The sequence below is a fragment of the Castor canadensis genome, chromosome 3 (genome assembly GCF_047511655.1).
Source record: "Castor canadensis chromosome 3, mCasCan1.hap1v2, whole genome shotgun sequence".
NCBI classification, from domain to species: domain Eukaryota; kingdom Metazoa; phylum Chordata; class Mammalia; order Rodentia; family Castoridae; genus Castor; species Castor canadensis.
Genome location: NC_133388.1, coordinates 70656627 through 70800805, shown reverse-complemented (window position 1 = coordinate 70800805; position 144179 = coordinate 70656627). Strand labels below are relative to the sequence as shown.

Sequence of the window (144179 nt, the reverse complement as noted above, 5' to 3'; positions counted from 1 at the left end):
GGTATTGCCTTTTCCTCAGTGCACAGTGGCTCTACTAAGTGGTCACAGATCCCACCGGGAAAAGCTTGGGAGAGATTTTTAGTAGAGTCAGTCCTTCCCTGACCAAGAGTTTCACATGTGCAGATTCAACAAACTGAAGATCAGGGGATATACCCAAAAGACTGTGACACAGGTTACTCCAGAGGCACCTGCACACCCATGTTTATTGCGGCACTATTCACAATAGCCAAGTTATGGAAACAGCCAAGATGCCCCACCACTGACCAATGGATTAAGAAAATGTGGTATCTATACGCAATGGAATTTTATGCAGCCATGAAGAAGAATGAAATGTTATCATTCGCTGGTAAATGGATGGAATTGGAGAACATCATTCTGAGTGAGGTTAGCCTGGCCCAAAAGACCAAAAATCGTATGTTCTCTCTCATATGTGGACATTAGATCAAGGGCAAACACAACAATGGGATTAGACTATGAGCACATGATAAAAGCAAGAGCACACAAGGGAGGGGTGAGGATAGCTAAAACACCTAAAAAATTAGCTAGCATTTGTTGCCCTTAATGCAGAGAAACTAAAGCAGATACTTTAAAAGCAACTGAGGCCAATAGGAAAAGGGGACCAAGAACTAGAGAAAAGGTGAGATCAAAAAGAATTAACCTAGAAGGTAACACCCACGCACAGGAAATCAATGTGAGTCAATGCCCTGTATAGATATCCTTATCTCAACCAGGAACACTTGTTCCTTCCTATTACTGCCTATACTCTCTCTTCAACAAAATTAGAGATAAGGGCAAAATAGTTTATGCTGGGTATTGAGGGGGTGGGGGACAGAGGGAGGGGCGGAGTGGGTGGTAAGGGAGGGGTGGGGGCAGGGGGGAGAAATGACCCAAGCCTTGTATGCACATATGAATAATAAAACAATTTAAAAAAAACTGAAGGTCAAAAATATTCAGGAAGTCAGATGATAGTGGCTCACACCTGTAATCCTCACTATTTGGCAGGCTAAGATCAGGAGGATGGCGGTTCAAGGCCAACTTAGGCAAAAAGTCCACAAGACTCCATCTCAACCAATCTGTCACCTCAGCAACAGGAAGCTTAAAATAGGAGGATCATATCTAGGTCAGCCTGGGTAAAAGGCAAGACCCTACCTGAAAAAATAACCGAGCAAAAAGAGCTGGATGTGTGGCTCAAATGGTAGAACACCTACCTTTCAAGCAGGAAGCCCTGAGTTCAAACCCCAGGACTGCTGACATATTCAGAGGAAAAAAACTGCATTTGCTCTGAATATGTACAGATTTTTTTCTTATCATTATTTACCCAATAACCCAGTATAACAACTATTTAGAGAGCATTTACAGAGGATTAGGTATTATAAGTAATGTAGGGATGAGATAAAGTACATGGAAAGATGTACCTAGGTTATATGCACATGCTACAAAAGAAGTATATGTTAGGAATGTGAGCATCTGTGGATTTTGTTACCCATGTAGGTCCTGAAGTCAATCCCCCATGGATGCTGAGGGTCAACAGAACACACGTGGCAACATTGGAAAGTCCTTTCAAAGGAAACCAGCTGGTCTTCAAGCAAGGGACTGAGTCTGTGAACTAGCACTGGCCTGGAAACTGGGTGAGTGGCCATGCCTCTTCCATTGTAGAAACTTAAGTTGTTGCCCACCAGACCTTGAATTTGGGGGATGTTTTTCTTGTTGTTGTTATTTTTGTGCTAGATAGATGAAGCAATCTTCTAGTGGAATATCCATGTCCTTTTCATTCCTAGTGACATCATAATCAATGGAAACCACACTACTCTGATTACCAGCATATTCTCCTACCCTGACCAGGGAAATTTGCTGAGGTACTTGTGAGCTGGAGCTGGCCCCTGGGAAGGAGGCTGCTGGAGCCCCCACAGAAGCTTGTAGGAGTGACCACCAATGGGCCCTGGCCCATCAGCAAAAAACCATGTCATCAGAGGAAGAAGAAAAAGGAAAATCACACCAACACCAGGAAGAGAAGCTCCTTTCTTCTCTGCACATTGCAGTATTCCTCCAGTCTCTCTATTGATAAAGCCTATTGTAGCACCAGATGGCAAAGGAGAAATGATTCTATAGTCTAGCTCCAAAATCAAAAGCAGAGAACAAAAAGGAGAGTTGGAGATATTTAGAGTTGAAAGACAATAAGGCAATAACTGGCACATTTGCTCAGTTCTCTGAGACATCTGACCTCTCATTTGACACTATGCCAATGAAGTTCTGGCCTTCCCACTCCTTCAATGTGGGTCATCATTTTTTCCAATATTCCAGGAGCCATCTGGAACCATATTGAAATTGTCTCCAGGAGCTCTTGCCAGAGGATTAAATCCTGAATCTCAGGAGAGTATGTTCATATTAACAAATTCTCTCCCTATTGAATCCGATAGTCTGCACTCCCAGTCCACCACTCTCAAGGTCTATTGTCAAGCTAATATGCCTGTTTATATGAACTGGATCCTAAAGTTCAGCTCCTTTCTCCCTCAGCAGACTCAGCACTTCCCCTGTTGGGTCAGGATAATATTTAACCCAAATTCTTAGTCTAATGGCCAAAAAAGAAATGAAAGCAGACCATGAAGACAGCACGGAAAGCATCCACTTTAGTTATGGCCTCTGCAGAGTCTTTGGACAGAGATGGTCTCATTCCTCCAGAAAGAGGAATTGGTCTGTTTCCGTAGGCTCAGAGGGTCCAGGAGAGTCTGGTACCCAACTGTCTTCATCTCAAGCCTCAGTTGGATACTGGAAATTCAGTCCCCTAAACTCAACGCTAATTCACAAATAATGAGAGCAGGGATTTTGGAGAAAAGGAAGTAAATGTTTATTAATTTTGCCAGGCAAAATTAGTTCTATATGACCTGGCGTCCCAAAAACTACATTCTTACTCTGGAAGTGAGGAAGAGGACAAATATTTAAACGAGAGACAAGGAGTATGTGCTGAAGCATGACTTTGGGCAGATGGTGGCCTGGGTTTGCTTATTCCCCTATGTGCTGACTTTAGGGTGCTGGTGTAAGGAAGTTGTATCCCTTACAGTTTTGGCTGTCCCACTGTCCTGGATGTTCCTTCATTCCTGTGGTCAGCAGGAATGTTGACCTTGCCTAGAGATGTAACTGAAAGCTGATTGGTAATGAGTTAGTTATTGGGCTTAAGCTACAGATGGCAGCAAATTCAGGCGTCTATTCCCATTACAGGGGTATTACACCTTCCCTACCAGGACCCTTGACCTTGGCTGCTAATGTAGTCTTCCCTGAAGCTCTGCTACTTTTACACTCAGACCCTGAGCTTTGTCCTAAGCATGTTCTGCCTTCCTTGCTGCACTGGTGGCCTTCAGATTCCCACATTATGCTTTATTTTAGTAGTTAGCTCGTCATTTTTTCTTTCTCAATGTATGCTCAGCACCAAAAATTAACCAACTAATTCCACTGTCCTTTGAATTACTACTTCCCTCAAACATCTCAATGCTAGAGATAGTACACGAAGCAGAACATCCCGTCCATCTCTAGCCCCATCCCAAATCACCATACATAAAAAGCTCCGCATTTGCAAGACTACACTGTGCTTACAACACTCACTCACTACAGTGATAGTCCTGTTGCCATCTGGCTGGTGAGTTACCCAACTTTAGAATTCCATCCTTACAATCTTCTGGATAGGACCAGCTGTCTTAGGGAAGGTTTATGTGTGCATGATATATTAAGGAAAACTCCCTCCCCGCACGAAAAGCTAGGAAGAGAGTAGGGGAAGCGAGGTAGTAAGAGGAAAACCACTGTGTTAGCCTACATTAAAAATTATACCAAAACTTGGTCAGTAACAACAGCACTCATTATCTCACTGTTTCTGTGGGTCGAGTCCAGGTACGACTTAGCTAAGTTCTCTGGTTCATGGTCTATCATAAGGATGCAACCAAGATGTTGATCCAGGCCCTGCAGTCTCACCTGAGAACTCAACTCGGGAAGCATCTACCTTAACACTCACTCAATGGTTACTGGCAGCATTTAGTTCCATCCGAGATGTTGTTCAAAGGCTGCCCCCAGTTCCTGGCCTGGCGGTCTGCCTCACCAACATATCCTAGCTGAGAAAGTAGTAGAGTCTGCTAACAATTCAGAGGTCACAATCTTTTGCAACCCAAGGGAAGTGGCATCCTGTCACCCTTGCCATATTCTGTTGGTCAGAGACAAATCATTTTGTGTCCTTGAGTGTGGACACTCAAGGAGAGGGGATTACACAGGGTGTGAAAACCAAGAGGTGGGGATGGTTTGGGGGCCATCTTAGAAGCTGCCTACTTCAAGATCCATCTCAGGCGAAGTCCCAGAGAGGATGGCATCAGTATGCTGCAGGGGAACTCTAGAGAAACTCCAGAGGCCTCACACACCATCCAGATGAGGAGCATAGAGCTTCATATTTACATATCCGTCAGTCATTGGTTAAGGGTCACAACGGAAGGGCACAAATTTCTAGGCACTTCCAACTGTTTATGTGCAAGATAGTTTTCAGTAGGCTTACACAAGTCCTCCCCAAAAGAGCTATTGGTCCTAGCTGCTGGAAATGAAAGCACATTGAATCTGGTTTAAAAAGATCCAAGGGACTCTGGGCAAAGCATCAGCCCTATCCAATACAGTGAGTGACAAAATGAGAAGGGCAATTTCCATTAGATTGTCATGAGCAGGTAATTATTAAACACCTATTACTTTTGTGTGGCTATTCTAGTCAAAGTTTCTTGATTTCAAGTAATGAGACCTCCCTTATTTATTCTTTTAAAGGAATGATGGAAAACTGTTCACAGGATCTGAGATGGGTGCTGTGGCTCAGGAGACCTAACCCTGAGATCTGGGAACAGGAGAAAGACAGGAAATGTAGGAAGCCACTCTTGCTGTCCCTGTTGCTCTGGTCAAAAGCCTTTCTTTTGAAATGCTTGCTTTGCTTTTCTTTCAGAACAGATTTTTGGGAATGGGGACATGACCCAAATGGTAGAACACCTGTCTAGCAAGCACAATTCCCTGAGTTCAAACCCCTGTGCTGCAAAACAGAACAAAACAAAAAAAGAAAACCAGATTTTCACTACTCACCTGATTACATGCACGTGACATTAACCCTGCTCTTGAATTCATGGTGTGGACCTTTGATGAGCTTTCCGATCAGCTCACTATATTTTGCTCAATTTCTCCAGATTCTTATAGCTACAAAGGAGGAAATATCTTAAAATATTAACTATAGTTGTCTATAAATTCTAGAATGATAAATAGCTTTGTTTTCTTTATACCATTCTAGAGGGTTATTTTTTTTCCAAATTTCTATAATCACGCATTACACTTCTAATCAGCGGGGGGGGGGGGGGGGGGATGGGCGGGGGGGGATGGGCGGGGGGGGAGGGGGGCAAATGGGATTTTCTCTACCAGTCCTCCATCATCAAAATCCTCTCTGTCTCTTCACCTCACTCCTGCCTGGAAGATGGTCTTCGGAGAGGTGCAGTATTGTTGGCATTACAGAGCTAAGTTAAGCAATGGGGGCAGTCATCATGAGTAATGGAATCTTTTGTTGCCTTATATTATTTGTTCTGGGGAATCCGAACAACCTGAAAAAGTCGTAGGCCCTTCCTCCACATGTCCCAGAATGAAGCCGGAACCCAGGACTGATGGTTCTATAGGACGGGGCTTGGTAGGGAGGGCAGAGGGGTGCAGGAGGAGAACCAATCTAAGGTGGACTCATAGAGCAGACTGTTGGGTGATTCTGGGAAGAAAGTAAAGTTTGGCCCCTTTCCGTGGACTCAATGTGTAATCATGAATATGTAATGGTATGAGCTAGTCTTCTCACCATAATTATCTACCACAAGACTAAAAAATAAATCACAAACAAAGAAAGCCAAACCATAGTCTGAGGGATAGATGATAAGTAACAAATGAGGTCAAAAAGTAAGTGTCAAGGAACAGATTTCTGATTCTATCTTCACCTTTAATCATTTTCCTTCCTCTAGCCTAGCTCTTATATATTTCAGAAGGCAGAAAAAATACTAGTGACTCCTAGAGAGCTCTAATATTATGAGATAGATTGATTGATTGATTGATTGATTGATTGATTCAAAGCACTGCTAATCCTGTTAAATCAGTCCAAGCCTAACCTGTGACACTGAGCTCAAGATCATTGTCCCAGCCTATGCTGTGCCAAGCTTCAAATAAGCATCATAACAAGAGTATCCTCTTCTGTCTTCTAGCAGGATGGCAAATAATCTAACCTGGACATGCTGAGACCTTGTGTAATTTATTTTTAACATTAATTTAAAGTCTTTTTGATAAATTTCCCTCATTTATTACACTCCCTTGGTTCCAGAAATTCTTCCCTATGACTGGTGAGCATTTCCCATCTTATCATATAAACCCGTCTTCCTATTCCATCCTTCTCTGGAGAGGATAATAATGGCTGCTTACCTCTTCCCTAAACACCCTTTGCTGCCTATTCTTTAAACATCTAGTAATTCTCATTTGTTTAACCTTCCCTTTGAATCTACTCCATCTTTTTCTTGCTCTCCTAAACCCTAGAAATCAAATATATGAACTTTCTAGGTGATTTCTAAGCATTACACTCTCCCTATTATATGAAAGAAACACAAATATGTAAAGGTGTTTCATTGATATGTTGGAATAGATGGCTACCCTGATGCACGCAGTAAGAATTGTCTCTACCGCAGGACAGAGGTTTACATTTGTAGAAGTCATTGATAGCTAGGAAAATGGCACCACCTAGTGCCCTAGACTGTAACAACATCTGCAAGTGATGGGTAGGGCAAAAACTGTAAATCAATACCAGTGCAAAATGACAGCTCCAGAAACTTGCAGGGCCAAGGCAATTTAATAACAATAGGTCGGTTCACTGGGGGACCATAACCCTTAGTCTATTGACTGGACCGTGGAGCAGTTTAACAAATAAAGGAGCCATTTTCCAGAGAGAAATTGACACTGTTGTGAAAGTGCTAGATCCTACTGCAGGACTGGGCAAGGTAAGCACCTACTTCATGCCAGGCCCTGCTCTAAGCATTTTGTAACCACTTTTTCATCTACTAATCAGATCTGGATTATGGGGCAGATATTATTATCTCTGTTATTTCAGATGAGAAGTTGAGGCACAAACAGGCTGAAAACCTACCCTTAGATTACACAGAGCCTAGGCATGACTCTAAACCCACAGTCTTTCCCTTGCACTACCCCTGGAAAGGATGCACAGGGAACCTTATCACCCCTCTCTTGACTGTCACTCTCCACAGGCAGGACCAGAGGGACACTCCTCACACCACAACCCAGGGACTTCACCATCAGAGAGCCCACGCTGTGATGTACAACTCTGCTGAAAGATGTCAAAATGAAAATTTAGAAGTCCTGGGACACAACGGGACTGGGTAGCAAAAGAATTTCCTAAAGCTTATTTGAGTATTATTTTTTTGTCTCTTTTGATTTTTGTCTGCCTTTAAATCAGAAGTTCCTTGGTTCCAGTAGCTCTTCTCCTGATAGGTCATAGCACTGTTAAGTAAATATTGACCAACTGATGGAATTAAAAGCACACTGAAAATCCCTTACTCACACCAACATCTCTTTCACTGTGATAAAGCTCCTGGCATTGACAGATAATCCAGAGGGAAGCCTGCCTTCTCAGCAAAGGACAGAGGGACTGGATAAGAAGAACATGGCAAAACTGTCAGGGATTAAGACTGTCGTACACAAGCTGACTACTGTCACTTGGCTAACGAGCCACTCCCCGGGTTAACTAACTAGCATGTGCCTTAAGAAATGCATGGAAAAGAGAGAAGAGGTAAAACAGTGATTTTTCTAAAAGTAAAACCTTGTATGAGAAGTAGAGAATTTGGTGAGGCATTGCCTTTTCATACATGTAATTATTTTTAATTCAGTCAAATAGGTAAATGAATCAATGTAATCAGAAACAAAAATAAATAAAACAACGATATTATTAAAAAGGAAATGATGAGTTCCTACTGTAAAGAGGACTTAAAAGACATGAAAATGGAATTTTAAAGAATGACAAAATACAGTGAGTTTATTAAATCCTGTTGGTAATTTCTGCTACTGATTTGTCATCCAGGAAAAATTTGACAATTCTGTACTAACCTAGAAGGTATTAAAAAGAGCCATGGATTACACTGCAGATACAGCCAAGTCCAAGAACATACTGCACACAACCAGTCCTGAAAAAGGCCCAGAAATGGCATCAAGAAACCCCAGTCACAAAGATATGAATCTCTTACGGGGTAGGCCCTAAGTTCCTGAGGAACATGCATTTCACTGAGAATCACAAGAAGGCCCTGAAGAAGATGCAGGTGATCAATGCTAAAGCCATGAGTGCCCGTGCTGAGGCTGTCAAGGCCCTTGTAAAGCCCAAGGAGGTCAAGATCCCAAAGGGTGCCAACCGCAAGCTCCAATGACTTGCCTTCATTGCCCACCCCAAGCCTGGGAAGCTATTGGTACCTACATGGCCAGAGGTCATAGGCTTTGCCAGCCAAGGGCCAAGGCCCAGACTGCAGCTCCAGCTTCCACGCTAGCTCAAGCTCCTGCTGAAGCACAGGCTCCCAGAGGTGCCGAAGCCCCTGTGAGGGCCCCATAGTAAAGGCCTCTGTCTGCCATCATGAGGACAGATGGACTGAGGGGACCACCTGGCTGCCATCTGCAGGGGGCTGGTATCCTGTGCTTTTCCTATAAATAACCCTGAAGCAGGAAAAATAAATAAAGAGAATTTTGTATTTCTTCTAACATACTCACACACTCTCAATTTTTAGGCAATTATAGAATATTCTCAAAGAAAGAAAAGTCTTATCCTGCTACATATGCCAGTGTCAGCTAAAGAAATGAACGAGTCTTCTGTAAGGGGTTTAATTAAATTGAGTATTTTGTAGCTTCTCAATAAGTCACTAACATCTCTTAATAGAATCCAGACCACTTAGCTTCCATGTTTGTCCTAGAACCTGTAAATGTGGGGCAAAAACTCATTACAAGTCTGCAGACCTTATTCTGTATTATGGTATGGTAGTGATAGACAGGTTCTGGAATGGAGAGTCACACTTTTTTGTTGGTGGTGGTGGTACTGGGGCTTGAACTCAGGGCTTCACACTTGCTAGGCAGGCACCCTACCACTTGAGCCACTCCACCAGTAAAAGTGTTGGGCTTTTCTTATAGGAAGATGAACACAAGGACTCCCCCCAGCAAAACAGAAGGTCTGAGAGTCCAGGGAATCCACATTTGTATTTAGTCATCTACTGTCTCTTGAGGATGTCAGAGAAACCACAAATATCTAGTATCATCGCTATAAAATTCTCATTGATTACTTGTAGTATTTCTTCTTTTATATTATTCTTGTGGGCTTCATTGGGTTCTTTGGCATAGTTTATCTTCATTTTTTTGGAGTCTGGATCTGAGTATCTGTTTTCTTCATTCCCTCTGGTTCCTGTACTAATTTTTTGCTGTGGGGAAACTGGTTTCCCTGTTTTTTCTGTCTTCCCGTCATTGCCCTTGGTGTTCTTATTGTCCCTGTACTGTGTGCAATTAAGTATTTTCTACCTTGTAATAATAGCACTGGTGATATTTAGAATGGAAGGGTGAGAGGAGAGGGAAAGCAAAGAAGTTAAAGAAAGAGGAAAAAACAAGTGAACAAACAAAAAAACCAAAACAAACAAACAAACAAAAAGTTTCAAAGATATAAACAGGGAGAGATAGTGTACTAATCAACAGTAAGCTGAACAGGCATTAGAGAGACAGAGAGAGGATTGAGGAAGAAAAATAAAAATAAATAAAAATAAAAATAAAATAAAATAAAAATCTCCAAGTTCAAATGCAATAAAGTTTCAGTCTTAATAATTTTGGTGTTAGTCCCTCAGCCTGCAATCCTGGAGATGGTGTCTCAGAAGTAGTTCTGTCATTGTCTCATCGAAGGGGAAAAAAACCAAAACAAAAAAAACACCACAAAGTGTCCCAAGTTCAAATGCAATACAGTTACAGTAAGTTTTTCAGCATGCAGGTGTAATTCAGTTGTTGTCTCATCAACGGTAGGGAATAAAAAAAAAAAAAGAGTCTGGAGACAGTTCTGTGGATGTCTATCTGAGGCTGTGGCTTGCCTGCCCACAGCTGTCAGCCTGCTGTTGCTGGAGGCTTTATTTATGCAGAAATCAGGAGTGAGCTTAACACTCACCTAGCCCCTCAGGCTTTGTTTATTCAGAGTTCTCCTGGGCACGACCGCCACTGCTACAAGCTTTCCCCTTTCCAAGCACACTGGGGGAGGTGACACTGCACCCACTTTCTCAGGCCTGTGTGTTTATTTACAGTTCACGTGTGAAGTGGGTCTCCCCACCTCCTGTGGAGTTTTCCTCCCACTGCCACTTTTACAAGCTTTCCCACTCCTGATTGCTGGGCGTGTGCTGCCGCTCCTGCCGCTCCTGCCTTCTCCAGCCGGCTTGTTGTGAGTGATTTCCCCTCTCCCCCTCTTCGGTGCTCAGGGTGCCCCACCCTCTTTGCCACGTGTCTTTTTTGTTGTTATTGCTTATTATTCAGTTTTTCTTTTTTCCCTGGCTGGGGTCAGTCTGTCCAGGGGGCTGTGCTGATCTGGCCCAGGGTTGTCTGTGGGAGTACCACATGCCGCTTAGCTCACCTTGTGGTCCACATCTTCCCAAGCAGTCTGGGCGCTGGCGTCTGGCAGCGCGGGAACCCTCCTGATTTCTCCATTTAACATGAAGTGGAGATGCTATGTGCAGGTTGGGAGTGTGGAGGAGTCAAAGTTTTGCCTCTTTTCGGTGGTTTTTCCTGTAAGCTGTATCTCCAGCATCTCTTCAAGATTTTACTTTAGGAGGCACGCTTTCTGCTTCCTCTAGCCACCATCTTGGAATCTCTCACTCATTAAAGGATCTTCATTTGAAATCCTGGAGAAGTAGGCAGTATTCTTTTCCAAAACTAACTCAGTTCTCTCATGGAAACATTGTGCTGGACTTTCCTGCTTCTAACATTGATGATTTTCTTTCAAGAGACACAGTGCTTCTTCCATTCACATGAATGGTCCTGTTTCGCACATAGGTGATCTTCCTCATCAAGCACAGGCCAGGTGAAGTCTTGCTTATTCTTGATAGAATCAGGCTGGACCATGATCCTCCTGGGGTCCACACAACTGGAATGACAGGGGGGTGCCGTCACACCCCGTCATTGGTTGAGATGGGATCTCAAGTACTTTTTGCCTATGCTGGCCTCTAACCTCCATCCTTCTGACCTCTGACTTCCAAATACCTAGGATTCAGGCATGAACCACTGCAACTTCCCCCACACAAATGTTTTTGAGTTTGGCAGATTTACAAGACCCTGTGTTTTGTGACAGCTCACTTCTCTCACCAACTGCCTCTACTTAAAGTCCTGTCAAATCACGATTACCACCAAATACCATATCATTTGGTGTCACTTGGCTTAAATGCATCACTATACTATTTTTACCACTTCTCATAAATCAAACAGCAATCCAAAATTAATTTTTAAAAAACTAAATAACAAAGAGGACCAGACAGGATATCTTTTCAGATTTTATACTTTAGAATGTCCCAAACATGACAGGTATCAAAGGAATACTCAAGGAAAGACACATTCAGAAAAGGAAAGAGAACTTCACTTTCAAAAAGAGCAAGGGAGTCCAATACTGGAAGGCCTGGCTGGCCAAAAAGAGAAATTACTCTATAGTAGGACCATGCAAGGGACATGTTCCAAGGCTCCCTGGGGGTGCCTGTGAACTTGCATAGATCTAAACAGGTACTTAGAAACTACTTTTGCTGAGCTGGATATAGTAGTATAATCCCAGCACTCGGGAGGCTAAGGCAGAAGGAACATGAGTTCAAGGCCAGCCTGAGGCTACATAGTGAGAACCTGCCTCAAAAAAAAAGAAAGGAAGGAAGGGAAGGGAAGGGGAAAGGGAAAAAGGAAGAGAAGGGAAGGGAAGAGAAGGGAAGGGAAGAGGAGGGAAGGGAAGAGGAGGGAAGGGAAGAGGAGGGAAGGGAAGAGGAGGGAAGGGAAGGAGAAAGGAAAAGAAGGAGAAAAGGAATGGAAGGAGAAAGGAAGAGAAGGAGAAAAAAAAGGAAACTACTTTTGTTGCAAAGTGCTAATTCCTTACTTGGGCCCATGAATTAACTGAAAGCAGGAGAAAAGCTTGACATCACTGTGTCCATCCTTGAGACTTTTGCTCTGAGCGATTTTCTCCCACAGTTGCTTTGCAGCTACCTTGGAATCCAGGAAGGACAGGACTGATGGATAACCATCTTGTGAAAGGAGACAAAGCTATTCAATGCAAGCAGCAACGATTTTTTTTTTTCAATACTGGGGCCCCAGCTTGCTAGGCTGAAGCTCTACAACTTGAGCCACTCCAACAGCCATATTTTGTATTAGTTACTTGTGAGACAGGGTCTCGCTTTATGCCCAGGTTAGCCTGGACTGTGATCCATGATCCTCTTTTTTGTACTTCCCTATGTAGCTGTGATGACAGGTACATGCCACCACGTCCAGTCATTGGTTGAGATGGGACCATACAAATTTATTGCCTGTGCTGTCCTCGAACCACAATCCTCCCACTCTCCGCCTTCCAAGTAGCTAGGATGACAGGCACAAGCCACCAGCATCCAGCTACAATGACTTTCTTATTGTAGCAAGGCCCTGTCTGACCAATCCAGAGATAAAAAGCAACTGAGCACTGGGACCACCTCAGATAAAGAGGACTACTGTAACAAGGACATAAAGGAAAAACATGCACTTTTACTTAAGTTACAAAGTTAGCAATTTATTTACAGGATTGTTACATTCACAAAGTTCCTGCCCATAACGCCAGACACTAACATGGCAAAAATTAGGGATAAAATTGGTTTGGGAGCTGAATGTGATGGCTCCTTCCTGTAAGCCCAGTTACTCCAGAGGTGGAAATCAGGAGAACCATGGTTGGCGGGCAGTCTAGCAAAAAGTTAGCAAGACCTCATCTCTTCCAATAAAGCTGATGGTAGCTCACACCAGTCATCCCAGCTACAGAGGAGATGTAAATAGGAAGATCACAAACCAACTGACCTAGTAAAGGGCTGAGATCCTGTCTGAAAAATACCTAAAGCAAAAAAGTGGCCTGGCTTAAATGTTAGACTGCCTGCCTAGCAATATAGGGCTCTGAGTTTAAACCTCGGTACTGCAATTTTAAAAAAAAGGGTTGCAAGGAGCCCGAGTTCACAGTAAGTATTCATGTTTTACTATTCCAGGAGCCAAATCAACCACTGGCCCTGATACTTCTAATTTATCTAGGCTCTCAAAGTCTTTTATTTATGTTTTTGTTCTTTGTTGTGGTGGGAGAAGTGTTTTGACATATTGGAAACAGAGAAGGTTTTTCTTTTATGCAGGACACCTGTGATCTCTCCAAAGTGCCTTCACTTCAGCCTGTCGCATGACAGGGTCTGAGGCTGCTCTCCCCCCATTCAGCCACTGTGACCCCACAGTGTGGAGGCCATGTCTGCTGATTCCCATAGAATGTGAAATTATGGAGAAGCTAGTCAGCAAACTATAGAATTTGGGACCATTCCAGCAAAGAGTCTAGAACAAATTGCTTAATGAATGAATGGTGAGAAATTAGAAAACAGAGCAGCTAACATTCATTGGGTTACACCCTCAGCAATACATAAAGTGCTTTCCACAGGTCACCGGATGTCGTCCTCACGTCACAAGGCAGGCATTACCCTCATTCTCAGTGGCAGACCCAATACTGGAACCAGGCAGTGCTGCCTCAGACTCCACCTTCTTACCCGGTACACTCTGTCTCCTTTCAGAGAGTTTGGCTGCATTTAGGATTCACTAATGAAATGCCAGGCCCAAACATAACACCTCTTTAAATGGAATGTCTACACTAACATATCTGACAAATAGGAGAGGCCTGATTCCATCTAGAATTGATGAGATTTTTAATTAGCAGAACAACTAATTTGAAAGGAAATCTTGAAGCCATACCACAAAGAACAGGGACAATCCCATGTAGGGATAAAACAGCAAGAATTAAACCATAAAATTAAGAAGCTAGAGTGCATGGATTTTTCCATAGGGTTTCTATGTATCTGGCACTTTTCTCCATATGTGAATCTTTTTTTTTATTATTGTTGTACTGGGGGTACATTGTGACATTTACTCAATCATATGTGAATCTAACCAAAGAAATTCTCCTTCACACCCAGTCCCCACTTTGTCACACCAGTGTGAGAATATTCCCCTAGGGGGCAGCACAGAGCAGTAGGTCAGAATAAGAAGTTGGCCCTTGGGACCAGTTCAGCCCTCAGATTTCAAGGGTTTATGCCATAGGCAGTATATAAAGTAGACACCCTTTTGGGATGCAAAAAAAAAATCTCAGTGTGTAAACATAGGGTTTCATAATCCTCTTCTTAGCCTCACCTGCCGCAACTGGCAGCAGCTACAAATCACACTGCCTAGACAAATGGCAGGAGGGAGAGGGAGACAGGTAAGAAGTTTTGTACACAGATTAGAAAGCGGGCAGGGTAGAACTCTTCCACTCAAAGACAACTTGTTTTTCAGATTGCAACCTTTTTCAGGCTGCACCCTTTGCAGCTCTGCTTCAAGTCCATGGCCAAAAGGATATCAAATGTGTTTTCACACAGAAAAGTGTGTCATGAGACTGTTAGATCAGCAGAAAAGCACTGGCCTGAGGCTACCTCAGTACCTTGAGTTTCTAGAATTTTAGGTTTCTGCAACCAAACTTAGTTAAACAACTGAAAACCTAAATGTAGGAGTATAGCAAACAGCCAAGTCTCAGCTAGTCACAGGCTGCCAACTGATCAAACACTGAGCTGTAACCAACCACGCTATTTCTTCCTTTATGTCCATGTTTCTGTCTATAAATACTCATGCTTTGCACAGAAGCTCCACGGATGTTTTCCGATTCTGATTCTGATTCTGACTCTGAGTGCTGCCTGATTCATGAATCATTCTTTACTCAGATAAACTCTACTAAATGTAAACTGTCTAAAGTTTTTCTTTTCACAAGAGGTTTGCTAAAAAGGGCTCCTCTTGTCTTATAGGCATGAACCCCCCAAACAAGAGCAAACTTCATCCTAAAGGTAAAGTTTCCTTTCCTTTCTATCTTCTCACAATTTTGCTTTAAGCACCATGGTAGGGGGTTGTTGTAAATCTGATTTGTAGGCCCCACCACACACCTGAGGCATCACACTTTGAGAAGCTTGTGAGTCATTAATTGTCACCCAGTAGTGGAAAGGGAATGAGTTGACTTCCAGGTATAAAGAAACCCAGGGGAAAGATCTGAAGGCAAGCTCCCTCCCTTGCTGGGCCCCCGTTTCACAGATGTGCTAGTGTGGTATGCTGTAACCTTGAGGTAGTGTGATAAGTTGTAACCTTGTGCTAGTATGATATGTTGTAACCTCCCAGTGAGAGGCTAACTGCCACATCTGCTTTTGTCCTTTCTGCTTGCTTGCTTCCACATTCTGAGGCATAAAAACCCTGCAGCCTGAGCTGCGGGGCCGGTGCCATTTTTGGAGAGATCCAGGTGCTGGACCACTTGGGTAATAAATCTTCCTTTCCTCCAACCACCTGGGTTTGATTCTTGTTCTCGATGGTCTGACATTCTTCTCACAACATTTCTGGAGGCCCCAGTGAGATCAGACTGCTGAGCCCCATTGGATAACTGGTCCCCGCTCCCTGGTTCTGCAGCCTGTGAGAGTCCCTGGAACTGGGAAGTGCGCTCCCCCCACCCCCCACCCCTGTGATGCCATTCCTGGGTCTCCTTCCAGATGACTGAAGGAGGCTGCGGAGCTGCTGACCAGGCCCTCTGACTGGTGGAGTGAAAGTGAGATCCGTGCCAGACGTCCGGACCAGGTAGGAAGCCCTGGGGTAGTCAGTATAAGGAGCCAGCACGGACTGATCCTCTACAGGGGAGCAGCTGAACCCTGAAGAGTATCCAGGGTGATGCATCCCCTTCCTCTGTGACTGATATGATTCCGGTCAACTGGGACTAGAGCAGGCCAGGATTTTAGGGGAAAATAAATAGGAGCTGATTGTATTAAACTCTGAGGGGATGGTGTGTGAGTGAGTAGCTTGACTCACTTGCATTTCAAGCTCGAATTTGCGGCTCCATGGCTGGGCACCTTTAAGGTCCCCTAAAGGCTTCAGAGTCCAAGTGGGCTCAATCTGCAACTTCACAGTGATTGGCATACAGTCTATGGTAGGATCTGACTGGCGTCTGATTGTAAGTCACCCTGTCAGGCTGAACCCACTAGAGCCAAGCCACACCTGACCCCATCGCCTGGGGTTGTGGCCAGATGAGCACCTGTGTGGCCTCTCACTGAGAGGCAACCTCTTCCCTTTGTCTGTCCTGTGACACTGATGATCACCAGGCATGTATAAAATGGGTCCTTCTGGGTCAAAACACCCAACAGTGCTCCAGACCGTGCTTGCTAACTTTAGGGACAGCTTCTCGGGTGACTATGGAGTCCGGATGAAGCCAGCAAAGCTCCGAACCTTTTGTGACATAGAATGGCTCACCTTCAATGTAGGATGGCTCACAGGGGGCACACTGGACCTAGCCACTATTGCCCATGTGAGAGACATAATCACTGGGGATCCAGATCATCCAGACCAGTTTCCTTACATTGACTCCTGGTACATCCTGGCCACCCACCCACCTAACTGGCTATGTTTTCATGCACCCTGGAGACACACAGCCATTCTGGTTAACAGAAAAGTAAAAGAAAAGAAATTTGAGGTCCACCACACCTCGGAACCTGAGCTGCCAGACCCACCACCATATGTTCCTGTGCCCCGCCACCCTGGCCTCCCTGAGACCTGAGTCTGACTCAGAGGACCCCAACGGAAAGGAGAAGGCATCAGAGCTGAACCCCTGCCCATGTCATCCAATGGCTCCCTCATTATACCTTCCTTTGCCTTCGATGGACCCGGAGACAGATACGAGCCATTGGGAAAGGTCACCGAACTCTGGGAGGCTAACAAGCAAGGAGACAGGAAACCCAGCTGTGGCACTATGCCCCCTGCGCCAGGCTCTGGGGCCACCATTACCCCAGTCAGACTGGTCATACACGGCCAGACCTATGCAGTGCGTGTACCAGCCCTTCACTACCACCAACCTCCTGAACTGGCGGCAGCACACCCCAGCACACTTGGAGGAAACACAGGCTGTAATAGAACTCTTGATCAACATCATGCACAACCACCAACCCAACTGGGATGATTGCCATCAGCTCATGTCTACTTCTTCACTTCTCATGAGTGCTGGTGAGTATACCAAGCAGCCAGAGCATAGCTAGTTACCCAAGCTACACTGCAGACTGCAAATCCAGAGTGATGGGCAGATGAGAGGATCCCAAACACCAGACTGGACTGGGGGATCCAAACACTCCTGCCAGGCTCCAATCCATCCAGCATATGAAACAAGCCATCCTGGAGGGAGCCCACCAGGGGGCATGAGGAGCAACCAAGCTCACCAGGGTCAGTGAAGTCACACAGAAGCCTGATGAGCTGCCTAGACAATTCTATGACCAGTTATGCAATGCTTATCATCAGTGTACTCCATTTGACCCTGAAGCCCCTGAAAACCGGTCTATGATCAACGCCGCCTTCATCCAACAGTCTGCCTCTGATGTTCACCGAAAGCTACAAAGGATGGAGGGCTTTGCAGGTGCCAATATTGACCAACTCATTAGTATAGTAGCCAAGGTAGTAGCAAACAGAGGAGATGGCCAAAAGAGAGAAAGAAAAATATCTGGGAAAAAAAGCAAAGATCCTGGCTATGGCCCTCAGGGAGGGAGATGGGAAGACCAGAGGCCAGAAGGGAGGCCCCAACAGGAGAGAACAGAGAAACTCTCTGGGAAAAAAACAGTGCACCTACTCTAAGGAGGAGGGACATTGGAAAAATTGATGCCCTAACAAGAAAAAAAAGGAAAAAGAAAGAGTGACAGTGGTTGCTGCCAAATCCAAGGAAGCCTGCAACTTAGAGACAAACACAGCCTGGGGAGATGAGTCTGACTGAAGACAACCGGGCTCCCTTTTGTTCGGCACTCAGGAGCCCATGGTCAAGACTAACATTGAGGGCCACCAAATAGACTTCATTCTGGACACTGGGGCAGCCATTTCTACCACGACCACACCAACAGTCAGATCACCAAGGACTCAATCACCATTATAGAGGCCACCAGAAACACCAAGAAGTACTGGTTCTGTGAACCCTGAGAATGCATGGTCGGCAGACACCAGGTCAGGCACTGGTTTCTGTATGTGCCAGAAACTCCAGGCCCCCTTCTAGAAAGAGACTTGCTTTCTAAACTAGGCACCACAGTATCTATGGATCTGGGACCACCTGACATGAGCGCCTTGCCGGTGCTAACCCTGGAGGTCAGTCCTGAAGAAGAGTGGCGCATACATACCCCCAAAGACAATAAACCATTCATAGATCACCTCATGAAGCGGTTCCCAGGCATCTGGGACCAGGACAGATGAATTGGGCTGGCAACAGGACATCCCCCAATATTGGTCACCATCAAACCAGGAGCCAACTCCGTGCATCAAAGACAATATCCAATACCTCCAGAGGCCCAGAAGGGAATTGCACCACACATTCAATGCCTATGGGACCAGGGTATCCTGAGGGAAGTACAGTCAGCTTGGAACACCCTTTTAATCCTGTCAAAAAGCCAGGATCCAATGATTATCGACCATTTCAAGACCTGCGCTGGGTGAACAAGGCAACAGAGCCTATTCATCCTGTCATCTCCAACCCATACACCCTGCTGAGTTTGATTCCTCCCACTGCTAGGGCGTTCACATGTCTCGACCTTAAAGATGCCTTCTTCTGCCTTTGACTGGTGGAAGTTAGCCAGCCCCTGTTTGCATTCAAATGGGAGGACCCTGACACTGGAACAAAAGGACAATTAGCCTGGGCTAGGCTTCAACAGGGCTTCAAAAATTCTCCCACTATCTTTGGGGAGGCCTTGGCCAGAGACCTTGTGGACTGCCAACTGAAAGATTGCACTATCCCCCGGTATGTAGATGACATACTCTTAGCGGCCCCCACCCTGGAAGCCTGCAGAAATGAAACAGAGAACTACTCCAATTCCTACAGGAAGCAGGATACAAAGTCTCACAAAAGAAAGCACAGATCTGTCTAGAGGAGGTCATATACTTGGGATATCACCTGAGCCAAGGGAAAAGAAAGCTGGGAACTGGGAGAAAAGAGTGATCCTCTGGTATCCGCGCCCAGAGTCCTGGAGACAGCTCAGAGAGTTTCTGGGCACTGCAGGCTTCTGCCAGCTATGAATCCCTGGATTCTTGGTCACTGCTGGGCCACTCTATGTGGCACTATAGGGGAACCCCATAGGACCATTGCACTGGGGCCCTGACCAAGGGGATGCATTCCAAAAACTTAAATGACACCTGGGTGAGGCACCGGTCCTGGCTCTCCCGGACATCACTCACCCTTTCCACCTCTACGTCCATGAGAAGGGAGGCGTAGGATTAGGTGTCCTGACCCAGCCACTGGGGCCATGGAACCGGCCAGTAGCCTACCTGTCCAAGAAATTAGACCCCGTGGCCTCAGGTTGGCCCCCGTGCCTCCGGGCATTGGCAGCAGCGGTCCTCTTAATACAAGAAGCAGATAAACTGACTCTGGGACAACACATCACCCTCCAGGTCCCCTACCAAGTGACTTCTGTGCTCAATGGCACTGCCAGTCAGTGGATGACCGGGGAATGAGTGAGCAGATATCAGGCTTTATTGGGCAAGAACCCCTGGGTATGAATCAAAGCAGTGAGGACTCTGAATCCCGCCACATATTTGTCAGAATAGGAGGGAGAACCTCTCCACCCCTGCGAGGAGATTCTAGATGAAGCTTTTCTTCCCATCCTGACCTCACAGACACCGCCATTCCCAACGCCAACGTGGAGCTCTTCACTGATGGAAGCTGGAGCCTACAAGAGTAAGGATACCAGACCAGGTATGCAGTGACCACCGTCACACAAGTAGTGGAACATGGACAGCTGCCAGACCATTGGTCAGCCCAACCAGCAGAGTTATACACCCTCACCAGGTCCCTCACCCTAGCAGATGGAAAGACAGCCAACATTTATACTGACAGGCGTTATACCTTTGCAACCTTGCATATCCATGGGGCCATTTACAAAGAGAGAAGCCTGTTGATATCCGGAGGTAAAGAGATCAAAAACAGTCAACAAACCTTACAATTGTTAGAGGCAGTCTGGAAGTCACAAGCCATTGCTGTTATCCACTGTCCGGCCCATACCAACCGACCAGACAAGATCAGCCAAGGAAACGGACTAATGGACAGGATAGCAAAAAAAGCAGCTCTCTCAAAAGAAGAACAAAAGGAAGACACTACTCCAGCCAAAGTGTGCTTCACCCTCCCTGTCCTCCCGGACTGACCAGAGTACAGCCCACAAGAGAGAGAACACGCCCATGAAACAGGGGCTAAAGAGAACTCAGAAGGCTGGTTCGTAACCCCTGAGGAAAGGCTCCTAATACCAGAAAAGACAGCCCTAGACCTGGTAAGGCTGGCACACAACATCACCCATTTGGGCAAAACCTCCCTACAAAACTATTACACAAATATCTGGTCATTCCCCGATTGGCAACTTTAACTCAGCCAGCAAGTCCTGCCTGTGCCACGCCCAACATAACCCAGGACAGGGACCTAAGCCCCCGATGCTTTCTCAGAAGAAGGGGGTCTACCCCTTCCAACACTTAGAGATGGACTTCACTGAGATCCAACCAAGTAAAACTTATCAGTACCTCCTGGTGGTGGTCTACACTTTCACAGGCTGGGTAGAGGCGTATCCCACCCATCTGGGAGGTCACATTGGGGACAGGCCTTTTTTACCAAGCAAGTAAGACCCAAAGGCACCTCTTTGGATTCTATCTTGCAAAGATATTTACGACTGCCAAGTATTTACAACTTAGAGGGGATTTATTGCTCTGGAGATGGCTCAGGACCTTGCTGGGGTAGTAGAATATCTTTTTGTTTAAGAGAAGGAGGATCCTATCCTGTGCTATTTTCTCTGTTTGCTAGCCTGGCTTAAACAGAGGCATTAGTTCCTGTGACTAGGGAACAGGGGTTCCTCCAAACTCTACCATAGGAACAAGACTTTAGTCTCCTGAGATCACCGTTTGGCCTTGAAATAGATACCTAGAAAAGCTTCTTGCCCTGGGTTTTGAAAATGGCCAAAGAATGTCCTGCATATAACCTTGATAACAGTGGTTTCCCTCTTGTTTGTAGATAAAAATCACACAAAATGCATTCAGGACCTTCCAGACACTCTCCAGAGGCCCTCCATAGAGACCAAATCAGCAGTCCTCCTTGTGGAAGTGTACTAGCCATCCCTAACAGTCCTTCCCCATCCATAAAAAAAAAAAATTCTCTTACTCTAGCCCAAAATGATACCCTTCAGCTAAAAAGCAATCCTCTGGAGAAAACCGATGGGCCCACACCTACTGCCTGTGGCAAATGAAAAGCTCTAGAAACTAAAATTAATCTCTCAAGCAATTATCCCAATCCAGAAAACCCATGGGAATTTGGATGTTTTTAATTCATCTGAGGAATTCTGTCCTTGTACAGAAAAAAGGACATGAACTAAAACCCATCATCTTTGACACTCCCAATTTTCTGATATCCATCAATTCAATTGATATCATCAATCCAAATCCTGACTAGAAGGAAAATAGGTATGAAGGTCAAACTAAGAGTCCCCCCGCCTCCCCCAATCTTTCTACAGGTTCAATTTTAAACAATGCTGCAAAGTTCCTGAACCCTCTGGTCCAATTTCCTAGAGAAGACTGGACTAATACATAACCCTCCCTGTGCCAACTTAACCAAGAGTCAAATTTTTCCCAACAGTCTTTCCTCAAGATGACAAGAGAAAGTTGTCCCAGATTATTCCAAACTAGTTATTGAAAACAAAGTTCATTGTCCTCTGGGTTCCCAACAATGGACACAGTTCAAAGACACCCAACTTTTTTTTTTTATTCATATGTGCATACAAGGCTTGGGTCATTTCTCCCCCCTGCCCCCACCCCCTCCCTTACCACCCACTCCACCCCCTCCCTCTCCCCCTCACCCCCTCAATACCCAGCAGAAACTATTTTGCCCTTATCTCTAATTTTGTTGTAGAGAGAGTATAAGCAATAATAGGAAGGAACAAGGGTTTTTGCCAGTTGAGATAAGGATAGCTATAAGGAGGTTGACTCGCATTGATTTCCTGTGCATGTGTGTTACCTTCTAGGTTAATTCTTTTTGATCTAACCTTTTCTCTAGTTCCTGGTCCCCTTCTCCTACTGGCCTCAGTTGCTTTTAAGGTATCTGCTTTAGTTTCTCTGCGTTGAGGGCAACAAATGCTAACTAATTTTTTAGGAAAGACACCCAACTTTTAAGGTGTGAGGAACCCAGGATGTTTTATGGGATTTATAACTCCTCCCAACTCAAAGCACTAGAAAAAAGCATTTGGAAGGGCCATTTGAGGGTCAGACTGTGATAACCTTTTGTGGCCTCAGGGCTCAGAGCTCAGGTATTTTCTGGTCATGCTCCATTCCTTCAGGCAGAGACTGAGCTGCACAATCTTCTAATAACCAGAACATGACAGAGACAGAGGCCCTCCTCAGAGTCCACCTGGCCATTCCTCAATGGCCTAGAGCAGGAAGTCTGTAAATACTTCCTGCTAAGGGTCTAGCCTGCCCCACCTCACTTCAGCTCTGATTTATTAGGTCAGCCTAATTGCTGTCATTCATAAATCAGAAAAGCATAGACCTGCAAAGCCTTTCATCACAAAAAGGAATTGGTTGCATTTTTTTCTAGCCCCTGAGGATGTTTTGAAATCTTTCTCCCATGTTTTAGAAATCCTGGGATGTAAATGTAACTGTCCAGATGGCCATGCCAGACTCCCTTATCACCTGTGTTATCACAGGTCTGGTGTTTGGGAAAACGATCTCTCCAGGTCTAAGATTTCTGGCCCTTTCTGGCAGAGTAACTGTGATAAAGAAAAACATGCTGTATTATTGTTCTGATTTGAATATGAAATGTCTCCCCCCACAGGCTTATGTGTTAAATGCTAGGTCACCAGCTGGTGGCTCTATTTTGGGAGGTTCTCGAAACTTTAGGAGGTGGGGCCTAATTAGAGGAAGTAGGTCTCTGGACTTTGAAAGTTACACCTGGTCTACGGTCCCTTTCTCACTCTCTCTGCTTCTCGTCTGTTCCTACCCACTCCCACTGTGGCGTTCTGCCTCAAAATGGGCCCAGAAACACAGAGCTAGGTGACCGTGGACTGAACCCTTTGAAACCATAAGCCAAAATAAATCTTCCCTCCTTTAAGTTGTTCTCTCAGGCATTTTGGTCACAGGTATGCAAATGTTACTATTGGGGCTGGAGACTTAAGGCAGATAAGTGAGTATCCCATCCCCCATGGAGAGCACCTGCATCCTGCACCCTGAGAGGGAGTTGTAACTCTGCATTTCTGCATCCTGAAAAGGACATGGAGGGTCTGATAGATCTGCCACAGGGCTGATGAGCAAAATGCTCCCAAGATTGTTTCCCCTCCCCCATAAAGGGCAAACAGACCAGTTCTTCTAAGACAGCGGCGAATCCATGACCAGTGAAAAGAGTCCACCTAACCCTTACTCAAACCCAGAGTTAAAGTGTCCATAAAAACCCCAGCCTTCACCTGAGCAGCAAGCTACAGGTTTCCAGGCTCTACTGCAGGCTCTGCTGTAGCCTTTCCTTTCTCTCTAATAAATCCTACTTTGTATACTGGCTTTGGCTCAGCATTCAGCTGCCTCCAAGCCAGTTCCCTGGCCTGTGAAGGCAAGGACCCTCGACACTGGCCCGCAACACTTCAGACCTGCATATAACATTACCATGATATAATAAAAGTGGGATTTCTTCTAAGAAACTACAGGTATTTTGTTCTTTCATTCATTGGTTCAACAAATATTTATACTCTAGGCCTTCGTCCAGGCTCTGATGAGAAGGGAGAGTGAGCCCTCAATTTCACATCTAGTGGAAGAAACGGGACACATAAATGAGCAATAATAAATAGCAAGAAAACCCTGTGCTGAGGGAAGCCCAGAAAGCATTGGAAGGAGTTGTTACTCGGACCAGAGGGTCAGGGATTCAAAGGGTCAAGGGTGAAGAGGAGCCAAGTGAGGAAAGAAATATTCCAAAAATGGGGGACAGCATGTGAAAGTGAACCAGAGAGAGGGCATGGTTTAATGGGAACTGGATGTGGATCCCAGGAGCTAGAACAAAATTGAACAAGAGGCCACAGAAAAAGATAGGGATCAGATGGTGCTGTGACAAGGATATAGGACTTAATCCTAAATGAAACTCAAGCTATCAAAAGGCTTTAAGCATGCACTCATTCATTTGCAATCAATTGGAGAGAGTAATAAATGTTATGAAGAAAACAAAGCACCTCCAGTCCACCCAAAGTGCTAAAAATCAACAAACAGGACTGTGAGCCAAGCCCTGCAAGTGCCTGGAGAGGCTGGGACTTTGGAAAAAGCAAATGAGGAGTGCCACCTTAGAATCCCTAACTGCTGCCCAACACCCAAGGCCCTGGGCTGCCACCCAGCCCCCAGACCTCCAACACCAGAAAGAGGTGCCTACAATCCATTCAGGTGAGCTTGCGGTTTTCCGTCCTGGTAGATACAGAATAGTCCAGCTTAGCTTATAGGCATCTGATTGTACCTCTCCAAGAGAATAATAAATGGAGTAAAATTTCCCACCTTGCCTGTTGGAGAGGGGCAATTCAACCCATGCTTCTCTACACAAAGAAAGACAGCAGGGCCACATGCTAGTCCTGTGGGAAATAGTAACTCTTTTGATTACCTTGGAGAAGCCTAGTAACAAGCTAAAACTGACTACCCTCCTAGAGAAAAGCTTTTGGCCAAATAGCCTGAGCTACATCTCGAAGGCCCAGTGAGCAGGAGAAGCTGGCCACTGCTCTCAGATCAGCATCTCCTGGGACCACCTCAGTGAACCCAACTACCCAAGAAAACTGAACCTGACCGCCTCCACTAAGAACAGCTTACAACTAAACAGCCTGAGGAAAGCCCCCCAAAAAACTGCTCAGTAGGAAGGGTCACCACCAATGGTCACCCAACCCAGCATATCTATCCTAAAGAGGGGCAGGGACCTAGAGAAAACCCCTGTCTAAAGGGACACAGGCCTGCACTTTAGGGGAGGGACAATACCCAGAGTGAGAGTTGCAATCTAAAACCTAAAGACCAGAAATCAGAGGGGAGGGTCCAATGTACTCATTGAACACAGAGGAAACCCCTCCTCTCCACAAAAAGGAAGAAATTTGGACTTTTAAAAAAATGGTTTTTCAATTTATCTTTTTTTTTCTTTTCCACTTCATTGAAATTTTAATTTGTCTACCCTTGTTTGTTCCATTTTTTCTTTCTCCTTTTTTATTTTTGCTTTCTTCCTTTTCCTTATCTGCCTCTCTTTCTCATCTTCTCTTTTCCCCACTTTCCCTATTTCTTCCTTACAAATCACTCAATGAGTGGTTTATTTTACCACCTTTGTACATTACTCCCATCCTTTCTATCCCTCTGCAATTCCTGGCAAATAGCACCCTCCTCCACATGACTGAACTACACTTCTATACACATTATGGTCTTATTACCCTGTAGACCTCCACACCTCATACCTCTTCTCACCCTCTCACCATTCCTCTTCTTCATCTCCTCTTTTACTCCCATTATTTTTACCACCTAAATTTTAATCTCTGTGCAAATAATTTTTATTTCTCCAACAGCCCTCTATTTATAGATCATACTGCCAAGGGTTTCCTTGTTTTTGTTTTTTGTTTCTTGTTTTTTTACTATAACAAAAGTTTATTCAGCAAAAAGCTTAATATGAAAATGTACATGACCCAATTTTTACTTCATAGTTAAACAGTTTCTATGGTGAGGGCACATGAATTTCTTTGCTGAACAACCATTATTTAAACTCATTCCAAGGCTTCTAACATGATGATACTATTACCTTGTATTACATGACAACTTTTGTCCACAAATTGTTTAGCTAGGGAGGGTGTCTACTTGGTGGACTTGGAGCTGCTTTCCTGCCAAGGGTTTTATACCTCATGTAATTAACAGGTTTGGCATTGAATCTGTGAATTTTCTATTGCTAAATTATACCTCCAGGTCATGAACAGAAATGATACAACAACGTAGCTTACAAGCAATCAAGCCAGGACATAGAAATTAAGTCAAGGAAAAGATTACAGGTGACTAAAATGCCCAATCATCTAATTAACAACACAGGAGCAAATCTCAAAATAGAACCATGGGAAATAAAAGAAAGCAGAGGAATATGACTCCTCAAAAAGTCAACAATCACACCAAAGATGATTTGGTGGGCACTCAAAAGAATGATGCTAAAATGTTTAAGGATCTTAAGAAGGACATACAAAAACAAATCAGTGAATTACAAGAGAATATGGATAAAAAGATACAGAAGATACAGAAACAACTAAATGAACTCAAAGAGATAAATGAAATAAAGGCAATACAAGTTGTGAAAGAGTAATTTAACAAAGCTATAGAAAGTTTAAAAAAAAAAAAACCCAAATAGAAACCCTGGAAAATAAGTGTACATAATGACAAGTCAATTGCATAAAAGTCCAAAGTACTTATGCTGTGTTTATTGCTAAATTCACATTAAGTTGTATATTTCTGATGAATTTATAGCAGAGCCAAACTGAAACTTATTTGCTACAAGTCTAAGAATCCACCTGCAAAAAAAAAGGGAGGAAACAGGCACTGTGAACTAATATACTAAAGAAGGTTAGGTCATTGGAGGCTGGGGTGATATGAGAACAAAATCATGTCAGACATTAGGATTTCATGCATAAGACAGTGGACTGTGAGATCACACTGCTGGTGCTCTCTGGGTAACACTGAGCAAATTAGCTAACCTCTGAAGTCTCAGTTTCCTCCTCTAAAGTATGGAAATAATAATAGAATCTACTCTGTAAAGATTTAGAAGAATTCTGCTAAAGGGCCTACAGAATAAGCCTTAAAGAATAATTATAAAAGGAATTATTATGGCTAAGCCCACAGCAGTTGCTCAATAATTGTTTGGTAACTATAATAATAATGATGATGCTCCCCAGACCACAATGGACCCAAATCTGAGCCCTACCAAGAACAAGTGCCATAAAAGGAAAAAGCTCTGGTAGAAAGCTTTCCAGTAAGTACAACACCAAACTCCAGGATGAGAGTATACCCTTCCCACCTAATGCATGCCACACAGCTCTTGGCCTTGAAAACATTTGGGAACCAGAGACATTATCAACATGTGGAACTCAGACACATGGCATTAGGACCCAGAAGGAAATATCAGGATCCAACTAGTACCCTGCAGAGGTAGCAAAGCAAAAGCAATTCCAGTCTGGAGAGTGTTGCTAGATGCCTCCCCCAGATATATTTTACAAGGTGTAAACCTGCTGCGGTGGGTGAGATAAGAGCCATTCAGGTCATTATGATTAATATGATTCCATTCCTACTAACAGTAAGGTTATCTTAGATCACATAGGAGATGTTGCCAGTTATCATACTGTTGTAATCAACATTGTCTTTGCAATAAAAGGGCCTATATTTAATATGACAACCAAACATGACTCCTTGTTTGAATATAGGCGTCATCATCTTCCTTTACCTAAGGAATGCTTAATAGCACTTAGGCAATACATCTGTACAAATACAAAAACAAAAATGAGTTCATATTGTAATATGTCAAGTGCTCACAAGCAAAAGCAAATGAGTGAAACATATAAAAATGTATAACTGTGATGGTGCAGATCACCAGGAATTAAGATCTTCACTTCCAGAGAGAGAGAGAAACCAAGATGGTAGATTGCTGATACACCCCCAGAACAGTGAGCTCCCACAAGCCTGAAAGATAACCTTAGGTTCATGGCAGCAAATGTGGGTGTGTTGGCAGTGGGGTATAGTCTGTGATCAGAAGACTTCCAAATTCTTTGTGTCCCATGATGAAGAATCCATGGCAGGGTGGTTGTAAATGGAGTTTATTTAAAGTCAGGGAAGTGAGGCCCAGGTGGAATCTGGAGGCAGAAGAAGCATGCTTCTCTTCTCTGGGTGCTTTGAAAACTTACATGGCAGGGAGGAACCAGGTGATTCCCATCCAATAATCAATGAGTGGGGAAGGGCATGGGCAGTTCCCAGGCCAGGTAAGGGTGGTCCCTGAGCTAGAGCATGGTTTACTACCTTAAACTTGGAGGCAGGAAGGGATTACATGTCATTACGTGGCTCCATTGACTTTTGAGCCAGTGGAAGGAGCCCCCATACACCTATGTTAATTCTCAGGTGCCCCACCCACGAGGGAGAAAGTTCCCATTCTTTCTAATTTATCGTAATTAAAATGGAGCTTTTAAGGCAAGTCAAGGAGTGGTCTCGGTCCCAAACTTTTCCTATTTCTAATCTACTGCAAGTGGTCTCGTTAGTTTGCTAAATAAGATGTTGCCAGTATATAGGAGTTCCGTATCCACAGTGACAACCTTTAAATAAGCTCTTTAAAGTGTCAAACAGCCCTAGTTGTGTTGGCACATCTATGCCGCTCTCCACTGGCAAGAGCAATTCGTTTTTCCCATTTTCCTTTTTCTCTTTCTTTCTTTTCTTTTTGGACTAAAGTAACCTTCAGTCTATGAAAGACCATCCAAAGCACTAAAAATCAACACATAGGACTGTGAGCTAAACCCTGCATGGGTCTAGGAAGTCCTGAAAGAGCCACTATGGAACTGCTGACTGCTGTTCTAGGGCCCAGCCTGCCACCCACCAAATCCCAGTCCCAAAAGAAGTGCCTACAATCCATTCAGGTGAGCTTGCCACTTTCAGTCCTGGAACATACTACATCTCATCGCAGGCATCTGAATGTAGCCCTCCAGGAGAAACTTTTGGCCTAATAAACTGAGTGAAATTTCTCACCCTGCCTAAAGAGCAAGGAGCAGCTCAGCCTGCACTTTCTATACAAAGAAAGACAACATGGGTGCAGGCTAGCCAAATGTGAGCAAACCCATGGGAAATAACACACTCAACCCTGTCTGAGAAGTCTAGTAGTGAGCTAAAACTGACTGCTGTCCCTAAGAGGAGCCTGTGGCTATTCAGCCTGAGTGAAGCAACCCAAACAAGCCTGGTAGTGAGGAACATCACCAAATACCACCCAGTCCAGCATATCAATCCCAGGGAGGGGCAGGGACTCAGAGAAAGATCCTGGCCAAAGGGATGAAGGTTTGCTCAGTAGGTGAAGGAAGCATCTGGAGGAACACATGAAAGCTGAAATCTAAACCCTGAGGACCAGATATTAGAGGGCAGCACCCAGTGTATTCATTGAACACAGAGAAAACCCATTCCTTTCCACAACAAGGCTAAAATGCAGACTGTAAAAAATTTTTTTAATTTACCTTTTTTTTCTTTTCCATTTTGGTGAATTTTCAATTTGTCTATCCCTTGTTTTATTCCATTTTTGTTTTCTCCTTTTTTCCTTTTCATTCTTCCTTTTCCTTATCTTTCTCTTTTCCTCTACTCTCCCTATCTCTTCCTTACAAATCATTCAACAAGTGGTTAATTTTATCACCCTTATACATTGCTCTCATCCTTTCTATCCTTCTGTAATCTCTGGCAATAGCACCCTCCACCACTACAACTAAAGTACACCTCTATCCACATTAGGATCTTATAACCTTTAAGGCCCCACACCTCACATCTCTTCTCCCCTCTCACCATCCCACTTTTCCTCATCTCCTCTCCCACTCCCATTATTTTTACTATCTAAGTTTTTACCTTTATGGAAATAATTCTTATTCCCCCAACACCCCTCTGTTATACAAAGAGGTTATTTATCATATAAATAATAGGTTTAGCATTGAGTTTATGAATTTATTACTACTAAGTTATACCCCCAGGTCAGTGAACAGAATCCGTACAGCTACCTAGCCAACAACAAATCTAGCCAGAACATAGAAATTAAGACAAGGGAAAGATTACAGGTGACTTAGACTCCCAACAAACTAATCTACAGCACATGAGAAAATCTCAAAATAGAACCATGGGAAATAGAAGAAGGCAGGGGACTATGACACCTCAAAAAGTCACCAATCACACAATAGAGAATTTGGTGGACAGTAAGGAAATTAAGCCTCAGTTTATAAGTTCAAAAGAACAATTATAAAAATGTTTAAGGAACTTAAAGAGGACATACAAAAACAAGTCAACAAATTCCAAGAGAATATGAATAAAAAGCTCCAGAAGACATAGAAACAACTAAATGAACCGAAAGAGAACACAAACAAACATCATAATAAAACCAAGGAAGATAAACAAAAAAAATAAAGATGACAATATAAATTGTGAAAGAGGAGTTCAACAAAAAGATATAGAAAGTCTCAGAAAAAAAAAAAACCCAATTGGAAACCCTAGAAATAGGGTCAAATAATAAATATAGTTGAAAGCCCTTCCAGCAGACTAGAATAGACAAAATAGATCACTTATCAGCCTTTTGACTAAGATCAAGGGTGTAAAGACAAAATAAATATAAAGGAAAAAACAGATGAATACATAGAGGAAAGATTGACAAATTATGAAAGGAATATGCAAGAACTCTGTGACTCCATCATAAGACCAAACCTACTAATCATGGGCATTGAAGAAGAGGAGGTGCAAGACAAAGGTGTAGGAAACATATCCAACAAAATAATAGCAGAAAATCCCCAAATCTCGAGAAAGAGATGGTCATCCAGGTACCAAACAGACATGAGCAAAATAGAACTCTTCACATCATACTACAGTTAAGACAATAAGCACATAGAACAAGGAGAGAATATTGGAGGCTATAAAGGAAAAACACTAAACCCATCAAAACAACAGCAGATTTCCCAATAGAAACCTTAAAAAGCAATAAGGGCACGGAATGAGGAATTTCAAGCACTGAAAGAAAACAATTTCAAACCTAGAATACTCTACCTAGCAAGCCTATCATTCATAATTGAAGGAGAAATTAAAAAACCTTTCATGATAAACTGAAACTCAAACAGTACACAACCACTAAACCAGCACTCCAGAAGGTAATCAAGGGACTCTTACACACACAAGATGAAAATAAACATAGCTATGAAAGGATGGGAATAATTAAATCTCAGGAGAAACACAGACAAGCAATTGTGCAATAGCAAAGACTCAACTGCACACACACACACACACACACACACACACACACTCACACACATGCACACACACACACACACACATCCACACACACCCGTGTGCACACCTCACCAAAAACAACAAAATGGCAAGAAGTACCACATACCTCTTAATATTAACATTGAATGCTTATGGTCTCAAATCCCCTATGAAAAGACATAGATTGGCAAAATGGATTAAAAAGGAAGAACCAATGATTTGGTGTTTACAATTAACACATCTCACAGACAGAAACTAACACTGGCTTAGGGGTGAAAAGATAGAAAAAGACCTTCCAAACAAATGGCCCCCCAAAACAATCAGGAGTAACTATACTTATATCAGATAAAGTAGATTTCAAACCTAAATTAGTCAAAAAAGACAAAGAAGGTCACTTCATACTAACAAAAGGAACAATCCATCAAGAGGAAATAACAATTGTTAACTTATTTGTACCCAATGTTGACCCACCCAACTTCATTAAACATATACCACTGGAATTAAAAGCACAGATAGACCCCAACACAATGATAGTGGGAGACTTCAGTACTCCACTGTCACCAATAGATAGGTCATCCAGACAAAAAAAAATCAACAAAGAAACTTCAGAATTAAATGACACCATAGACCAAATGGACCTGACAGATAGTTTATAGAGTATTTCATCCAGCAGTAACACAATACACATTTTTCTCAGCAGTCCATGGAACTTTCTCCAAAATAGATCATATTTTAGGGCACAAAGTAGGTCTTAACAGATATAAGAAAACTGAAATAACTCCTTGCACACTATCTGACCAAATTGGAACAAAACTATAACTCAAGAACAAAAGAAACAGCAGAAAATACCCAAACACCTGAAGACTGAACAACACATTGCTCCATGACCAGTGAGTCATCCAAGAAATACTGGAGGAAATAAAGAAGTTCCTGGAATCTAATGAAAATGAAAATACTACTTACTGGAACATATTGGATACAGGAAAGACAGTGCTAAGGGGAAAGTTTATAGCTAGAACTGCTTATATTAAAAACAAAGAGATTACCGGGCGCTGGTGGCTCACACATGTAATCCTAGCTACTCTGGAGGCTGAGATCATAGGATAATGGTTCAAAGACAGTCTGGGCAAATTGTTCATATGACCCTATCTTGAAAATATCTAACACAAAAATGGGCTGGTGGAGTGGCTGGAGTGGTAGAGCACCTCCCTAGCAAGTATGAGGCCTTGAGTTCAAACCCCAGTGCCACTAAAAAAAAAAAAGAGAGAGAGATCGCAAATAAATGATTTAATGCTGTGTCTCAAATTCCTAGTAAAACAAGAACAAGCTAATCCCAAAACCAGCAGAGAGAGATAATAAAAATGAGAGGCCCCCTCCAAAAAAATGAGAGCCCAAATCAATGAAATAGAGACCAAAAAAAAAAAAAAACAAAGAATCAATGAAACAAAAAGTTTGTTCTTTGGAAGGATGAATAACATAGATAAACCCTTAGCAAACCTGACTGAAATGAGGAGGGAAGAGACCCAAATTAATAAAATTGAAAACAAAAAGGAATATCATAACAAACACCAACGAAATCCAGAAAATCATTAGGGAAACTTCAAAAACCTATATTCAAATAACTTGGAAAATCTAGAAGAATTGGACAAATTTCCAGACACACATATGACCAGCCAAAATTGAACCAGGATGCTATAAATCACTTCAATAGATCTGTAACAAGTAATGAAATTGAAGCAGCAATAGTCTCCCAAAAAAGAAAAGCCCAGAACCTGATGGATTCACTGCTGAAACCTTTAAAGAAGAACTATTAGTGCTTTAAAGAAAAACTAATACTTCATCCCTCAAACTTTTCCACAAAATAGAAAAGGAAGAAACACTACCACACTCATTCTATGAGGCCACTTATCCTAAAACCAGACAAAGACAAAAAAGAGAGAGAGAGAATTACAGGACAATCGCTTTAATGAACTTACATGCAAAATTTCTCAATAAAATAATGGCAAACCACATACAACAACATATCAAAAAGATCATACACCATGATCAAGGGATGCAGGGTTGTTTTAATATATGTAAATCAATAAATGTAATACAGCATATTAACAGAAGCAAGGACAAACCCACATGATCACCTCAATAGATGCAGAAAAAGTCTTTGACAAAGTTCAACATCCTTTCTTGATAAAAGCTCTGATGAAACTAGGAATAGAAGGAATGTATTCAATGTAATGAAGGCTATGTATGACAAGACTATAGCCAGCATCATACTAAATGGGGAAAACTGAAACCATTTCTTCTAAAGTCAAGAATGAGACAAGGGTGTCCACTCTTTCCACTCTTATTCAATATAGTTTTGTGATTCCTAGCCATTGCAAAAGACAGGACAAAGTAATAAAAGGAGAAATAGGAAAGGACATCATAAAATACTTTCAGCAAAGTAACAGGATACAAACTTGATATGCAAAAATCAGTAGCTTTTCTACATACCAGCAATGAACAGACTGAGAAAGAACTTAGGAAAATAATTCCATTAACAATAGCCTCTGTCTGATGTATAGTTGGCAAATATTTTCTCCCACTCTGTGGGTGTTCTCTTCAGTTTAGAGACCATTACTTTTGATGAACAGAAGCTTTTTAGCTTTATGAGGTCCCATTTATCTATGCTATCTCTTAGTTGCTGTGCTGCTGGGGTTCCATTGAGAAAGTTCTTACCTATACCTACTAACTCCAGAATAATCAAGACCACAGCAACAGGTTTGAGATGAATCCTTTTATGACTCAGATTTTCCTCAAGTCTCATCTCCTTTTAGAACAAAAGAGCTCATAAAATGTTATTGATTCTAACAATAATAATAAAAGTAATAACAAAGATGTTTGAGCAGAAACATTTCATAGCCAAATCACAACAAAGAGTAATGCCTCCTGTGACCTAATTACCTCTCATGAGCCCTGCCTCTCAAAGGTTCCACTATCTCCCAGCACCATCATACTGGGGACCAAGCTTCCAGCACATGAACTTTTGGAGGACAGGCTCCAATCATATCCTAAATCATAACAGGAGCCAATACAGAGAAGTGGAGCCAAAAGGTGCATCCTTCCACTATTGTTAGAGCTTTGAATCCAATCTTGCCTGAAACCGGTTTACCTGTGGTTTTCTCAGTAACAAGAGTCAGTGAATTCCTTCTGTCTTCTTTCTTCCATTAAGCTAGCTTTAAGATTTTTGGCTTCTCACAATAAAAAAGATTCCTAATTAATGTATTTACTGCCAATAAAAATGTGAACAAGAACATAATCTGAGTTTTACATGTTTAATAAGATATTGATAGGCACCATTTCAAAAAACAGTGTGTAGCAGGAATGGCAGGGGCTCAAGTGGTATAGCCCCTGCCTAGCAAGCACAAGACCCTAAATTCAAACCCCAGTACACCAAAACAGCAACAACAATACTGTGTAGCTAGGCACAGTGGCTCACCCATGTAATCCCAGATACTTAGGAGCCTGAGGCAGGAGAATCAGGAGTTCAAGGCCAGCCTCAGCAACATAGCAAGATCCTATTTCAAAAAAATAAACTAAGCCAGGTGCTGATGGCTCACGCCTGTAATCCTAGCTACTCTGGAGACAGAGATCAGGAGGACTGCAGTTCAAAGGCAGCCTGGGCAAATAGTTCGTGAGACCCTATCTCAAAAAACCCTTTACCAAAAAAAAAATAGGGCTGGTGGAATGCCTCAAGGAGAAGGCCTTGAGTTCAAGCCCCAGTAAATAAATAAATAAAATGATAAAACGCTGAGTGCTATGTGACCTACTTCACATTTAGATTCTTTAAGTTTTATCTCCATGCTATGCCATCCCCTCCCCACTTCTACATTATCAGAACACAGACTTGCTTGCTTCTTTTCTGGCCCTCCTTCCTCCTACAATATGGCATCATCAATAGCTATAGCAAAGTAGCAGGATATAAAATCAACATAGAAAAATCATTAGCATTTCTATACACTAACAATGAGCAAATGGAAAAAGAATGTATGAAAACAATTCCATTTACAATAGCCTCAAACAAAATCAAATACCTAGGTGTAAACCTAACAAAAGATGTGAAAGACCTCTACAAGGAAAACTATACACTTCTGAAGAAAGAAATTGAGGAATACTATAGAAAGTGGAGAGATCTCCCATGCTCATGGATTGGTAGAATCAACATAGTAAAAATGTCGATACTCCCCAAAGTAATCTACAGGTTTAATGCAATTCCCATCAAAATTCCAATGACATTCATTAAAGAGATTGAAAAATCTACTGTGAAATTTATATGGAAACACAAGAGGCCACGAATAGCCAAGGCAATACTCAGTCAAAAGAACAATGCAGGAGGTATCACAATACCTGACTTCAAACTATATTACAAAGCAATAACAATAAAAACAGCATGGTACTGGCACAAAAACAGACATGAAGACCAGTGGAACAGAATAGAGGATCCAGATATGAAGCCACACAACTATGAGCAACTTATCTTTGATAAAGGAGCTAAAAATATACGATGGAGAAATAGCAGCCTCTTCAACAAAAACTGCTGGGAAAACTGGTTAGCAGTCTGCAAAAAACTGAAACTAGATCCATGTATATCACCCTGTACCAAGATTAACTCAAAATGGATCAAGGATCTTAATATCAGACCCCAAACTCTTAAGTTGATACAAGAAAGAGTAGGAAATACTCTGGAGTTAGTAGGTATAGGTAAGAACTTTCTCAATGAAACCCCAGCAGCACAGCAACTAAGAGACAGCATAGATAAATGGGACCTCATAAAACTAAAAAGCTTCTGTTCATCAAAAGAAATGGTCTCTAAACTGAAGAGAACACCCACAGAGTGGGAGAAAATATTTGCCAATTATACATCAGACAAAGGACTGATAACCAGAATATACAGGGAACTTAAAAAACTAAATTCTCCCAAAACTAATGAACCAATAAAGAAATGGGCATGTGAACTAAACAGAACTTTCTCAAAAGAAGAAATTCAAATGGCCAAAAAACACATGAAAAAATGCTCACCATCTCTAGCAATAAAGGAAATGCAAATTAAAACCACGCTAAGATTCCACCTCACCCCTGTTAGAATAGCCATCATCAGCAACACCACCAACAACAGGTGTTGGCGAGGATGCGGGGAAAAAGGAACCCTCTTACACTGTTGGTGGGAATGTAGACTAGTACAACCACTCTGGAAAAAAATTTGGAGGCTACTTAAAAAGCTGGACATCGATCTACCATTTGATCCAGCAATACCACTCTTGGGGATATACCCAAAAGACTGTTACTCCAGAGGCACCTGCACATCCATGTTTATTGCGGCACTATTCACAATAGCCAAGGTATGGAAACAGCCAAGATGCCCCACCACTGACGAATGGATTAAGAAAATGTGGTATCTATACACAATGGAATTTTATGCAGCCATGAAGAAGAACGAAATGTTATCATTCGCTGGTAAATGGATGGAATTGGAGAACATCATTCTGAGTGAGGTTAGCCTGGCTCAAAAGACCAAAAATCATATGTTCTCCCTCATATGTGGACATTAGATCAAGGGCAAACACAACAAGGGAATTGGACTATGAGCACATGATAAAAGCGAGAGCACACAAGGGAGGGGTGAGGATAGGTAAGACACCTAAAAAACTAGCTAGCATTTGTTGCCCTTAATGCAGAGAAACTAAAGCAGATACCTTAAAGCAACTGAGGCCAATAGGAAAAGGGGACCAGGAACTAGAGAAAAGGTTAGATCAAAAAGAATTAACCTAGAAGGTAACACCCACGCACAGGAAATCAATGTGAGTCAATGCCCTGTATAGCTATCCTTATCTCAACCAGCAAAACCCCTTGTTCCTTCCTATTATTGCTTATACTCTCTCTACAACAAAATTAGAGATAAGGGCAAAATAGTTTCTGCTGGGTATTGAGGGGGGGAGCGGGAGGGGGTGGAGTGGGTGGTAAGGGAGGGGGTGGGGGCAGGGGGGAGAAATGAACCAAGCCTTGTATGCACATATGAATAATAAAAGAAAAATGAAAAAAATAAAAATAAAAAAATTAAATAAAAATATCTGGAAATAATGGATAAAATATGACCAGAAAAACTGGGGGCTGTGTGTGTTTGGGCCTGTGATCCTACCCATGCAGTCACCAGAAGGCCAAGAGGCTATGTTACAGGATAGGTGGCCTAAGGAGACTCTGATCAGAAGACTCCTAGGCACTTGCATCTCCTTAGAGAAGAATTCAGGTGAGATATAAAAATGTAGTAAAAGCGATAATAAACTTTATTGAAGGTGAAGGAAAGTCACTGCAAGAAAAAGCACTGATGGCCCCTAGCCAGATGGGATAGAAGTGCTTACCACACTGCTGTTTGTTCAAAGGGCCTAAAATGAAAGGGCAAAGGAAGGAAAAATTTGGGCAGTCTTTGCAGAATGGGCTAGGGTGATTGACAGGCTCAGTTGACCAGGTCTTGTCATACAACATGGGGCACTATGCACATGCACTTAAGCTAACTCTTAAGTAGTGAGGAGCTTTTACCTGACAGGGAAATGAAGGTGGAATTTCCCAAAGGCTTCTGTCTTATAACTGCAAAGGACTTACATTTGAAAAGGATTCTGCAACTGCTAAGATTTTACAATTGAAGAAGAAATGTAGCACTGTGAAAGATAGCATTGGGTTGAGATAAGGAGTTGAGCATGAAATGTGTGGGGAAAAGCCTCAAGGTACCTGAAAGTCCCTCGACTTCTTTCCCTATTTACTAGCCTGCCTCAGCTGTAGATGGAAAGATTGTTCTGAGGCCAGAACAAAAACAGGAGACCCTACCTGAAAAATAACTAAAAAGCAAAAAAGGGCTTGAGGCATGGCTCAAGTGGAAGAGTACCTGCCTAGCAAGTAAGAATCCCTGAGTTCAAACACCACTACCAAAACCAAAAAGAAAATGTTTTGTAGGGCCAAGAGTGGTGATGCATACCTGTAAATCCCAGCTACTGCCAAGGTGAAAGTAGGAGAATCGTAGTCCAAGGTCAGCCCAAGGCAAAAGCACTAGCTCCTCTCTGAAAGAAAAAAATAAAGTAAAAGGACTGGAGCCATGGTTCAAGTAGCAAAGCACTTGCCTAGACCAGATCTTGAATTGAATTCCAAATACCACACACACACACAAAAAAAAAAAGCTAAATATTCAACCTGAGCTCACAGAAACAGAAGTGTGAGGGCCGTTATGTGATTTAGGGGGCAGGAGGAGGACAAGGAGAGACAGACAAGGGACAGGACTAAGCCCAGACTGAGACAAATTCTTGGGCTCTTGCTGGCCAGGAAATTGATTTAAAGAAGTAGATTTGAAATGTAAATACCTCAATGTAATATGCATGTGTGACACAGGCATCGCCAAGCCAAGAAACAAATATGAATATTGTTCCTGAGATGATGACTCTCTCAGACTCCCTGAAGGTAATGAACACAAATCCATAAGTTCACCTTTGAAGGAATTGCTCTCAATTTGGACTGCTTGGAGTTCATACACAAAACCCCACTGAAGACGAACTCACAGTAAATCATAATAATAATAAGTATACATAGAACCAATGTCCCATGATGTCAGCAGAGAAAATAGACAACTATAACAGAATCTTAAACAATGTAACAGGTATATTCTTAAGTATTTTAGGTGTTATTTTATTTTTCTTTATTTGACAATAAAATTGCATATATTTATCATATATAATACGTTGTTTTGAAATATGTATACACTGTGGAAATTCTACACTGACCTAATTTTCATTTGCATTATCTCACATGTATACTTTTTTATGTGGTTCTCATTTAAAAATTTAGCATCTTTCAAGAATTCAATGCACTTACAGCCATGGTGGCACAGACCTATGCACCTAGGAAGAGGCATGGAAAGTCCCAAGATAGCTTTGGCTGCATAGTGAGACTCTGTATCAAGAAACAAACAAAAGAACTCAATACGTTGTTATTAATTATAGTCACCATATTATACAAAGTATATATATATATATATATATATATATATTTTTTTTTTTTTTTACTGGAACAGGGGTTTGAACTCAGGGCTTTGAGCTTGCAAAGCAGGCACTCTACCACTGGAGCTTCTCCTCCAGCCCATTTTGCTCTGGTTATTTTGGAGATGGGTCTCACAAACAATTTGCCCAGGCCATCTTCAAACTGCGATCCTCCTAATCTCAGACTCCCAAGTAGATAGGATTACAGGAGTGAGCAACTGGCACCTAGCTTTTAAATAGGAAAGAAATTTTAAAAATCAAAGATAAAGAATAAGACCGTTAAAGACAACAAGAATAGAAATATCTGGAAATAAAATGAAAGGAATTACAAGGAGAATAATCAATAAAATTAGAAACTCTTCCATCGCGTTCAACAACCTGTATGAATCTTAAAGACATTACACTGAGCATAACCCATTCACAAAATTCATTTATGCTAAGTTTACTCCCTTCCCATGATTCCACTCACATAAGCTATCTAGAGAAGTCAAACTCAGAGACAGACATGGAGGGTGGGTAGCAGGGACTGGACGAAGGGGAGGTGGTTTAATGGGTACCAATCCAGTTCTGAATGATATACAGAGACTGACTCTTTCACTATATAAAGGGACTTGCTACTATTGAACTATACACTCAAAATGGTTAGTATGTTAAATTTTGTGTGGCGTATGTTTTGCCACAAATTTTAAACTCATTTGAATGTGTGCTTAGCCACTTGCCATTGGCAAGTGAGGTTAATTAACCTCACAGTTTTCTGATGTGTAAGAGGAGCCAAGAGCAGCACACTGAAGTGAAGATAATGCAAATAAAGATAAAACGTCCCTGGCTCCCAATGTCTGACTACTGGTAACACATTCTACTCTGCTATGTGCTTTATCTCCCTTTCCTAGTCCCAGCCCTCAGTTCTCTTTTTCTCATTCCTCCCAACAGGAATGAACTGCATTCCTATCCCAGGTATAAAGTTCTGGGAGGAAATGATAGAAGAACGCATCTTTGTGTATACTGGAATGTGCATAGCATTGCTAATAATTTGGGCACTAAAATTTCAGAAATTTGAAACAAGGCTATCTTCTGACAATAAAAAAATAAATGAGGACCAGGCATGGTGGGGTCTGCCTGTAATTCTGTCTACTCAGGAGGTAGAGATCAGGAGGATTACAGTTCAAGACCATTCCAGGCAAAAAGTGAGACTCCATCTCAACAAACAAGCTAAGAATAGTAGTGCACCTCTGTGCACTTCCCAGATACATGGGAGGTGTAAGTGGAGGAGATCTAGATTAGTCCCAGCAAGCCCAACTCTGGGCAAAACTTAAGATCCTATATAAAAAATAACTAAAGCAAAAAAGGACCAGGTACATGGTTCAAGTGATAGCAAATACAAGATTGAGTTCAGACCCTGGTACCACCACTACCAAAAAAAAAAAAATCAGTACATAACAGATCAGAATAGAAAAAGGCAGTCCCATAAAAGAGTCAGAATGTCCCAGGCCTTAAAACAAGGCTGCAATTTGGTTGAATACATTAACTTGTATGGGGAAAGAACAGGCTGATTAGAAGCACGCTGCATAGCCTGCAGAGCACAGAAAGGAAGGGCCCTCCCCAGACAGGCCGCAGGATAAAGTACCAGGGCCCAGTGGCCAGACTGGCCCAGGCAAGTGGCAGTTTTATCATTACTGTGAAGATATATATCTTTGACGCCATTAAAGATTGACTCACCTAACTAGCTACTCTTGTTCTATCTTCTTGATCACAAAGCAACCTCCTGGCGATAATTTGCCTTTTTGTATGGCATCCCCAGGCAGAAAGAGATGCTGAGCTCATGATTCAAGCATCCAGTCCCTTTGGCAGTCAGTTCTTGGTTCCTCATTTGAGATTAATAAACTTCCCTTCTTGTTTCACACATCACTGCCATGACCCTGGCTCACAGGACATCACCTCCACAACCCCCTCTCACTGTGAGAGACAGAGCCAAGCAGAGCAGGTGGGACACTCCAAATGCCTCTAGAACCAGAGAGGCAATGAAGCACCCAGAAGCTCTCTGTACAGTGGGAGCAGCACACGCAGAACACTTCTCTGATGTCCTCGGTCTACAGGATGGGCAAGGATGCCAGCCCTGAAGAGGCTGGCTACTCAGCACTTGATGTAGTCATCTCCCCCAGTAGGCAGAAGCTAGATCAATGATAAATAAATCCCAGAGGCTTGCAGGATTAAGCATTTTGCTGTAGTCATGGATGTAAATCCTATGCAAGCTTTCCATTGCTATACCTTTCCTACCTTCCTAATTCCTGTTTTACTTATCTGGGCTTTGCTCCTTGCTCACCACTTTACCTGATTCTCGCTCAGCCTTTCCATCATAATGAGAGAGGTGACAGCCATTCACCCATTCCCAAACATCATTATTTGGGACAGGAGTTCCTGTCTTCTTGCCATAGTCCTGGGCCACTTAACTGGCCTACCCAGTTCCAGTTCTTGTGAACCTCTGAAACTTTCATTATGCTCTCAAGCTTCATGAGCTTTCACCTAACCCATGATTACTGTCACCTCCTTCTTTCACAACACCTCATCTGACTAATCACCGTGATTACCACATTGCTTTATTATTGGCACCTAATAACATGAACCATATCAGCCCAATAATTTTGCAAGAATAAAATCGCATACATGATTACAACATATTTGTCTCACCAGCCTGGCCGCTGGACTGTGGTTGTAGAGCACCTGTGTTGTGAGTTTGTGGCAACAAGATTACAAGTATGAATTGCGATCACCTGAGCAACTCAAAGCCTATGGTGGCCTGGACGCCGTCCAACAGACGCCAACTTAACTTATCCAATTTAGTTTCTAATTTGGAATGGTCTGGGATGCAGTATGGGATTTTCTGAGTGATTCTAGTGGGCAGCCAAGGTTGAAAACCACAGCTCTAGTGCCAACATGGAAGGGCGGGCTGAGAACTCATCAGAAACCATTTTTTGAGACATCGTACTTTTCCTGTGCTACTTCATTTGTCACTCACAAGCACCTACAAACTGTGGTGGTTACTAGCTTCATTTTATAGATGAAAAAACTGAAGTTCAGAGAACTTCTGTCACTGATCCAATTTTGTCCAGCTCCAAAATGCAGAGCCGGGATTTGGAACCTACCATCAACTTCATGAGCGCATGATTTGAGAATTTCTGTGCCATTTGACCAAACCCAAACGAAACCGTACACAAACCAGACTTCAGCCTCTGTAGGTCCACAGTAATTTTCCTCTAGTCTGGTGATCTCTGTCACCCCTTGATTATATCTGCGGGAGGGCACATAAGCATTGAGGGCAATCTTGCTAATAGATGTTTACGGATAAGCACAGGTTCTAGAAGATAATGCAAACTTTTTCCCATATGGTCACCAAGGTACCTTGGGCCTCCTCCTTCTCTGATGTCTCTTCTCTTCCTCCACTAGTACCTTGGTCTTTGCCCACCCCTCTGTCCATCCCCCAGGGTTCCAGCTCCTTCCTGAAAGGGAAGTAGCAGAAGCTTCGTGAGCATCATTGCTCATTTGGATCCCAGAATAGAGGATCCTTAGAATAAACTTTTCCATTGGCTGTACTGACTGGCTTATAGCACAGGTTCCAAAACAGTTCTGCTCATCGACGTTCTGTGCTTCCCTCTATTGTTCCGAAGTCAAAAGAGGAATTAAGGAGGAAAAGCTGGAGAAAATCCTACACTGTCTCATCATAGCTGCCTCATAACTCAGGAGTAAAGGTGGCTTGGCCCTTACTCATGAAACAGTGAACACGGTTAGCTTCTGGCCCGCCTTCTCCCACAGCTCAGGGGAGCTCTTCCCAAACATGGGCGTACACAGACCACCCCCCTGAGAGCCATCGCAGGAACAGTAAGTCAAGGGCCCAGGGAGCCTTTTCCTCTCATCAAAGCAGGACGTTAGGCTGCTCCTGCTCCAGGAGGACACCCTGGTTCCAACTCCAACAAAAGTTACACCTGCTGTGTGCACTATGGTAGTCCTCACACATGATGTCTGGCTCCCTCAGCTGGGCCTTTCCTCACCTGCTCTGCTCCTCTCCTTCCTTCTTCCTGAAAGATTAGTCTTTTTGGAACCCTGATGCCACCACTAGGCCGTATAGCAGATAGTCTGCCCTTTTGTCTGAGGTTTGAAATACTGAGTCAGGAATCTCCACAGAAACAGAACTGGGAGGGGGGACAGGGAGAGAGACAGACAGGAATTGGTTCACACAATTCTGGGGACTGGCAACTCCAAAATCCTTGTGACAAGAAGTTGCTGTCTTGATTGTAAAGACTGTTCCTTCCTCTTTAAGGGAAAGAAGGCCTCTCATCTTAAGGCCTTCAATTGATTGGGTCGGCCTCCCCGCACGCCCCCCACCCCCACCCTGTGCCATGATGGAGAGTAATCTGCTTTACTCAGAATCCACTGATCTCAATGTTAATCATGCGTTAAAAAGATGCCTAAATACCAACATCTAGACTGGAGCTTGACCAAACAACAGGCGCCACGGCCAAGTTTACACACAAAACTGACCATCACAACCAGGGTAACAAACAGGTGCTGGATGTAGATTCTCTGGGTGAGAGAAGTGTTGCCCCAGCTGTGCACCCCTTTTTTATGGAAACCCTGAAACTCCTCAGAAGGGGGTTTAGAGGAAGGAGAGACAAAGGACAAACAATGGAAGGGTGTGAGTCAAATACCCTACTCCAAGCAGGTAGGGTCCTTTGATTCATGCAGACCAGAGTTCAAACAGGAGCCAGTAGAGAGATTTATATGGTTTATTATCCATTGCAGCCATCAGCCAGCCACTCAGCCCCCATCAGCAGCAGCTCCAGGCTGCTCTGTGCAGTGAGTTTTATGCCACTATAGACAAAAGAGGCATCCAGCCAAGTTATTACATCTACACATGCGAATCCAGCCATCAATTATACAATTAGTTGTCCTTGATCAGCTTAACAAACCCTTTCCTTACAAAGGGCCATGGCAGCAATTGTCTAGAAGGCACCCATCCTACAGTCTGTATTCTGAGCATATCATACTTCTTTTTATGTTTTTGGCGGTGGTGGCAGTACTGTGGTTTGAACTCAGGGTTTTGCTCTTGCTAGACAGGCACTCTACCACCTGAGCCATGCCTCCAGCCCCATAACATACTTCCTAAACCACAGATTAAATTCCTCATCTTCCTCATTAGATGCAAGCCATTCAACTTAATATCAAGTTGGTCGCAAGAGACAAAAAGATATCTGAACATTCAGCTGGATGTGGTGGTACACACCTATAGTCCCAGCTACTCAGAGGGCTGAGGAAGAGGTTCTCTGGAGCCCAGGAGTTCACAGTCAGCATGGACAACATAGCAAAACCTTGTCTCAAAAGGAGGGTGGGGGGGCTGGAGGTGTGGCTCAAGTAATATGGTACCTGCCTAGCAAGTACAAGGCTCTGAGTTCAAACCCCAGCATCACCAAATAAATAAGTAAATAAATTAAATAAGGCTGGTGGCTATTCCAGTGTGGGGAGAAGTGATAAGAGATGTGGCCAGGGCTTGAGAGCTTGGATGCTACCCGAAATGTTTTCCTTCCTTATTTGGGAACTTGATATACAGGTATTAATTTTGTAGAACAAATTTTTAACTATAAACTTGATTTTTTGTGCTTTTGTCTATGTAATATTTCAATGTAAAATTTTTACTTTAATGCAGATTGAAAGTGCCAAGTTTTGTACAATTTGAGAATCAAAAAAGATAATGAGGGCTGGTGGAGTGGCTGGAGTGGCAGAGCACCTGCCTAGCAAGTGTGAGGCCCTGAATTCAAACCCCAGTATTGCAAATAAATACATAAATATTTTTAAAATAATGATTGTAGCTAGTTATCAAATAAAATGCATGATGGGAGAATAAACAGGACAGTTGTCCTCTACAAGAGAAATCACTCATAATGCAGAAGGAACGACAAAATTCAAGGGTAGCCATTTTATAACCCCTGGTATAAAAATTGGTTCATGTAACAATCACCAGTGGAAGCTAAAACCTTCAGATGAAAACTTGCTGGCATACAGGACATCCCTGGAATGCCACTGTATCATCCCAGAGGCCACTTACTTTTACACAGGAGAACCACTGTACATTTGCAATGGAGAGGTCTGGCGTACACTGCCTTAATCCAGTGATTGAATTTAGCATCACAAGTAATGGAACAATGTGCCAGTCTGTGTCTTTTGATAGGATTCAAGTTAAACAAGCAATATGGCCTAAGAGAATGGGTCTCATTGACTGTGTTAGAACCACCTGAGCTTTTCAAAATCCCTTGGCCAACGATATCGGAATCCATGAGGTGGGACCCACACACCAGTATTTTTTTTTAAGCTTTCCAGATGACAGTTAAGATAATATAGACAATAAATTGGGCATGGTGATTATGGGAGTGCCTATAATCCCAGCCCTCAAGAGGCTGAGGCAGAAGGATCTTGAGTTTAAAGGCAGTCTGGGCCACATAATGAGGTCCAGGACAGCCTGGACTACACAGTGAGACCCTGTCTCAAACAAATAAAGATATTATAGGCAAAAATGCATACCTAAATCTAACTTCCAGTTTCAAGAGTCCATAGAAAATAAAGCAATGGTTCCAAACACTGACTTCATATTAGAACCACCTGGAGAAATTTGAAACTAGAGACACCTGAGCTCCATCCCCAGTGATTCTGATTTAGTTGAATTTGAGTGGAGCTAGGGATTTTGTGTTTTCTTTTCTAGGTTTTACTTTAACCTCCAGTGGGAACAGAGTGGACCAATTAATAACTCTTTTTATCATGTCAGTTCAACAAACAGGTGATTCTGATGTGCAGCCAGGGTTAAGGATTCCTGAGATGGAGACGCAAATTAAGATCATGAGGAGACACAGATCAAGGATGTAAGACACTCCATATGCTCACTATCCCGGAGTTGTCAAAAAGTTGATGTCTAATATGACATGACTGTAAAAGGGGGACTATTGGTGGGGGGAACAAGTGGGAGGGGAGGGGAAAGGAGAGAGTTTTGGGGGGTGAATATGACTGAAATGCATCACATTTATGAAAGGAGCATAATGAAACCCAGTAAAAACCGTTGAAAATGCAGAGTTATATAGAGACAAGGTGAATTTGATCAGAGCATATTGTTTACATATCTGTAACTATCACAAAGAATCCCCTTTATATGATTAATTTATGCTAACAAAAAAATTTAAGTCAATGTTATAGAAGGGAAAAAGAGGAAGGAACTATTCTATAAATAACAAAAAATGTTATTAGATACATTGGTTTATAGAAAACAACTATGAAGACATTTTGCAGAAGAATTGAGGAACTTTAAATACCAAATTGATTTTAGATGGCTAATTTTCTTCGTTAAAATAATTACATTGTGGTTCTGTAGACAAATATTTGAGTTCTGAATAGTGATAAATGATGTCATAACATGTACATAACTTACTTACAAATAGCTCAACAACAACAAAGTGAAAAAGGCATAATGGGAAATCAAGCAAAATATCAACAATTGTTAAGGCTAGGTGAAGAGCATATGGGAGTTCATTGTATTAATCTTCCAACTTGTCTGTATGTTCAGAATATTACATAATAAAACACTGAGGAAATGACAGTGCCACATGCTATAATACTAGCACTTGGGAGGCAGAGGCAGAAGGATTACAAGTTTGAGGCCCTGTCTCAAAAAAAAAAAAAAAAAAAAAGGTTGAGGAAATTTTGAGATAGAGATAAAAGCCCACTCACAAATCCACAGTTTTCATGTGTTTAACTTCCTGTTGAGGATTTTCCAGTAGAATCTACTCACAATTGAACTTAACCAACCCTAACAACACATCCAAATATCACAGGCTAATTTCTCAACTGTGCTCACTGGATTCTAGCAGGAGTTACCTATTCAAATGAGTATAGAAAACACTGAATTACTGCGTTTTCTTGCCACCAGACTTTTCAGAGATTCTAACAAACTTCACATGCATTGTACACACTGGGTGGGGTTGGCAGGGGGGATTACCAGCACAGAAGAGCAGCATTTCTTAACCCTATTATTTCCAACCCTTTTCACTACAGACTCCTTTTGTTTCAGAGAATTGTGTGGATTAAATATTTGGCAGACATTCAGAAAATGTTAGTGTTGGAGACCATGCAGTGTAATGAATATCAGAAGTTCATGAACTTGCGGCCAGATTGCTTGGAAGACTGAGTTTCTGGTTATGGGATGTGATACTGAAGACGGAATCCTCCCAATATTGCTCTAAGAACCATGAATTCCTTGCATGCATGATTGTTCCTACATTCAGTACAGCTACATGCTGTTTTGCAGAGCACAGAAGTTTAAAAATATGTCTTGTTTTGCCCAGAAGTTAACTATTAAACCACATACGCTTCCTGATCAATAGCTGTACACAGCAACTCAATAAATACTGAGGGGGGGAGGGCATCTGGGTCCAAGTCCTTGCTCACATCCCTAGCCTTCCCCTTGCTTCCCAAATTTCAACTTGACTCTGAGTCTTTCTTTTTAATGCTCACACCATCCCTCTTCTCTCTAGGGCCATGGCATGCTAGCACAAAATGCCCTGTCCTTGAGGTTTTGTGACTCCTCTTTCTTTCATTAACCAGAATTCCTGGATTTCCACCTGGCCCTCAAGACTATAATTACCTATTCGCAGCCAAAGGATCTATTTCATACTCAGTGCAATTTTCTGTTTACCAGCATGCCGATGCCCAAATGTTCAGAAAGAAATGGAGGAGGACTCTGTTTTTGCTCCCCAGCTGCACACTAATTTTCTTTCTGCAACCTTAGCTTCCACTCTCCACTGCCACTGAATTTTTTTTTTTTTTTCAGAGCTGGGGATGAAACCCAGGGCCTTGAGCACGTCAGGCAAGCACTCTACTGTTAGGTCCCTGGCATTCTTGGGCAGGTGGAAGGTCCTGAGGCTAGCACTGAAATCAGACCCCTGATTATGACCACTTGCTTCTCCCCTCTTGTTTCCCCTTCTGTGTTCTGAGGCAGGCCTGAATCCAAACTTGGGTTCTTACCAGTCTGATGAGTGGGGCTCATCTCTCCCCCTGCTCCCAGTTCTTTGTCTACTTAAACCTATAGCTCACATTCTGTACCCTGAAGATGGCTGAAGATGGGCTGAGTGCTTACTCTGCCATTTCCCATGGCATGTCCCAGGCTGTGTAACAAATCTCCTTTCTCTGCCCTTTGCCTTGTCTCTTTATTTGGCATATAGGGGTGAGTGGCTGGACCTCAAATGTAGAATTTCAGGAGTTTGGGCCTTGGGTCCAAACCTCAGGTTCCACTTGGAGTCCTCCTGTTCCCCCAGACTTCTTTCTTCTTCACTGGAGGTTCTGCCTCATCACCCCAACTTCTTACACTGTAGAGTTTATGCCTCACTTCCTAGATTTTTTCTGTTTTTTAATCTGTCCCTAGGTGATTTCATTCAGACTCATGGTTCCCTGACAGATTTAAACAATACCTATAAAGTTCCTGGAAGTCAAGACTTGGTCTTCCAATGTCTGATGAGTACCTTAAATTCAACATGTCCAGAAGTGACCTGGTCTTTGCCTCCAAACCTGTTCCTTCTTCCTGACAGAGCTGGGTTTTACAACTTGGTTCTTTCAGTTATATAGGCCCCAATCCTTGGAGATACTGCTGATTCCCCTCTTTTTCTCATGATGTAGCAGGAAGGCAGGTAGGGTGAAGTGAGATAATGAGAGATAATGCGCACAATGGTGAAACAAAGAATAAATGGTTTTGAGGAATTTCACATAGCACCTGGGGTGAGACCAGAGGTTAAAATAGCCATTGAAATAATATGTGACCATGTATGGGACAGGCTGTGCCCCCCATTTCTGTAACCTGCTCTAAATGGTTTATAAGGAAAGCCCCCTTTTTTCTCAGGGCTCAGCCTTTGAACGCAAATCCACTGAGTTACTGTCAGCCTGCTTAATAAACTTGCTTCCCGAAAGCTTTGGTGCCCCATCTCTCTGTCTGAGCCATCCTGAAACATTCTGGTGGCTCATCCAGGATTCAGAGGGTGGTGTTTTCACCTCCTTGTTGCCGGCTCAGCATCCCCAGCCACTGGAAGGGCCACCCCTGTCAGGCACCACTGGACCATGTTGGTCTGAGGGAAGGGAACCTCTCTCCCAGTGAATCAAGGAGGTGAGTTCCAGTTGCACAAAGGAACCCAGAAAGGCTCGGGAACCAACTTGGGAGCCCCACTCATCAGACTGGTAAGAACCCAAGTTTGAATTCAGGCCTGCCTCAGAACACAGAAGGGGAGTCTTATCAATTCCCAGCAAAGACCCTCGGGTGAGTAACCCTATTTGGGGTAAAACCATGTCTCTCAGATTCAGGGAGTGGGGTGGAAGTACTGTACTGTGTGAGAGTATGTGGAAGTTCAAGCCTGAGATGCAGCACAGCTACGGTGTGAGTGCAGAGTCCCGATCCACAGGTCCATGGTGAACTCAATGGTCTAGGGCCCCTAACAGGGCCTCGAGTCCAGGGTTTATATGGACTTGCTATGGCTAAGAGATGCCTAAATCCCCGTGAGGGGAGTGACAACAGATGGACAAAGCAAGTGGTGTTTTTTGTTTTCCCCTGTGTGCCAAAGAGAAGGACCCCTTACCTCATCTCCACAACTGTCATCCCTTCCATCTCTGACTCTCTCTTGATGTCTGGTAACGGGAGGAATAGGAGGAGGTCAGAGTAAGAATACCCCCCTATATTGCATACTTAAGAACTTTAAGAGGGGATTCAAGGGAGATTATGGAGTCGAGCTGACTCCTAGCAATCTTAGGACTGTCTGTGAAATAGACTGGCCTGCTTTTGGCGTAGGATGGCCCTCAGAGGGGTCATCAGATAAGGTCATAGTCCATAGCATTTTTGAAGTGGTTGTAGGGGATCCTGGACACCCAGATCAGTTTCCTTATATTGATTGCTGGCAGGAGACAGTCCTCAGTTGGCCCATGTGGCTAAAGCCCCACCTAGAGGAAGCATGTAGGGTCATGGTAGCCAGGATGACAGCAGCTTCCAAGTGCAGAGAAAAATGTAAAAAGCCAGAGAAACTCATATTAGCCAGGGACCCCAAGGAGACCCCACCCCCTTATTGCCACTGTACCCAACTTTGTCACTGCCTTCCACTATAGCAAGCTTTCTTGCAAGCTTTTGATCTACTGCACCTATCTGAGGGTGACTAGAGATGCAGAAAGGACAAACAATAGAAGATGGACATACAGAAAGTTGGGGCCAGGTGTGCTGGGCACTCAGATGGAGACACACAATGGCCTCATTGTTTCTTTTCTCTTATTCTTTAAAACCTTACTGCTAAAGTCTTTCTTCTTCTCTGTTCTTTAAAGTCTCTTGCCTTGGACTCGCTCTGTCCTATGTTTTCTTTAATCTCTCTTAAAGTCTTGGCCCTCAGACTTGCACTGTCCCATGTTCTCTTTAGCTTTTCTTTAGCTTAGCTTTTCTAAAGCCTGTGTATAAAGTTCAGTGCAGAAAGCTGCTCTGGTGGAGACACAAAACAGCCAGCAGCAGAAATGTCAGTGGCAGCCTCACAAGCAGCCTGCAGCCAGCCAATCAAAATCCCCCATGCTCCTTCAGCGAGTCTTTTATATACAGTGGTAAACAAGGAGGTGGAGCAATAGTTCTTGGGGAGGAGTGTGACATTGTAATAAGACAATTCTGCATTCCTACTTCTTTCTCTGAATGTAAACAACTTAGGAAAAGCAGCTGTGCTGCATTTTGCCTCTCACTGTCTTCTGCGGCTGGGGCTGTGCCAAACTGAGCCTGCAGATCATTGAGCACAGCTGTGCTTATGTCAAGTTGTCATAGGCTTCTCAAAATCTGCTCTCCACACTCCACCCTTTCGGCTTCACCCTCGAAAGGGAAGCAGCATCAGATGGGGAAGCCCCAGCAGCAAATACACCTATAAAGCTGGGACCAGGAGTCCTTGAGACTACAACAACTTCCTTCCTTCCTCAGGCCCCATGAACCTCATGCTCACTCTGAGCCCACAAGTCCTCACTCTGCAGCTCCCTGCGAGACTGGCCCCTAGGTTCAAACAGGAACATGTGAACAGTCCCACTACAGGCCTAGCCTCTCCCCCAGGACTCACTGGCCTGCAGATGACCCTGAGAGAGGTCCAGGGCCCAATATATTATGACCAGCATGTCAGATACAAGAAGGGAGGCAGACATTCATCTACCAGCCCTTTACCACCACAGACCTCCTAAATTGGAAGCACCATATACACAGAAAAGCCTCAGGCTCTGATTGATCTAAAGCAGTCCATCATCCAAACTCACAAACCCACCTGGATGGACTGCCGACAGCTTCTTCTGACTCTATTAACACTGAGGAGCAATGCTGTATAAACTTGGTGGCTCTAAAGTGGCTGGAATATCATGCCCCTGCAAGCACTCTAAATGCCCAAGCCTACGCTCAAGACCAGTTACCCAAGGAGGACCCCCACTGGCACCCTAATGATGACCAAGATTACAAGTGGCTTGAACGGTATCAGGAGGCATTATTAGGAGGCATGGAAGAAGAAAGGAAAAAGGCTATGAACATGAGTAAGACAACAAAAGTCTTCCAAGGGCCAGATGAGAGCCCCAGCCAGTTTTATGAGCAGCTGTGTGAGGCCTTCCACCAGAGGCAGCCAAAAACCAGAGGATGATTAATGCAGCCTTTGTCAGCCAGGCCCACAGGAATGTGAGGCAAAAATCACAGAAGCTTGAGGGGTTTGCTGGTATGAATGCCATCCAGATTCTGAAGGTGGCCACAAAAGTCTTTGTCAATTGAGATCAGGAGGCCAAACAGGAGACTGATAGAAAGATGAAAAGTAAGGTGGACCTCCTTGCTGTGGCTCTAGTCAGGCAGGCCCCAGCATGCAGGCCATGGCAGAGGAAAAGGCAATCCTCGTGGACTGCAGTCAGTGATCCCAGAATGGTCTCACCCTCAAGAAGAACTAAGGTGGGACCAGTATGCCTACAGTCATCAGGAAGGACACTGGAAAAATGAGTGCACCCAAATGCCCAGAGACCCCCAGAAGGCCCCCCAGACCAGAAGCAGAGGCTGAGTTATTGAAGGAAAGTACTAGCCTACTCAGGGTAGAAGTGGCCCCAGGGAGGAAGACATCATCGGACTGGCCACTTTTGAGGATTATAAGGCAGACTAGAGCAGACCGGGCTCCATTCTACTAGGACCCCAGGAGCCTATGGTCTGAATGAAGATAGAGAGCTGTCTCATTGACCTAACGTTGGACAATGGCATGACCCATTCAGTTGTAACCAAACCTGTAGGCCCTCTCTCACAGAGACATGTGACCATTTTTGAGGCCACAGGAGATCAGACTCACTGCCCCTTCCTCATATGTAGAAGATGTAATCTTGGAAAGCATGAAGTAAGGCAGGAATTCCTTTACCTTCCTGATTGCACTGAGGCCTTGATGGGCAGAGAATTTTTGTGCAAGTTAAGGGCACAGATAACCTTTGACTCTAATGGCACAGCAGCTTTAGAGCTGAGAAGAATGAAAGCTTGAAGCCAAGATTCTAACTCTCACTGTTGTGCAGGAAGAGGAATGGTGACTCTGTGCCTCTAAGAAAGAAATTCCTGACATGCCAGAGTTTCCCTTTGAGATTCCAGGAGTTTGGGCTGAGAACAACCCCTTTGGACTGGCTCAGAACATACCTCTTGTGGTGGTAGAATTAAAGCCAGGTGTCATTCCTGTTAGCCAGAGGCAATAATACATTCCTTGCAAGGCCCAAATTGGAATCCAAAAGCATCTTGACAGACTCCTGAAGTATGGGATCCTTCAGCCTTTTCAGTCTCCCTGGAACACTCCCCTGCTGCCTGTACAAAAACCAGGGACTGAAGACTTCAGGCCAGCTCAGGACCTCTGTGCAGTCAACTCAGCAACTGTTACTTTACACACTGTAGTCCCAAAACCATACATGCTTTTGGGTCTTATCCCAGCTGAGGCAAAGTCCTTTACCTGCCTGGACCTTAAGGACACATTTTTCTACATCTTCCTGGCCCCACAAAGCCAACCTATCATTGTGTTCCAATGGGAAAGTTCTAGTACTGGAGAAAAGGAACAATTGACTTGGACTTGTGGTAACAAGCCTTCAAAAACTCTCCCACAATCTTTGGGACTGCCTTAGTGTCTGACCTAAAGGCTTTCTCAGCTGAACAGCATGACTGCATACTCCTTCAGTACATAGATGACCTTCTGTTGGCTAGACCAACTCAGGAAGGAGGATTGTATGGAAGGAACTCACCTCCTTCTCTCCCTTTTGTAGAAGGCAGGATATAAGGTTTCCTGAAAGAAAGCTCAGATTTGGCAGAATACTGTCAAATACCTTGGGTTTCACCTGTCACAAGGACAATGTAGACTGGGCCCTAAGAGGAAACAGAACACCTGTTCCATTCTAACCCCCAAGACCTGTTGACAGATTAGAGAATTTGTAGGGGTTTCTGCCAGATCTGGATCCCCAGTTACTCTCTCCTGGCAAAATCCCTTTATGAAGCCACAAAGAGGGAGAATGGGAACCCATGGTATGAGGAAAGGAGCCAAAAAAGGACCATAAAGAAATTAAGAGGGCACTCACAAACACCCCTGCTCTGGGCTTGCCAGATGTGATGAAGCCCTTCTTCCTATATGTACATGAGAGACTGGGGACAGCTGTGGGAGTCCTGACCCAGCTGCTAGGTTCCTGGCACCACCCAGTGGCCTATTTATCAAAGCAACTTGATGCAGTTTCCAAGGTTGGCCACCCTGCCTATGCACCCTGGCAGCTACTGCTGTCTTGGTGGCTGAAGCAGACAAACCTGCTTTGGGACAAGAACTCACAGTCTGAGTTCCCCACTCTGTTTTGACTCTTACAGAATATAAAGGACAAACTTCCAAATGGTCAGGTATCAAAGCATGAAAATCCATGTATCCAACTAGAGGTGTTAGGACTCTAAACCCAGTCACCCTATTGCCAGTTAATTCAGGCTCCCCAGAGCATGACTGTTTAGAGGTTATGGATGAGGTGTTCTCCAGACAGCTGGACTTGACTGATCAGCCTATCAGTCATCTGGATGTTGAGTATTTTACACATGGTGGCAGCCTTGTCTGGGATGGCACATGTTTTGCCGGATATGCTGTAGTGACTCTGGATGCTGTCATTGAAGCTGGTCGGGACCTCTGCACAAAAAGTGAGCTCATTGCTCTCATGTGGGTGCCCCAGCTCACTGCAGGAGTATGGGCAAACACCTACACAGACTATAAATATGCCTTTACTATCATTCATGTCCATGGGACCCTATATAAAGAAAGGAGGCTCATTAACTTGGGAGGAAAAAGTGTCAAGTATGGACAAGATACTCTGGAATTGCTAGAAGCTGTATGGACCCCTAAGCAAGTAGCAGTCATGCACTGCTGAGGGCACCAGAAGGGAGCGACCAGAGGGGACCAGAAGGGGAAACCAAAAGGCTGATAGGGAATCCATGCAAGCAACCCTCCAGGGGGCCAAACCTCAGCCTCACTGACAGCTGCCTTGTTCCTGTACCCTTTATCTGAATGGGACCCACAGTATACTTCACAAGAACAGCCTTGGTTTGAGACTGAAGGAGGAAGCTTCCTGCCAGGTGGGTGGTGGAAATTTGCTGATGGCTGTATTGCAATTCCAGAGTTGCTGGCTCCCACATTTGTCAAGCAATTCCATGAAGGAACTCATTCAGGGTGGACAGCTTTCCAGACCACCTTGGCCCAGCATTTTTATGTCCCCAAACTCTCCAGCATAAGTAAGACAGTATATGAGAGATACAGTCTGTGTGCCAAAAACAATCCCTGACAAGGGCCAAAAGTACCACCCCAGGTGCAGAGTGTTGGAGGAACTCCTTTTGAGAGCGCAATTGTGTATTTTACTGATATGCCATGGGCCAGAGGACATAAATATTTGCTGGTGTTTGTCTGCACCCTCTCAGGATGGGTGGATGCCTTTCCTACTCAGACTGAGAAAGCCTGGGAAGTGGCCAAGTTCCTGATAAAGGAAATCATCCCTCAGTTCAGAATACCTGTCTTTACTGGATCGGACAATGGGCTGGCCTTTGTGGCTGAGGTGGTACAGTCGGTGGCTAAGGGCTTAAGAATAACCTGGAAACTGCACACAGCCTACCACCCCCATAGATCAGGGGAAAGTAGAACATATGAACAGGACTCTAAAATTACAATTGGGAAAACTATGCCAGAGACCCATCTTCAATAGGATCAGTTACTGCCCATAGCCTTGCTCAGGATTAGATCTAGCCCCACCAAAAAGACAAGTCTCTCCCCTTTTGAAATTCTTTTTGGGCACCCACCCCCTTTAGTTGAGGGCCTGCAAAGGGGACCTTAAGGAAATAGGTGACTTCACCCCGAGACAGCAGATACAGGCACTCAGGTTAATCTCTTGAAAATCAATGACTTGGTAAGAGAGAGACTCCCTGTTAGCCTGACAACTCCCATGCACCCTTACAAACCAGGGGATGCTGTTTGGGTGAAGAAATGGAACATTCAACCACTAAAGCCCCACTGGAAGGGCCCTTTTGTTGTTGTTTTATCCACCCCCACTGCAGTTAAGGGAGCAGAGATCATTCCCTGGATCCACCACAGCTGAGTGAAGCCAGCTTCCCTCAAGTGGGAGTGTATCCCAACCCAGCCTCACCATGCAAGATCACCCTCTGGAATGCCTGAGCCCTTCCCCGACAGGACCCTGTTTCTCAGGAGACAACAGGGGACCACAAATTACGAGACGTCAGCCCTGCTCTAGTCACTCTGGAAGCCGACTGGTCTATGCATGGTGGAAGCTTGAAGAGTCGCCCATCTCGCCTTTGAGGATGAGTCCCTTCTGTGTTTTCTTCTTGCTAATCTTAGTCAGCCCTCTACCTGAGTCACTGCCAGCCTGCTTTATAAACTTGCTTCCCAAAAGCTTTGGTGGCCCATCTCTCTGTCTGAACCATTCTACTACAACAATATTCCATATCTAATCTGTCTTAAATCCTATTGGCTCTACCTTCAAAATATATCCAGACTCATCTCTTGTATCTTCTAACTTGTTTCCCTGCTGCTGTTCTTGCTCTCCTTGGCCATTTCTCTGCACAGTAGCCAGAATGAGTCTGGTAAAATTTGAGTTAGACCATGTAACTCCTGTGCTCAAAACTCTCCAATCACTTCTCCACCCATTAAAAGCAAAGCTAACTCCCTTATCGGGTCCACAAGGCCCTATGTATTTGAGGAGGTTTTTTGGTAGAGAAAAAACAAAAGTCTCAACTCATTACCCAGTACCCAGTTTCCATGGTTCTTGAATGTGCTGGTGAATTTCAAGACAATTCACGAAGTAGAAAGTGAGCAAAGATTTGTTTAGACAAATTTGTAAAAAGCAGTAAAAGAGGGAAACATATAGGAAGCAGAGTGAGGTGGGGAGTAGAGACACAATTTGTGACTCTTCCATTGGGGCTATTTATACTACCTACAGTAGGTTAGGGAGGTGCGCTTGAACTAAGTGATTTCTTTGTCTTAGGCACCTGGTAACTTTTATCATTTTGCCATTGCAATGCTTAGACCTTATCATCCAACCTTGGAAACACTGGGTCCAGGGTGATCTTACTAATCAAAAGGTATTGTGACATGGGTGTCTGTTTCTTACAACTTTTATGGGCACTCTTCTGGTCAAAAGTATAACTGCATATAACTGCATATCCTTGGTCCCATTACTCATCTGGATAAGGTCAGAGGAAATACAGAGGAATTGTTTCTCTATTATATACTCTAACTAATAGAAAGGGGTATACAGTGAAAATTAATTAATGTGTGTGTGCTTTCTTAAGAGATTATTAAATATAATGTTTAATCATGCAGTCCTAGCAATTTTGCAGTCTTAGTCCAGACTCTGGCTCGCCTTTTATTCCCATGACTCCAGTCCCTATATTAGCCTGTCTCACAACCACCTGCCCTGTAATGTGAGATTGTACTATATTCTGATGTTTTAGGGACATTTTTATTCAAATATCTTGGTAGGCTTCTGGAAGAAAAATTCACAAAAGAAAATGTATGAATGGCTAATGGATATATGAAAAAAAAAATGCCAAGCAACAGTGGTCATCAAGGAAATGTAAGTGCAATCAAGCATTGGCTCTTAAACTGTAGTACACATAAGATTCAACTGCAGGGCTCAATAAAATCCAGTTTTATTTTGATAAGCAAGCGCCAGGATGTAGCTCAGGGGTACAGTGCTTGCCTAGCATATGCCAGGCCCTGAGTTCAAGCCCCAGAACTAAGAAAACATTATATCCATGCTCTATCTAGTTCTTGTTGTTGGAAGGAAATGACTATCCTCTACTGGCCAGGTTCTCCTGGTTAACTATTTAGCAAAGAAAAGGAAGCTTTGGAACATCACAAATGACAAAAGATTCTCAGTCTTTTTTCCAGAACCATTAGGGGCTCTTCACCTGCCAACAGCACAGATCAAATCAGAGGCTGCTAATCTGCAAGGAACTCACCATCTCCTGGGGTGAGCAGACCCTGCAGGCTTCAAACTAACTAGATTGTAGCAGCTACCATAATAGGAGTGTTTTCAAAGTGCCCTGAGTCTACAGAAGAGGGAAGTGTTGGTTATACATATTGGTGCTGGGGAGAGCCACAGGAAGCATTTTCTGGGCTGTTGACAGATAGAAATCTTGAGGAAGGAAAGGGAAGAATTTCCTGGCTACACAGACCATGTCAGCAAATGCACAAGCATGTGTAAGTGCCCAAGGTGTTTGGAAAATGGCACCTGAATCAAGAAGGGGAAAGGCAAGATAGGGCTGTAGTGGCCCCACTTCTTTGTTGTGATTTGCCTATTTCCTGGCTGCTGCTGCTTCTGTCTTTTTCATTAGGTATTCAAAACAAATTTAACAGAGCTTCCCTGGGCTTCCTCAGTTACGGTAATGGCTGCTTGATAAGCCAACTACTTGATTCCAGGTCACCAGAGCCGGGGCTAAAGAAAGCAATCCTTGAAACAAGGCCTCTGAGTTGTAAAAGTAGAACACTGCAGTCACTATGTCCTAAGAACTGATGAGTTTATTCAATTAATTTTACTTCAAATTAATGCCACCAGCTCTATTTATAATAATGGTTAAAGTTAATTGTGTCAAGCATTTTTGGACCCATCTCTTTAAACACTACCAAAGTCTCCATAAGATAGGCAGTATTATTGTTGTTATTATTATTATTATTATTGCCATTTTACAGATCAGAAAGCTGAGGCTCAGAGTTCACTAGTTTCCTCAAAGTCCTACAACCAGTAAGTAGAGGAACTAATATGTGAATTTCTCAGTCCAGTTCCAAAGCCTGTGCTTAATCATTCACATTAAATATGTAAGGCATGTTTAAATAACAGCTCTGTTATGTTTTCTCACTAGGAATTTTTTAAAAGTTTTCATTCAGGTTTCTCTGTACTTCAGAGTTGTCAAATCTTGCAAATCTTTGTGAAATCCCCTAAGCACACCACACCATCTGGGACACCATTGCTCATCAGTCATGTCTATTCCAGAGAAACATGTAAGGAAGTTCACTAGACATACACTAGTGAAAAAAACTGAGAAAGAAAGAAAAAGAGACTTACACTGGATTGACTGTTATGTCTGTCAATCTGTGTGTCTGTCTGTCCCTCTCTTATGTCTCAACTTTCTCTTTTCTCTCTCACTGCCCCACTCCCTCTTCTTCTCCCTCTCTCTCCCCCTCCCTCTCCCTCTCTCTCTTTCTCTCCTTCTACTCTGTCTCATGGCTGTGCATGTCTCAATATGTCTGTCTTTTTCTATCTTATTTCTCTTTTTGCCTCTAAGTCTATGTCATTGTCTTGGTCCCTCTCACACACACACACACACACACATACACACACACACACACATATGCACATGTATACACACAATTAAATTTCAGAGTTACACATTTTTGTCTAGACTTAAAATATATTAATAACCTGGAATGGATTTGATATAATAAAGCATTCCTACAAAAGCCTGAAATCTCCAGGAACTTGAGTTATCAACTTAAGAGCAATAGGGTTGGCAATAAAGAAAGTGGACTGATAAGCAGAAAATCCTAAATCCTTGCAAGCTACATGACCTAAGACAAGTTATAAGCCTACCCAACACAGTTTTCTTGTCTGTAAAATGGGGGATGCAGCCATGACAAAGAGCTGTTGTGAGGACAAACTGCAATAATGTGCCAAAAACTCTTAACATGGAATCTAGCAATGCTAAGCAGCTAGCAGTAATGCTAGTGATGCCCAGCAGCTGGCTGGCGGCTCACGCTGGTAAGCCCAGCTACCCAGGAGGCAGAGATCAGTAGGATCACAGTTCAAAGCCAGCCTGAGCAAATAATTCAAGAGACCCTACCTTCAAAATACCCAAAACAAAACAGGGCTGATGGAGTGACTCAAGTGATAGAGTGCTTGCCAAGCAAGCATAAGGCCCTGAGTTCAAGCCCCAGTACCTCCACAAAAATGAATAATGCTAGTGACTGAATGAATAATACTGAATGAATAATACTAGCGTGATCAAAAAGAAGCCATGGTAGGATCGGATGCCCCACCCTTGCAGGCAGCTTACTGACACCCCACCAACCCACTGGAAGGACCACAGCTAACCTCCAAGAAATGACAAGCAGCCATCTTGCCAGGGGGTCCAGAGCCGAGCAACTTATCTACCTAGTTACTGTTTATCTCCTCTAGCTTCCCCTATAATGGTTGACTCCTCTTGGAAAGAATTTCCCAACCCCGCAGGGGCTCCCCTCTATCTACTCCAAGTCTGTAAGCAGCTGGGGCTCCAACTCTCTTTCTGGGGTCTGTCTCCTCAGGGCTCCTTCCAGAACAATAAACCCCATGTGGCATTTGAGTTGTCTCTCTGCTTCTTCCATGCCTCTTTCATTTCTAACAGTTACTGTTATTTTTTACTGTCTTATTTACCTTTAGACTCTCCCCATCCAGCATAGTATATGACACATAGTGACAGCTCACAATGTGCTCAGAGAAACAAAATGGAGACAGCTCAAGACTTACAGAGAAGAAGACACACACAGCAAGGGAGAGATGATGAGGAAACAGCCAGACACAGAGAGAAAAACCAAAAGAGATGCAAGAGACACACTTGACCCTTTTAGTCAAGTGTAGGATGTGCAGACCCCACGACCTTGAGTGCATTTGAGACATCTTCATAACTGTTGAGAAGGAAACCCATTTCCTTCCTTGGCAGAGCCACTGGACAACCCCAGGGAACTTTCTTCCACAACTATATAAGACCAAATTTTATCCCCATACCAGAGGGAAAAACAAACCAGTCCTCTAAAGGAAGAGTCTTGGATCTTCTCGGCCCAATATTTCCAATTGTTGCAGCTGCACAGTGTGAGCTTTTTAACACCTGTCACCAATATACTTTGCCATAATTGGGTCAGTATGGAAGAAGTTAGATTTGTAACAAGCGGGTCTTTTTGGAACGGGTATTGAGCAAATCATGTACAGAAGATACTTTTATATGACACAAAGCAAAGACTAAATCTTGGGGAAAAGAGGTGAACACCAGCATTCCAATGCTTTAATTTTCTAACTACTAACCACCCCGCTCCACCTCACTACATGGGAGCAACATGATCTTAAGCTGATTTCAACTACTAGAGTATAAGTCCTTTCCTTCCATTAACAGGCTGGAACAGTGTCTTCCTCCTACCCTGAGGACAGAGCCCATGCCACCCAATCCTCTCACAGTCACCTTTCTGCTCCCTCCACTGCTTCTGGGTGGCTGAAGCTGGCCACGTTGGATGATGACATGTTACTTTTTAGCTCCAGACATTATGAAAACCTGGGAACTCTCCTCTGTCCTACAAATCAGGTCCACTTTACCTGTCAGCAAACAATAGCTGTGAGCACCTTCAAGCTGAGCTGTAATAGGAATCCTAAATTATCATGGACCCCAACGAGGTCAGGATTTAGTGGGGGCCTTTTGTCTTAAAAAAAATTAAATTCTTTCAAGCCACTTCTCAAAAATAACAGCTTCCTAGGACAAGTCACTTTGAGAGCAGTTCCTAGCAGAAGGAGTCATTGAAACCCACAAAGACCTTTACTTTCATTTCTAAAGAAGTGCAGCTAATTTGGGGAGAGGGAAAGGGAGGGTTGCACAAAAAATGTGAATGGTTCAAGTGATGTTTATGTAATGTATATTTTAAACGTAATTTTTTTAATTAAAAAAGCATAAATTGGATGCCATGTTTAAAAATAAAAAGTACAAATGAGTCCCTGGTAGCTTAATAATCATTGATTATTGAAGGGACTCTCAGTAGTACAGGAAGGACAGCACCTTTACTAGCTTATGAAAGTCAAAAGCAAAGAATATATGTCTCCATATGTCTTTAAATCAAAAGTCAGTACACTGTCTCTGGTATGTGAGTATTGTGCACGAGTAGGATTTTCTAAAGAATGTCACTAAGCTTTTCTCTCAGAAACCGGTTCTTCCACAATTCAGGCCCAAGCAACATTCATGTCACAGGAGTGACTTATTAAGGTTCCTGTTGTTTCCTTTAACAATCGTACATTAAATAGTTTGCTCTCATGGAACCTCTTGGAAATGTCAACAGATACTGTCCCCAGTAATATAAGTGGGAGATATTATTTACTCTTCCAATGGTAAAGTCAAGACACTAAAAGACTAAGCTGAGATCATTCTGTGACAAGTGAAGTCAGATTCCTTGGCCCAGAGGCCATGCTTTTCCTGCCTTCCAGTTCAAGATAATTTAAGAAACAAAGGTCACTCCCTATAAATTAATGAACTCTAGTAAATAACCACCCACATAAGCATGATTTCTGACTCACTCTTCCAAGGGGACTAACACAGGAAGCCCTAACGCAGGGGAAAGCCCTGAATTCCACTTACCTGTAGGGAAAGGGAAAGGTATATTTAATTTTATACTGTCTGTTTAACTAACAAGGAGTAATGAGTGGCCTGTCGAAGTCTTAGGGGTCAGGACAGGGAGACAGCTCAGCATGGCTCTGTTCTAACTCACTGTGAGTGTCAGGCACAAATGACCAGGCACACTAGTCAGGATCAATCATGGAGGCCAAAAATCCAATGGCAAGCCAAAAAAGGGAACAGATTATGACCAGCTTCGTCTTTCTGTCTGTAGAAAGAGTACTTCTCAGAAAGACCTGTAATCCTAGCTTCTTAGGAGGCTGGGATCAGGAAGATTGTGGTTCTAGGCAAGCATGGGCAAAAAAACAAGGGAGATACCATCTCAACAGACAAATAAAAAAAAAAAAACTGGATGTATGCCTATCATCCCAGTGATAGTAAAACAGGAGGATCATGGTCCTGGTTGACCTGTCCAAAAAGCAAGACCCTATCCTCAAAATAAGCAGAACAAAAAGAATTGGATGCATGGCAGTAGAGCACCTACCTAGCGAATGCTAAGCCCTGAGTTCAAACCCTATTAACGCCAAAATGAAAAAAAACAGTAATACTCCTCTCCTGATGCTAAACCAAGATGGACCAATAATAAAGAGACAACAATGGAGTCTATCGAGCATGAGTCTCAGTGGTCTACCACCCTATGCACAAACATGTCTGCAGCTGCCCTGAATTTCACATCCTTCCTCCTAGACTCAGAAGAAAATAAACCATTCCCTTCCTAACAAGTGAAATGCTTCTCCCTGAGAGCTGGCTCCAATTATCCAATTATCTATCATCTCTTTTATCTTTCATCTCTCTGGTTTTTTTTTTTTTTTTTTTTGGTAGTATTGGGGTTTGAACTCAGGGCTTCATGCTTGCTAAGCAGCTCTCTGCCAGCCCTTTTTTGTGTTATTTTTGAGCTATGGTCTGACTTTATGCCAGGCTAGCCTGGAACTCAGTCCTCTTATTTGTGCTTCCCCATGTAGTTGAGATGACAGGTACACACCACTGCACCTAGCCATTGTTGAGATGTGGTCTTACAAACTTTTTGCCCTGGCTAACCTTGGACTGCAATCCTCCCAATCTCCACCTCCAGAGTATCTTGTATTACAGGCTTGAGCCTTTGCCTCTCCCTCTCCATTGTCATCTTTCCCTTCCCACAGTGGTTCTTAAGAATTGTGGATTACAAATCTCTGAGAAGCAGGTGAAGTTTGCATGCCATTTCTAAGAGATTGATGGGTGAACAGAGTGCATGGTCAGGAATCCTTGCTTTAGCAAAAGTCTTTCCCACCTTAAATCTTAGAAGACATCACTTTCTCCATTCAAAGCAGGCTTTTAGAATTCAGATTCTTTGTGCCCTTTTCTTCTTAATCCCTTCTCAGTCCACTGCCTTCACTCCACTAAAACTAATCCTGTTAAAGTTACCACTGATATCCTAAATTCCACACCCAGTGAGTACTTTTTCCCTCTCATTTAACCTCCTGCTGTGTATCTCACAGTGATACCATCCCATTTCCTGAAACTTTTCGTCAGTATCTTAACACAGACATTGGACAGTAGGATCTTATGGCATGGAAACAGTAGAAATATATTACAAACAGGACAGGCAAGTCTTCTTTATTGGGACTTCAGCCTGCAAGCAGAAGGGAGACCATGCTGAAGGAAGAGGTGGTCAGGCTGCCTGCTCCTCAAAGGAAGGGACTTGATTTTATTGATTTCTTGAGGTGGGCTAATCTGATAGCTACTCGTTAGTCATGGCATGATTTCAAAATAGATTTTCCTTTTTTGTGCACAAGCATTCTTGGCCTGGAGGTTTGCAGGCTAACAGGTGTCACCTTAACCCAGGAACTGCTAAGTTACTCTTACAGTCGGTGTCATTGTTCTGACCTTGTGGTTTGGTCTGAGCCTTATGATAAGGTTGAGGGAATTTCGCAGCTTGAGCCTCTGAGACAGCACAAGGGCAGAATAGAAGAAAGACATACAAGTTTGGCAACAGGCCAAGTTAACCCTGTATTATTATAGTCTTGGATGAAACTTTTTTTTTTTTTTTTTTGCAGCACTGGGGTTTGAACCTAGGGCTTCATGCTTTTTAGGCAGGTGCTCTACTGCTTGAGCCACACTTCCAGCTCTTTTTCCTCTGGTTATTTTTCAGATAAGGTCTCACTTTTTGCTCAGGCCAGCCTGGACTGTGATCTTTCTAGTTACTCCTATTTACTTTGCTTTTTAACAAGTAACAGGTTAAAGGGCCAGATTTTATTTGCCTTCTGTCCCCTTGTAGTGCTCCCTAACTGTCTCAACATCCCTGCAATAAACCCCTCTTGGAGGCTGGTCAACCATTTCTTCTTCTCTAGGAAACAGCCCTAAACGTCTGGTTGGGGCCCTAGTCACCTTGTTTATATACTCATATGCCTCCACCTCCCCACTATGGCTGACCAACCCAACGGTGGGTCTCACCAGGCAAGACCAACTGGGGACTCCCCTAGAATTTTAGAATCAAAAAGAGCACAAATGTCTTGGATTTCCCATAATTTTCTACTTACAAGTACCAGTTGCATGCTTTGTCTGCATTCCTGACCACCCCAGTATCTTTATATAACACGCTTGCTTTTATCCCTCAGCTTGCATTTGGCTTCTGTTATTTTCCACCAAAAGAGTTCTCTTGCTTTTCACCCACCTCACCCCCTCTCTCTGGATACCACTTCTCCAGCTTCTCTATAGGAAATGCTTCCTCTGTCCACCCGTTAAACATTGGTTTATCTATCAGAATTCTAGAGATGAGCGTTGGTGAGAAAAAAGTAGCTATGTCTGTGAGTCAGATTGTCTAATGTCTTTGGATTTAACTGAACCAGAGCAGGCCTCATGAAGAACAAGCTATTTGCAGCACAGGTTTCTATGGGAACATGAAACCAAGAAAAAACAATCTGAATACATAGCTGAAAGTCAACATACAGTAAGATAGACTTTAAAGATGAAAGACTCAGAACATGCATCAGTTTCTAGAAAAGACTATCAAATAGATATACATCTAAGATTTATCATATCTAACCATTTGGACAGTTTCTGATATACTAGTCAAAAATCTAACTATAAAAGAGACCTGTCAGGGGACAGCTCTGATTCTAGAATCTTTGATATGACACAGTAGATGGTACAAGCATCACTTACCAGTAAACTACTCAGAAGTAGGCGGCCTAAATCTAGCCATGATCCACAATGTAGACTTCCCTAGAGAACACAGGCCTGGACTCTCTAAGGACTCAAGGTCATGGAAAACCGAGGAAGACTGGGAGACTTTCTAGACTGAGACTACAGAGAGGTGCCAGTCAAATGCAATGCATACACTTGGATTGCAGCCCAGATTTTTTAAAATCCATCTGTAAAGAACAGTTTAAGGAATTTGAGTATGGACAAGATTTTGAATGTTTTTTGAAGTAATGTGGATTTTCTTTGCTGCAAGATATGATGTCATGGTAGTCTAAAGGAATGTCCTTATTCTTGGGAGATGAATTTTTTCATCTTCAGTATTTTTTTTTCTTGGAGGTATTGGGGTTTGAACTCAGGGACTCATGCTTGCTAGGCAGGTGCTCTACCACTTGAGTCCCTCCACCGGTCCTTTTGTTCATGTTGGGTATTTTTGAGATAGCATCTCAAGAACTATTTTCCCAAGGCTGGCTTCAAGCCACGATCCTCCTGATCTCTGCCTCCTGAGTAAATAGGATTGCAGGCGTGAGTCACTGGTGCCCCGGCCAACAAGCTTCAGTATTTAGGTTGAAATGCCATGATATCTGCAGTTGGTGCTCATGCATTATCCCTTGTGTCATTCTTAGTCTACTCATACTTACCCATTCTCCTCACATGCCTGAAGGACAGATCAGGACTCATAGAAAATATTACATCTGAGATTGACCATGCTTTGGCTCAGGGACTGCCCTCCCCTGGCTGGGGAGCCACCCATGCTCCTCCCCACTCATTGATTATTAGATGGGAATCACTGGTTCCTCCCTTCCATAGGTCAGCATACGTTTTAAAAGCACCTGAAGAAGGGAAGCTCTCTCTGCCTCCAGATTCTACCTAGGAATCCTCCACACTCCCCTTTGTGTTTCCCTCCCCTAACTTTTAATAAACTCCATTTCATCCATGTGTCCTGCCATGGATTCTTCCTGCCAGACACAAAGGATATGGAAGTCTTCTAATCACAGACTCCACCCTGCTGCCAACCCCATGAGTGGAACTCCCAAACTCGTATCTCTACCTCAGAGCTCTCCAACCTCCAGACCTGTGGAGCCACCTTCCTTCTCACACCCTGACTATCCCAGAAGCACCTTAGACTCATTAAATTCAAAGTCAAACTCATCTTTCTTTTCCTCAGGCCCCTGCTAATAAATAAACTACAATCTCTTCCTTTTTCTGTCTTCTCTGTCTTGATAAATGTCAAGTTGACCAAGCCATATGCCCCCTAGTTAGTCAATCACCAGACCACATAAATCTGTCTTCTCTGCCTCACCCCACTGCCCCATTTTTGCCCTCAATGTCTCTCTCTGATGGTATCGATACAATGAAAGCATGTTCACAGTCTTTCTGGCCTTCAGTCTTTCTGCCCTCCTATTTACCGTGCACCTTTCTACCAGAGTGGCTTTTTCTAACATGAAAATCAGATCCTATCATTACCATGCTAGAAATTCTCCAGTGGCTCTCCAGTGCCTCCAGTGTACGATCTACTAAACTCTTTTCCATGGTACATAAGGCCTTTCTTGACCTTGGCCTGTGCCTTCCTTCCCAGGCTCATCTTTTGCACCCCACCTCACAGCCAGTTCTTCAAACATACTAGATCACTGTGGTCTCCGAGTGTGTCCTGTCCTCCAGAGCTTCTGGGTCTCTCATATGCCATTGTCTCAGCTTCTTGCCACCCATCACCTCGGTCCCAGGCTCCCCACACTGCATACCAGCACATGCCTACCAGAGAAGCTATGTCTGCTGGAAAGTCTTCCCTCATTCCCCAGGTCTCCATTTCTTGCCATCCCACCAACTCTGATACACAACCTCATTAAAGCAACACAACTTTATGCAACTGCTTCACAACCGCCTTAACCACACAGGACCTTGTTTTCAATTTGTTTCTGTTTGAAATGCCTCATCCATTCTCAAACTGATCATCATTCCAGTGTCAGAGTCTGTTTCTCTGTCTTCAAGGATTTTGATTTCCAAACAATGGGACTGGGGATGTAGCTCAGGGGAAGAGCACTTGCCCAGCACATGCAAGGCTCTGGGTTCAATCCCCAGCACTGCACAGTAATAATAAAATAAAATAAACTTGGAAAGAAAAAAAAAAAAAGGGCTGGTGAAGTGGCTCAAGTGGTAAGAGTGCCTGCCTAGCCAGCGTGAGGCCCTGAGTTCAAACCCCAGTGCCACCAAAAAAAAAAAAAAAACAGGAAAGAGTTGTGGAAAACATTTAGCTAGGCACCTGTGGCTCACTCCTGTAATCCTATCTACTCAGGAGGCAAAGATCTGGAGGATCATGGTTTGAAGCCGGCTGGGCAAATAGTTCACAAGACCCTACCTCTAAAAAACCCCTCACAAAAAAAGACTGGTGGAGTGACTCAAAATGTAGACCCTGAGTTCAAACCCCAGTACTGCAAAAAAAAAAAAAAAAAAAAAATCCAAACAATGACGAGCTATGACCAGCTAAAAACAGGAACAACAAGAGACTGGGAAGGTGAGTAGCTGCAGGGTATGAATGATTTGAAAATAGTCTTCAGCTCTTTCCTTTTCCACTGAGATAAAAAACCCAGCCTTGAAAGACAGTTGGAGAAAGTGTGGCTAGATGGATTACAAAGTCAAATTGCAAAGCATAAAATCAAGCTCATTTTGATTATTAATGAAGATTTACCCACACCCCCTTATTCTAACTTTATTTCTTAAAACTATCATATCCCATGTGGTCCAGGAGGTGGTAACAAGAGAAAGAGCAGAAGGAGTCTGATGCCTTCTCATCTCTAATATGCCAGAGCACATGGCACACTACTGACACCAAGTAGTGTGACTTCAGAGTGGAAGCCTCCACATTTGGCGCAGCACCAACCAGGTGCTCTCAAAGAGCCTACGTCCCAACCACCACACACCAAAGCCCATTCCCCCTCTTTCTTTTCCTTTCTTTTTTGGACAAGTCATGATCCTCCTGCTTCAGCCTTCATGGTACTGGAATTAGGCATCTGTGACACACCCAGCTAAAAACCCATTTCTTCCTTTTTTTTGTTTTTTTGTTTTTTTGTTTTTTAACATGTTTAACTTCTTTCTATAACTATTTTTATAATGTGGAGTAAACTTTAAGAACAAGAACAAAAAACAAAATGTGAGGGTGACATTGTTCAGAGTCAATTCCATTGTGACTTCTTGGGAGCTGTATGACAACGTTGTGACTAGTGCTTAGGAAATCTCGAGGGAGGTGCTTGCTCTGGGGACACGAGGGACTTGGTTCCAGGAGGCACTGAGAAATTCTCAGAAAGAAACCTCCTATCCATAGAAGAGAGGACACTGCCTCTCACAAGGCAGGAGTGTTCTTCCTGTGACTGGAGCCAGCTCTCCTCACTCTCAACCATGCAGGAAAGGACAGGAGCTCTCAGGCACTGACAGACCTAGGGAACCACACTGACCCATGTCTGGTCAAGGTTTTCAAGGGTTTCCTTTCCCAGCACTCTCTCCTTACCTTAGCAAGAACAAGTTCCTGCTGGGATGTAGCTCTGTGGTAGGGCACTTGCCTGGCATGCATGAGGCCAGGGTTCGATCCCCAGCACCTCACCAATGCCCTAAAGAGAACCTCCTTAATGGCCTTTGAAGAAGGCAGAGGGCCCTCTGAGCAGAGTGGGAAGAGCATCGAGCACAAAGAGGCTCACAGGGTGGGGAAACCAGTGAAAGAGGATTAAAAATATCAAGTCACCTTTGAGGAATAAAGTAAAGACAGAGATAAGGAAAATAAATACCAGAATGGCCGGCATACCCAAAGTATTCAGTGACACAATGAAAAAACGGACAGCCACAGACGGCCCTTGAGAAGAGTTTGTTGAAAAACTGTTTTAGATGAACTACCGCTAAAATAGTGTTAAAAAGCAGAAGAATTTTAAGGGAAAAGTGGGAAATTCAGCCTCCTGTATGCAGTTGTAAGAGACAAGGAACAAGTCTAGCAGCTGAGATGACAGACAAGCCAGAAATGAAGTAAAAAATCTGAAAGTCCCCTGCGTGGGGATAACAGGGTAATTATTTAAGGCAGTAATTTAGGTCTAAAATGACACCACTTTTAATTCTAAGTTTTATTGAAGTCTGTTAAGGAAGAGTTCTGTGGAGAGCATGAGTAACTGCTTCTCCAAAAGGAAACTGCAAAAACAATTGACATTTCTATAATCCTTTAGGAATAGAGCTTTGAGAAAAATGGCTTTTCAGGGGGCTATCTGAACGTCAGTGTCTAAAGAGATAATATTCATCTTTGGTTTATGTCACCCTCATTAATCAGTACCATTAAAGGTAATGCCACACGTGTAATTCTATGGCATAGCATATGTTAAATATTTAAGACTATAATAGTGGCCTGTGTCTTGGCTATGATGATAAATTGTCCCAATTTTTCATAAATTTTCATCTAGATTCCTGGCTCAAGGGCCTGCAGCAAATTAATAACCAAAAGAATGTAGATGCCTATTTTTAAGTTCACACTCTGTTACTTAGCACACCTCTCTAAGTATGAGCTGAAAACCCATTCGGCTCTCTACAAATGTCTAACCTGTTTTCCAATTGCCCTTGTTTTATGGTTAGATTTATAATCTAATTAGATATGATTTTAAAGTGACATCACACTTGTACCATTTAAATAAATAATGCCAGATTAAATCAAGTCTAAGATCCTGTGATAAAATTTGTGCTTTTCCACTTGTTCTATACTTTGACCCTACAGCAAAACTCACCTTTAAAAAATTCATCTTTAAAGGTTTCCAGGTGAATAACAGTCTTTTATTCATTATTCCTTACAACAACCTTATGAAAAAAATGTCACACTATCCTAATTATATCCTGGTCCAGCTAGGCACGGTAGAACAAATCTATAATCCCAGCACTGGGGAGGCTGAGGTAGGAAGATCATGAGTTCAAGACCCAGCCTGGGCTACACAGCAAGACCCTGTCCCTAAAACAAAAATAATGCTGGGCACAATAGTTTGTGCCAGTAATTCCAGCAACTTGGGAGGTAGAGATCAGGAGGATCCTGGTTCCAGGCCAGACCTTGAAAAAAACTTGTGAGACTCTGTCTCAACTAATAAAAGTTGGGCATGGTGATAACACTTGTCATCCCAGCTACATGGGAGAGGTAGTAAATAAAAGGATCACAATCCAGGCCAGACAAGGCATAACTGTGAGACCCTATTCAAAAAGTACCTAAAATACCAGGCACCTGTAATTCTAGTTACTCAGGAGGCAGAGATCAGGAGGATCACAGTTTGAAGCCAGCCTGGGCAAATAGTTCAAGAGACTCTATCTTGAAAAAAATCCATTACAAAAAAGGGCTGGTGGAGTGGCTCAAGGTGAAGGCCCTGAGTTCAAACCCCAGTACCACAAAAAAAAAAAAAAAACTAAAACAAAAAGGGCTGGGGCATGAGTCAAGTGTAGAGCAACTGCCTAACAAGCATGAGGCCCTGAGTTCAAACTCTAGCACTGCCAAGACAACAACAACAAATCCTGGTCCAAACCTCCCTTACAAAAAGCAGGGTGTGGATTAAACTCTTTATTCATATGCCTTATAGTTCATTTTCTTCTACATATATTTTTGGGAAGATTCTGTTGCTGGGTACCTGGCCTTCTCTGGACTGCTCACATCATTCATTAACCATCATTAAGTCAATCAACTCCTGCTACTTCTATCCTGAGCCCAGCTTGCTCAAGGGAGAAGTAATGTGAGAAATCAGCACTTGGCCAGACTCTGCAAGATGGCTACTTCTCTTTGAAGGACATTCCTCAGGAAGCCCGAAAATAAATTTCCTTTACCCCTATGTTAAGTCAAACATGCTCTTCTAACATGGTGAGAATCTGTCTGGCTGTTTTGTCTAGCTATCATTGGATGTAATAAAACCAAGGCAGAAACTTTGCTGGCCTGGATTCTGAGGCTAACTGTGCTAATGGATCACACGTGAGCAAGGCAGCCAGCACCCCCAGTGCACACGATGTGTTCAGATGGCCGAAGTGTGACTTCACCCGCAGAGCAGATGCTTATGAAAGGACAGAGTCTTAGGCCTCAACCCAGAACTACTGTTTCAGGCTTAGAGGCGAAGATGCATTTAAACCAGGGCAAACCTTATGCCACCTGAGTGAGAAGCCAGGTGACAGCTGGGCATGGAGCTCAGAAGAGAGAGCTTACTCAGCATGAGAAGGCCCTGAATTTTATCCTCAGTACAAGAAAGAAAGGAAGGAAGGAATGAGGGAGGGTGGAAGAAAAGAAAGAGAGAGAAAAAGAAGAAGGAAGGAAGGAAAGGTTAGTAATAGTACATGTTAATAACTTTTTAAGTTAGATTAGCTATGTGTATGTAGTTACTGAGGAAGCAACGTAAACACTTATAAATTCTTTAAACTGATTTTTAACTTTGACCTATTCTCACTATGTGGAGTACAGAAGTAAACCAGATGAAAGCATGACTACCCGTGCAAAACTTGCCATGTGGACCCACTCCATCACAACCCTAGGTTCATTGATTCTCCAGCCATTCAGATTATTTTTAGGCAAAAATTCTAATCTGGTGCAGCAACCCTCCTCCAAATTCATATCCAATTAAAATGTCTCCAATTCAGGCCAGATGCAGTGACTCATTTCCTATAATCCCAGCTACATAGGAGTTGGAGATGACAAAATCACAACTCAAGGTCAGACCAGGCAAAAAAGTTAGCAAGACCCTATCTCAAAGAACAAGCTGGGTATAGTGGTATGCTTCTGTAATCCCAGCTATGCAGGAGATGGAGGTGGAAGGATTAAGGCCCCAGGCCAAAAAATTTTTAAAAAACTAAAGACCTTATCTAAAAACTAAACTAAAAGCCAAAAGGACTGGGGTCATGGCTCAAGTGGTAGAGCACTTGCCTAGCAAGCACAGGCCCTGAGTTCAAGTCCCACTAGTGTCAAAAAAACCTCTCCACTCTCCCTCTCCCGGTTGGGACCTACCTGGGAAACTGGTTGTGCAGATGGGGCCTGTGCCTATCCAGGCATCATCAATACTTTCTATGTCTTCTCTCCCCTGTCCCCTGCTGCCCTTGGCTCCTCCCCAGGTTGAAGGACTGGTGGCCGGGCAGGAACCAGGGCCATCCAAGTCTTCCTACACTGTTGGAGATATCAGTTGAAAGCAGGCCTCAGTGTGGCACAGACACCTTACTGGCTCTTCCTCCTTATAGGGGATCCTCCTTCCCATGAGGACCCTGCTTAGTCACCAGCCCAGGTAGGACCTCCTCCAGTGCTGTCCCCTCAGTTCTGGTTTCCCATCATCTCCCTCCAGCCACTTGGTGCTGGCTCTGCCTTACTCCTCCAGAAAATCTTCTTAACATAACTCAAGTCCCACCTCCTGCCCTGGAGCCTGCTCACACCTTGTCCCTCCCCCCACGGAAGACAGTTCCTCCGTCCTCTGTCAGCTCTGGCCAGAACGTAACAGGCACTGGTCCCTACAGTCCTAAACCTCAAGGCTCCCTCACTGGCTTAGAACCAGGGAAAGCAACATCCCCACCCCAAGGGGACACCTTGGCAACCCCTCTCCAAAGGACGTTCGCTGCCCACTCCCAGGATGAGTGCTTCGCCTTCATCCTCACCTGCAGCAGGTGAGAGTCAATATCTGTTCCACTTAGCAAGCGTTCCAGAGGCTCATGAGAAAGTGGGGATATTTGTCACCTGTCCTAGTGTTCTGAGAAGTGACTAGAAAGTCACGTCTAGCATCCTGTTGCATTAGTCAGACGCCCACTTACAAGAAAGAAGACTCACTCAATTCATCTTAGTTAGCAGAGGTTGGAGATGAGAATACCCTGGAGAGAGGGAACACTAAAATATCACAGCAACTGGAGGGAGGCCATGCCCAGTCTTCACAATGACTAGCTGCAGTGCAGAGTGCAAGACAGATCTAATTACCAGACTCTCATCACCCCCTCAGCAAAGAATCCCCTGAGAAGGGGACAGAACTGCCTCTACTCCGCCCTAAACTCTGTTCCATGGAACACAAGGGCTCTGTGGTCCAGGAGGCCTGGGAAACACTGAGTTAACTGTAGGGTTCACGTTCTTCAATGTGCTAAGCATCAGGGAGTCTCCAGAAGGGGCACAGGTATGGTGTGGCCCAGCTGAGCTTACCCAGCTCAGCTACATTATTGGGAGCTCTGCATGCCTTTCCTCTCTGTCTGGACTCGAGCTTGCTTGTGACTTCGAGGGCCGGTGGCATCTGCACACTGCCCTCTATCTGTATGGCTTTCTAGCCCCTGCCCTCCCATCCAACTGACTCTGCACCTCGGTTCTCCTAAGACAAAGAAATTGCTCATTGCAGAATGGTCACCATCATGGTAGCTGGGACTGATCCTCAGTATCAAATCATCTTCTCTCAGCCACTGACCAACTGACAGCACGACTAACTTTCGAATGGATGCCTACTCCTGACCAGGAGGGTGGAGCTCCCACCCTTAGCAGGAGCTCAAAATGAAGAGCTCCATCCCATAAATACTGCAGTCTCTTTAGACTCTTTGCAACGGACCCCAGAAAGCAAGCCTCAGAACGAAAGAGGAACAAGTTCTAATGCCCCAAAACTCTGAAAGCTCCCTCACCTGGCTCACAACCCTGGGAGAGTCTAATCATTTGTGACTGGGAGACTTACAGACAAGTTTTTCAAATGGCTTGACAGTCCCCCCAGGCTAGTGAGCTATGTGGTGATTAAAATAAGGCTAGGATCCAGATAAATTCCTTTTCTCTACTTTTCTTCTACAAATAGGTGACTCATATTTTAAGTACATATGGCAGACACACTGGCTTCTTCCCTTATCCTACTGTGTAGCACCATACATCATGGTGTAAATTGTAGCACCATGGCTAAATTTTATTTCAGGGTTTTATTGCTAAAGCCAATGCTTTAGCTGTCTTCAACAGCTAATATCAAACAAATAATAAATGATTTTTAACTTCAATAATAAAAAGCAAAAGAATAAATGCAAAAATATTTTATAACCTTTTTTTTAACAGTACTGGAGATTTAACCAGGGCTTCACTCATAGTAGGTAAGCACTTTACCACTGAGCTACTTCCCAAATCCCCTTCTTCCCCTTCTTCCCCTTCTTCCCCTTCTTCCCCTTCTTCCCCTTCTTCTTCTTCTTCTTCTTCTTCTTCTTCTTCTTCTTCTTCTTCTTCTTCTTCTTCTACTTCTTCTCCTCCTCCTCCTCCTCTTCCTTCTTCTTCTTTATTTTGAGACAAGTTCTCACTAAGTTGCCCAGGCAGACCCTCAAGTACCTGGAATTAAAGACATATATCACCACACCCAGCAAATTTTTTAATTTTTTTAATGCCTATTTGCAACTCTAAATTAGAAACACACCTAGGTTTGCTTTGGTCTCCCCAGCATGTGCTGTGCAGCCCTGTTCCTATAGAACAGTTCAGCCTTCTTCATTTTCACCTCAGCAGTCACAATCACATTAAGTTCCATGTGGGGAAAGTACTGGTTCATTAACCTCATTCCACAGATTGGATCACAAAACTGCAGGCAAAGCTGAGCATAGCATAAAGTATAGCACAACGGAAGTACAGGGACTGGAGTCAGACAGAGAGGCTCTGTGATTTGGAGCACGTGTGTTAAATTTTCTAAGCCTCTATTTCCTCTTCTACAAAACAGTGAGAGTGTTAGTCAGCTTTCCATTAATGTTACAAAATACCCACGTGACTTAAAAAGAGGAAAGGTTTATTTTGGCTCATAGTTTGGGAGGTTTCAGTCCAAGGCCAGTGTGGTCCCTTGCTTGGGATCTGTGATTGGGAAGCACATCATGGCAGGACAGCATGGTGGAGGAAACTCATTCACCTCATGGTAGGACCACGGAAAGAGAGAGAAGGAGGGGTGACTCTCACCATCCCCTTCATGGGCACACCCTCAGTGACCGAAGACCTCCCACCAGGCCCTATCTGGTAGTTTCCACTACCTCCCACCAGGCCCTATCTGGTAGTTTCCACTACCTCCCCATGGTGCCATGCTGGGGCACAAGTCTATAGCACATGGTTCATTGGGGGGACATTTCAGATCCAACTACAGCAGTGAGTGTCATGTGCACTTTTGTAAAAGAGGCTGTACACATGAAGGAACTGCCCTGTGCCTAAAATACATTAGTATTAGTGGTGGTAGTGGTGGTAATACAGGTATCTCTTTGGGCGTCTTTCTCCTTTTCTTCCTTCCTTTCTTTTTCCTGTGTCTGCTCAACCTGCCTCCCTCTAAGTATTATTAGTACCCTCTTTCCTCTGGGCAACTCTCCCCACCTCCACCTAATTCTACATGGTTCTGGAGAAACTGCCAATCTCAGTGCCCCATACCTTGGCCATAGAAACAGATCCAAGCCAAGTAATTATTATTTCCCTTGCTTCTGGTTCCAGGGACTATAGGAGTGGAATGTCGGGAATAGGGAAGATATATGAATAAAGCAGAACCCACTTTTCCTCAGGATTTTATAGAGAGGTATTGAGAGAGAAACCCTCTTGTAGTCCTCTGTAGTAGCTGGACTGGGGTGACCCAGCTTAGAGTTCTGCAGCCATGCCACCCTCCAACTCCTGTACACAGAGATGCATTTGGAAATGGGACAGATTATAGCTGACATGGGAAAGAGCAAAACAGAAGAGGACAGAGAAAATTAAATTATTTGTAACCTTGTTGCACCACTCACCAACCTCAATGGTTGAAAATGTCTACAAAGTCTGAGATAACTATCCCTCATGTTCACATTATAAGCAGCAAAATAAAAGAAATAAGGATCTGCCTTCTCCATTAAAGACACAATTTGGCCATTACTTAAATCACTTTCTCTTACATCCTGCTGGCCAGGATATAGGCAAACAGTCACAACTATCTTCAAAGGATGTAAGGAAATAGTCTTAATTCTGAGAGCAGCCATTTGCTCAGCTAAAAACTAGAAATTCCATCTTTACAACAGGAGAAAGGGGATAGGGATGCAGCTCAATGGTAGGACGCTTGCCTAGCATATGTGAAGCCTTGGGTTCCATCCTCAGCAACACACACACACACACACACACACACACACACAATGGATGACAAGGAAGAAATGGATATTGACAGAAACTAGCAGCCTGTATCTCGACAGACAGTATAACAGAGTGGTAAATGACTCATGTAAAGATGGAGTTTAGTAGTGATAGGACCTGAGAAGCTTGAAGGGATAGGAAGAACATGTTCCAAACTTAAGATTGCTACAACGGAGTATTTCCACATGACAAGCCCCAGCTGTGGCATGGAGGGGGTGGCTAGGGTGTTAAAGTTGAACCCATTAGACCTGAGACTGAGTCAGGGTTTCTCAAGCTAGGATGTTGAGTGATTGTTTACATGGCCTCGAACCTCACAGGAATAGTGCTATATATTGGGGGAGTGAGAGACTGGCTGGAAAGTTGGGTGGTTGACCAGACCTAAGTGACGGAGGTGAGAAAAGAGACCAAGACCTCTTAGAACTTGCATTCTTGGAAAAAGGTAGAATGAAAATCCTAACCACAACGATAGCATGTTGGGAGGTAGTCCATTTTATGCATATTATATGAGGTGAAAGTGGAAGACCTAAGTAAAACTCTCCTGTGGATAGCTGAACAAACAGTTCTAACTAGGTCTAAAAAGCAGAGAAACAAATAGCACCCATTTTAAAACTAACAATAACAAGCATAAACCATTGTGCATAAGGAGGACAGTAGTTAGTGACCCAGTTTAAACCTATATTGACAATTAGCAGAAGTGTACCTGATGACAAGTCAATTTGTGTAAAAGACCAAAGTACTTTCAGGAGAAAAATTATGCTGTGTTTATTGCTAAATCCACATTAACTTGTATATTTCTGATGAATTTATGACAGAGCCAAACTAAAACTGATTTGCTAGGAGGCTAAGGAGTGACCTGAAAAACAAACAAAAAAACCCTTCGCCTAAAAGGAAGGAAACAGGCACATGAACTAATGCTCTAAAGAAGTTTATGTCATTGGAGGCTGGGGTGATGCAAGAACAAAATCATGTCAGCCATTAGGATTTCATGCATAAGACAGTGGGCTGTGAGATCACACTGCTGGTGCCCTCTGGGTAACATTGAGCAAACTAGCTAACCTCTGAAGTCTGTCTCCTCTAAAAAAGGAAATAATAACAGAATCTACTTTGTTAAGACATAGAATCCTGATAGAGAGCTTTCAGAATAAGCCTTAAAGAATAATTGTAGGACTGGTATAGTGACTCAAGCAGTAGAGCACCTTCCTAGCAAATGTGAGGCCCTGAGTTCAAACACCAGTACTGCTCCCCAAAAAAACCTATAAAATAATTTACTACAGCTTAGTCCATAGTAGTTGCTTAATAACTGTTGGGTAACTATAATAATAATTATGCTCCCCAGGCCCCAATGAACCCAAACCTGAGTCCTACTGAGAGCAAGTGCCATAAAAGGAAAAGACTCTGGTAGGAAGCTTGGGGGTATAGTGGCTTCGGACTCTTCCAGCTGAATGCAACACCAAGCTCCAGGATGAAAAGATGCCCTTCCCACCCCACACATGCCACACAGTTTCTCCTCCTTAAAAACATTGGGGAACCAGGGATAATATCAGGTTGTGGAACTCAGACACATGGCATTAGGACCCAGAAGGAAATAGCAGCACCCAACTAGAATCCTGCAAAGGTGGCAAAGTAATGGCAGTGCCAGGTTGGAGAGTGTTGCTAGATGCCTCCTGCCAGAAATATTTTACAAGGTGTAAACCTGCTGGGGTGGGTGAGATAAGAGCCATTGAGGTCATTATGATTAATATGATTCCATTCCTACTAACAGTAAGGTATCTCGGATCACATAGGAGATGTTGCCAATTATCATACTGTTGCAATCAATATTGTCTTTGCAATAAAAGGCCATATATTTAATATGACAACCAGACATGATTCCTTGTGTGAGTGTAGAAGTCTTCATCTTCTTTTACCTAAGAAATGTTTAATAGCACTTAGGCAATAAATCTATACAGATATGAAAAAAAGATGAATTCTGATTGCAATATGTCAAGTACTCACAAGCAAAGGTTTGTGAGGAAAATATATAAAAATGTATAACTGTGCCGGGGTGATCACCAGAAATTGAGAGAACAAGATGACAGATTGCTAATACACCCCAGAACAGCAAGCTCCCACAAGCCTGAAAGATGACCTTAGGTTTGTGGCAGCAAGGGTAGATGGTCTGACTGGTTTGCTAAATAAGAGGTCACTGGTATATAGGAAGTCCATATCTACAGTAAGCAGCAAGCAACTTTTAAATAAACACTTTACAGCGTCAAAGAGTCCCAGGCACATGAACATAGCTGTGCCACTCTGCACTGGCAAGAGCCATTTGTTTTTCCTATTTTCCTTTTCTTTGTTTGTTTGTTTTTCTTTTCTTTTTGGGTTAATGTAGTCTTCAGTCCATGAAAGACCGTCGAAAGTGCTAAAAAGTCAACACATAGGACAATGAGCCAAGCCCTGCAAGTGCCTGGGATGTCCTGGATTGTGAAGAAAAGGGAAGGAGAAGCACGATCACCACTGCCCACTGCCACCTGCAGCCCTGCCTACTGACCATTGATATCAGAGAGAGGTGTCTACAATCCATTCAGGTGAGCTTGCTGCTTTCAGTCCTGGTGGATACTGCGTAGTCCAGCTCAGTTTTCAGACATTGTTTGCACCCCTCCAGAAGAAAGCTTTTGGTCTGATAAACTGAGTGAAATCTCCTGCCCTGCCTGGTGGGGGAGTGAGGGACTCAGCCCACACTTCTCTATATAAAGAAAGACAATATGGATGGAGGCTAGCCAAGCCTGATCACAGTCTGTGGGAAATAATAATTTATTCAACCACCTTCAAGAAACATAATAGTGAGCTGAAACTGAAAAGAGCTTTTGGCCAAACAACCTGAGCTACAGCTCTCAGTCTTGCTCAGCAGTCAGGAAGAGCTGGCTACTGCTCTCAGATCAGCTCTTTGTGGGACCTCCTTGGAGAACCTACCAACCCAAGCAAGCTGAACATGACTGCCCCACTAAGAGGGGCCTGTAGTTAAATAGCTACTGTATGGTGCATCCCAAACCAACTGGGTAGAGAGGGATACAACTAATATCCACCCAGACCAGGGACCCAGAGAAAGTCCTTATCCAAAGAGAAGGAGGCCTTCACAATAGTGAAGGGACAGCATCTGAAGGAAACACATGAGAGGTAGTCTAAAACCTGAGGACCAGAAATCAGAGGGCAGCATCCAGTGTACTCATTGAACATAGAAGAAACTCACTCCTCTCCATGACAAGAAGGAAATTCAGATTTTAAAAGAAATCCAGGAATCAGTGAATACAACCTGTAGCCCTAGCTACTCAAGAGGCAGGGATCAGGAGGATTGCAGTTCAAAGCCAGCCTGGGAAAATAAGACCATAAGACCCCAGCTCAAAAATACCCAACACAAAACAGGGCTGGTGGTATCATTCAAGTGATAGAGTGGCTGCATGAGGCCCTGATTTCAAACCCCAATACTGCAAAAAATAATTTTTATTTGATTTTTTTCCATTTGTTGAGGTTTCAATCTGTCTATCCTTTTATTCCATTTTTCTTTCTTTCTCCTTTTTTCTTTTCCTTATCTCCTTTCTTTCTCTTCCCTTTCCTGCCACCCTCCTTATTTCTTCCTTATACATCACTCAACAAGTGGTTAATGTTACCACCTTTATATATTATGTCCATCCTTTCTATCCCTCTGAAATCCCTGGCAAATAGCACCCTCCTCCACAATGACTGAACTATACTTCTATACACATTAGGGTCTTATTACCCTCTAGCCCCCCACATCTTACACCTCTTCTTCCTCTCTCCCTATTCCCTTTCTTCCTCATCTCCTCTTAGATTCCTATTATTTTTACTACCTATGTTTTCATCTCTATGGAAACAATTCTTATTCCCCAACACCCTCTATTTATGGATAAGGCTGCCTAGGGTTTTATATATCACATAAATAACAGGTTTGACATTGAATTTGTGAATTTGTTACACTAAGTTATACTGCAGGTCAGTGAACAGAAATAATACAACTTAACCAACAACCAATCTAGACAGAACAGAGAAATTAAGAGAAAGATTTCAGATAACTCTCCACCAACTAATTGATAACTCTGCCATCAAAAGATATATATCAGCAAGATGAAATAAAAAGGAAGACTTGATGATTTCTTGTTTACAAGAAGCCCACTCACAGAAAGAAACATTGGCTTAGGGTGAAAGGGTAGAAAAAGATTTTCTAAGCAAATGGCCATCAAGACGGCAGAAGTAGCTACGCTTATATCAAATAAAGTAGACTTCAGACATAAATTAGAAGAGCAAAAAGAAAGTCACTTCATACTAATAAATGGAAAAATACATCAAGAGGAAATAGCAATTGACTTATATGTTCCCAATGTCAGTGCACCTAACTTCATTAAGCATACACTACTGGATGTAAAAGCACAAATAACCAGGCACCACAACTGTAATCCCAGCTACTCAGAAGGCGGAGATCAGGAATATCATGGTTCAAAGCAAGCTGGAGCACATAGTTCTCAAAACCCCATCTCAAAAATACCCAACACAAAAAAGGGCGGGAAAGTGTCTCAAGTGGTACAGCAACTTCCTAGTAAGTGTGATGCCCTGAGTTCAGGCCCCAGTACCACAAAAGAGAAAGAGAGAGAACAGATGACCCCAAAATAATGATAGTGGGAGACTTTAATACTCCACTGTCACCAATAGGTCGTCCAAACAAAAAAAATTAACAAGGAAATTTCAGAATTAAATGACACCATAGACCAAATGGACCTGACAGACATTTACAGAGTATTTCATCCAGCAATAGCACAATATACATTTTTCTCAGCAGTCCATGGAACTTTCTCCAAAATAGATAATATTTTAGGAAATAAAGTAAGTCTTAACAGATATAATAAAATTGAAATAACCTCCTGAATACTGTCTCACCACAGCATAATAAAACTAGAACTCAACAACAAAATAAACAACAGAAAATATTCAAATACCTAAAGACTGCTCTGTGATCAGTGGGTCATCTAAGAACTAAGGGAGGAAATCAAAAAGTTCCTAGAACCTAATGAAAACACAACCTACTAGCAAAGGCCGTGCTAAAGGGAAAGTTTACACCTATGAATGCCTACATTAAAGACACAGAGAGATATCAAATAAATGATCTAATGCTGCATCTCAAACTACTAGAAAAATAAGAACAAGCTAAAGCCAAAACCATCAGAAGGAGAGAGATAATAAAAACACGAGCCAAAATTAATGAAACAGAGACCAATAAAACCATACAAAGAATCAACGGGCCAGGTACCAGCAGCTCCACCTGTAATCCTAATACTCAGGAGGCAGAGATCAGGAGGATCATGGTTTCAAGCCAGGCCAGGCAAATAGTTCACAAGACTGTAACTTGAAAAAACCCATCACAATAAAGGGCTGGTGGAGTGGCTGAAGGTGTAGGCCCTGAGTACAAACCCCAATACTGCAATAAAAAAAAGTTGGTTTTTTTGAAAGAATAAATAAAATAGATAAACCCATAGTGAACCTAACTAAAATGAGGAAGGAAAAGACCCAAATTAATAAAATTAGAAACAAAAAAGGACGTATCACAACAAACACCAACTAAATCCAAAGGATCATTAGGGAATACTTCAAAAACCTATATTAAGGAATATTTCAAAAACCTATATTAAAATAAATTGGAACATAGGAAAAATGGGTAAATATCTAGACACATGCAACCAACCAAAACTGAACCAGTAGGATATAAATCACCTCAACAGATCTATAACAAGTAATGAAATTGAAGCAGCAATAGTCTCCCAAAAAAGAGAAGTCCAGGACCTGATGCATTCTCTGCTGAATTCTACTAAACCTTTAAAGAAGAACTAATATCAACACTCTTCAAACTCTTCCATGAAATAGAAAACTCATTCTATGAAGCCAGTATTACCCTCATTCCAAAATCAGACAAGGACAAAACAAAAAAAAAGAGAATTATAGGCCAATCTTTTTAATGAACTTAGATGCAAAAATTCTCGGTAAAATACCAGCAAACCAAATTAAACATATCAAAAAGATCCATGCACCATGATCAAGTTGGTTTTATTCTAGGAATGCAGGGATAGCTCAACATATGCAAATCAATAACTGTAATACAGCCTGTAAACGGAAGCAAGGAGAAAAATCACATTATCATCTCAATAGATGCAAAAAAGCCTTTGACAAAATTCAACATGTTTTCTTGGTAAAAGCTCTGATGGAACTAGGAATAGATGGAATGTACCTCAACATAATAATAATAGAAGGAATGTATTCAACATAATGAAGGCTATGTATGACAAGTCTACAGCCAACATCATACTAAATGGGGAAAAACTGAAATCATTTCCCCTAAAGTCAGGAAAAGACAAGGGTGTCCAGTCTCTCCACTCTTACTTAACATAGCTTTGGAATTCTTAGCCAGAACAATAAGACAGGAAGAAGAAATTCAAATAGGAAAGGAAGAAGTCAAATTATCCTTATTTCCAGATGACATGATCTTATACCTAAAAGACCCAAAAAAACTCTAAAAAAAAACCTCCTGGACATCATAAATACCTTCAGCAAAGTAGCAGGTTACAAAATCAATATACAAAAAATCAGTAGCCTTTCTACATACCAACAATGAACAGACTGAGAAAGAGTTAGGAAAATAATTCTGTTTACAAAGCCTCAAAAAAATACCTAGGAATAAACTTAACAAAGGAAGTAAAAGACAATGAAACTCTAAACCATTAAAAAAAGAAATTGAAGAAGACATCAGAAGTTGGAAGGATCTCCCACATTCATGATTGGCAGAATCAATATTGTAAAAATGGCTATACTACCAAAAGCAATCTACATGTTCAATGCAATTCCCATCAAAATCCCAATGATGTTCATCACAGAGATTGAGAAATCAACTCTAAAGTTCATTTGGAACCACAAAAGACCACAAATAGTCCAGACAATCCTGAGCAAAAAGAGCAACGCTGAAGGTATCACAATGCCTGACTTCAAACTATACTACAGAGCCATAGCGATAAAAACAGCACGGTACTGGCACAAAAACAGACATGTAGACCAGTGGAGCACACTAGAAAACCCAGATATGAATCTACGCAGCTACTCCCACCTGACTTTTTACAAAGGCGCCCAAAACATATGATGGCAGCCTCTTCAACAACTAGAGCTGGGGAAACTGGCTATCTGCATGCAGAAAACTGAAATTAAATCTATGTCTTTCACCCTGTACAAATATCAACTCAAAGTGGATTAAGGACCTTAACATAAGGCCTGAAACTTTGATACTAGCTTAGGAAAAAACAGGGAATACACTGGAATTACTAGGCCATAGGCAATGATTTCCTAAATAAAACTCCAATGGTTCGGCAACTAAGAGAAAGGATTGACAAATGGGACTATATGAAACTAAAAAGCTTCTACACAGAAAGGGAAAGTCACCAGAATGAAGAGGCAGCCCATAGAATGGGAGAAAATCTTTGCCAGCTATACATCTGACAAGGGATTAATAACCAGAATATATAGGGAACTCAAAAAACTAAAATTCCAAAAATTTATTGACTCTGAAGAAATGGGCAAATGAACTGAATAGAGTTTTTTTCAAAGGATGAAGTCCAAATGGCTAAAAAACACATTAAAAAATGTTCAACATCCCTGGTCATAAAGGAAATGTAAGCCAAAACCACATTAAGATTCCACTTCACTCCTGTTTGAATGGCTACTGTCAAGAACACAAGCAAAAATAAATGTTATTGTGAGGATGTGGAGAAAAGGAACCCTCATACACTGCTAGTGGGAATGTAAGTGAGTACAACCACTACGGAAAACAGTATGGAGGCTCCTCAACAAACTAAAAATAGAACTGCCATTGCTGCATGATCCAGCAATTCCACTCCTAAACAAATGTAAGTCAGGTTACAGTAAGACACTTGCACACCCATGTTTATTGCAGCTCTATTCACAATAGCTTAGCTATGGAAACAGCTAAGATGCCCCACTACTGATGAATGGATGAGAAAATGTGATATTTATACACAATGAAATTTTATTCAGCATAAAGAAGAATGACATTTTGTCAGCTGCAGGTAAATGGATGGAAGCAGAGAACATCACCTAAGTTAGCCAGATTCAGAAAGACAAATTTTGCTGCATGTTTCTCTCATATGTGGAAGATAGATCCAATACAAATGCAAGCCTTATCATGCATGTATGAATATATACAGAACATGTTTCTAAAAGCAGGACTGTTAGAGAAGACTAAGGGAGGAAGAAAAGGAAAATGATAGAAAGTGAATAATAATGAAATTCATTACATCTGTATAGGAACAAGTCACAAGGAAACACACTGAAAACTGTTGAGCAACACAGGGTGGGGGGAAGGAAAAGAAGAGTAGTGGAGGGATTAGACTGATTTTAGCACAATATATTTACAGATAGAATACCCAGACAAAATCCCCACTGAAAAACTAACAGACCCCTAAACAATGAGGGACAGAAATAAACAGGTCATGTTAAGGAGAGGGCACTAGTGGGAGAGGGAGGGCAAAAGAAGAGAGTAAAGGAGGGTGAGTATGGTTGACGTGCTTTCTACACAGTATGAACATGGAACACTGAAACTTGCTGAAGTCACCTTAAGAAGAGGAATGGGGTGAGAGAGAGAATAATGGAGGGTATAAAGCATGTATATATGGAAAGGTCACAATGAAACCCCCTGTATAACTATCATATACTAACAAAAAGAGGGTTTTAAAAAAAAAAAAAAAACTGAAGGACCGGGAGGTAAAACAAGTCCTACCTAGAGGTAGATACCAGCAGGTGGGGGAAGGGCATAAGGAAAGGGTGAAGGAGGGTGAATACGGTGTCTGTATTTTGTATTCATGTATGAAAATAGAATGAAACCTGTTGAAATTGCTCTATGAAGGGGGGAAGGGGACAAGGGAGAAAGATGGAGAGGGTAAGCCTAAGATATATTGTCAGCACATACGTAAATGTCACAATATATCCCCCTGTACAACTATAATAAGCTAATAAAAAAATCTTCGCTTCCTGCTCCAGCCCCCTTCACATGTTAATATTAAATCCACTATCATTCATGATCCAATACTTTAGCGTACATGTTGACAGATTCTTGCTTTGAATAAGCCAGAAGAACAAAAAGTCTGACTCTGAGGGTTCTGCAAGTTTATAAGTGATAGTTCACTTATAAATGAGGGGAATCCAAACTATCCTACCCTCATTTCTACTAATAACTAAGGTACCCATTACTCCTGGGATATATTTTTAAAAATTAGTTTTAGCCAGGTGCTAGTGGCTCATGCCTATAATCCTGGCTTCTTGGAGGCTGAGATGGGGAGAACTGTACCTTGAGGCCAGCCCAGGCAAATAGTTTGAGAGACCCAATCTCCAAAATAGCCAGAGCAAAATGGACTGGAGGTATGGCTTAAGCAGAAGAGTGCCTATTTTGAAGCGTGAAGTCCTGAGTTCAAACCCCAGTCCCACTAAAAAAATTTTAAAACAAATTTGAGTTCCTCCTAACATGGTATGCTTAGAGATCTGGTCAACTATGCTTGAAGAATGAGACAGTTTGAAGGATTCCAAAGGTTCCTAGTGACAAACATTTATTTTTCTCTCAAATTCATTCAAAAGAAGACCAAATGTCTTGACTAAGGAAAGAGCTGTCCTTCTACAAATTTATAGCTGGAAACTCTTTTTGGCCTACCCAGAGCTCTTTGAACCAAAAGGAAAGTACAAGGCCATTACTTTTGTAGGTAACAAATTGGTTCAGTCAAAGAAATACTGCAGCTCTGACAAGAAAAAAATGGCATGCTCAAGAGAAGATGAATCTTTACTATATTTCATTATAGATGATCACAATGAAAGAAAAATGACTTCATCAATTCCATTTTAGCCCCGGTGAGGCTAAGGATTAAAAGCGACAGCCACTGGAACTGACTTCCTATCATACGAGTTGCATCCATCAACCCCAGGCAGCCTCAGAAAGAAGCAGGCAATCACAGCTGATGGTGTGTAAATCACAATTATCAAGACCTTATTAGCCATTGCCTGGAGCTAAAGAGGGTCATTTGCCTCAATAGGGTAACAATCAATTGCTTTGTATGGGCTACAACTTATAAGGCCAAGGTCAAGGTATGGTGATGGAATATTAGGTTAGATATCATAAATCCTCCAGAACCAATCCTTCTTATCAGAACAAGAGTGCTGTGAACTATCACCCTAAAGACAGGCTTGTGGGAAATAGATCAGAATCCAAAAATCATAGTGAACTTTCTGATGGTAATACAGCCTACCAGAATAACCTAGAAAAAGTTTAACTTTTCTTCACTTGATAAGAAGAAAAGAGGATTGACTTTACCCTGCCTTGATGCATAGAGATAACTCTTTGGAGCAGCAAGAACTCATCAGAAAAAAAAAGAGGAAGATACTTTATGGCAGAAAGATTCTTTCATTTTTCCTCCTCTTCTCCTCTCACTACCATCTGAGAGAACCCATGCCCTAAATGAATGGAGAAAAGATCACAAGGAATAGATACCAGGAGATTGACATGGACCAATTCTGTCATAGTTTCTTTGTAAATAATTGTAAAAAGAAAGGTAAAAAACAGAAACAAAGCATAATTCTCAAATTCTCAAATAAAAACTGTCATAACTGCTCAGCATTGTCAGATAGTATAAACAAATAGCAAAGCTAGATTAAAATTACTTGTACCACCTTTTCAGCTTTTCTAAACGACTGAAAATATTCCACTGAAAAAAATGGGGCAAAGTAGGGTGATTCAAACCTGTAATCCTAGTTACTTAGGGGGAAGAGATTGGAAGGCTCACAGTTCAAGGCCAGCCTGGACATAAAGCAAGGCTCTATCTCTAAAATAACTAAAGTAAAAAAGGGCTGGGGGCATGGCTAAAGTGGTAGAATGCCTGCCCAGCCAGCTCAGGGTCCTGAGTTCAATGCCCAGTACTGCCAAAAAAGAAAAAGAATTGGAAAGAAATATTCTCATAGCTGGAAATACAATAGAAATAGCTGTGGCTTACCTCAGAAATAATTTTGTGTATTCCCTGCATATCTTAGATAGCGCCTGTTTTTCTTTAGAATAGTTCCTTACATTTTTACTGGTATAAAAGTTTCTATTTTTATGTATACTTCAGTTTTTCTACCTAACATTGTACCAACCAGAAATATCTATGAATCAGTGTTTTTATATTGGTCACAACAGTGATTCTACCTCTCCCTGTTTAGCAATTTTTAAAAGTTTGGAAAAAGTTTAAAAAAAAGGACAAAACTTAATGATAAATCAGTAAGTAAAAAAGGAATCAATTTTCTAGCCATTAAAAAGGAATCAATTTTCTAAACATTACACAGTGGGAAAAAGCACAGTTTAATTAAATCCATGAAAAGTGATAAATACTTATTTACAAAATGAATCTTTTTTACTGATGGCACTGGGATTTGAACTCAGTATTATGCTTACTAATACAGTCACTCAAACATTTGAGCCATGCCCCCTGCCCTATTAAATGAGTCTTCTTTGAAATGTCAGAAGTTAAAGATTGCTACTAATAATAAATGGGAGACTGGAGATGTGGCTCAAGCTATAGAGCACAGCTCTGGAAGTGTGGAGCCCCGAGTACAAACCTCAGGCCCACCAAAATAAGAAAAAAATCAGTGGGCTGGAGATGTCATTCAGTGTAAGAGTGCTTGCAAAAAGCCCTGAGTTTGATCCTCAGCACTGGGTTGGAGGGAAAGCATTGTTTAGGGCTGGGAGCATTAGAGCATGGCTCAAGAGATAGAACACTGCCTAGCAAGTGTGAGGTCCTGAGTTCAAACCCCAGCATCACCAAAATAAAGAAAAAAATCAATGGCAATTAACAAGCACAATTGTGTGTACCTGTAATCCCAGCACTTGGGAGGCAGAGGCAGGAGAGTATCAAGTTTCAGGCCAGCTTGACTATACAGTGAGACCCTACCTCAAAAAAACCAAGGAGGAAAAAAAATCAACTGGCAAGCTCTCTCAGGTTCTTTCTTCCAACATGACAGGGGAAAAAAGAACAAAAATGGCCACATGTAGTCTATCCACTGCAAGAACTGTCCCCATGCAAGCCCAAAGACAAGGTCATTAAGAGATTCATCATGCAAAACATACAGGCAGTAGCTGTCCAGGCACTTCCCAAGTGAGTGCGTGAGCCTCACTCATTGACTTTTTTAAAAAGTCAATGGCAATACATAAAAAGATGCTCAACATCGCTAATCATTAGGGAAATACAAGTCAAAACTATCATGAGATACAAACAGAAAATACCACGTATCAGTGTAGATGTGATGAAACTGGGCCCCTTGTGCGTCACTTATGAGACTATAAAATGGTACAGCAACTAGAATCAGTATGGTTCCCCCCAAAAACTAAAAGTAGAGTTACCACACAATCCAGCAATTTCACTACTAAATATGTGCCCAAAACAGTCTCAAAGAAATATCTGTATACCAGAGAGAGAGAGAGAGAGGGAGGGAGGGAGGGAGGGAGAAAAGGGAGGAAGGGAAGGAAGGGAGGAAGGAAAGGAAGGAAGGAAGGAAGGAAGGAAGGAAGGAAGGAAGGAAGGAAGGATGGAAAGAAGGATGGATGGATTAAAGAGGATAGAAAGGATAGTTTTGGTGGGGTTTTTGTGGAGGGTGGTACTGGGGTTTGAACTCAAACCCTTGCATTTGCTAGGCAGGCAGTCTATCACCTGAGCCACACCTCAGTCCAAAAAGAATAGTTCACACTATCTACATTACTCCTGAACTAAACCTCAATAGAGCAATGTAGACACTCCATGTTGGGAAACAGAGCTGAAATGAGTAACTGACTTCACTGTGGACCCAGCACCACACCCATACCAGTGAACCCTATTGTCAGGTCAACCCACATGGACTTAAACTCCAGCCAGCTGCAGCTGCATATCAAGTTGACCCCCATGACCCTAGGATCCAAACTGAGCCCTGGGGCCGCAGATACCAACCTGGTACCCATGGAGCAAGGTTGCAGGCTGGCAACTGTGGAATTAGGTACCAGGCCACCCCCAGTGAACCCAGGATCCAGGCCAGGACTCAGGCTTACCCACCAAGCATCAAGACAGTCCCCACAAACCTAGGCTTTTGGCTCACCCACACAGAATCAGGGTCCAGGCCCATTTCCAGGGATCCAAGCATCAATCCTGTCACTTCATACCCAGGCACCAGGCCATCTGCTCACTGACATAGGATGGCCAGCCTACCCAAGGACTCCAGGACCATGCCCACTCATAGATCTCACCAGCCTAGAATCTCTGGACAGTCTAACTGGTGAAGGATTTTTTCCTACAAAACCAAACTCTGAAGGCTGGAGAAGGTGCCAACTTCTTCAAATACACAGACACCAATGTAAGGCCACAAATATCATAAATAATGAAGGAAATATGACACTACCATAGAAACAAAATACAGCACCAGAAGACAGTCCCCAAAAAAGATCTACCAACTGCCTGACAAGGAATTCAAAATGATCATCCTATAGAAGAGAACACAGATAGTCAACTAAACATTATCAAGAAAATAAGACATAAACAAAAGGAGACATTCAACAGAGTAGAAACCATTGGAAAGAACCAAATATAAACTTAAGGTAAGGAATGCAATTACTGAATTGAAAATTTCCATAAAGAGCTAAAAGAATAGACTTGACCAAGGAGAAGAATCAGGAAGCTTTAAAGCAGGTCATTTGAAGTTACACAGTCAGAGGAACAAAAAGGACAAAGTTGTGGGAAAGCATCAAGTGAACCACTGAATCATTAGAGTATGCCAAAGGAGCTCAGAAAGAGAAAGGGGCAGCAAGCTTATTTAAAGAAAGAATGCGTGCTTTGGAGGAACAGCTGTTGGTCTGTGGTGGGGTCAGGTCCATGGCTTCACGGGGCTCGTGTCTGCTTCTGCCCACTGCCTGGTGAAGAGGAAATCATAACACTCCAGGGCACCAGTAACATGAAAATAAGGTCACAAACTGGGTGCCTGTGGCCATTACTGCAGCCTCCAAATCCAGGCTGAGGAGACATTGGTAACAAAGTCAGTGAGCAGCCACAGGTCAGAATGCCTCTGAAAAAGGAACTAAAAATTTCAGCTACTGGAAAGCTTATTGCTAAAAAAACCACCAAACGCTCTGGAAAAGGCATCTATGTTTGTGCCAGAGTCAGAGCCTGAACCTGAAGGCTCAAGTGAAGAAAGAAAAACTTTCACATGTATTTTTGATGCACTATCTATACAAGTGTGAATATGGAACATTCAAAGCTGATGAAATCACCATAAGAAGACAACGAGGGTAGAAAGGAGAATAATGGATGGATGAACCAATTCAGGGTATAATACATATACTTCATGTATAATGATCATAAACAAAAATGTCTTCTAAAAAAAAAGAAGGGAGAAAGAAAGAAAGAGAGAAGGACAGGAAGGACAAATGAGTCCTGTCCAGGGGGTGGCACCAGTGGGAGGGGAGGGCATAAGGAAAGGGTAAAGGAGGGTGAATATGGGAGAAGTACTTCATGTTCATGTGTGCAAATGAAACAATGAAACCTGCTGAAACTGTTCCAAGAATGGGGAAGGAGAGATAAAGGAGAAAGATGGAGAGGGTAAATCTAAGATAAGCTGTAAGCACTTTTGTAAATGTCACAATGAACCCCTGGTACAACTATAATATGCTAATAAATTAAAAGTAAGCACAGCATAATACAGACATGTAAAACTTTGACTGGAGTGCCCCTGCAGAAGAATATCTTTGTCAAGCTTTCTCTGATGTAATTCTTACTGTGAATGCTGTGGATGCAGAGATGGAACTCATCCAAACCTGTTTAGTGATATCTGAAAGATATCTGTGTTTATCTGGGACAACCTGAGGAAGAGCAATCAATCAAGCCAAAATTCCTACTGGGTCAGGAAGCCAGTGGAAACATGAGGGCCTCCTAACAGACTGGCTTCCCCAGGTTCAAATGAAATTCAGGTTGCTGCAAGAGACCATGACATGGCTGTTTCTATTACTGATCAGCTCATGCAGAGTAATTGTGTGTCCAAGAAGATATGGTTGGTATCACTGCCATGTTTATTACAAGCAAACAGAAAGAAATGTAATCCCCAAATTGCTTTTACGACTAACGACACTTATACTAAGTACCAAATCAGTCAGGCGGAAATGAAGACTCTAAGAGTGATAAACTTTGGGCCATTCTTTACCCCTCCACTTCCTTCATACAGCATCTAAGAGTGGAGAGGTTGATGAGAGCCATACGCTTCAGCTCAATACCTGTTGGACCTGTGTTGCACTTCAGTATGGTACACTTTCCTCCTTCCCAAACTGCGGCAGGAGCTTTTCGCTTAGCCCTGAAAATTCTTGATAATGGTGAATGGAGGCCAACTCTGCCTCATTACCTGTCCACACTGAAGAGTCTCTCCTTGCTGCTATGCAGCCGCTGCGTAAAAATACAAGCATGATGATTCCTGGGCTCGCAGAGCACATGCCTACCAAGAACAGAGGTGCTCTCTCTACCTAAGCAAGCTAGGACGCTCTCAGGCTCAGCTGAGTTCTACCCTAGTTCAACACTTGTCTAAGGTTAGGGCAAAGGGGTAACTTGTGACTTTGAGCTGGAATACTGTATCTGCTAATGAAATTAGCACTGTATGTCTTTTATACATATTATACTACATTTACTGCCTTTGTAATAAAGGTTGTGGGCCTCTTTACTTCTCATAGCTGAACTTGTTTCAGTGTGGTTACTTCCTTTCTAGGATAACCTAAAATTTGTCTTAAAAGGATGGTGAGAGCCAGGTGTGGTAGAGCACATCTGTAATCCTACCCACTGGGGAGACAGAGGCCAGAGGACCACAAGTTCAAGGGCAATTTGAACTACATACTGAGATCCTGTCAGGAAGAAAGGGAGGGAGAGAAGGAGAAAGGGAAAGAGGGAGGGAGGGCTTTTTCTAAATCTGGAGAGGGGAAAAGTAAATCCAGATCCATGACCAATTAAACATAAAAGGTCTTCACCTACATGCATGTATTTATAATCAAGTTCTCATGCGTCAAAGAGAACTTTGAAAGTAGCAAGAGAAACGCAACTAATTGCAAACAAGGAAACATCCATAAGACGATCATTGCAGGATGACCATGAATTCGAGACCAGCCAAGGCTACATAGGGAGACCCTGTCTCAAAAAAAAAAAAGAAAGAAAGAAAGAAAAGGCAAAACAAACTAAGCCCAAAGTCAACAGAAGATTAGAGCAGGAAAATGAAATAGAGAGTAGAAAAACAATAGAAAAGATCAATAAAACTAAGTTTTTTTAAAGATACAAAATGGCAAACCTTTAGCTAGGTTAAGAAAAAAGAGAAGAAAATTAAAATCAAAACAAAAGAGGGACTATTACAATTGATACCATAAAATACAAAGGAGGGCTGACTGGTGGAGTGGCTCAAATGGAAGAGCACCTGCCTAGCAAGCATGAGGCCCTGAGTTCAAACCCCAGTGCCACCAAAAAAAAAAAAAGGTACACAATGGATCCTAAGAAATTACTAAGAATAATAATATGCCAACAAATTATTTAAATTTTGCAGTTATCAGGTTATTTCAGAAAGAGCTCATTCTTTTTAACAATTGTATGCCAGTGTGTCAATCCCTACTGATGGACATTTGGGATGTTTTCTGTTTTTCACTATTAAAGCAAGGCAGTTACTCACACGTTGGTTATAGGAACATAAATTAGCACAACAGAATAGATAAACAAATTGCTGTAAATTCATAAAATGGAATATGATACAGCAGCGAAAATGAATGAATTAAACCTCTATGAAAAGAAGGATGTGAAAGAATACATAAGGTATTTTCCATTTATATAAATTTCAAAAATAGTCAAAACTAAACTGCTATTTTATGGATACATACATAGGTGGTAAAAATCCAAAGAAAAGGAAGAAAATCATTATGAAAAAGTCAAGCCAGGTATGGTGATACTCTCCTGAGGTCCTAGCTACTAGGGAGGCTGAAGCAGAAGAATGACTTGAGCCCAGGAGCATGAGACCAGCCTGGGAAATCCAGCAAAACTCCACTTCAGAAGAAAAAGAAAGAGAAGGAAGGAAGGAAGGAAAGATAAAGTCAAGATAACGACCACCTGCACAGCAATGCTTACAATGTGAGCCACAAAAGAAAGCCATACATGCAATTAAGTTTTCTAGTAGTCACATTAGTAAGAAACAGGTGAAATTAATAAGGTATTTTATTTAACCTAATACGTATTCAGAATATATATATTTCTACATGTAATCAATATAAAAGTATTAATGGAACACTTTACATTTTTCACACTCATTTAGTGTGTATTTTTCATGTACAGCACCTTTCAATTCTCTCTATTCAGACTACCCACATTTCCAGTGCTCAGCAGACACATACTCAAGAGCCAGAAATAGAACTGTAATTTGTGGGATTCAGGCGGACTTTGGGGAACCGCCATTGTTCTCTTTCTTGTCATGTTTATTTGTAACATGGATTTTCACTCCATACTAATTCATTAAACAATACATTGGATTTTTTTTTTTTGCAGTATTGGGACTTGAACTCAGGGTCTCATACTTGCTAGGCAGGTGCCCTTCTATTTGAGCCATGCCCCCAGCCCTTTTCACTTTAGTTCTTTTTTGGTTTCTGTTCTTTTTTTTTGCCAGAGGCTAGCCTCAGTCCCTGATCCTCCTACCTATGACTCCCTGTAGTTGGGACCACTGGTTTATTTGTTGAGATGAAGTCTCACTTTTTTGCCTCCAACTGAAATCCTCCTGATCTCCACCTCCCAAGTAGCTGGGATTACAGACATGAGCCACTATGCCCAGCCCATATATTTAAATTTGATGAGCTCATTTGAATGTGTTTTGTTTCAGAAAAGAAAAAAAAAGCTTAAAAAAATACCAAATGGGTACTTTCATACATTTATCATTATAAACTTGAGCAAGGTATAACTACTAGATCAAAAGATACAAGCACAGCCGGGTGCCAGTGTCTCACGCCTATAATCCTAGCTACTTGGGAGACTGAGATCAGGAGGTTAGGGCTCGAGGCCAGCCCAGGAAAATAATTCATGAGACCTCATCTCCAAAATAACCAGAGCAAAATGGACTGGAGCAGTGGCTCATCAATAATCAGACATTCTTAGATGTTTAAAATTTGAGTTTGGGGGTATGGGGCAGAAAGGGGAGAAGTTTTTAAAATTTTTAAATTATGGACAACCCTTAATAAAACTGCCTTCAGAGATGGATTATCAGCCATCCAAGAAAAGTGGGGTACATTACCCTATTATCACAAAATATTCCTTCATCTTTCAAATTCTCTCCCTCTTGCTCCCCTCCTCTGCTCCCCTTCCCCCTCCCTCTTCTCTCCTTTCCTCTCTTTCCTACCTTCCCTCCTTCCCTGTCCTACATTCCCTCCTTTCCCCTCTCCTGCTTTCCCTCCTTTCCTCCATCCTTCTCTTTTTTCATTATTATTTTATCAGCATGTAATAGTGTACAGGGGCTACATTGTGATATTTACATATGTGCTTAGAATGTATCTTAGGTAAATGTACCCCTTCATTGTTCTCCCTCCTCCCCTCCCCCACCCTCCAGCCTTCTCATTTACTAATGTGCTTAGCTTGATTTGGACCTCTTGTTCCTTTCTCTTCAACTTGAGTCCACAGTTTGAGTATCCAGGGCCACGACAACCGAGACGCCCCGGGACCTTTAGAAGGAGAACAACAGAGGAGCAAGGGACCCCAGAGATAAAGTGAGATCTTGATTGTTTTCATTAGCAAACAGTTCTATGGAAATGAGCTTACATGTTAAGCACTTATTTACTGGCAAAAGTTTTTTAAAAAGTACAAGCAACTTGGAATCCTAAGTGAAATTAATACCAGGTTGTTGAACCCCAGTTTGTGTCCTGGCAAAGTCCATGCTTAAAGACCCCAGACCGGGAGTTAAGAGTAAAGCAAGCACAAAGTTTATTGAAAGGACAGCAAAGCTCCCTGATGGGTGGAACTTAGTGAAAGCTAAACCAAAGAATGGCTGAAGTCTAGGGGATAACGTAGGGCTTTGTCTGGCTCAGTCTCCCCCATTCTACCATGAAACTACATTTGTGATTGGATGTCCTGTAATTAACTTCTCACTGAACCTGATGGTCTGACTGACTGCCCCCATCCTTACCAAGCTGGACACTCCTGGGCTGGCCTTGAGGCCCACCATTTATGTTTTTAACTCCCTTTTGCTATCTTGGTGAGAGTTTGCAGTGCTTCTTTCCTTGAGGAGTCTGTTTCTCATCTCTTTGGATGTTTGTTTTCAACGATGCTCCCCTGTCTCCCTAATCCAGGAGAAAGTCCAGTGTATTTTATTATCTGGATGAGAGCCCTGCTCCTCACCTCTCTTTAGATGTTTGCTTTTAAGGATGCCTTTCTGTCTCTCTTAGCTATCTAAGACACAGTTCCTTTTGCCATTTGCTCCCCTGACATTCCCAAAGTCACTTCTGCTGTTTGCTCCCCTCAGAAAATCATCAAAAATTGTCAGGTCTGCTTGCACTTGAAGTTAAGAAAAGGAAGCGCTTCTGCCCCAGCAGCCATGGCTCTGTCTAGAGCACAGCCACAGGGCTCAATAAGGGCCCTAAATTGCAGGTTGGGTGGCAGAGGACAACCTTCCCTGATAGACGAGGACCATTCTTCCGTCAAGGGCATAGGAGAGTCTGCGTGCCTCTGTAGAACCTCCAAACAAGCTCTGAGAAAAAGAGGGGAAGCAAATCCTTGCCAAGAGGAAGCAAGACAAGCAAGCAACATCCTGGCTGCCAAGAGGGCGGAGGCCTCCTCAGTCTCCTCAGGGCATTTACAGAGAAAGAAGATGGGGAGGACAGGAGGGACAGAGGGAGGGGACTGGCACCTTAGAACTACATGTCCCTCAGTGCAGTCTACCAGTGAGAGGTCCCCCAGGCTCCATCGCAGAGCTCCTGAGTCAGTGTCACCAAGATGACCATCCTTGCTGGGAACCAACTAACAGCAAAGCAGGGGGAGATAAAGGAGAATGGTGGAGGGGATGAATTTAAGTATGATATATTTGATATATTGTAAGAACTTCTGTAAATACCACAATGTACCCCCCCAGCACAACAATAAAAAAAATGAAATAGAAATAAAAACAGCAAAGCACACAGAGTTTTAAGCCAAAGCCAGAAACACAAATCTGTGCCCACCCCCAACTGCCCAAACATCACTTATCAGTATGTGACCTTTGGAAAGTCTTGTGAGTCATCCTTTTTTTATCTGTAAGACAGAGATGACACCTCTCAATTGAGACTAAATTCTGTGCATAAGGCATTTATTCACAATATCTCTCAAAACACATACAATATTGATATGGTGTTACAATATTAATCTGATGATAACAAAGTGTAAAGTATTGCCCAATTTTTATGAAATGATTTTTACAATTAGCTCATATTATTTTATAATTAGGAAAAAATAAAATTACTTTTTTGTTATAGGATGATAGCAGTTAATAAATATTGTGTAGTAGATGTATACATCATTTTTAAGAGTTTCCCTGGACTGGAGGTGTGGCTCAAGCAGCAGAGCACCTGCTTTGCAAGTGTGAAGCCCTGAGTTCAAACTCCAGTTCTATCAAAAGAAAAGGAGTTAACTAACAGTTCTCACTACAAATTCACCATAATTAATCCTGTCCTCTGTAATTGGTCACTCATTTTGTTTCTGCTTTTTCTACTATTTTAAACCTCATTTCAATTAATATCCTTGAACATACAACTTTATACAACTGTCTATAGACTAAAGTAGAACAGCCAAAGGCATATGCATATTTACATATTAATACTGATATCTGGGAACAATACACACGTCTACCAGCAGGAATGAGTATAGTAGTTTTCTACCTCTGCAAAACAAATCATCACAAACTTCCAGGCTTAAGACAGTTTGTATGGGTCAGGAGCAGGGCTTAGTTGGGTCCTCTGCCCCAGGTCTCACCCAGCTACACTCAGTATCAACCAGAGGTTAGTCCCCAGTAAGGAAGGGCCCTCCTCTAAGCTTATTCAGATTTTTGACAGAATTTATTTCCTTTGAAGCTTCTTGCTAACTAAGGGCTGGAAGCCAGCCCTTAGGTCCTGGAGGTAGCCTGTGGTTTTCTGACATGTGGCCCTCACCATAGGCAGTTTACAACCTGCCTCTTTGCTTCTTACAGGCTAACAAGAAAGAATTAATATCTATCTCTACTCTTCTCCTCCTCTCTGCTGCCCTCTCCTCTCCTCTCCACTTCTCTCTCTCTCTCTCTCTCTCTCTCTCTCTCTCTCTCTTTCCCTCCCCCCCCCCAATTGCTAAGATGAAATTGTACATAATAGTAACATCATCACATCTACCACCTTTGTCCTACTCTGTTGGCTAGAAGCAAGGCACTCGGGGAGGGAATTCTAAAGGACACACAGAGATCTTGGGGCCCTCTTAGCACCAGCAGTACCACCTAAGGGTACCCAGTGCCCTATTCTAATCCCAAGTATTACCAACCTCTGCCAATCTGGCAGGTATGAAAAGATAGCTCATTTTTATTGGCATTCTCTTATTGTCACTGAAGCTAAATTATCTTTTTATGTGTTTACTAGATATTTTCTTTTTGTTTTGGGGAAATTTTGTTGCTTATTTTGTTATATTTTGGGGGTTTTTTGAGACCAAGTTCCACTATGTAGCCTCAGTTTCCCATGTTGGGGATTATAGGCATGCATGACAAAACCCAGCTTATTTTTCTGGTTTTTCTTTTGTGACCTATTTCCATTCTTGCCCTGTGTTTGAGATGTTACTACAGATCAACAAATCCTTACCTACAATTCCAAAAATCAAAAATATCTAAGGGCTGGTGGTATGGCTCATGTGGTAGACAGCCTGCCCAGTAGGCATGAGACCCTGAGTTCAAACTCTGGTACCACAAAGAGAAAAAAATAACTCTTTGAAAACCTTAGGTCCTATGTCAGCAAAGCTTTTCCTGAACAGATGTGAAGCTATCTATAGTTGTATTTTTCCCATTTACAGTGAATGTTCATACATTTGTCTGTAAAAACAAAATGATTTTGATTAGCTATTGCCGCTCTGGGCCTCACTAGGGAAGTTAAATAATAATATATAAGCAATTTATCTTTCTGAAGCCCCATAAAAAAAGCTGGCAAGTGACTCAGGTTGTAAGAGAGCCACTTAGCAAGCATAAAACTCTAAATTCAACCCCAGTACCACCACCACCATGAAAAAAAAAAAAATCTGCATGTGAAGCCCCATTTAAAAAGTCTGAATTCTGAAATATTTATAATCCTAACAGTTTTAGACAAGGAGTCATGAAACTCTATTTCTCATTGATTTCTCTTTTTTGTATTTATTTATTAGCATGTTATAGTTGTACTGGGGTACACTGTGACATTTACAACGGGGCTTACAATATATCTTAGTTAGATTCACCCCTCCATCTTTCTCCTTTACCCCTCTTCCCTATTTCTCATTGATTTAGTAAAGTGAGCACTTTTTCATAGCTGTTGCCAGTTTTTCCTCATCTTGTCATTTTCCAACCTATCTTGTAGTACCATGGGTTTTTAACTTATTAATTCAATTCATTTCAAAAATTCATACATAAATTATTACTGATTTTTAATCCTTTCAAATCAATGATGCCTTTGAAAATCTGATTAAAGTTCTAGAAAAGCTGCCCATAACAACCACATACACTTTTATATATAATTTCATGAGCTTTATATGCTTGGCTGTCAGATTAAGAATCTCTGTTTTAAGAGCTGGTGGCATACTTCTAGTGTAAAAGCACTTTCTTAACAAGTATGAAGTCCTGAGTTCAAACCCTAGTACTGCCAAAAAAAAAAAAAAAAAGAATCACTGCTTTATATGTATATATATATGTTCTTCCTAAAATATTTCATCCTTGCCTTTGACTCCAGTTATCATCTACATATCTGACTCTCAAGCATATTTGTTTAAATGATATAATATACATTTAAATAAATTATATTGATATCTGTAGTTACAAAATAACTATAGGCATATAAATAAATATCTTAAGCCCAGATCTATTTTCTGGTTATCATATTTCTATATTTATCAAGCTACTAAACATAACCAGTGGAGCATTTTGCTAACATCAAACTCAACACTTTAAAAACTAAAATCATCCTCTATGTCAAACCCATTCATCTCTTTATATTAAATCTGTTTTTAATTTTTTTTTTTTTTGTAGGACTGGGGTTTGAATTCAGGGCTTGCAAAGCAGGCACTCTACGACTTGAGCCACACCTCTAGTCCATTTTGCTCTGGTTATTTTGGAGATGGGGGCTCATCTCCAAAATGAGATGCCCAGGCTGGTTTCAAATTATGATCCTCCTGATCTGAGCCTCCAAAGTAGCTAGGACTACAGGTATTATAGCCACAGTGCCCGGCTTATATTCTTAACAGATAAAATCACTAACCTCTCAACCAGGTCAATCAAAAATCTGGTCAGCAATCACAAATCTGGTCTCTCCTATATCCTTGCTATCTCTCAATTTTATCCACTTCTCATTTCCATTGCAACAAACAGCTCAGGCCACTGAAATGGCTACTGTTATGTCAACTTGATTGGGCTACAGGGTGCCCAGGTACTTAGTCAAACATTCTAGGTTTTTTCTGGGTGAAATCAGTCCTTAAATTGATAGACTGAGTGCAACAGATTTCCCTCTCTAATGTGGTTGGGCCTCATCTAAAATCAACTGGAGGCCTGAATAGAACAAAAGGGTAACTTCTTCCAAGTAAGAGAAGATTCTCCTACCAGATAGTCTTTAAACTTGAACATAAACATGGCTATTCCTGCCTGGTGGCTTTCAAAGTAAAACATTGGCTCTTCCTGACTCAGCGAATTTTGGGCTTGGTGTTTACCAGAGTCACATGAGCAAATTCTGTATGGTAAATCTCTTGGTGTGTGTGCGTGTGTGTGTGTGTGTGTGTGTGTGTGACTCAGGGTCTTGACCTTGCTAGTTAGGTTCTCTACTACGTGTGAATCACACCCCCAGCCCTGAAGAACCTTGACTCATACAGTGCTTGGTAAAGCACTGCTTAAATTACTCTAACAGCCTCCTAGTTTCCTATGTATGTTCCACATTGTTGCCAGAATGATCTAATCATTCTACAATGAAAGTATCTCTATCTATCTATATCTATATATCTCTCTAGCTCTCTCTCTCTATATATATATATATGTAGTACTAGGGCCAAGTGCTTGGTAGGCAAACTCTCTACCACTGAGCCACACCCCCCCCAACATGCAAATCTGATATTACTCCCTTACTTAGAACTCTTCAATGACTCCCTACCGGATAGTCTGTACTTTACAAAGTATTTTATTGTCTGCTACACACTTGTTACATGATCCATTTTTCCCAGTGTCTGGATTAGTGAATGCTACCACTTTACCAAGTGTTTTCAAGCCAGAAACCTGGACTTTCCATCCCCCTGAACCTCTATAGCTAATTAGTCAACATATCCTGTTGTTTCTACCTCCAGTGCCACCACCTTAGTTCAACACACCATCTCGTCTCATCTGGACGGCTTCCCACACTGAGGAAGAAATAAAACAGATGATTTTTACAAAACTTGACCAACCAGACTTAATAAAAGTGTTCAGTTTTGCATTGTAAAATGTTTAATGTGTAAGAACATTCAATATACTTTGAAGACCCTGTTGAATATTTAAGAATTGTGGGAACTGCAAAGTTTCCAAATAAACTAGAAAAAGAAATAAGATCAAGTCTTTTTTATACATTCAAAGTTGAAAAATGACAAATCAAGAAAAACAACAACAACAACAAAAGTAATGTTTTACGCCAGATGTGGTAGTACACATGCCCACCTCAGCTCACTTGGAAGGCTGAGATGGGACAGTCACTTGGCCCAAGACTTTGAGATCAACCTGGGCAACATAGCAAAGCCCTGAGTCGGTGCCAGTGGCTCACACCTGTAATCCTAGCTACTCAGGAGGCAGAGATCAGGAGGATCACAGTTTGAAGTCAGCCACGAGTAAATAGTTCATGAAACCCTATCTCATGAAGGGGCTGGTGGAGTGGCATAAGGAGTAGGCCCTGAGTTCAAACTCCAATACCAAAAAAAAAGGACAATAAACATACCTACCCTTTGCTCCAAAGGTAGACACTGCATCGCATCTAAGGCTCTAAAAAACAATGAGGGCCACTGCTCACAAGACCTGCCAAAACACGAAAGGCCCAACAGAGAACTGTCTCCCAACAGTATCCACGAGACTGTAGTTTCACTACTGTGCAGTTTCTACACAGGCCTGGCTTCTGGAAATGTTTTCCACATGAAGTTACTCCATCAGCTGCCCTAATTAATGTGATCAACAGAGCCTAGGACCAAATCACTTTGTCTCACACGATGTTCAATTAAGACTACTACCAATAGGATTCTGCACACCAAGATGAGGTCACACCATGGCATTAATCTCAACCATGACCCCCAGGGTTCACAATCCCATATGACTCCAAGGTCTATTTAGACAGCCAAGAGGCTTTGTGTTTAAGTTTCTCTAGTGACCTTTTCCACATAACCAGGGGCATTAAGCAGCCACAGCAAGATGTATCAGATATTGCAAAGGCATCGCCATCTGTGGAGGAGGAAATCTAAGGCAATTCTTCCATCCATGACAAACCTGGTTAGTGAGCTGACCTGAATTCTTTCTAGGCCCAAGGTGGTGTCAAGTGTAACTTCAGCTAAATTTTACCACCTTTTCAAATTGAATGATTACTGCTACAGAGGTAACTGTCAGCAAAGTGTAAATAAATAATGAATCCACTATCTTTCCGGAGCGATCTCTCCAACAACTAAGAATAGCCTCTTTGGAGAAATCTCTGTGATCATCAGAGGGCCAAATGAGCAATCACTGATGTTTCCTTAAAGATCTGAAAGTCACAGCCAGCATGGTGGCTCATACCTACATTCCTAGCTACTCAAGAGGCAGAGATCTGAGGATTGTAGTTGGAGGCCAGCCCAGGCAAAAAGTTCATGAGACCTCATCTCAATCATGGCTGAGTGTGATGAAGTGAACCTGTCATCATAGCTACATGAGGAAGCATAAACAAGAGTACTGCAGTGCAGAGCTGGCCCAGGAATGAAGTGAGACCCGAAGTGAGACCCAATCTCAAAAATAACCAATGTGCCAGACACCAGTGGCTCACACCTGTAATCCTAGTTACTTGGGAGGATGAGATCAGGAGGATCACATTTCGAAGCCAACCCAGGCAAATAGTTCTTGACATCCTATCTCCAAAATAAACAGAACAAAATGAACTGGAGTGGCTCAAGGAGTAGAGTGCCTGCTTTGTAAACAAAAAGACCTGAATTCAAATCCCAGTCCACCAAAATAAAAAGTCTGAAAGTCTGTTGTGATTGCCACTAAGTGTGTTGTCAGGACAGAAGTTAACTCTCTACTTCCACATAAGAAATAAAGGCCTGAAGTCACATAGTGCCCCTGTGAGACACCCATAATTCAGGAGGCAGAGGGTGACAGTCCCTACAAGGAGGACACCTGGCAAGCTGGTAAGCTTTAGGACTCCCCATTCAGTTTGAATAATTGAGTCTAGTCTGTGTTTTTGGAGGGACTGCCTGAGGGCTGTCTGTCCAAACTTCCCTGGGTAACTTTGCCTTCAGACAAGTGGTGTTCACTCACCCACAGGGCAACTGAGCAATAGTGATGAGAATGGAAAGGGAAGGACAACCAGGCATTAACCAGTGTTTTGCATAGAAGATGCAGAAGCCAAGCTGTCCTCTGCTTTGTCTGCTAAGGTGAATGGGAATGACAATCAAAATCATAGAGCCACCTGGAAAGAATGAAAGGTTCAGTGTTTTTACCTCTTCAGGTATTTGCAACAGTTTGGGGGAGTTGCACTTGGGCATTTTCCTTCCTGAGGAAGGACCCAGAGTGCCACTGGAAGACAAAAGACTATTACAGATCCTAGCAGGGTGCCAGGGGCTCATACCTGTAATTCCAGCTACTGGAGAGGCTGAGATCAGGAGGATCACAGTTCGAGGTCAGCCTGAGCAAACAGTTTGAGAGACCCCCATTCCCAAAATAACCAGAGCAAAATGGACTGGAGGTGTGGTTCAAGTGATAGTGCCTGCTTTGCAAGCATGAAGCCCTGAGTACAACCCCAGACCCACCCAAAAAAAAAAAATTACTACAAATCCTTCCTTTCTCATCCTCCTGGCACCCCAGCTGTTCTCCCCCTCAGATGTTGGAGTTGCTTTCTCTCCATCACCACAGATCAGTTTGTACCATCCCAGTACCTTTAAGTCACCTTTCTCCCAGTCATCTCTACTCACACTCAGACCGTTCATCCAAGAGTCAAGTGCAAAAGGGATTGGGCATTTTTATAAAACTTGCAGACACTCATATCCCACCCACTTTGGCCTTCAAGGATGACTTGCAAAGCCGTGTTCTCAACCAAGTGGTGACTAGCCATTTGTATGATGTAGAATCCTACAAATCCACAAGAATCCAGGTGACTGAGGCAGAATTAAGTGTGAAATCCTGGGGTTGTCACTGCCATTAGCGTGCAGGAAAGCATCATGCCCAGGAGTGATCAAGAAGGAATCTCAAATTTTAAAATAGCACTGGGTCATCCTGATCATTAAGCAGGAAGTGGCTGAGAGGAGGTGATCTCTGTCAGAGCAAACCACACTCCATGACCAAAGTGCCTTAGGAAGGTTGCAAATCAAGAGGAAATAAGGGACCTACAGTCAAAAATCTATTTGAATTGAGGCTATTTCAATGATCAATAATATCAGAAGCCTGTGAATGGTAGGGAGTGGGAACTGTCCACTGAATACCTGAATGAGCAGAACTTTGTTGAGTACCTTTTGAGGCCAAAAAGAAAACCATGCCATTATCAACTGCAAATGGCTCAGAAAGCCAAAAATTGAATACAAAGTAGTTTCAAGGGCTCAGAAGTATGGCTGGAAACTACTAGTCAGCGTGGAACAGCAACACTGTTACCTAAAAAAAGTGTCAACACCAATGAGGCCCAAGGGATCCCAAGAGGCAATCAAGGTCTGATACCTGGGACAAGATGGGGAGACAGAGGTGATAGTGGCCTCCCTCACTGGGACACTTTCACAGGACTGGCTTGCAGGTGGCCTCCACATCACAAGCAGCATCTTTTATTTTATGCCAAGCCTACAATGGTGAATGGCTTGTCATGTCCAGCAGGATGACGCATCCTGGCACTAATGATGGCAATCTGGGTGGTACAGCTTTGTTGTTTTTGTTTTTTGGGTTTTTTGTTTTGTGTTGGTACTGGGGTTTGAACTCAAGACCTTGTTCTTGCTAGGCAAGCACTCAACCAGTTGAGTCAGCCTCTCCTCCCACCCCCTCCCACTTTTGCTTTACTTTGTTTTTCAGAAAAGGTCTCGCACTTTTGCCTAGGGCCAGTCTCTGACTGTGATCCTCCTTTACCTCTTTTGTAGCTGGGATCCCAAGCATGCACCACCACACCCAGTTTGGATTTTTTTGAGACAGACTTGCTAACTTTTTTGCCTGGGTTGGCCTTGAACCACAATCTTCCCATCTCTGCCTTTCTTGTAGCTGTGGAAGGGACATTTTGATTGGTAGTATGATTCCAGAGACTTGCCCTTATTATGAGCATCTACATGGGTGACTCAATCAACCGTGATTTATCACATTTCGTGGCCCCAAAGGGAGGTATTTTTAACCTACCCGTCTATAGTTTTCCAAGTGGAAATCCAGACCCCTAGGCCATTGGTTATGGCCCAGAGATCAGTAAAAATATAACAAGCTTCAGTAAAGGGAATACTGGCAAGACTGTGAGAACAGCCTTGGGAGCTGGGTGCTAGTGGCTCACACCTGCAATGATAGCTACTCAGGAAGCAGCTATCAGGATTGTAGTTCGAAGCCAGCAAATGGTTCACGTGGACGCTAAATCTTTTACAAAGCCCTTTGCTCCAGAAAGAGACACCTCTATCCTCCAAGGCTCTAAGCAAACTGAGGAAAATGCCGTATCTCTTTCTTAACTCTTCTATCATCTGAAAAACATTCTTAACTAAGGCACTCAGTACCTCTCCTTATAAGATATACAAAAAGACAAGTGGGCCAAGGAGAATTGTCTAAGAAATGCTTTATGTTAAAAAAGAAAGTGGAAATTATCTCCCCATTTGTTATTTACTGACAAACCGGACACTTGACCAGTTGGTGAGTACATACTTCTCTGATGGCCTCCCAGTGATGCTCCTCTTTGTCTAACTCACCTCAAGATTTCCTGGAAGTTAAGCTTTCCTTCCACATAAGGCCAGCATTCATAACAACCATCAGCTATACAATGGTAATTTAATGGATTTCAGCAAGAGTGAGGATGACTATGATTTCTGAGAAGAGGGCCAGGCAGGTAATCTGGATACCTTTCTAAATTAGTGGTTCTCACATTTTCCTAGCTCCAGCTCACCAGAGGATATCAGACACCACTTGTCAGAAGTTCTTTATGGGGAACAATGAGGGAATGGGAAATCTGAGCATTAACTGAATAAATCCTAAGTTAAATCCTCATTCACTATTTTGCCTGAGAATATGAATTCAGCTCATATATAACCATATTCAATTTTCAACTACTTCAAAACTAAGTAAGTAAATATTATGCTCATAATTCCAAACCAATTGTGGTGACACAATTGATTATTTTTATCATATTATTTTGTACTAGGGGGTACACCATGACATTTACAAAAGTTCTTACAATACACCATAGTTAAACTCACTCCTCCATCGTTCTCCTTTATCCCCCTTCTCCCAACTAACAGACTCTTTTAAAAGGCTGAAGTTTTATTACTTGAGACCTCTGGACTAGAAAGCACTTCAAAACTCTAGTCCTTAAAATTTAGAGCCAAAAAATACTTGAATTTTTTAAAATAAGCAAAACTTATGCTGCAAAGCATCTTAAAATATGTATGTAACACCTAATTTTTTAAATTAGTAGTACTTTTAGGTTCTAAGACATGTTAAGATATATTTACTGGCAGGCATGGTGGCACAAACCTATAACCCCAGCACTTGGGAAGCTGATAGAAGGGAGAGTTCATAGCCAACCTAAGCTACATAGCAAGTTCCAGTATAGCCTGGACAACAGAACAAAACCTTGTCTCAGAAAGGATGAAAAGGAAGGAAAGGAGGGAGGGAGGCAAGGAGGGAGGGAAGGAGGGAGAGAAGAGAGAGAAAGAAAGAAAAAAAGATATACTTACTGCTTATCTGGTCCTCACAGGAATCATTTCAGAAACATGACTACTAGATCAACATTTATTTAACCATAAAGAAAAAGATACATTTCTACATTGGCTGATTTTTTTTCTCTTTGAATTTAATCAGTTTACATCAAAAAATTAGGTAGTCATTTTACATCTAAGGAATAAAAATTTAAAAAAAAAATACAAAGAGTGAAAGGATTTTAACCAAGTTTACACTTCTTAGATTTGCTATAGTTTTGAACAATTCATCTTATCACATCACAATGAGCAAATACATTTGCAGCACCTGTTACAATCATGAAACTAAGTTTAAGAAAGACACACTATTGATAATGACTCAGAGGAAGCTAATTACCTTCTGTGAGAAACTCTACTGTGTATCTAAGCATTACCTAATAATGCTATTTAACCATCTATCATCACAAGAATCAAAGTCCACATAAGAATTAAATAGTTAAAATGTGAAATGTTCTTCATATTAAGTTTAGCAAGATATTTTCTTTTTCATTGCTAAGAAACACTTTAATAGTTTTAAAGCAAAAGCTGTTAAGAGTATAGACAGCTAAAACTGTACTCCTGAGTTCAAGCTTACAGATAAGTCTTTTGTAAGTAGTTCTCAATAAAATATCCTCCCTCCCCATCCCCCTGCCCCAAATCTTATATTGTTTCTTACAAAACTTTGGTCAAGAGTAGAAATATATCCAGGCAGATGTATATGCCATACAATAGCAAGAACAGTAAAGCCCAACTAATGACCTTGGGTTTCAAAAATAGAAGGCAATTAAGATGTACTCAAAGTTACATTAAGAAAAGCTTTCACAGGGTAATATTGAAACAGTCACAAAGGTTAAGAAAATACTGATATCAAAGTACAAATGACTACAATGTTAAAATAGACAAAAACTACTATACAAGAGCTTCTTTTAAAATTAAAAAGAAAGAACACAACACATGAGTCAGGATGATTTTCCTGTTCCACTCATGAATTTTAGTCTTTGTATGTATAAGGTTGTTTATGTTCATTCCGGTTGAGTTTCTTCTGACAACTGATGAAGTCTCACTCCAACTTCATAGGGTGGATCTTCCCCAAGGAGCCTCTTGATCCTGGTCACATCTTGGTCACTGTACAATTTCAAAGTAGTGAAGTATGGCCATGATGTGCTGAGGCATGAAGACGTACCCGGTGTACAGTGCCATCCCCACGACCGAAACCAGCATGGAGTCTGAGCTACTGTTAAGGAAGCTTACTTTTCTTAGTTTACTTAAAACTAAATCCCACGATTTTTTCCAACTAATTTATGTAGAAGTGCCCGTTCACTTAGTATTTTTCATATATAATCAAGTATTTATAAAGAACTGCTAGTGACAGGAAAAGCATCAGCCACTAACAACTGTGCCTGACAACATCCTAAGTGGTTCTTAGCTTGTTTTATCTTACTACCACCATAGTAGTTACTGTTATTCTCCCTATTAGAGTTGAAACCATCAGACTGGTTAAAATTAGGCTTAGAAAGTGTCACTATTCAATTTAAGAAACAAACATATGGAATAAAATTGTAATTAATGACCAAAAAAAGGTCTTCCTTAAGTAATAAGAATGTATGATCCAAGACTTTTAGAATCATTTAGATAGCATGGATAAAAGCCATCGGGTTAGATAAAGCTAAAATCGACCATATACTAGCTTAGTAATATATAAAGTGACAGCACCAGTTGCTGTCAAACACTTATTATTACCACTATCAAATGTAACTACTATTGCTACTATTTGCAACTTCAAATAAAAGTCATCTTGGTAACCTAAACAATAAACCATTCTGCATTGTGTTCTTCTCATTCTGAAAGGAACTGAGACCATAACCATGCAAGTCAACAGGTCCCCCTCTAAGGACACAGAAAATAAATTCTGACAACAATTATGAAAATCTGGGGTGGGGGAGTGCCTTTGTGAAGTCACAAAGCAATGCTAAGAGTAATAACTGCTTTCTGAACTGGAGCAGTGTTTATTCATTCATTCACACACATATTCACCCCTCTCTCACTTCCTCCCTTTAATCCTCTCTCCTCCTCTTTCTCTCATACTTTCAGCTCTACATATTAGTATATCTATAACAGCTTACAGTTTTATGAGCATATAGGGTTTAAATAAACAATGTACTTAATACCAACTAATATCTGTATAATAGTTTAGTTGACAAATCTCTTCCACATAGCATTATCTTGCTTAACCCTTACAGTTTTCCTGTGAAATGTTTGCTGTCGTGATTACTCATCAGAAACTGAGAAAACACTGAGTGACTTGTCCAGGGCCATATGGGAAGCTGTCTTTGGAACAAGAGGTCAAACCAAGGCTCAAGCCCTAAGTTCACTCACCTCATCCAGCAAACATGGGTGAAAAGTCTCCCATAACCATTTTTAATTGACATTTTAATCTCCACTAGTTCTGTTCTTCCTTAAACTGCTACCTTCTAGTTACCAGTTAATTTCTTTGAAACAAACAAACACAGCTGACGCCTGTAATCCTAGCTACTCAGGAGGCAGAGATTAGAAAATATCGGTTCAAAGCCAACCTGGGCAACTAGTTTGAGAGACCCTATCTTGAAAAACCCTTCACAAAAATAGGGCTGGTAGAGTGGCTCATGGTGAAGAACCTGAGTTCAAGTCCCAGTACTGAAAAAACAAACAAACAAAAAAGTACCTACTTGCTACTTCCCCATTGTCCCACCACATTTGGTGGTTAGCAACACAACCATCTGACTTCTACCCCTCCAAGCAAAGATCACCCAGTGGCCTCCTAGCAAATCCAATGGCTATCTGAACTGATACTGGTTTAGACTTTCCTCCTCCTCAAAACCCTTCCCACTCTGGGCTGAGATGCTTCTCTAGGGCTCTCTTCTCATCTCTATCACCATTTTCCTATTGCACTAGTTCTTTTCTTGTCTGTCCCTCAGTTCAAAAAAGAACTTGGTGCTTTTCTTTTAAACATCTACTGCTCCTCCTGCTAGAGCAGTCATGTTCTGAGTAGGGGAAATGAGACATAGGAGTCATTTGTAGGGGTTGGGGAAGAACTGAGAAGTCTTAGATAATCTGAATGTGAGGAGAAGGAATGAAAGAAGCTTCTGATTGTATCATTAGGCAAATAGTTATGCCAAATGAAAAAAATAGAACTCCTAGCAAATGATTAGTCTTGGAAGAAGAACATGACTTCAATTTTGGCTACACTGAATTTAAGGTACCGTGTGGAATGTCATAAGTGGAAATGTTCAGTTAAGTAGTAGGAAATATTTGTCTGCAATATGGAGGGTGAGATCAATGATATCAAGGTAGTGGTTTGAGTTATTAGGGAGTGTAGGGCCCAAGGCAGACACTGGGAGCCCCATTTTATCATTTAGAATGCTGAGGGACTTGCCACTCCTTACTTAGATGAGGTGAAGGTCTCACTGTAGAGTGGCTCAAGTGGGAGGGCGCCTGCATGGCAAGCGTTGAGTTCAAAAACCCAGTACTACCACCAAAATAAAAAATGTCCCACTGTAGGCCTCTTGCCTCTTTTCACACCACTCTTCATAGAGTGATCTTATAAAGTGCAGGCTTCCCATTGCCTGTAGAACAGCATCTTGAAGCATTCAAGGGCCTACCCAATCTAGCCCCTAATCTGTCCTGCCTGTTACATGGCGATTCATAGCAGTGCTTTGGGGTTGAGGGACTGAGTCAGGAATTCTGTAGTTATTTCAGGTAGCATTATTGGAAAGGGAGTGGCAAGAGTGGACTAGGGCAGGGGAAATAAGCTAGGCAGGGGCCTCAGCTCCCGTAGGGAGTGAACTGTGCCACTTAGGCAGCGCTACACTGAGATGAGGGCCTGGCCTTTCAGATCTCCTTATCTGTGAGTTACTGGTTGCAGGACAGAGCAAAGAAAGTCTGCCTGGGCAAGACAGCTGCCCTGGCAGAGGAGGTGAGGCTCCAGAGAAGGAAGCAATTCTAAGGCATTAGTGGACAACACATAGGGTGTGTAGCCACATCAGCTAGTGGAGGGAATCAAAGCAGGGACCAGTCGCATCTACTGCGTTGACTTTGCTTGGTGTTTAATAAAAACCACAGTAGCAGCTGCCTTCACTTTGTGAACGCTTAGCGTGTGCCTGTCACCACATTAAGCATTTCATCAGGCTCAAGGGACATCCCTTGCTTCCATCAGAAGCAATGGAACCACTCCAAACCAATCGGCTGACTCCAAATATCTTTGTTCTTAACTACTAAACTGTACCTTCCTACATAGGAAAAGTCCCTTCCCCCAGTAAAACCTAGTAATTCTTCAAACTCAGATAGATACTGGCTCTTGAGAGGCCTCCTCCACCACTCACATTTTTCCCCATTCTTACCCCAACCTCCTTAATGCTCACAAAGTATGTAATACAACATTTATCTTGTCAACCAACTCCTTGAACACAGAAACATCTTATTATTTTTATATCTCCAGCACCTAACATAATACACGCTCAATAAATATTTGGTGAATACAGAAATTTCTCAAAAAATATCCAGTTACTGGGAAAACTGGCTATCTACATGCAAAAGACTAAAACTAGACCCCATCTCTCACTCCGTATACAAAAAAAAAAAAAAAAAACCCTAAATGGATCATACCATTCTTGGGCATATATCCAAAGAAGTGTAAATCAAAATACAAGAGAGATACCTGCACACCCATGTTTACTGCAGCTCTCCTCACAGTAGCCAAAAGTGGAAATACCAATGAAAGGAAAAAGAAAAGATGATGAGTGTGTGCACACATACACACATAAATATATATGTATATGTATATATACATGTGTGTATACATGTGTTCTATACCATGGAACATTACTCAGCCATAAAGAAAAATGAAATTATATCATTTGCAGGAAAATGGATAGAACTGGAGATCATCATGCTGAACAAGATAAGCCACACTCAGAAAGACAAATATCATGTGTTCCCATTTATCTGTGAAACCTAGACCTACAACGATGATGGTGGTAGTGGTGGAACATGAATGTATATGGAGGACTGTGGGGGTCAGCGGGAAGGGGAAGAGGAAAGGAAAGGTCACTGAGGGTGAAGACAATGGAAGTTCACTACATATATACTCATGAGAACAGTGTAAGGAAACCCACCAACACTGTTTGTGTTAGGTTTTTTTTTTTTCCTTCTTCTTTTTTTTTTTTTTGGTGGTGGTGGGAGTTGAACTCAGGGCCTCATGCATGCCAGGCAAGCACTCTGCCACTGAGCTGTATTTCCAGCCCCTGTTAGGTTGTTTTTTTTCTTTTTGACCACTGTTTGAAAAGGGAGGGAGAAGGAGAAGGGAAATATAACAGAGGAGGTGAATTTGTTCAAGGTATACTGTATGTGTGTATGGAATTATCACAATGAAATTTCATTTATAATAAACTATGATAATTCAAAAAAATATTTTTTAAATTTAGTTGATTCTAGATTCACTATGGTGCTTTCCACATATTCCATAAATTATTATATAATAATAATAAACAGAATAATGACTGTATAACACAAAACAAAGCAATGTCTTTTTGTGTTTTTACAGCTTTTATGTATATATAGCTTATGTGCAGCATTTATATATATAAGTGGTACAGTAATAACCTTCAGGTCATTGGCTATACTGTGATCCCATTTCTCTTAATCATTTTCAGAATTACAATCAAATAAGCCTACAGAAGGCAGTTTTCTATAAATTAAATTTCAAAATTATTCCAAAAAATCATCCTAAAGCTCTCAATCATGAAAGAATACTTAAAACTATTAAGTGGATGAGTAGACAAAGGGACAGTATGGGACTTCTACTAGCAAAAAATGCAAAAAGGGCTGGAGGTGTGACTCAAGTGGTAGAGTGCCTGCATAGCAAGTGTGAGGACCTGAGTTCAAACCTCCCAGTATCACTAAAAAAAAAAAAAAAAAGCAAAAAGGAGGCATTTTTTGGTGAGTAGCTTTCTGTATATTCAATTGAAGCAACTTCAGCCATGAACTTGAAACAGCTACAATATGTTGAGGATGTGAGGTCCTCATCTCAACCAGTAAGCCAGGCGTGGTGATCTATGCCTGTCATCCCAGATGTGCAGAAGGCATAAACAGAATTGTGGTCCAGGCCAGTCCAAGCAAAAACGTAACACGCTGTTTGAAAAATCACTAAGAAGCAAAATGGCTGGGGCTAGGGCTCAAGCGACAGAGCTCCTGCCTAGCAAGCTTGTGGCTGAGTTCAAACTCCAGTACCTCCAAAAAAAAATAACAAAGTGGTAGTTTCCTTCCTTTATTTCCATCCTTCTTTGCCTTTTCAATTTTATGAGACAGGTTCTCACTATGTAGTCCAAGCTGGTCTCAAACTCATGATCCTCTTGCCTCAGCCTCTAAAATGCTGGGATTACAGGAGTGTATCACCATGCTCAACTTAAAGTGGTAGGGTTTTTTTAAGTGGTGGTTTTTATTGGTACTGTAGTCACTGCCTTTTTGTGTGATATTTACAAGATTGGGGAACATGTAATGTTCACCTCCTTAGAAGCATTCTCACAAACAAACGTATCCTATTTGGATTATACAGGTTATAATTTGTTGTCTGGTACTTAAGCGGATTTCTCCATCCGTCTCAGTCTACAACAAACCTCTCAAAGTGTAAGGTATCCTTGATCCTGTGAAGTATAAAAAGTGAGTACTAGAAACAGCATGGCAGAGAAGGAGACCTGGGTTTGAATCATAATCTTTTACTTATGTCAAAAACTCTGGATCATCAGTCTCCTTCTCTATAAAGTGTGGAAACACATCACCTATCTCTCAGGGTTCAGTGAGAATGAGAAATCAAATCTATTCTATAACAGAAGGCAATGTAATCCTTACTAAAACTGTTCTTCAAGGTTGGAACCTCTATCATAGTGACTCAGACCTATGCTTGGGAATTACCCAAGGCTGGCCACCCTATTACTAATTTGTTAGTAATTTATACTGCAATCTTGGGAGGCTTCCACCTCATGGGCTTGAGTTTCTTTATAACATGAGGTCCCTTCTGTCAGTAACATTTTAGGATCCCACTTATTCATTAGGTACCACCCCTCAATCATTCTTTAAGTCATCTTCTATTTGAGATACATACCAAGAAAAAAATGTAAAAAAAAAAATCAGTACACACATATGAAAAGGTAACACGTAAAGTAATAATCTATTAGTCAAATTCTCCTTGTATAAAGTATCAGTAGTCATATCTAAATCAGTCTGATTTATACTCCAGAGGGGGCTCCATGACTCAAGCAATATAGAATAAATTTAGTGCAATCCAGAATGCCAAAAAAAAACCCTCAAAAACTAAAAAGAAAAATGGACTGTCTGTTTTGTGCGGTTATGACCTGTCTCCACCACTTAATATTAAGTTCACGGGAGCAAAACAGTGCCTGTGCTGACTGAGCCTTTGCTTCTGGCTAGAAGACACTGTCTGATAAAACGGATGTTTCATAAATCATTCCAGGATGGAACAGATAGTGTACCAGGATATGTGCAGGCACTACGAGAAATGTTTGCTCAAGGGCTGAATAAATCAGAGGTTATTTATCACCTGGACATAACGTAAATATTTTCAGTGGCTGTAAAAGCAAATAAATGTGAAGTCATGTGTTTGCATGTTGTTTGCGGTTTCTTTAAGAGGGATCCCCAACTAATCATGAGCTGATTAAGTTTCCAGCAACCCCAGCCCTTGTTCCAGCAATTTTTTTTTTTTTTAAAGATTAGTATAGTACACCAGAAGCAAGACCACAGCAACTAACATTTCCTGGCCCAAACAGGAACTCCACACTTTACCTTTACATCCTATTCGTAAGACTTTAGAAAACTCAAAAGTAGTTTCTCACTAAGAACAGGTGGGGGACCTTTGTTCCAGTGGGTATGGATTCCACTTCTTCACTGTTCTAAGAACTTTCAATGATTTTAGCATCTAATTGCACTGGTCACATCAAAAAGCAAAGCTACAATGACTTTTAAAGAAATCTAATCTTATTAGTCAACTTCCTTTGCTAAAGTCAGCAGTAAAATACTATTTAACCTTTGAAATAATCAAAAGTTACTTTTAATATCCTAAAGTTTTGAGAAATATAATTTATTGTGAGGAACCATCAAAATGGGGAAGGGACAGCACATGACAATGTATTATCAGAAGCTATTTACTGAAGAGCAACCAAAGCCCTAAGTCAAAGCAGTTACCAGCTTCCGACTGCAGCTTTAAACAGGAAATCTGAATTCATCACTGTAACTTTTCCCCTTGACTGGAGATATCCCTTACAAAAATGTTAAGAAAATCCCTTTTTCCCAAATCTCTCTCTCTCTCTCGATAGTTTTCTGGTTGCCTTAAGTGAAAGCAGGTGGATAGCAGGGATATGTTACAGTCCTGTGTTTGTGAACCAATCTGCTGTTCTCATGTATGATTAAATAGTATCACATTGGCATCAGAAACTAGTGTTTAGCAAGTAAAGCCCATTCCTTAGGCTTTCCAAAAAACCTACAATTTTTTCCAGTCACTACAATTTGATTACAAACTTTAAAAACTAAGCAAACAGAAAAGCACACTGCTGAGACAAGCAACAGGCAGGAACTGAAAATTTCCACTCAATTGAAATTTTGGAAATGGCTTTATAACTATGATTCCAGGAACACCAAGGTTACAAATGGATATATGCTTTTATAAATTAGAGCTTCTATTAACTTCATGAAGATTTAAATCCCAGGGTCAAGGGGGAGAAAATTCCCAGTTTGCTCTGAAAAGCATTTATTCTGCTACCAAACATTTCTGGAACACCAGTCGGCTCACGTATGACTAGCATGATATGGGAGCTGTATTATTTCCCTGAGATTTTTCATCCGTTAGGGGTGCAAGGATGATGAGAAGAATGATAACCTTCAACAGGAAACATCTCTCAGCTCAGCTGTTGCATAGCGCAAGTCCTTTCAACTCTGTTTTAAGAAAATTAGAAATTACCATCTGCACCTGGGCCCCCTCTCCAGGGACACACACAGGGCAGCATGGCTCTCTGCTAATAGCAGGGGGATTCCCGACTCCTGTGCAGCCTCAGGGGGCCCACACTATGCAGTACACCAGCATCCTCCCATGTTTCCACTCAACTTGGTCCACACATTTTTTATGTCCCCTTGTACAGCTTCCAGCCATACTGAGCTGCCTACCTGCGCTATCCAAGTTATCCCCAAATGTCAATTACTGTTTTAGCATGCTCGCTTACTGAGTCACACAGATATCCAGTGGTCTGCCTCAATACTATTTTCCAACAAACCCTGTTATTTTGGGGGTTTTCAGAAAAATATAGATATTTATATAAAACACATGCTAGCCAAAATTCTTACATCACTAAAACATCTACTTCCAAGAACTACTAATCACAAATACTATCTTCCTACCACCCCATAACTTTTTAAGCACTCCAATTTATGAAAAGCACATATACTCCATCAAGTAGACCTTCTGGAACACAGCTTTTAATTATTAACTCTTGGAGTATTTTTTTTTTATGTTTGGGTCATTTTCCCCGCCCCCCTCCCACCACCTTCCCCTACCCCTCACTTCCAGGCAGAAACTATTCTGTCCTTATCTCTAATTTTGTTGAAGAGAGACTATAAACAATAATAAGAAGGACAAAGCATTTTTGCTAGTTGAGATAAGGATAGCTATACAGAGAGATTCCTAGCATTGCTTCTATGTACAAATGTATTACATTCTAAGTTGATTCTACTCGAACTGACCTTTTCTCTAGTTCCTGGTCCCCTTCTATTGACCTCTGTCACTTTAAAGTTTCTTCATTAGTTCCTTTGCATTGAGAACATCAAATGCTATCATGTTTTTTGGGGTTTCGTACCTATCCTCATACCTCCCTAAAAAAAAAAAGAAAATAAAATCTGAAAGAATCTAGCTTAGCTAGATTCATAAGTGCCATAAATGTCACAATACTCCAAGGCCTGAAGAGATCACAAAGTCATTTAAACATGAAGCAGTAGAGAAAGACAGGACCTACAGTCCTTGCTACTGACAAATCACTAGACCACATGCTGACACCAAATACAGGCGTGTGGTCAGACCCCGCTGCCATTGCCCACCCTTGACTCTCCCTGCCTGTCCTGATCCCATCAGGCTTGCTAAGTGTGGTTTTCATTACTTCCACCTTTCCTAAAAGCTACTAAAGAAAAAGTTATATTACCCTAAGAAGTATAGCTAAGAGACAGTCTAACATTCTCACTTAGCCAGCCAAATATAAAGGCAGCTTAAGATAGGCTCGAGACACTTTCTTGAAACTAAAGTTTAGAAACCCTGGAGGTGACAGGACACCTTCCCATGAAGGGACTAGTTTAAGGAGAATCATTCGAAGATCTGCTCCTACTGTCTTCTAAAGCTGACCCACCTTAAGAATTGTCGCCATTGCAAGTTCTTCTTCCCATCCCCCCTTACAAGGTCACTTCTCCCACTTTACTTCCTGAATCTGGAACTGTACATTTCCCCAGGGTATAAAATCACCCCTAGGACATCAAACAAAGGGATAATAACTAACTTGGGTTGTACTTTGTTTCATTCAAGTGATATAACCTCTGGCACAGCACCAAGCCTCATCTATGCATCCATTTAAAATATGACAGCAGTAAAGGTATTCATATTAACATAATTATTTGAACAGAAAAATGGCACTGAACTTTTTCTGACAGAAATTATTGTGGGTTTGTTTGGTTTGGGTTTTGAGGGGGCTTTTTGGTGGTACTGGGGCTTGAACTCAGGGCTTCCCACTGGCAAAGCAAGTGCTCTACCACTTGAGCCACACTTCCAGTCCAAAGCTACCCAGTTAATGAGATTTTTTTTCTCTTTTTGACAGTTCCTGGAACTTGGGGCCTCATGCTTGCTAGACAGGCACTCTACCACTTGAGCCATTCCTCCAGCCCTTTCTGATAGAAATTAAGGCTGATTTTGCCTACTTGGCTTCACAATGAGGACTGGCTTTGCCAATTGGTTATGTGATGAATATTTCCTATGAGTTGTATGAGAAAAAATATTTTAAGTTTTAACAAAAAGATATATGGAACAAAAATATATTATGGAATGCAAAAAAAATAAATCCTTGTTAACTAAATACTATGAAAGATTCATATGTCAACATAAGTGGGCAAGGGAATGCATGGTTCCTGCTTTTTGTTCTTTGAAAGGGTACACAAACTGAAAGACACTGGCTAGAGAATTAATTTATCAGTTGCAACTACTTTTGCTTCTGCTTCCCCCACTCAGTCCTCCTGGTAGTAGAAAGCTGCATTCATTTCTATAAAAGGAAAGTCAAGGGTAATGTCAGAAAATGCAGAAGAAAGATTGAAGATCACTGTGAAAAAATTCTTTTTATACTTAAGTTTGAAGGCAGTACAAAATGTTCAGGTTATTTCATGATTATTCTGAAATCACATTTCCTTTTTAAGTATCTTGATAAAAATCTTTCCAAAAGGCATTAAGCTTACTAAGAATATTTTTTTAGAAGTAATTTTCTCTAATACTGAGAATTTTACCTAATTATCAAGTCTCACACTGATTTTATTGTAAGTCTATTAAATTCTTATTTGATTCTATATATACACATTTTCTTCAAAAAGGAGCTCATTAAGACTGGTGAATTAGGGTTTTAATAATTCCCTTTATTGACTAGCTCAGAAAAGCTCTCTAAAGATATCAGTAGATGATGATGTATCCACAGGCTAAATGCAGGGTTTTCTGTACTAGTCTTGTTTGCTGTGTCCATTTACCAAGCATACTATATACCAAAAAAAGTAGAAATAGTAATTTAATTGTAGGAAATAATGCCAATCACTATTAGTATCACCTAAAGTGTCATAGCAAAATATATTCCTCAAACATTTGTTTGGTTTATAAAAACTTTGATTTCACCAATCCATACATACCAAGACAGTATCATGATTATTAAGAGAATATTTTCCATGTATTCACAGAGTATCTCAGAAGAGATAAACAGAAAAAAGCTGACACTGCTTGTCCCAGTGTAGCTCTGTGAGACTGACTGACACCAAAGACAAATTAATGAAAGGCTAAGACCTGCTTCTTCAACCTTCCCTCCTACCTATATTGCCTTAAAGAGTGCCTACTCCAGGGTTGGAGGAGTGGCTCAAGTGGCAGAGTACTTGCTTAAAAGTCTTGAGTTCAAACCCCAGTACAAGAAAGAAAGGAAAAGGAGGGGAGGAAGAAGAGAAGGGGAGGAAGGGGAGAAAGGGGAGGGAGGGAAGGAAAGGGAGGGAGAAAGGGAGGAAGGAAGGAAGCCTACTCCAATCAAGCCAGACTGGAGTTCTCACCACCTCAATACCACACCAAAGCACACTCCAGTCTGCACCTCCTTCCTTATCTGAAAGTACAAAATAACACTCAAATGCCTCCCTGTGAGTTCTGTGCTCTCCCAGGGCACCCTGCACCCCAAACCACTAGCTGCTCGGGTCCCTCCACTGAGAACATGTGTAAATTCTAATCTTTCCTTGAAGGAAGAAATGAAACCCATCTTCTTGGAAACTGACCATAGAACTCACGACTGTACAATTTAAAAAAATAAGGGAAAGAAAAAAACACTGTTCATGGACTGTATTTTTTCCATTCAAAATGAAAATAGCTTTGAGTCCCATGAACAAAAAATGTAGTTATCTCTCAATATCTGTGGGGTTTGGTATCTGTCAGATCCCAAAATCTATAGACTCTCAAGTCACTCATAAATGGCATAGTGTTTGCATAAAACCTACATATGTCCTCCTGTATTCTTTAAATCATCTTTAGATCAGTTTTCTCTACTACTATGAAAATGCTATGTAACTAGTTGTTATACTGCATTGTTTAGACACGAAAAAGGTCTGTACATGTTCAGTACAGATGAAAAATATCTTTAGAATATTTTGGATCCATGACTGGTTGGTTGGATCCATACAGGTGGAACTCAGGTACAGAGGGCTGTTTATTGTCTTGGCTTGCTTTCTTCTTTTTAATAAACATTAAAATGTCATTGGGAAAACTGTTATTGGATTTTAGAGGAATGAGCATTCGAGACAAAGGCACAGTGAGTGCAAATGCCCCAAGGCATGAGCAGGTCTGGCGGGTTTCAGGAATAGCTGAGGCCAGTGGCTGGAGCAGAATAGGGAGGTGGTGTGAGCTAGAAAAGGAAGTCAAAAAATACAGGGCCTCCTAGATCACTGGGGTAGGAGGTGAAGGGAGCATTCATGCCTTTTGAATAGATCCACTGGCCATTCTAGCTAAAATTGAAAAGTGCTCCTTTCCTTACTTTTCCAGTCTCTTCTGTTTCATTTTTATCCATAAGTTACAATCTAATCATCTATATATTTTACTTGCTATCTAGGGGTATTGGGAGAAAATTTTATCTGTTCTATTCCCAGCTATATAGCCCCAGTACTTAGAATAGCAACTGACAAGTAGAAGGTACATAATACTTGCCAAATACAGAAATCATCAAACATAACTATTTTACTAATGAGTAGACAGAGCAATGTAAATTTTGTTAACAGTGCCAAGATATAAATTAAAGTTCTTCCAACAAATAGTTTTTTTTTTTTTTTTTTTGGACAGGGTCTCACTATGTAGCCCAGGCTAGCCTCTAACTCAAAAATCCTGCCTCAGCTTCCTGAGTGCTAGGATTACAGGCGTGTACACCATATCATGCTTACTTCTTTAAATCTGAATTCTCTCTGAGAAGTAAATTCTGTTACTCAGCCAAGTTCAGAGTGGTAGAGCATTTGCTAGCATGCGCAACACCCTGGTTCAAATCCTCACCATTGGGGGGTAAAGAGTCAGCCAAGCTCCAAAGCTACTCTAAAAATGGTTTAAAGATAGGGCTCTAAGAAGTAGAGTACTGAAAGAGAAAAAAAATTTTTTTAATTTTTTAAAAAGTAGAGTATCTGCCTACCATGAGCAAGGACCTGGGTTCAGTCCCCACCACCAGAAAATAGTTCTGTAGTTACTTTTCAATGACAGATCAATACATAAACAGTGTTTCTCAAGAATTGTGTATGACTGACACTGCTTTTAAAATATAAAAAAAAAAATTTTTTTAAAGGTTGGTGGAGTGGCTCAAGTGGTAGAGCACCTGCCTAGCAAGCATGAGGCCCTGAGTTCAAACCCTAGTGCTGAAAAAAAAAAAGAAAACAAAATCTATTAAGACACACCAAAAAAAGGAAATACTTTTTGAAGAAACAAGGACTTTCTTTCAGGGGACTAAGTCCTAAAATAAACCAAGTTGTCCTCATTTTGCTTAAATAAATAGAATTATGAAATGCCATGGAGGAGCTGGAGTGTAGCTCAGTGGTAGAGCAAGGTCCTGGGTTCCATCCCCAGCTCTGCAATTAAAAAAAAAAAAAGGGGCCATGGGTGGGGGAAGGGAGGATAAAGGAGAATGATGGAGGAGGTAAATTCAACTATGATATATTGTAACTGCTTTGCAAACTGGCTCACACCTGTAATCCCAGCTACTCAGAAAGCAGAGATCAGGAAGACTGTGATTCAAAGCGAGCCCAGCAAACAGTTCGAAAGACCCATCTTGAAAAAAACCCATCACAAAAAAAGGGCTGGTGGAGTGACTCAGGGTGTGAGCCATGAGTTCAAGCCCCAGTACCGGAAAAAAAAATTTTTTTTTGTAAATGTCACAATGTACCCCCAGGATAATAAATTTTAAAAAATAAATAAAAATAAAAAGCCATTGATACAAGCAATAGAAGATGGCAAATATAACCCAGTAATTACAGATTAATGGGACTTTATTTTTAATTAATGAAACAAAGTTTAAATAACATACCCATGCCGAGCTCTGGTGGCTCACGCCTGTAATCCTAGCTACTCAAGAGGCAGAGAATAGGAGGATCAGTTCGAAGCCAGCCCAAATAGTTCCCAAGACCCTATCTGAAAAAATCCCATCACAATAAAAGGCTGATGGAGTGGCTCAAGGTGTAGGCCCTGAGTTCAAATCCCAGTACTGGATGGAAGGGAGGGAGGGAGGAGAGAGGGAGAAGGGAAAGGAGGAAGGGAGAAGGAGAGGACAGGAGCGGAAGAAAGGGAGGGAGAGAGAGAGAGAGAATACTCATAACTCAATTATTTTAACAAACTGCTTTTAACTTGTCCATCTCTTCTCAAAAGGTGTAGTTACAATGTTATTCCAGGAGACTCAACAAAGAAGTCTCACTGATCACAAAACCTGTCTTGGTAACAAAACTTGATCTTTTCTTTTCCCACCTTAGGCTGCCAGGAGGGAAATGGAGATTGTGAAACATATTTAAAAGTTAATTTTCCTGAGCAGCTACAATTAAGACATGAGCCACCAGCACCCAGCAGAGATCAGGAGGATCGTGGTTGGAAGCCAAACAGTTTGAGAGACCCTATCTTGAAAAACCTCACAAAAGTAGGGCTGGTGGAGTGGCTCAAGGTGTAGGTCCTGAGTTCAAACCCCACTACCACAAAAAAAAAAAAAGTTAACTTTCCAGCTGGCTGAGTGGCTCAAAGCCATAAGAACATCTGCCTTGCAAGCGTGAGACCCTGAGTTCAAAAACCCCAGTGCCACCTCCAACTATGTCATCATTTGGAAGCAGAATGCCTTCCCAAATAGACACTGTAATGCTAATTAGTATTTGAAAGACTCTTTTTATTGTTACCTTTTATTGTTACCTTCTTAACACAGGAGTTATAAAAAGCTATATCCACACATGAGAAAAGTTCTAATATTGGTTGACAAACCAAAAGCTAATACATCATTTCAAAAGTGGTATCAGAAGACACTCAAAACTCATAAATCTTATTTTTTTAAGAACTACTTAAAATGTGCCTAACTTGACATTAGGATGCCTTTTCTTCAAAACATTTAAACTTCTTTATACATCATAATTTCCTTTCATAAGTTAAAAAAAAAAAAAACATTTTTTAAGCAGTACCAGAGTTTGAACTCAGAGCCTCCCACTGACTAGGCAGGTACTCTACCATGTGAGCCATACCCCTTGTTCTTTTTGCTTTAGACATTTTTCAGATAGTCTCATGCTTTTTCCCAGGGCCAGGCTAAACCTGGATCTTCCTACACAGATGCCTTCCATGTAGCTGGGATTACAGGCGGCCACCACATCCAGCAATTGGGGTTGATTTTCCTTTACAACAGTTTTTAACTTACTTCTAGCTATTTGATTTGGAAAGAAATAGAGAAGCAAACAATTTCTAGCCATACCAGCAGATGTTCAAGGATGCCACTAGAAGTGCATAGAAAGTTAAAGTAGGCCATCAGTTTTCTTCAAAACAGCAATTTCCAATTACTAAAGGAGCTGTAGAGGTAAGATGTAAACTAATACATTTATGGTCTTAAAAAAAAAAAATGAAAGATTAAGCCAGGCGCCAATGGCTCAAACCTGTAATTATAGCTATTCAGGAGACCCTATCTTGAAAAAAACCCTTCACAAAAAAGAGCTGTTGGAATGGTTCAAGGTATAGGCTCTGAGTCCAAGCCGAGTACTACAAAAAAAAAGAGAAAGAAAGAAAAAAGAAAAAGAAATGAAAGATTAATCTAGAGTCTTCCTCTATCCAGGTCTTCTAACAGATCAATTTTCACACAGAGACAAATTTCTCTTACATTACATTTGAGGTTTCTAGCAGTCGTGTCGTGGCCATATTCATTGTAAGTGGTCTGTTTTGGCTGGGGTGCTGGGAATTGAATCCAAGGCCTCACAGATGAGTCTATCCTCAGCCCCCAATGTAATTTTTTTTTTCCAGTACTGGGGTTTGGACTCAGGGCCGTGTGCTTTGCTCCGCAGGCGCTCTAACACATGAACCACTCCACCAGCCTCCCTCCCCCACCCACCACCACCAATGTAATTTTTTAAGCTATAGAAAGCAGGCCTTTTCCAAAATCACATAACCAGTTACAGAATAGTTCTGGGTGAAGCTTACTAATTATTAATGAATTTCTGAAATACAAGCTACTTCACAGTATGGCTTCTGATAAGTGAAGAAAAAACCCAATTTTCTCATTCAGTTCTTTCCTCCAAGCTAGAAGGAAGATTCAGTCACAAATTGATATTCCAAAAGAGCTAAATGTCCAACTAAAATAATTCTAGAAGTTGAGGTAGGACACTATAAGTACAACAATTGATAAAGATTGGTTTATGTCAAAGGACTGGATTTCTAGCTTGGAGTAATGTGAACTTTGGGATAAGATTTTCTTAAATCTTAGCTTAAAATCCTAAAATCCCACAGTACAAGATGCTAGATGCAGTTTTCACTCATCTAAAAACATATTAAATCACTTAATCACATAAACCAATGATAAGTCAAAAACATTAAAGGTAAAAATCTACTTTTCACTTCATTATTTCAAAAAGCCTAGGTATTTATAGGGAACTATTGCTACTGTAATACAGTATAGGAAAACCTTACCACCATTGACATTGCAGCATTCATCAAATGTCAACCAATGCTTTTTTGTGTAAAATCTGTACTGGACTCTGCTACTGGGTTCTATATTTAACCTCTGATTTACAGAGTTTCAATGTGCCTCAACATTATTTAAATTAACTGTAGTACGATCATTTTAAGTGAGTCAGGATTTCTTGCCTCTATTGAGAAATTTTAATTAAATATGCATTTTACAAGGCATGACCTCATGAGCCCTGACCTACAGAATCTAAAGACCAAGCAAACAAATGATGCTAAAAATCAGAGAAGACTTTATACTCAGAGTCTAACCCCAAAATATGCATTGTGATTCTTAAGCTGCAGGGTTGGAAAGAAATGCCAACAGTCATAAATAAGTTGCCTTGTAAAGAGCTAAAATTCTTCAAAAGTGCTGAAACAAAAGACAGCTTTGAGTACCACCTCTGCTGTTTCAACACCACCATGCTTGATAAAGCTTGGAATGGAGACTTACCTCAGTCATTTACTGGAATGCAACAATGTATTTACAAAATTGTGCCGAAGTAAGCGACTCCCACCAAACCACAAAGAAAATGAGACAGCCTGAGTGAAATGTTTGATTTATACTAGACCCTGGCCTAAAACAGAAAAGAAAGCGTCAGACCTCGCTAGTAGTGTGTATTTAACAAGAATAATAAGTATCATCAATGGACGTGAGCATGGACAACTGGACACAAGAATCCTCACAGACTTCTTCACTAGTCTGAGTAATTGAGTTATTCATTGAGTTGTGAAAGTTAGGGTGAGATACACGCAGAGTGCTCAGCACAGTTGGTTTGCTCCTGGTAATCACCCAGTAGCCCTTAGAAAGAATCTATCAACGATCCAACCAAAACACATCTGTAACCCCATCCACAACTCATCACAAATTCCTTTTTTCTGGGCACAGCTTCTATCTATTGTGCAAAGAAGGAACGAATAAAACACACTTCTAAAACTGCCATCTTGAAGACCAAAAAGGTAACATTAACTTTTAAAACTGCTTTCAAAAACGCTGTATTGGGGTATCATGAACACAAATTCACAACCTCGTAAGAAAGCTGGTAAGCAGGTGGGGATTCTCAGTAGATCCAAAGCCAGCTAGATCAGGGACAGTTAAAGGTCAAAGGCGTCCAAGCCGGGAGCGATGTGCTCCACTTACACCGCGCCGGCCTCCCACGCGAACAGGGGGCTGAGCCAAAGGCAGGCGCGGCCCGAGTGGAGGCGAGGACGCACGAGGTGAGGCATCGCCCTCGGGAACTTCCTCCATAAATCAAGCGGCGTTCACCTCGAGCCGGTGACTTCACCGGAGCCCCCGGATCTCGGGAGGTCCACCCCCCCCCCTTAACCGCACGATCCCGCCCTGGCCCCGAGCCCGCCACCCCCGGCGCGCGCCGCCCCCCCAGCCCCGGACCCCCTCAAACCCTGGGGCCCCGGAGGATGCGGCCCGCGCCCGGCCCCCGCAGCCCCGGCAGGATACTGAACACAGTCCGCTCCCAGGGCTCCAGCATGTAAAGCGCCGTGACCAGCAGGTACTGGTAGTAGAACCAGGACATCTGTCTCCAGGCCCGCGCCAGCGCCATCCCCGCCGTGCGCCTCCCGCGATGCAGCCGCACGTCAGTCTGTCCCGCGGCCCGCCGGCGTCCGTAAGCCCCAGGCCTCCAGGCCCGCCCGCCACCACCCCGCGCCCATTGGCCCGCCAGGCCCGGCGCGTCACCGTGCACGCCCTGCCCCGCGCGCGCCCGAGCAAAGCCGCCACCGGCCCCGCCCCGCCCGCGCTCATTGGCCCGGCCGCTACCTCGCGTCGCTCCCTCCCCCTCTCCATGTTCCCCACCGCCCCGCACACCCGAGGCGGAGAACGGAGAACGGTCCCCGCGAGAGCCCGGCTGCGCCCCGCCCCGCCCCGCCCCGCCCGGGCCTGGGGTGGGCAGAGCGTTGGTGCCAGCTGGGGTCCAGGCTGAGGCCTGCCCTCGGGCCGTCGGTTCTCCCAGACCTGCCCAGGATCGCTGGTCGAGGGCATCATTTGCCGAATACCTGTTATGCTTCAAGCATCTTTCTGGGCAGAGGAGTACAGGGCTAAAAGGGAAGGCTTCCGGTTGCTTATTGCATTCATGCAGCCCACAGTATGGTGAGGGCAGCCACGAAGGCAAGCAAAGCTGTGATCTGTGCAAAGGAAAAGAAGGAGATCAAAGAGGGTGGGAGGCCAATGCCACCCAGGCAAGATCTGGAAAGATTCTACAGGAAGTGACAAAAACAGACCCACATAGACAAACATACCTCAAGCGTGCCTTAACCTAAAGACTTTAACATGCATATCTTATCCGCCCACCTCTAGTGGCTCCGGCATAGATGGCATAGGTCAGCCAAGAGAAGTACACCAATCCAGTGGGTTCTGCAGATGACAGGCAGCTTGAGATCAGTATGTGGGTGGGTGACATCTTCTAGAGATACACTCCTAATTATCCAGGGTTTCTTACCTGCAAATGGACCCTCAGAATTCCACTCCCCACCAGGAATCGCATGCACTGTGAACGTGTGAAATGATACAGCTAGATGGCCTACAGTTTAAGTGTCAAAGGGCTTTAGGGGTTGTGGGTGTGACTCAAGTAGAAGAGTGCCCATTTAGCAAGCACAAGGCCCTAAATTCAAATCCCAGGAGCATGGAAGGAGGAGAAGGAGGAGAAGTAGTTGTTTCTAGGTTAGATAGCCTACCGATTAAACTTTAAAACTTTAACTCTTTATTCGTTTAGAAATATAAAGGGCTAACTGGGCCTCAGTGGCTCATACTGTAATCTGGCTACTCAGTAGTCAGAGAGCAAGAGGATCTTAGTTCAAAGCCAGCCAGGGCAAATAGTTCGTGAGACCCTATCTTGAAAAAATACCTCACAAAAAAGGGCTGGTGGGGTGGCTCAAGGTGTAGGCCCTGAGTTCAAATCCCAGTATGATTAAAAAAAAAAAAAGAAGAAGAAGAAGAAGAAAGACCAAGTGCTGTTTAGGAGCTAGACATTAGGAACAGCAAGCCAGATGGACTGAGACCTGTCTTTATAAAGTACCGGGTCCACTAGGAAAGAAAAGCAAATTAACTGACTATAGCGTGGCAAAGGGTATATTTATGTTATGTGTGAATAGCTCAGAGAAAATCAGCTTGGGATTGTAAAAGCCTTCTGAGAAACAGTGCTTGAGCTGAGTATTGAAGGACAAGTAGGAATGGAAAAATGAATGCAGAGAAGAGGATGACAGATTTTCCAAGCCCTGGAGCATTGCACCCCAATAACATGAAAGCCTGATGTTTCGTGTTCAGGGCTAAGAGGCAACCACTGATTGCAGTCTAATCAGCAAGCCAAGGCCTTCACTCCTTCTCAGCACATCTTCCAAATACATGTGAGTAAAAAGTAATTTGTGCCTCAGCAAAGCTCAGCTCTGGGATAGCCAGTGATGCAGGTGCTGAAAGCAAATGGAAGCCCAGGCAAACAGCCCAACCTCAGGCCAGAGAGGGAGTGGGGCATGGAAAGCATGTCAGCCTGAGTGGCAAATAATAAATATAACATTAACCAGCATTTATTAAGGATCTGGTTACCATATATTTGTGAGAAAGTTAACAGTTCTTATTGGCTTAGGTAAGACAAATGAACTTTTTTTATTTCTGATGCCCCTGTGGTTTGAACTCAGGGATTCAGCTTGCAAAGCAGTCACTCTACCTCTTGAACCATGCCTCCAGTCCATTTTGCTCTAGTATTTTGGAGTTAAGTTCTCTCAAACTATTTGCCCAGGCTGTCCTTGAACCACAATCCTCCTGATCTCAGCTTCCCAAGTAGCTATGATTACAGGCATGAGCTACCAGCACCCAGCACAAGGAACATTTTGCACTTGCCAATTCAAGTGTGCTTTTTATACCACAAGAAACATTTACTAACTATCTAGCACTTTGATCCAGGAGTTTCAGAGCTGCTCTTCCTAGACCCTCCAGCTCTGCTTGTCTTCTCCCCAGTCAATGCTCTGAGACCTCCAAAGATTCCTTACAAGCTTTCCCCTTACAACTATCCCAACCCTACACTTAGACCTCACATTTCCTCCCTGCCTCAAGAAAGTGCTCTCCAAGGATCTTAATATCAGACCCCAAACTCTAAAGTTGGTACAGGAAAGAGAAAGAAATACCTTGGAATTAATAGGTATAGGCAAGAACTTTCTCAATGGAACCCCAGCAGCTCATCAACCAAGAGATAGCATAGGTAAATGGGACTTCATAAAACTAAAACCTTCTGTTCATCAAAAGAAATGGTCTCTAAACTGAGAAGACCACCCACAGAGTAGGAGAAAATACTTGCCAGCTACACATCGACAAAGGACTGATAACCAGAATATATAGGGAATTCAAAAAACTAAATTCTCCCAAAATTAATGAACCAATAAAAAAAATGGGCAAGTGAAATAAACAGAACTTTCTCAAAAGAAGAAATTCAAATGGCCAAAAAACACATGAAAAAATGCTCACCATCCCTAGCCATAAAGGAAATGCAAATTAAAACCACACTAAGATTCCACCTCACCCCTGTTAGAATAGCCATCATTAGCAACACCACTAACAACAGGTGTTGTCGAGGATGTGGGGAAAAAGGAACCCTCACACACTGCTGGTGGGAATGTAAACCAGTACAACCACTCTGGAAAAAAATTTGAAGGCTTCTTAAAAATCTAAACATAGATCTACCATATGATCCAGCAATACCACTCTTGGGGATATACCCAAAAGAACGTGACACAGGTTATTCCAGAGACACCTGCACACCCATGTTTATTGCAGCACTATTCACAATAGCCAAGTTATGGAAACAGCCAAGATGCCCCACCACTGATGAATGGATTAAGAAAATGTAATATTTCTACACAATGGAATTTTATGCAGCCATAAAGAAGAACGAAATATTATCATTCGCTGGTAAATGGGTGGAATTGGAGAATATCATTCTGAGTGAGGTTAGCCTGGCCCAAAAGACCAAAAATCGTATGTTCTCCCTCATATGCAGACATTAGATCAAGGGCAAACACAAGAGGATTGGACTTTGATCACAAGATAAAAGCGAGAACACACAAGGGAGATATGACGATAGGTAAGACACCTAAAAAACTAAATAGCATTTGTTGCCCTCAATGCAGAGAAACTAAGGCAGATACTTTAAAGCAACTGAGGCCAATAGGAGAAGGGGACCAGGAACTAGAGAAAAGGTTAGTTCAAGAAGAATTAACTTAGAAGGTAACACACACGCACAGGAAATTAATGTGAGTCAACTCCCTGTATAGCTATCCTTATCTGAACTAGCAAAAACCCTTGGTCCTTCCTATTATTGCTTATACTCTCTCTTCAACAAAATTAGAGATAAGGGCAGAATAGTTTCTGCTGGGTAGCGAGGGGTAAGGGGAGGGGGGGTAAGGGAGAGAGGGGAGAGGAGGAGGATGGGGTGGGGGGAAATGGGGAGAAATGACCCAAACATTGCATGCACACATGAATAAAATAAAAATTAAAAAAAAAAAAAAAGAAAGTGATCTCTAATCTGTAAGGCTACTCCTTCCACTTGGACTTTGGATGTCACCTTTTGTCAAAGATCCTAAAAAGTCTCCTAGCTCCCCATCTCCACTTCCTGCACCCTCCAAACATTCTCAGTTAATCTCTATGCCCTGTTGAACTACTCCCCCTTTTACTGGCTCACATCCTTTTTTGAATAAGAGTAGGAAAAAAAGATACCTTCCTTTTGCTGTTAAGTACCTACAGCTGTGGTGGTGCCTACAGCCACCACTCCTCTCTTCAGGTACCCTGATGCAGTCCCCACCACCCCTCCAAAACACACAGTCTGGGTTCAATATCTACCCCTTCCTTAACCATTTATTCAAATGAACGTACCTCAAGCCAAATTCAATGAAGCTTAATCGTCACTCTTCTTTCTCAACCTCTTTACAGCATTTCACACCACTGAACATTTCCAGCTTCTAAAAATTCTCCCCAACCTCATCTTAGAGTTCTCTCTGCTCCCTTGATTCATTTTATAAAAACCTGTTTTCTTCCTCATTTCCAAAGTCCTGTTAACCCCTCTGTCTTTCTGAAGTATGCCTGTTTCTCAGTTTCTCAACTGGTTCCTACCTCTCTCTGTTTTGAGGTGTGTGTTTTGTTTTGTTGACAGGACTGGTGTTTGAACTCAGGGTTTCCCACTTGCAAAGCAGGTGCTCTAATGCTTGAGCCACACCTCCAGTTCATTTTCTTCTGTTTATTTTGGAGATGGGATCTCACGAACTGTTTGCCTAAGCTTACCTAAACCCACAACCCTCCTGATCTCAGCCTCTCAAGTAGCTAGAATTACAGGCATGAACCACCAGCACCTGACTTCATACCTCCCTCTGGATTCTAAATATCACTTCAGGTATTTATTCTAACTGCTGGAAGAATACATTTAAATATAATTAAAATAATACTAAGTTATCTTTAACACAAAAAAAAAGGGTTTACCCAATTCTCCACACCCATTGAAGGGGTTGGAGGGGCGGGGATAGACTAAAGGAGAGAAATCCAGAAAGCAAGAATAGGACACTGGCAAGCAATGGCTGACTGGAAGGATGGCGTCCTGCAGTTCACAGAGAGGCAGATCCAAGAACTAAGACCAAACATACCTTTTTAGAAGCCATCGGTCTCAAACTTGCCTGTCAATCTTCAGCAAATGAATATAAACAAGAAGCCCCATTTCACTCTGAAAATTATAGCAAATAGATTTTGGGTTGAGCTTTTTGACCTGAACATAATGAAATCAATTGAAGATCCTGGACGTGCTTATCCCAAACTTAAAAGAGGAGGTGATTTCCTACCAGTTGTTTAGTGTGCACATCTGTTCATTAAAGCAAATTAGTGCTTGCTGTCATCAAGACTAGCACATGGAGCTTGCCACTACTCAATTTCAACCCAATCTGGAATGTTTATCACACAGGCTGGGGACTCAGGAGCAGCTGCTCATGTTATTAGACCACATTATTTATTCTCATTATAATTTTATAAATTTATGTACAATGCAAGCTAGATCATCTAACATTGCCCTAACTTATCATTGTAGTAAGTGTACAATAAAACCCAGATTATCTGTCAGTGTCCTAGCTAGTTCCAGGAATCTGTGTCCCTGATATCCTCCCAAAGTAAATCTTTATGCTAACTGGCTACTAATGCTGAAATTCAACCAGTGTCAACACATTTTGAAGCTGTCAGAACTGTCTCAAAGTTTTTAGATAAGCAGAGTAAGCCAAGAAAAAAATAAATCTCCAAAAATTCAACAAAATAAAAGTCCCAGAGACTCATAAGAAATTTCCTTAATAAAAAAATTAAATTTTGGACTGGGAATATAGCTCAGTGTCAGCACATACCTGCCTAGCATGCACAAAGCCCTGGGTTCAATTCTCCACACCACAAAAAAATAAAATAAAACTTTACTGAAGCTATAGAGCTATTGTGTTTATGCAAGGGATATATTTCTAAAGATTTTACATATTTAATTTAAAACATTAATTTAAGACAGAGCCTGACAAAAGCCTTATTTTTTGCCCATCTGCTAAAAAGGAAATACCATGTAGTAATACTTTAAATGCAATTTGCAATTTTCTAAACAAACTACATTTAGAAAATATGATTCATGATTATTTTTTAACTTGGAAGGATTTTCATTGTTTCAAGCTAAGCAGAGAAAATATGACTTAATGTACAGCATGGTGGTTTTAGTTAATGACAATGTATTTGCTGGTGGTGTGGCTTAAGTGGTAGAGTGCCTGCCTAGCAAGTATGAGGCTCTGAGTTCAAACCCCACTACTGCCACAAAAAGAAAAAGAAAGAGAACTGTCAAATTTTTAAAGAACAACAAAAAAATACCCAATGTATTGTACACCTAAAATTGTTAAGAGTAGAGTTCATAGATTCTCACCCCCCAAAAAACTGGTAAGTAAGGGGCTGGGAGGGTAGCTCAGTGATAGAGCACTTGCCTAGCATTGGATGCCCTGGGTTTGATCCTGGCACTGCAAACGAAAGAGGAAGAAGAGGAGGAGGAGGAGAGAAGAAGGAGGAGAAGTATATGCAGCAATAAATATATTAATTATCTAAATTCAGCCATTCCACAATGTGTACATGTATCAAAGCATCAGGTCACATTCAACATAACCTGGAATTTTCTATCCTTTATATTATCTTTTTCTTAGAAACATGTAAAGCTGTTGTGATAATTCCTAGTAGTAGAGGTAGGGGCAGAAAGCTTGAAGTTCTTAGAAAAATATGGGTTAAATATAACATTTCACAATCTTGAGGAATAATTTATTCCTCAAATTATTCTCATTTTGGGCTGGCAGAGTGACTCAAGAGGTAAGAGTGACAGCCTAGCAGGAGTGAGGCCCCGAGTTCAAACCCCAGTGTCAGAAAAAAAAAAAATCTCATTTTATCTCAGCCGCTGTTGTTGTTGTCATCATTGTTGCTGAAATAGGGTGTCCTTATACAGCTCAAGCTGGCCTCAAACTCCTCTTGCCTTAGCCTCCCAAGTATTGGGATTAGTCTTCTGCTTAGAGCCACTTAGCAAGTAATCTAGGGAAAAGTTAAAGCTAGCATCTGTATAACTGTTTAGCTAGGACTGTTTATGTTAGCAGTGCTCTCATGTCTATTTCTAGGTGATGGCTAGTGGTTGATATTCAAAGTTCACAGTCTCCTTTCTTTCCTTTAAGTGAAGTGCTGCCACAAAATAGATTAGGGATGGGAGCATGGCTCAAATAGTAGAGTGCCTACTTAGAAGCCCAGTAGGGCAAAATAGACTAGAATTTCCAGGATGTCCAGCCAGTGACATCCCCTGACCTGTAGCCACTATGACAGTTCTTAAGTCTAACTTTCCATCATTTCCACAAAGACTATCTCAGTTGGCCATCTCACCCACTACCACTGACCTCCCCAAGAGGCAGGGGAGTGAGTGTCCCTTAAATACCAGAACTGAATATGGGGACCAACCAGATGAACAGTCTAACATTTATTTGAAATCTCATTCTACACCTCTGCTCTGCTCTAAAAACATATATAATCTGCATTTGTTTCAATATAACTATGTCCCAAAATCTCCCCTGTGAATCAATGTTCCGCAAAGATTCCTGTGTCTGATGGTCTCAGGAATCCCCAACACACACACTCTAGTTTGATAGCCTGACCACTTTCAGCTCTGACTGGATTATCAAGTCTCCTGGCAATTCCAGGACTCAAGGATCTGCAGGCTTCAGACAGTTGCTCACATTGTGTTCTTAACACACAGCTCTCCTTACCACTCTTCTGCTCATAAACCTTGGGACCCCAGGACCCTTATTTTCTTCACATTTGTTATGGACTTTTGTCTGATGATCTCTATGTCAGAATGAGCCCTTCTGGTTCCTTCAGTCCCCATACCTGCTTACAAATGGCCTCTCCACTCATGAACACTACAAATCATCTCTAATCACTTCCTGAGCTGCTGAATGACTCCATTGTCCTTAACACCTCCCTCCTTTCTTTCCTAGTCTATACCTGACTCATCTTCATGAACCACAGGTGCAGAGGACAAAACATGTGCTCTGGTTGGGTGGAGGGTGGAAACTAGATTGTTATTTTCTATCTTGATGAAAAATGTTCAATGGTAAGCCTGCCATGGTGGTGCACACCTTTAATCCCAGCACTCAGGAGGCAGAAGGAGAATTGCAAGTTCCAAACCAGCTGGCCTACACAGTGAGACACTGTCTCAAAAAAAGAAAAAAAAAGTTCTGTGGTTAGGCTGTAGAACTGTGGGCTACTCCTACAGCCTGGATCTGGTATGTCCCCCAAAAGCCCACATATGGTTTTGTCCCCTGGGAAATGGTAGAGCCTTTATAGGTGGGGCCTAGTGAGAGGAAGTTAGATCATCTGGGACATGTCCTTGCTCCTTCCTGTCTCTCTCTTTGCTTCCCAGCCTTTCTGAGGTCAACAGCTTCCTCCACCACAACACTCTCACTATGGACTTCCCTTCCACAGGCCCAAAATAACAGGGACAATTGACCATGGACTAAAACTCCAAAACTATAAGCCAAATAAACCATTCTTCCTTTCGAGTTGATTAGTTCAGGTCTTTTGTCATAACCACAGAAAACTAACACAGCTATGTCTGTATATATATATAAATGGAGAGAGAAAGAGTTCTGTAACATTTCTGAGTTACCAATGTTAGTCAACTCCCTCTACAAATTTACAAATGGGGAGGCAGTGCCTAGTCCTCTTCCTACCCTTGTTGGGCAGATGCGCTGACTAACCTCCTGCCTCACCTTCCTATCTTGTTCCCTAGCCCAATCCTTCCTCTTTGCTGCTACAGCCAATCTTCCAAGAATCTTCCCACAACGTACCATCATCTCAGCAGGATGGGCGCCGTCCTTCACACTGGCGCTCTCTCCCCATGTACACTTACTATTTCTACTCGCAGTGGAATGCAACTTTTCTCACTCCCCTGTGCCTTCATAAAAGGACGATAATTCTCTGCTAGGAAGTGCCTAAGTCCCTACTCCAGCTGCTCCTGGTGAATTCCAACTCATCTTTCAAGGGTCAGACCCATTGTCTCCTCCTTCATGTTGCCTGCACCCTCAAAACAAGCACATGGGCCCTGCACACCCCTCCCCTACAGCGCCTGCTACCTGCAGTCACTGTCCACCACAAGGTTACGCCCACCATTCAGTGAGCTCTGGAGGACAAGCCCTGGACCTTTCCAATTTATGTCTCTAGAAATGTCTGAGACAAAATATATTCTCAAAATATTTGCTGAATGAGTAAATAAAAGAATGAAGACCTCCAAGAATTTGTGTGTGTGTGTGTGTGTGTGTGTGTGTGTGTGTGTGTGTTACTGGGGTTTGAACTCAGGGCCTTCACCTTGAGCCACTCCACCAGCCCTATTTTTGTGATGGGTTTTTTTCAAGATAGGGTCTCATGAACTATTTGCTGGGGCTGGCTTCAAATTGTGATCCTCCTGATCTCTGCCTCCTGAGTAGCTAGGATTAAAGGTGTGACTCCAAAAATGTTTTAGCAAGAATAGCATCAGAGAAATAAGAACATGTGAACCAGGACTGAAGTGAAGGTTCACTTGAGCCCAGGAGTTTCAGATCAACCAAGGCAACAAAGCAAGACCCAATCTCAAAAGAAAAGAAAGGGCTAGGTACAATGACTCACACTGGTAATCCCAGCTTCTTGGGAAGCATAGGTAGGGAGGATCATGGCTCAAATACAGCAGGAGGTGGGGGAAGTTAGCAAGACTCCATCTCAACAAACAAGCCAGGTATGGTGATACACACTTGTCATCCCAGCTACATGGAAAAAAATTTGAGCCCCTATCTGAAAAATAGAGCAAAAAAGGACTTGGGCATAGTTCAAGTGGTAGAGCACCTGCCTAGTAATAGTGAGACCCTCAGTTCAAACCCCATTACTGCCAGAAGGAAGAGAACACAGATTTCTGTTATTCAGAATAAGACTAATTATTCTGATAACACCCACCCAAGTTTTACCCATAGTAAACACACAATACATTCAAGAAACTGAAAAAATATTATTATAATGCATATTTTTAAAATAGTATCATACTTACATTGGATGTCACAGAAGAAAAGTCACATTTTAAAAATATAAAGTGATGTGAGGGCGATCTGTCTGTGACATCTGTCACCCCATTGATCACCAGGGTTGATTCGGCTGATCTGGCTGGCTAGGCGGGTGTCCTCTTCCTCCCTCACCGCTCCATGCGCGTCTCCCGAAGCTGCGCGCTCGGTCAAAGAGGACGACCATCCCCGACAGAGGACAGTTCTTCGGTCAAGGGTATACGAGTAGCTGTGCTCCCCTGCTAGAACCTCCAAACAAGCTCTCAAGGTCCATTTGTAGGAGAACATAGGGTAGTCAAGCTTCCAAGACTCCAGACACATCCAAATGACGCACTGCATGTGGCAGTCTGCTTTTCTTTAAAAAAAAAAAAAAAGATATATATAGATATATATATATATAAAGAGTTAAGTGACATAATCTTCTGACTTAAGAACAATTAAAAAAGAGTTATATTTAAGCAATTGAACCAGAAATTATTTATCACTTTCATGCTCCAGTTCCAGCCTAAGAGAAAGACAGAAGTCAGAAGGTATGGAAATCAGACGACTATCAAGGAGTTGTTTTTTTTTTTTTTTTTAAAAAGCATCTGATTTGCTGATACTCTAACTACTTGATGTGACACTCATCAAACCAACAAACTCAAACATTTTTACCTTCCCGCCATGCACTGGTGCCTCACACCTGTAATCTTAGCTGTTTAGGAGGCTGAGATTGGGAGGATTGAGGTTCGAGGCCAGCCCAGGCAAATAGTTCACAAGACTTCATCTCCAAAATAACCAGAGCAAAACAGGCTAGAGGTATAGCTAAAGTGGTAGAATACCTGCTTTGCAAGTCTGAAGCCCTGAGTTCAAACTCCAGTTCCACCAAGAAAAGAAAAAAAAATATTTTAACCTTCTCTTCTTTGCCTTCTCGGTGGACTTTTCAGGTCAAGGCAGCCCAAAGCTCATTTAATGAACTTTGTTTAAGTGCTAGGGACACTGTGCAGGGAAGGACTTGCTCAGGCCCTGAACAGACTCGATCTGGAAGATGCTTCTGAATGTCACTGCCCTGAAGAGAGGTCACTGGAGAGTCATCAGAGCACAGATGGGAGGCACCTAGCCCAGTGAAGAACTCCACACATTGCCCAAGGAGAGCACTCTCTCACTTTACTTCATCCAATTTATTCCAATTTATTCTACTTTAAATCAGCAGTTCTCATCCAGGGCTAATTCTGCCCCCAGGAAATATTTGGTGATATATGGAGGCATTTTGGATTGTCAGAAGTGGTCATTGCTAGAAACATATGAGTAGACACCATCAGGGCTGCTAGCTATCCTACCTTGCACAGGACAGTCCCACACAAAAAATTATGTAGAAGGGAGATGGCGGGGGGAAGGGGAGAGAAATGACCCAAACATTGTATGCACATATGAATAAAATAAAAATTTTTTAAAAATTATGTAGCCCAAAAATGTCAGTAGTTCCAAAGCTGAGAAATGTTGCTTTAAGTTTTACTCCAGTCTGCCTGTCTAGATTAGAAAATACTCCCAAATTAATCATACCCAACTCTGAACATAGCTTTTGTTTTTGGGGTTTTTTTTTTTTGAGGGGGTGTTGTTTTTTGATAGTGGGGCTTGAACTCAGGGCCTCACACTTTCTAGGCAGATGCTTTTCTACTCTGCTAGCCTTTTCTTGGGTTTGGATATTTTTGAGATAGGGTCTCCAGAACTACTTGCCCTGGCTAGCTTTGAACCATGATCCTCCTGATCTCTAACTCTGGAATAAGCGATTACAGGCATGAGCCACTGATTCCTGCTCGCTTTTGTTTTCACTATCTCAGAATGAGTTGTATGAATATAAGCTCATAGAGTCTGAGGATCAGATAAGACTTCAAAAGTCTAGCCACTTCCTTGTCAACATTGCTTCATACACATCTGCTGCTTGCAAGTGAGAAAGTTGTCTTTCCTCAACTATATTATAAGAAATTCCATTAACTCTTTTTAAATTCATGTATTTCACAAATATTTATCAAGCACTGACTGTGTACCAAGCACTATTCTAGGCACAGGGGATATTGTGAGACAAGCAGGCAATATCCAGCCTACTCAGGAGACAGAGATGGGAAGATCAAAGTTCAGGCCAGCCAGCACAAAAAAAGCTAGTGAGACCCTATCTCAAAAATAAGCCAGATATGGTGTTGAATGGCTGTAATTCCAACTACTTGGGAGGCATACGTAGGAAGATCACAGTCTGAGGCCAACCGGGCAAAAAACTTCAAGACCCTAGCTGAAAAATAACTAAAGCAAAAAAGGGTTGGGGGCATGGCTCCAGCGGTAGAGCTCTTGCTTAGCAAGCTCAAGGCCCTGAGTTCAAATCCTAGTACTGGCAAAAAAATTAAAATAAAGTAATAATCATATAATTTCTGTTGTGATAAGTGATTTAAGAGGAAGAATATAGTTGACCTACTAACAAGGTTGCTAATCTAGTCTGAATCAAGGCTTCTGGGAGAACAGAACATTGAGCACATACTGAATTAAGCATTCAGCCAGTGTTTGTTGAATAAATAAAAGTAGAGCCTGAGGAGAAACAGAAGTTATCCCGGTGGAGTGTACAGAGGTAGGAGGACAGCAAGACAGCCATATGGCCATGATGTGCCATGTAGATGCCTGGAGTCCAGAGACAGAGTCTGGAACCAAACCCAGGACCCCAGCTCCAACACATAAGGAAAAGCGAGAAGAGCCCACAAGAGACTGACAAGGGAGGCCAGAGACAAAAGCAGGAACCAGGAAAGGGTGTGTCAAAAAGCAAGCTTTCTAAGAAGTTTGGCAGGCTAGCTTGCCAGAGTGACTGGGAAGCCATTCTTTCACCGCCCACATCTCAGAGAGGAGGAGTGCACAGATGTACACATAGGCACAGGCATCTTACTGCTGGTTTTTCGATTTGAAATGCATAAACTCTTTCCCTTTTTTTAATCTTTTTTTTTTTTTTGAGACAAGTTCTCTCTCTGTATAGAACTCACTCTATAGCCCAGCCTGGCTTCAAACCCATGATCCTCCTGCCTCAGTTTTCCAAGTGCTATTATTACAGGCATGGGACACCATGCCAGTCTTACACAAAATCTTTCTCCTGATTCAGTTAACCACACTGATCTGATTTTTGTGATTGTTTTCATTTATAATGCTCACATTTATCATGCTTTCTTTTTGCTTGTGTGGTACCAGGGTTTGAACTCAAGGCCTTGTGCTTGCCAGGCAGGTACTCTACCACTTGAGCCACACCCCCAGCCCCACCTGGCTCCTTTTAAATAATAAATTCAGAGATCCTCCTGATCTCTGCCTCCTGAGTAGCCAGGATTACAGGCATGAGCCACCAGTGCCTGGCACTACTTAATTTTTCTATAATACTTAATTTTTTTTTAATGACTAAATAGCAACAAATCTTATAGCAATCTCATTTTTGGTCTCCGTTCATCCTGGTTGGAAGGGGTGAAGCTGCCAAAACCTACCTAAAGGGCAGGAAAAGAATAAGGTGACCAGGTAACCTAGAAATTCATAAATTAGTCCCTCAGTAAGGTTAACTGCAGCTTCCTTTGACTGTTTCAGGTTAGAACCCAGATGAGTGCTTGACTTTCTGATTCTTTTAGAATGACCTTTCATTGAACATGTACCCAACACAAGATACACGCTAGAATTATGAGTTGAGAAAGACATTGTCATGCTCTCAGGGTACTTAAACTTTGCCCGGGGAAAACAATAAGCTAAAAAGGCTGAAAGCAGAAACACCCACGGCTTAATTCTAGCTACTCAGGAAGCAGAGATCAGGAGGATCATGTTTCAAAGCCAGCCTGGGCAAATAGTTCCAGGAGAGCCTGTCTTTAAAAAAAAAAAAAAAATCACAGAAATAGGGCTGGAGGAGTGGCTCAAGGTGAAGGCCCTGAGGTCAAGCCCGGTACTGGAAAAAAAAAAAATAGAACTTGTCTTGACCCAATGTGTCTCAAAGTTATTTGACCAAAGCATCATCATTGTTGTTATTGTTGATTAGAGTATCTATTTAATAGTGGTCAGGAAACTAAGTTCGTGGGTTACAATTTGTGAAATGAGGTTCAGATATAGATGAGATTCTGAGCTAGGACGTAAGACATAGCAATCAATCCTATATTTACTGTTTTTGAATCATTTCAGTCATTGCTGTTTGTATTCTGTACATAGGAAAAGCCAAGGTTGAGAATTTTCAGACCACCCCAGGAATTAAAGCACTCTACCACTGAGCTATGTCCCAGCCTGTGCCTAGTGTGTTGAGACAGGGTCTCACTCATCATAAGGAGGAAGGCGACTTCCAAGCCCTCAAAGCTGCTTTTTTCTGCAGGGCGAGGGAGCCCTCGGGAACGCACGTCCCCCTGGCAATTTTAAAACCCACTATCCGTAAGAGGCTTAGGAAAAGTGACTCCGCTGGAGAGACTTTTATTTATTTATTTATTTATTTATTATTTTGGTGGTAGTAGGGTTTGGCCTCCCGGTCTCACACACTTGCTACCACTTGTGCCACTCCACCAGCCCTGGAGAGCCTTTTAGAGTGACTCACTTGGGCCTCCCCTGCATCAACACAGACGGATCACAGGGCTGGGAAGGTCGGTTCTTCTTTCGGTTTCTATAAGTGCGGAGATGAGAAATCCTGACTCTTGCTTACTGGTTTGCCTTGTATGTAGGGATGCCGGCGAGAGCACCCTGACGCTTTCAGGGGCAGCCGTGCAGAGCCTGTGCCTCGCCTCCACAGCTGAAGGAGAGGCCTGGCCTTCCAAGGGGGGCCGCAAGTGTGGGGAGAAGCTCAGAGCCTGGCTGAAAGTTCTGCCCCTAGGCGTCTGCCCCTGACACGCATGCGAATGGCCACCCTGCCCTTTGCTGCTGCAGCAACAAACCCGAGTCCAAAAGCGCTCTTACAGACCTTGGGGTTCTGAGCAGGCGACAGGTGGCGCTCGCCATCCCATCTTGGAATTGTGGAAAAGTTGGCAGGTTGGTTTTTAAAAAAAACCTTGGGGGAGTGCAGCCCTAATGCACCTCCGTGAGTTCACTTAGCATTGCGTGGCAGGAGCTGGCAGAATAAAAGCGAGTCTTCCAAAGCGCAGCCCTCGAGAAGCACCCAGCCCGGGTACCGGCGATGGTTAATTTCAGTCCGTGACTGCGGCCCAGGCAGCGGCTGCGGGTAGCGCAAAGGCGCACGGGCTTCGCAAAGGAGCCCTCCACTTCATCACACAGCTCTCAGTAGGACGGAGAAGGTTAAAGAGCTGTCCAGTCGTTACCCAGGCTCGGATAACAGACAGAAATAAAAGCAGCTACAGCTGGGCTCTGGTGGTGCACATCCGTAATCCTAGCTACTCAGGAGGATCGCGATTTGAAGCCAGTCCTGGACAAATCGTTCACAAGACCCTATCTCAAAAAAAATCCTTCACAGAAAAAGGCTGATGGAGAGGCTCAAGGTGTAGGCCCTGAGCTCAAACCCCAGTACCGGCAAAAAAAAAAAAAAAATAGCAAGAAAGAGTCCCTCACTAACACATAACAGCTACAACACAACTCCCTACTTTGAGTGTGCCCAGCTTGCTAACTCATTGAAAGCCATTGTTCTGTAAAAAGATAGAGTATCAGAAACTTTGCTGTTCGCAATTATAACAGTGTTTCCTACATGCTACCTTGTCAGCAATCAACCTATTAGGAACAAAACCGCCCAGTAGGAATACCTGTGCAAATCACAGGACTTTTCTAATAGCTACTTCACTGCTAATGAGATTTTATAACCAGATATTTTGTTTTTGTTTTGTTTTGTTTTTTTCATTTTTCTTTTATTATTCATATGTGCATACAAGGCTTGGTTCATTTCTCCCCCCTGCCCCCACCCCCTCCCTTACCACCCACTCCACCCCCTCCCGCTCCCCCCCCTCAATACCCAGCAGAAACTATTTTGCCCTTATCTCTAATTTTGTTGTAGAGAGAGTATAAGCAATAATAGGAAGGAACAAGGGGTTTTGCTGGTTGAGATAAGGATAGCTATACAGGGCATTGACTCACATTGATTTCCTGTGAGTGTGTGTTACCTTCTAGGTTAATTCTTTTTGATCTAACCTTTTCTCTAGTACCTGGTCCCCTTTTCCTATTGGCCTCAGTTGCTTTTAAGGTATCTGCTTTAGTTTCTCTGCGTTAAGGGCAACAAATGCTAGCTAGTTTTTTAGGTGTCTTACCTATCCTCACCCCTCCCTTGTGTGCTCTCGCTTTTATCATGTGCTCATAGTCCAATCCCCTTGTTGTGTTTGCCCTTGATCTAATGTCCACATATGAGGGAGAACATACGATTTTTGGTCTTTTGGGCCAGGCTAACCTCACTCAGAATGATGTTCTCCAATTCCATCCATTTACCAGCGAATGATAACATTTCGTTCTTCTTCATGGCTGCATAAAATTCCATTGTGTATAGATACCACATTTTCTTAATCCATTCGTCAGTGGTGGGGCATCTTGGCTGTTTCCATAACTTGGCTATTGTGAATAGTGCCGCAATAAACATGGATGTGCAGGTGCCTCTGGAGTAACAGTCTTTTGGGTATATCCCCAAGAGTGGTATTGCTGGATCAAATGGTAGATCGATGTCCAGCTTTTTAAGTAGCCTCCAAATTTTTTTCCAGAGTGGTTGTACTAGTCTACATTCCCACCAACAGTGTAAGAGGGTTCCTTTTTCCCCGCATCCTCACCAACACCTGTTGTTGGTGGTGTTGCTGATGATGGCTATTCTAACGGGTGAGGTAGAATCTTAGTGTGGTTTTAATTTGCATTTCCTTTATTGCTAGAGATGGTGAGCATTTTTTCATGTGTTTTCTGACCATTTGAATTTCTTCTTTTGAGAAAGTTCTGTTTAGTTCACATGCCCATTTCTTTATTGGTATAACCAGATATTTTGTAACATTGTATGTAATTGTATGTAGCCGGGCTCACTCTTGGTTACTGTGTGATCATTTCTCATCCTTTTGTTAGGTAGGGCTGATAGGACAACTGAATTAAGCATCTTTTAAAAAGAGCTATCTTGAAGAAAAATCCGCTTTAGAGGTGACCTTGATGTGCAGTGAATCAACCATAACGTGACAAATAAAACCTTATTAAAATTTTTTTAAAAAGGAACTATACCAGTAAGACTGAAACTTTATACACTTGCCTGAAAAATCCAAGTTACTTTGATACAGAGTTACCTTTAACTTACAATGGCAGGCACAAAGTTTCAGAAAGGGCTTTGTGGACACAGCACTCCACATGTAAACTTGGTGGTTTCCAAGGCAACAATACTCTGAGGCCACTTTGCAGCTGAGATAAAACCTTCATTTTTCAGGAGCTAGGTTTCACTGTGAGCCTGTGAAAACACTGCTTCATTTAAATTTTATCTTCACCCTTCCCCAAAATCCTAAATTAACTCTATCCTTGGTCCTCCAGAGGCTAGGCCCCTACATTGCAATGGATAATAAGTCTAGATTTCCAAATGACAGGCCCTGGATAGACTAGGATATTAGATAAATGTCTGAGCTGACAGATAATATATATGACCCTGAGCTGATCATTACACGTTGTATACATGTATTGAAATGCCACCCTGTACCTGTGTGTCAATTAAAAATAACTATTTTGGGGTTGGAGAACTGACTCATGTGGTAGAGTGCTAAAGTGTGAGGTCCTGAGTTCAAATCCCAGTATTAAAAAAAAAACTACATTTAAAAGTAAGATACATGGAATTTTGCATTCAGAGAAAAAATTTCTTTAAAAAGAGTTTGGTCAAATACACTTTACAACTTCATAGGGCTAAATTACTGGCACATTGAAGTAGAGACCAGGAGAATTTATTAATGAAGCAAGACAAAGGAAAGAGAGAAAGATAGTACACAGCCCAGGCATTGGTTGTGGACATTTCTGATAACAGGTGTAATGAGTGCCATCACATCAAGGGTATTCATGGTGAAAAACTGATTTGGGCAGGGGGTGCGAGGGTGGGAGGGGTCCACCCTCACTTGCCCTGCGATGAGTTCTAGCTGTTCTGGACACCTTGCATATTTCATCATTCTTGCTAGACTCA

The 144179-nt window shown here is 42.2% G+C and overlaps 1 protein-coding gene and 2 pseudogenes across 1 annotated transcript; 2 read left to right on the top strand and 1 right to left on the bottom strand.

Moving 5' to 3' along the window:
- The first annotated feature begins 2600 nt into the window (after positions 1–2600).
- Positions 2601–8629, top strand: LOC109675321 (large ribosomal subunit protein eL29 pseudogene; annotated as a pseudogene).
- A 59363-nt stretch (positions 8630–67992) lies between these two features.
- On the top strand, positions 67993–92199 carry LOC109675319 (G2/mitotic-specific cyclin-B1-like; annotated as a pseudogene).
- A 14825-nt stretch (positions 92200–107024) lies between these two features.
- On the bottom strand, positions 107025–126155 carry Sptssa (serine palmitoyltransferase small subunit A). Its single transcript, XM_020152056.2, has 2 exons — positions 125949–126155; positions 107025–108209 (listed from the first exon to the last, which is right to left on the bottom strand). The coding sequence occupies exons 1-2, from the start codon at positions 126049–126051 to the stop codon at positions 108106–108108; spliced, it is 207 nt and encodes a 68-aa protein (XP_020007645.1). The 5' UTR covers positions 126052–126155; the 3' UTR covers positions 107025–108105.
- Between the last annotated feature and the right edge of the window lie 18024 nt (positions 126156–144179).

What these genes read in the sequence shown, in the direction of transcription:
- Sptssa (XM_020152056.2), bottom strand. Translation starts at nt 126,051, where the DNA reads ATGGCGCTGGCGCGGGCCTGGAGACAGATGTCCTGGTTCTACTACCAG. An exon ending in CTGGGAGCGGACTGTGTTCA is followed by an intron (nt 108,210 to 125,948) that starts GTATCCTGCCGG and finishes ACAGTAGCTCAG; the next exon opens with ACTCCATGCTGGTTTCGGTC.